The sequence below is a fragment of the Pseudophryne corroboree genome, chromosome 6, assembly GCF_028390025.1.
Source record: "Pseudophryne corroboree isolate aPseCor3 chromosome 6, aPseCor3.hap2, whole genome shotgun sequence".
In the NCBI taxonomy this organism is placed as follows: domain Eukaryota; kingdom Metazoa; phylum Chordata; class Amphibia; order Anura; family Myobatrachidae; genus Pseudophryne; species Pseudophryne corroboree.
The window spans coordinates 319,738,283-319,882,461 of NC_086449.1; the positions used below are offsets into that span (position 1 = coordinate 319,738,283).

General features: G+C 40.4%; 2 protein-coding genes and 1 pseudogene across 8 annotated transcripts; 2 read left to right on the forward strand and 1 right to left on the reverse strand.

The window, feature by feature from the left end:
* Window positions 1–11,192: 11,192 nt before the first annotated feature.
* Window positions 11,193–25,909, reverse strand: DUOXA2 (dual oxidase maturation factor 2). 7 transcript variants are annotated; one of them, XM_063926276.1, is made up of 8 exons: window positions 25,753–25,908; window positions 23,221–23,364; window positions 22,560–22,732; window positions 20,683–20,740; window positions 20,053–20,187; window positions 16,653–16,866; window positions 14,534–14,748; window positions 11,193–11,783 (listed from the first exon to the last, which is right to left on the reverse strand). In XM_063926276.1, exons 3-8 carry the CDS (start codon window positions 22,704–22,706, stop codon window positions 11,608–11,610), a joined length of 945 nt encoding a protein of 314 aa, XP_063782346.1. In that variant the 5' UTR covers window positions 22,707–22,732; window positions 23,221–23,364; window positions 25,753–25,908; the 3' UTR covers window positions 11,193–11,607. The 7 variants fall into 7 exon arrangements, with proteins under 7 accessions (XP_063782346.1, XP_063782345.1, XP_063782344.1 ...); XM_063926275.1 differs by having other exon boundaries at window positions 25,749–25,908; XM_063926274.1 differs by having other exon boundaries at window positions 25,676–25,908.
* A 29-nt stretch (window positions 25,910–25,938) lies between these two features.
* LOC134932145 (dual oxidase 2-like) lies at window positions 25,939–120,236 on the forward strand. Its single transcript, XM_063926272.1, has 34 exons — window positions 25,939–26,064; window positions 58,632–58,692; window positions 61,540–61,623; window positions 63,547–63,708; window positions 64,887–65,074; window positions 69,606–69,804; window positions 70,804–70,970; window positions 71,551–71,611; window positions 72,282–72,378; window positions 74,494–74,584; window positions 75,921–76,023; window positions 77,756–77,919; window positions 78,628–78,791; window positions 79,920–80,038; window positions 86,909–87,046; window positions 88,189–88,305; window positions 89,137–89,339; window positions 90,226–90,411; window positions 91,300–91,516; window positions 95,648–95,741; window positions 98,228–98,400; window positions 100,054–100,117; window positions 102,501–102,554; window positions 102,655–102,839; window positions 106,201–106,431; window positions 107,159–107,258; window positions 108,815–108,864; window positions 110,054–110,181; window positions 112,420–112,573; window positions 114,585–114,811; window positions 115,507–115,665; window positions 116,173–116,328; window positions 117,622–117,750; window positions 119,772–120,236. The coding sequence occupies exons 1-34, from the start codon at window positions 25,987–25,989 to the stop codon at window positions 119,892–119,894; spliced, it is 4,626 nt and encodes a 1,541-aa protein (XP_063782342.1). The 5' UTR covers window positions 25,939–25,986; the 3' UTR covers window positions 119,895–120,236.
* On the forward strand, window positions 41,244–41,362 carry LOC134939075 (5S ribosomal RNA; annotated as a pseudogene).
* Window positions 120,237–144,179: the final 23,943 nt, after the last annotated feature.

The following is a 144,179-nucleotide window of genomic DNA, read 5'->3' on the forward strand; positions in this document are numbered from 1 at the left end:
GTGGCCAGGCCCCTATTGTCATGTAGCAACTCCCCTAGTTTTGTGTTACCACGCCCCCTCATGACACCCATTTCAACTATCAGTACCACTAAGAAAAAATTTCTACTGTACTTGCACCACTGAGACTGTAATAACCCTCTCCCCTCTGACCCTAAAGATTCCCTCCTGCAGCCTAAACCTACCCCTTGGTGCTTAACCCTAAGTCCCCCCTGGTGGTGCCTAAACTTAACTTTCCCTTCCCTGGCTATATACGCATTGCATCTGGCATCCTTACGATCAGGATCCTGTCTGTTGGGATCATGAAGCCGGTCTCCCACCCAATTCGAGACATCAGCACTGCCATTTTCAGGGGTGTGTGGATTCCAGCACCAGGATCCCGACCGCCGTGATCCCAAGTCATGAAAGTCGCAACAGAATTTTTGTTACACAATCCCATTGGGAAGTGAGGCAAAATTGGAGAGTATTATGCTTACCGGATGAGATGGGGCCTGGTGGTGCTTCCTCCTCCTGGCCCTGTGGTGGGTGTGGGCGGGCAGCTGGCAGTGGTACTGTAGGGGAAAAAAAATAACAGTGCTGTAAGTGAAGCTGTCAAGTTGTAACATGTACTGTACAGTATCCAGGACACATGTACAGTAGTGTAACGATGACAGTCGCACCAGAATTCTCGTTACACAATACCATTGGGAAGCAAAGCAGTAATCAGAGAGTAGTGTGCTTACCGGCTGCACTGGTGCCTGGCGGCGCCTCCTCCAGGCCATGCGTCGGGTGCGGGCGGGCAGGTGGTGGTGGTGGTGGTACTGTGGGAAAAAAATAATAGTACTGTAAGTGAAGCTGTCAATTTGTAACATGTACTGTACAGTATCCAGGACACATGTACAGTAGTGTAACGATGACAGTCACACCAGAATTCTCGTTACACAATACCATTGGGAAGCAAAGCACTAATCAGAGAGTAGTGTGCTTATCGGCTGCACTGGTGCCTGGCGGCGCCTCCTCCAGGCCATGCGTCGGGTGCGGGCGGGCAGGGGGTGGTGGTGGTGGTACTGTGGGAAAATTTGTCATACGAGCGTATTAAAACACGGTGGACGCCACTAATACAATTAGAAATCCCTAGCACCCCTAGGGAGAGACAGCAGCACAGAGTATAACAGCGGACAGCATAACTCCTGACAGCCTGGACCTATTTACAACACACTCGGTACACATATAACTTACAGGCTGGGAACAAATACTGTGGGGATAAGACACCCCTAGCACCCCTAGGGGTGGGCCAGCAGCACAGACTATATCAGGACAAGCATGATACAGTATGTCAGTGATAACAGGGCCCACACACTGAGAGTTATATACTGGAAGTACAGTAGCATGGTCCCCCTGCAGCACAGAGTATATCAGGAGATAGATAATGTGCTGCGCCATATAAGAAACTATAAAAAAATAAGATCATTTCACAGGAGCACTGACATGATGTGAGGAGGGGAATGGAGGCAGAAGGAAGTCACAGTGTGAGAGATATATAGTGGGAGGAGCAGGGTCCCCAGCAGCACAGAGTATATGAGTAGATGAGTGATGTGTCAGTGATGACAGGGCTGCATGTGACAGTGGCAGTGACAGAAGCCACAGACTGAGAGTTGTATAGTGGGAAGAGCGAGGGGACCAAAAAGGGGTCCGGCCACTACACAATCTGCATCAGAGAAGCAAGATACAGTATGTCGAAAGTATACAGTATACTAGATCACCAACAAACGTAAATTAACAAACAACTATCACTGTAATTTACCATCCTCATCCCATAGCGAAGCACGGATATTCAGATATCTACAATGTTATTTATACTGTGTGTTTAATATTTACATTTAGTTTTGTAAACAGACATTCTTAACATCACGGGCCACCAGATCTCACAGGAAGTGTCCAACCCTCCCTCCCATCCGGATTGCAGTGAGTTATCTGTGCTGGTCAGGACAGGGGGGTGGGACTGTATAAATCACTACAGTATGTACACTACTGTATTTGACAATACTTACCAGCTTGGCGGCGCCTGTCCCACCTCCTGTGCCATCGTGCTACCAGCCCTGTAAAAATATATATACAGTATAATGGCAGCATACTGTACAGCCAATGAAATTCAACATTGACAGCATCTTTATACATCACAATCAATGGAATTGTTCATTCTAGTACCCTGCACCTAATCACTCAGGAGGGCATAGTGTACTGTACTGTCTTCAAAACTTAAGGGGCACATTTCTAAATGTGACACACAGTACACTTACAGTATCGCTACAGTACAGTAGGTCCAGGGTATTAGACAGAACACTACCTTTATAGACATTGTAACACACATTAGCATTGCCCTTATAAACATTAGGACACACATCAGCATGCAGCCCTCCCACCCTTAACCATCTCAGTACTGTTCATTACAGTATAAATTGATTTCATGACAGATGATGCAGCACTCACCTGAATTCATCTTATTCACGTCATGTCACAGTAGTGCAGTTTATTCACGTCACAGTACTGTCCTTGATTCACGTTGTGTCACACAGTAAAGCACCTTATTCACGTTACTGTACTGTACGTCACAGTAGTGCAGTAGTATATCCACATTACATCACAAAGTAGAGATCTGCCACAGTCATGAACCTTATAACACATTATGCAAGAGTTATGCACGTCAGAACACATTAGGCCACTGTAACATCCCTTAGAATAATTTCTGCCACAGTAACGTCCCTTAGAACACTGTACTATCTGAAACACAAATCTCCCTTATAACAAAAATATATTGACTGGAATTTTGGGAATAAAACCCGGGACTCTCAGCGTGGGAGGCAGGAGACTGCAATTACAGCTGCACGTTACACTGAATGATAATGTACGATACACTGCACAATACGCTGCAGGTACACTGCACAACACACTGCAATTACACCACACGATGCACTGCATGACACTGCATATGCACTGCACTATGTGATACCGTACACTGCACAATACGACAAACTGCACATTACACTGCACAATACGCTGCATGTACACTGCACGACACACTGCAATTACACCACACGATGCACTGCACGACACTGCATACTGTATGCACTGCACTGCGTAATACGACAAACTGCACATTACACTGCACGATACACTGCACATTTCCCTGCAAAATATGATACAATGTACACTGCACAAAACACTGCAATTACCACATGTGTATACAGTACACTGCACGATGTGATTCACTATGCATTACACTCACTGCACAATACCATATACTGAATGTACACTGCATGACACGCTGCAATTACGCAGCATGATACACTGTGATACACTGCATATACTGTACACTGCATGATACACTGCACAATTGTAGACCACGTGGATTGTAAAGAACTATATATACAAGTTAAAAAAAAAAATAGTTTTTGTAAAACTCATGTCAATCTTTTTCCATGTCAACTTAACGGCCATGTCAACCTACAGTAAAACTGTTGTCAACCAATTTCAAAAGCCACACCATCTAGGTCGACACCAATTTGTTGACACCAGATATAGGTCGACATGGTTTGTCGACCTATATGGTGTCACTTTTGACAGAGCCGGCCCTAACCAATATGATGCCCTAGGCAAGATTCTGGCTGGTGCCCCCTAGCACCACCGCTGGTTGTGCCTCTGACCTTGCACCTCTTTCCCAGCACCATCACCCCTCACCCATAGCAGTCCTTGTACCCCCTATATTTTAAATAGGAACAGTTCGCACATTTGACGCACAGCCCAAAAAGGGGCATCTTCTTGCTGGGAAGGGGCATGGCCACACAATAGTAACCCCAATTCCAATTACACCACACAGTACTGCAACTTTATTCACATTTTATCTTGCGATAGTGTCCATAATTCATATTACATCCCACAGTAGTATCACTTTACCTTATAAATGTTACTCCTCACAGTAGAGCCCCTTATTCACATTACATCACACTGAATTGCTCCTTATTCACATTACACCACACCTTATTGCTCTTTATTCACATTAGACGACACAGTAGTGCCCTTTCTATATGCAACGCCACATAGTAGAGCACCTTATACACATAATGCCACACATTAATGCATTTATACACAATTCCACACAGTAATGCCCCTTTCACATATGAGACACATTAATGTCCTTATAAACATAATGCGCCTTACACATTATGACAACCTTTATTAATACCCTTTTACACATAATGTACCTTACACATATGACGCACCTTATTAATGCCCTTATACACATAATGACACACATAGTGCCCCCTACACATTTGCTACGCATTATTAGTGCCCCTATACACATAATGACACACATACAGTAGTACCCTGTTACACATATGCTGCACATTATTAATGCTCTTCTACACATAATGACACACATAGTGCCCCTTACACATATGTTGCACATTATTAATGCATTTTTACATGACACACATAATGCTCCTTACACATATTACGAACACTACTGCACAACCAACCCACTCACGTGCACACAGCACTCTTACTTCCACTAACACTGTGACCTCTGCCTCTGCTTGGATACAGATGTGTCCTCACAAATCTTGCATCAATGCTAATGTTGGGCACCTTTTTTTTAATGAAAATGCATCTTATTTGCATTGCTATATGGCTAGGATGCACAAGCAGCTTCTGCTGATTAAACTGATATGCAGCATGCCTATATACTGTGTGAGACTGTGGCTGTATCTGCATATGCAATGCTACATACAGAATATAGGCATGCCGCATATCATTTTAATCAGCATAAGCTGCTGATGCCCCTAGGCATATCAAATGCCCTAGGCAATTGACTAGTTTGCCTATGCCTATGGCCGGCTCTGACTTTTGACATGGATAGTAAATGTAAAAAAAATTGGAAAAATGTAAAAAAAAACAAATTGACCTTTTGACCCTGGTTAATGTTTGGGCCTTGTTTAACCATTTGTTTACCACAGATACAGTGCTGTATAGACCGGATACCTGCTGCTACAGCAGCCACCTGCTATAATGTACTGTACCTGTAACTACAGTAACTTAAAGTACAGTAATCTACAGTAATGTACTGTACTTACAATCCCTTATTGCCTGCAGGCGCCTTGGAGTCCTGCGGACGAGGTCACTCCACCTCCTCTGCAGTGACCTCACGGTTCTCCTCCGGTTGTATGTCCGGAGGCTCTCCCTGCTGGTCCTCCTATAAGCTCGGACCTTCTCCTCGTTGCTGGCGAGAGTTCTGTCCCGCCAGCGAACGAGGAGACGCAGCTCACTGAGAGCATAAGGACGGTCCCTAACAGCAGCCATGACACCGTCCTTATGCGCAATGAGCGTCTCAGATGTCGTTCGTCTCAGACGTCGTGCATCTCAGACGTCGCGCGTCTCAGACGTTGTGCGTTCCAGGCATTCAACGTTGTTACTGTGTGACAGTTTCCCTTAGTTTTGAATATGCCCTTTCTTTGACCATGGTATTTTCCACTGTCTCGCCCAACGGCCTTCCCTCCTGGGAGCCTACACAGGTCCTGTGCAGTACACAAACACAGAAGATCTACAGTACTGTTTTGCTCAGTTAGTTGCATCAGAATACACTCATTTCTACTCATTACCGCTGTGTAGTTGCATTTAGCATAAAGAATCGCTCCTGCAGATCTACTCTGATTTATGTGAAATTTGTGTGCATCCTTCCATTGGATGTATTAGAGAGAAAAAATAATAATATTAAAGTGAATGTCACGGGAACACATTAAAAAAAAAGGTTGGCACTTCCTTCCCATTGGTGTTGGTTTATGCCGTAGGGGACTCGGACGCTCATGTAATTGCATTTCAAAGGCACGGTATTTGCCAACGTCTCCCCTTACCCCCATCGCCCTTCCCCCCTGGGCGCTTGCACAGATCATGCAGTAGACAGGGAGGGAATTCAGGTCCTGTGCAATACAAAAACACCAAAGATAGTTGCATTTAGCGTAAAGAATCACTCCTGCAGATCTACTCTGATTTATGTGAAACTTGTGTGCACCCTTCCATTGACTGTCTTACAATGAAAATAAAATAATACAGTATATTATTACAATAAAAAAAAAAAGATAGGTACATCAGGACTCGAACCCTGGACCCCCAGCGTGGGAGGTGGGAGCCTTCAACGCTAGCCCACGACACCTCATGAGAGATTCACAATTTCATGTGTAAAAGTACAGCAAACAGCGGCCGGACCCCTCCCCATTGGTGTTGGTTTATGCCTTCGGAGACTCGGACACTCGCATTTCTTAAGCACGGTATTTTCCACCGCCTCCCGCTAGCCCACCATTCCCATAATGCCTTAGGGAACTCAGACGCTCATGTACTGTACATGTATTTTAAAAGCACGGTGTTTATACATTGTAATGTACATTCTTCCTTTTACACAATTAGTTGCGTCTCCATACACATACAGTACTCTACAGTAGGTAACCATCTTTTTCCACCACCTCCCGTTACGCCTACAGTATTAACAATACAGTCGTCACTGACCAATTGCCAGAGCTGTAGATCAATCCGCTGCTATACTGTACTATCGAAAGTACTGGATTAGTGGAGCATTAGCCACCCAGTGGTGGAGATGTGTAATGCATGTTGAGTATCTAGAATCGCCTCAACGCGCATGCCTGTGATTAAACTCAGCTATCGCCTTAGCATGACTAAACGTCCGTCTAGGCGGAGAATCGGTCAAGATAAAGGTGGCTACATCTGTAGGATCGAGCACGGTGGCCAAAATGTAGTGCTCTGATTTCAACAGATTGACCACCCGTGAATCCCAGTTAAGTGAATGAAGGGCTCCATCCACAAGTCCCACATGCCTAGTGGAATCGCTCCATTTTAGCTCCTCCTTCAATCTCTCAGGCTGCTTCTGCAAAAGCCTGATAAGGGGAATGACCTGACTTAGGCTGGCAGTGTCTGAACTGACTTCACGTGTGGCAAGTTCAAAGGGTTGGAGAACCTTGCACAACGTTGAAATCATTCTCCACTGCGCTTGAGACAGGTGCATTCCCCCTCCTTTGCCTATATCGTTGGCAGATGTATAGGCTTGAATGGCCTTTTGCTGCTCCTCCATCCTCTGAAGCATATAGAGGATTGAATTCCACCTCGTTACCACCTCTTGGTTCAGCTGATGGCAGGGCATGTTCAGGAGTGTTTGCTGGTGCTCCAGTCTTCGGCACGCGGTGGCTGAATGCCGAAAGTGGTATGCAATTCTTTGGGCCACCGACAGCATCTCCTGCACACCCCTGTCGTTTTTTTAAAAATTCTGCACCACCAAATTCATTGTATGTGCAAAACATGGGACGTGCTGGAATTTGCCCACATGTAATGCACTCACAATATTTGTGGCATTGTCCGATGTCACAAATCCCCAGGAGAGTCCAATTGGGGTAAGCCAATCTGCGATGATGTTCCTCAGTTTCCGTAAGAGGTTGTCAGCTGTGTGCCTCTTATGGAAAGCGGTGATACAAAGCGTAGCCTGCCAAGGAACGAGTTGGCATTTGCGAGATGCTGCTACTGGTGCCACTGCTGCAGTTGTTGCTGTGGGAGGCAATACATCTACCCAGTGGGCTGTCACAGTCATAAAGTCCTTAGTCTGCCCTGCTCCACTTGTCCACGTGTCCGTGGTTAAGTGGACAGTGGGTACAACTGCATTTTTTAGGACACTGGTGACTCTTTTTCTGATGTCTGTGTACATTCTCGGTATCGCCTGCCTAGAGAAGTGGAACCTAGATGGTAATTGGTACCGAGGACACACTACCTCAAGCAATTTTCTAAGTCCCTGTGAACTAACGGCAGATACTGGACGCACGTCTAACACCAACATAGTTGTCAAGGCCTGAGTTATCCGCTTTGCAACAGGATAACTGCTGTGATATTTCATCTTCCTCGCAAAGGACTGTTGGACAGTCAATTGCTTACTGAAAGTAGTACAAGTGGTCTTCCAACTTCACCTCTGGGATGACGATCGACTCCCAGCAGCAACAGCAGCAGCGCCAGCAGCAGTAGGCGTTACACTCACGGTTCCATTGGAGGAATCCCAGTTAGGACAGGACTCGTCAGACTTGCCAGTGACATGCAGGATTATTGGCATTCCTGTCTAAAGAGGAAATTGACATTGAGGGAGTTGGTGGGCTGGTTTGCAGGAGCTTGGGTACAAGAGGAAGAAGGGATTTAGTTGTCAGTGGACTGCTTCCGCTGTCACCCAAAGTTTTTGAACTTGTCAATGACTTCTGATGAATGCGCTCCTGGTGACGTATAAGGGAGGATGTTACTAGGTGGTTAACATCCTTACCCCTACCTATTACAGCTTGACAAAGGCAACACACGGCTTGACACCTGTTGTCCGCATTTCTGTTGAAAAAATTCCACACCAAAGAGGTGATTTTTTGGAATTTTGACCAGGCATGTCAATGGCCTTAATCATCCCACGGACAACAGGTGTCTCCCTGGGTGTCTGACTTAAACAAACCACCTCACCATCAGAATCCTCCTTGTCAATTTCCTCCTCAGCGCCAGCAACACCCATATCCTCATCCTGGTGTACTTCAACAGTGACATCTTCAATTTGAATATCAGGAACTGGACTGTGGGTGCTCCTTCCAGCACTTGCAGGGGGCGTGCAAATGGTGGAAGGAGCCACCTCTTCCCGTCCAGTGTTGGGAAGGTCAGGCATCGCAACCGACACAATTGGACTCTCCTTGGGGATTTGTGATTTAGAAGAACGCACAGTTCTTTGCTGTGCTTTTGCCAGCTTAAGTCTTTTCATTTTTCTAGCTGGAGGATGAGGGCTTCCATCATCATGTGAAGCTGAACAACTAGCCATGAACATAGGCCAGGGCCTCAGCCGTTCCTTGCCACTCCGTGTCGTAAATGGCATATTGGCAAGTTTACGTTTCTCCTCAGATGATTTAAAATTCTTTTTTTGGTTCTTTTTACTGAATTTTGGCTTTTTGGATTTCACATGCCCTCTACTATCACATTGGGCATCGGCCTTGGCAGACTACGTTGATGGCATTTCGTCTATGTCATGGCTAGTGGCAGCAGCTTCAGCACAAGGAGGAAACGGTTCTTCTTGATCTTTCCCTATTTTATCTTCAAAATTTCTGTGGTCATTCCAAATTGTTCGCTCGCTAGCAGTTTTTAGCAACTGTGCACACGCTAGGATGCCTCCCAATGGGAGTGTATTTTAGCTTAGCAGAAGTGCAAACGAAAGGATCGCAGAGCGGCAGCAAAAAAAAATTGTGCAATTTTAGAGTAGCTCAATACCTATTCAGCGCTTGCGATGACTTCAGACTGTTCAGTTCCTGTTTTGATGTCACAAACAGGCCCTGCGTTCGCCAGCCACGCCTGCGTTTTTCCTGCCACGCCTGCATTTTTTCAAACACTCCCTGAAAATGGACAGTTGACACCCAGAAATGCCCACTTCATGTCAATCACTATGCGGCCAGCAGTGCGACTGAAAAGCTTTGCTAGACCTTGTGTGAAACTACATCTTTCGATGTAATAGTAGTTCGCGCATGTGCATTGCGCCGCATACACATGCGCAGAAGTGCCAGGGTTTTTTGCCTCATCACTGCACCTCAAACGAATGCAGCTAGCGATCAACTCGGAATGACCACCAATATGCGGCACAGGAAGGACTGGAATGACCACTGGTCTGATGCAGCACAACACAACAATACTGTAAGGGACTTGTGGTTGTTGTTATTATTATTATTATTATTATATGGCAGCTGTGGACATATAGCAGCAGCGTATATCGTCACTGGAATGACTGATGAGACAGGACACTACCACTGGTCTGATGTAGCACAACACAACAATACTGTAAGAGACTTGTGGTTGTTGTTATTATTATTATACGGCAGCAGTGGACATATAGCAGCAGCGTAGATCGTCACTGGAATGACTGATGAGACAGGACACTACCACTGGTTTGATGCAGCACAACACAACAATACTGTAAGAGACTTGTGGTTGTTGTTATTATTATTATACGGCAGCAGTGGACATATAGCAGCAGCGTATATCGTCACTTGAATGACTGATGGACAGGACACTAACATTGGTCTGATGCAGCACAACACAACAATACTGTAAGAGACTTGTGACTGTGACTGCCTGGACTGATGCACCACAATACACTGTGACTACACTGGACTGGACTGAGCAGCACAACACAGCACAAGACTTGCCAGCCCACTTTCCCGCCCCCACACAGACAATGGAGGACGGAGACATGTCCTCTCACTACACTCTCCGAGACTGGAGTGAAAATGGCCACGACGCGCGGCTCCTTATATGGAATCCAAATCCCGCGAGAATCCAACAGCGGGATGATGACGTTTTGCCGCGTTCAGGTTTCCGAGTCAGGCGGGAAAACCTGAGCCTGACTCGGATCCGGGCTCGAGACATAAAGTTCGGTAGAGTTTGGTTCTCTGAGAACCGAACCTGCTCATCTCTAATATATATAAATACCAGCCAATGAAAGCATAGGACTATTATCTGCTTTTCTTCCATTAATCAGCTCAAGTGTCGGACATTTGGAGCATATATATATATATATATATATATAGTCATTTGGTACCTAAGGAGCCTGCACACTGCATGTGCCAAGAATCAAGCATCTGTTTTTTACTTTATTGATCCAATCACTGAAGTCACATCTACAGATGGAGCCTCCGTCATTTAACCCTACCTAGTCGCAGGTGTGCACTCCCGGCGTGACTAGGCGATCCGTCCGCCTAGTCACGCCGGTAGTGCACGAGCCGCTTCCCATTGTAAGCGACTCTGTCTGGGCACGTGCGCCCGTCCAGACAGAGACGCTCACTGTGACTAGGTGCGACCAGTCAGGCGCTCCTAGCCACAGATGGAGCCTGAATAATGGAGACTCCATCTGTAGATCATACATACCTCAGTTTCATTCTAGGTTACTAAGCTATACAATAGTGAAAACACAACCCAAATTCATCCAGTAGTTTTTGCGTGATGCCGGATTGATTGAACAAACAGACAGACACAGATTCCGGAAAAAAAATTCATTTTTATAGTTCATAAATAGTCCCTAGAAGTATATTTCTCCCAAAAAATTGCTATGTACAGACACAACCCTTACAGTTTTATTATGTATATATAGAATCTCATTCCAATGGGAATTATAATATTTAATTATGACATACACGAGTCTCATAAATACAGTACATATATGGCTCCATTTTGTTGAGTAGGCCAAGGTATTTCATTATTTCATACATTTCTCTAATATTAATCATCTTTCATAGCCAGATGGGATTCAATGTCTGACTTTATCTTCATGCCTGCTCAGACCCGAAACTCTTTTTTTTACTTTATAAACAAAAACCAAAATACTTTTTGATTACAATTGATTGAAGCTGACTGATTAACACCTGTTGTTCTTCTATATGTTGCAGTTGTTATCGTTCATGCCTCATACCTAATATAGGCATTTTGAAAATATTATATTGTCCACACATCCAACATGACTTTGTGAAGAGTCCATTCTCTAATAAAGCTTATTAACATGTCCACGAATTTGATTTGCACTTATACATTTTGAAATGCACCATTTGTGTAGCAATGTTGATTAATATATTGTTCTGTTGCTGAATCTTCTTCATCTTCTTCATCTTCTTCAATGGTGTTGAAAATGAGCTTCAGTTTTTCAGGAACACACCAGTGTAAAAGAAGTAATGTTATCCCAATGATAAAGCAAATCAGACCTGAAATGACAAACATCATGGCATTGTGAAAATAGTTCTAAATATTCTCCATAGCCACACAGGAAAGAAAAAGAGGAAAGAGGTATTGCAATTTGAACAAGCCAAAATTACGTTAATCCACAGAAGGCAGTAAAGTTATTACAAAGTACATAACATGCTACGCAGGGGCGTTTTAAGAGAGGAGGAGGCCCGTGTTCAGCCTCCTCCGTTCGGGCCCCCTGTTCTCTGCCCGGAGCACTGTAGAGTCTGAGCACTAGAGGGCTCAGGCTTTACTGCGCATGCACAGATCTCTGGGAAAATGGCGCAGTGGCCATTTTCCCTGATATTTCTCTACTGCGCATGTGCAGAACTTCGTGAAAATGGCCGTTGAGCCATTTTCACTGTGTTCTAACAGCGCTGCGGATGCCGGAGCTAGACTTCGGAGGGGTGAGTATTTTAAAAATGGGTGCAGTGTGTGCGGTGGGGGCCCCCTCTGGACTCAGGGGCCCATGTGCACCGCACACACTGCACCCATTATAGACACCAGTGATGCTACAATAACTCAACTGTTGTTAAATGGAAACAATAAAATGCATGTTAGCGTTAAGTAATATGTGATACATACTATTTAGTGGCAGACGTCCGTCAGAATGCCAGCAGCAGGGCGAGGGCTATGAGTCCCCTTGTGGGCTCGCTGTACTCACCATGCTGCGGGTTTGGTGGCTCGCTGCACTTGCCACAGGATCTATTCCCTCTCTATGGGTGTCATGGACATCCATGAGTGGGAATAGCCCTGTTGCACTGGGATTCCGGTTGCCGGTATTGTTAGCTGTCGAGATTTCAGCATCAGTATCCTGAATGCCGGGATCCCGAGAGCCAGAATGTTTACTGCAACCCAGAAATACTGGTGTTCAGCATAAAACTTATAAAGTCTAATGTACAATTAAATTACAAAGAAATGTAAATTATTTAAGTGATATCCATTATAAGGTTTTATGAAAGATGATCAGACACTGATTGCTCGCCAGATAAACAAGAACAATGATTTTATTAAAAACAAGGAGAAAATGGATGCTAATTAACATCTCTCTCTCTCTCTCTCTCTCTCTCTCTCTCTCTCTCTCACTCTCCCTTCTCTTTCTTCCATCCCCCTGCCCCCATTTCCCTGATTACTATATGTTCTTTTTTATAATAATTCCATTGATAGAAAGATCAGACAGCTCTCCAGTAGTACTGTGGGGACAATGCAGGAAAAGTTGCCCGGTGTGTCCCCTCCCCAATTCTCACTGTCCCCCTTTTTCAATATATTTCCATTTCATATCTCTTCACCTTTTCCCCTTTCTCTTTCCCACTACTTTACTCTTTCTCCCTCTTTCTTTTTTACCATCTTTTATTTAGATTATCTTGATAAAAGATAAGAGGGCTTTCCAGTAGGGCTGAGGGACCAATACAGATAGAGTTGCCTGGTGACCCCAATCTCTTTTAATTGTCAGCTGACAGACTACCCTCATCTGCGTAGCAACACAGGGGTGACATGCAGAGTAACTGTGGGGACCTCTATTATGTCTGTGTGCTGACTTCCTCATAGTGGTCACCATTGTGCAGGCAGTAAGTCTGGTAATAAAAGTAAGTGGACATTTAGCAGACAGAGGGCAGCAAATGGACAGGTGTCTTCCAGTTAACAATTTAATAGTAGAGGGGTTTTTAGAAGTTAGCAGGAAGGCTGAGCATGCAAGGGCGGGGGAAGGGGGGCATTCTGATATTGTGTTTCTACTGTGCTGTTGTCCTGGGAGAGATGATGGAGGTCATTCCGAGTTGATCGCTAGCTGCTTTCGTTCGCTGTGCAGCGATGAGGCAAAAAACGGCACTTCTGCGCATGCGTATGTGGTGCAATGTGCACGCGCGAAGTAATTTTACAACAAACTATGTTGTTTATCACAAGGTCTAGCAAAGCTTTTCAGTCGCACTGCTGGCCGCAGAGTGATTGACATGAAGTGGGCATTTCTGGGTGTCAACTGACCGTTTTCAGGGAGTGTTTGAAAAAACGCAGGCGTGCCAGGAAAAACGCAGGCGTGGCTGGGCGAACGCAGGGCGTGTTTGTGACGTCAAAACAGGAACTGAACAGTCATCGCAAGCACTCTGTAGGTATTGAGCTACTCTAAAACTGCACAAAATTTTTTTGCCACCGCTCTGCGATCCTTTTGTTCGCACTTCTGCTAAGCTAAAATACACTCCCAGTGGGAGACGGCATAGCGTTTGCACGGCTGCTAAAAACTGCTAGCGAGCGAACAACTAGGAATGACCCCCGATATACTGTACTATGTCTAGGTGTCAGGCAGCCAGCAGGAACTGTGAACTGTAAGAGGAGAAGAGACATGTGCATATCTTTCATCAGGATAACTATAATTATGCCAAATTTTTCATAACATTTGCTTTAAATATTCTTTTTCACTATTGTTATGAAGCACTAAGCATTATATGGTTTTCCTATGGTTCACCTTGTAGCTGGCATTTCTTGTACTTCATAATGAGGTCCATGGATGCTACTGTATATACAATGTCACAGCTCTAGAACAGGAGTAGGAGTGGCCTAAGGCTAAATTGCCCTCTTACCAGCCCTGATCAGTTTGTCACTGAAGTCTTTCTGGTTTTTGTCATTCCTCTATAGAGGATAAAACTAATCATTTGATCAAAAAGAAATAATAAGCTTGAAACTTTCTTTCTTCTTAGGTAGATGCTAAAAATATAAATTAGTACTGTATTTAACTCACCTGTTGCCAGACTCAGCCAGAAAGATGCTCCATATTGTGTTTTCAGAGACTCTGATCCAAGCTGTATATTACAAAATGTTGCATTTCTCACAGTTGAATATGAAATTAGTGAGAGAATGATGAAAGCTGCAGTTACTAGAATCATATATGCTCCATATATGAAAACAGGCATAGAGAATAGGATATTGCTGATTATCCAAGAGCAAAATGCCACCCTGCAATGCAAAGCACAATGTGTAGAGTTAATTATGTTTATTAAGCATCAGTATACAACACAGATTATTTCTCAAGTCAGTATATCTTCCACTTTCAGCTTCTTGTCCAAAGAATGAAGCAGGGTGGAGCCTCTTCTGAGTGGGGAATGTGGAGGTGGTGCAGGCACCTGATTCAGGGCCATAGAGAGCATGTATAGGCCCTGGTAATGCAGGGGCATGGCCTAATCAAGCCGTGTCCCTGTCAGGCCCCTCCAAGAAGTCCTCTAAGTGCAGGCTTTAGGTATCTGTTTGCACATATATTCGGCTGACTTTGACTTATCAGTAAGATGAATCATGTGAAGAATACTCATCAGCAAGAACAATATATAAACCAGGCAACCTGGTGAGGGAGTCATTCAATGGATTTATTTTTTCATGTTTTTCCTTCGCAGTTTCTTTTTATTCTTTTTTCTTTTTATTATGTCATTATGTTACATTCCCTTGTTGCTACTTTAAATATGTGCTGTTATGCTGATATTTAATAAAGATATTAATCTAGAAGACAGAGCAGGCTATGTTTCATTATTGCATAAGTGACTTATGCTTAATTCTTAGAACTCCTAAAATATAAGACTTACACATAAAGTACAATAAATAAATAAAAATAATCTGGTGGTGCTAACTCATTGTTATTTCATACAGTCAACTACAGTAAATTCTGTTTTACAAAGAAGTAACAAGACAAAATAATGGCACTGGCAAGCACTAATAATTATCCCACCAAGACCAAATGTGAAAGCTGCTACACACCTCCAAAACAACTGTAAATAAAAAAAAATACATTTAGTGATAAAAAAAAAGTATTGAGTATATATGTGTGTGTGTGCGTGCGTGCGTGCGTGCGTGCGTATGTGTGTGTGTGTGTGTGTGTGTGTGTGTGTGTGTGTACTTACAATATATCAATATAGAAACATCACTCCAGGGTGCCTTACTTATTTTTCCTATCTGCTTCTGTGACACTTTCCCTATTTGCATATTAAACTTACTTGTGTTGGTCTCTATAATTTCCTCTGGAAAATTTCCTATTAAGTTTATTATTCCCAATTAGATTGGATGAACTAATATTTAATAATCATAACTAAGCAGACAATATATGTATATCCATTGCTGGGTACTAGCAGCTATGTGCCAATGAGGATATTTATTTATTACAGTTTGTGGTGAGCAATTTGGTCTATAATCCAGTTTTACATGTTTTCGTATATACAGTTTTTATGTGATATGCTTTTAGTATAATTACATTTCCGGGAGAGATGTTCTTATATCTATATAATGTATATTTTGTCTGTACACGTTGCCTGACAAGGGCATTTAAGCCTGAAAGGTTGCAGAGGAAACTTGTCTCCATTCGTTTTATTTTGGAAAGTCCGACGAGTGCTATCAATTGGAATATGGTATTTATTTATTAATGTGCACCACGGCTGATGTCAGTAGGGTGCCGGCCATTTGGATTGTGTGTATATATATATATATATATATATATACTGTATATATATAAATACATATGTATATTTATATATATAAAATTTTATATATATATACAGTTATATATGTTCAATACTTTTTCATTAATACATTTATTTATTTTATTCACAATTATTACATTAGCTGATGTGTGCAGTGAAACCTACTGTATCATTTTTTTCCTGTTACAAAGACGTAACATGACAATAATGATAAATTATAAGCAATCACCTAAAATCTGTACTGTGTTTTATGAAACTTCCTATAGTATAAGGGAGCACTGCAGAAATTTAAATAGAAAACTTAATAAAATAACTTAATTGTGCTGCATATAAACATTCTACATGAAATAATTGATTACATTTTGTACAATCTAACATCAACTTGCTAATGTTACTTACCACATACAGGCTGATGCGTAATGACCAGATATTCTGTATTGGGCAAATAAGCCACATGGGTCATACTGCGTGAACTTTTCTGCCACGTACAGAATAGGGTTAGGGAGTCCTTTTTTTAGACCATCATTGTAATACTCATTGAAATTTGATCCAAAACTCCAGAGAAACTGCTCATTGTAGTCAATTGTTTCATTAATCTGATGAATGGGATTTCCTTTTGGAAACACAAATATAAACATTTTGAAAATCTGTGGGATAATTAAGTTACATTTTTTATATGATTTGCCAGTTGATCTTACTAAACTTACCACATTGTCTAATCGGGATGTAGTTATGTGACCGCCGGTCAGGAGATCTCCGTTCACAATACCGACGCCTGCATCCAGAGGCGTAACTAAGGGGTATTGAGCAGGGCACATGCCCTGGGTGCCTTGGCAGGCCCAGCAGAGGGGGGCACCGCCAGCGGACAGGGCATCATGCCCACTCGCCCCCGCTACTGTTGCCATCCCCCATCCCGCTGCTATGTGAGGGGAGGAGAGCGCAGCGCCTCTCCTGCCCCTCAATGTTCTCAGTGTCTGGTCTCCGGTGGTGGTGGAGCGAGTCTCATTGGTTTAGTTTGTTAGCCAATCAGTGCTCGCAGACCGGCTCCTGATTGGCTGCCGGTTCGCAAGCTCTGATTGGCTAATGAACTGGTGCCAACATACATGCGGCAGACCGCCGCAGACCAGACTTTATGGTGCATTGAGGGGCTGGAGAGGCACTGCGCTCTCCTCCCCCCACATAGTAGATAGCAGATAGCAGTGGGCAACGGTGAGTAGTGAGTGGGGCGGAAAGCGGGGGAACAATGTGTATCTCTGTGGGGAAATGTGTATCTGGCACTGTGGGGCAATGTGTATCTGGCACTGTGGGGTAATATGTATCTGGCACTTTGGGGTAATTTGTATCTGGCACTGTGGAGTAATGTGTATCTGGCACTGTGGGGTAATGTATATCTGGCAGTGTAAGGCAATGTGTATCTGGCACTGTGTGTACTGTGGGGGGCGCCACTCTTAATCTTTCCCTGGGCTCCAAACACCCTAGTTACACCTCTCTCTCTGCATCCCACCCCCTCAAAATCCCAACAGTTGGCATGCCAACTAACAGGGACTATTCCCACTCATGGGTGTCAACAACACCCATAGAACCTGTGGCAAGCCCACAAGTGGCTTCCTTGTGCTCGCCCACCAACCAGCATTCTTAACCCCAGTATCCCAGCATCAGTATGGTGACAGGCTGGATCCCAAACGCCGGTCACCCATACCCAACCCATCTAATCCACTGGTTCTCAACATCAACCCTTAAGTTTTCCCAAGAGGTCTTGTTTTGAGGATTTCTGTCTGTGGAAGCAGATGGGAAGTTACTGAAACAACAAAACAGATTAACTCACCTGTGCACAAATAAAGAAATCCACAAAACACGACCTGTTGGTGGTACTGAGGACGAGTTGAGAACCTTTGGGCTAATCTCTTACAATATGTGTTCTTTTTCTAAATAGATGCAACCCATTTTGTTCTACTTTCAGGGTCGTCACTGCCCCTGGTGACCCCCGGTGTGGGAGGCCGCAAAATGTGGCGTGGTCTAACACGAGGGGGTGTGGCCTCGCGGGTGGACCCCTGGTTTTGGCACTCCAGGGGGTTATGAAGATGTTGGCTGCCCCCCTGGGGAGTGTCTCTATGCCTCATACATGTCCACTCTGTCCCTCCCCCCTCCTAAGCCTGTAGCCTGGGGCTCCTGACACTGTGAGTCTCTCACTTTGAGTGCCTGCATCTGAGTACATGGCACTGCCGGTGTCTGACTCTCACACCGCGGGTGAAGCAGCGGCAGGTCTCTCGCGCGCAGGCCGAATGCGGAATGCAGTGCCAGATCCTACACAGAGACAGGAGCCAGGTGCTGCATGTATTTTTACAGTGCAGCACCGTCTCCTGTCACTGAGCAGGAGCCGGCATTTTGTTGTCACCCCTCGACAGGTGACACCCGGGTGTGGGCTGCACCCCCCGCACCCACATTGTGACGCCACTGTCTACTTTAAGGCCGTTCTTCATGTGTTAGGCAAAATTGATTGCTCAGCGAACATGTAAAACATCCAAGGTAACATGTATAGCCATCATTATTTAAGAAATCAAACGTTTCACACAGATAACCCGAAATATGGTAACCAATACGATTAGTTTCATCCAAATTTACTCAATACTATGATATGTACTGTATGGCAGATTAACAGATGAGAACCTGTTCCTATCATATGTTATTGAGCAAAATAGAAAATCTGGTCATTGTGTCTTAAAATGACCATGGTACTCTTCTCTAGCTTCTATTATCCAAATAAGTTACTAGGAAGAAGTTGATCACACATCTGTCCAATTTTCCCTCTCAGGGCAGTATCCTATTTGTAACGATAACGTGGTTTTGTGATAAATTATCGCAAATGTGATAATTCAGTATCCTAGTAGCGGTGATAAGTAATCGGCGATAAGTCTCCCTAGGGTTTATCGTGGATTTCTCTACACCATCTCTGAGCAAGTAATAAGTACAGTAGTGCATAATCCCTATTTTAAGGTAAAAATGTAGGTATTTGGTTTAGAACCCCTGAGTCACCTCCCTCAATAACTAATTAGGCCCTTACAAGTTTTTAATTATTTTTTATTGGCCAATAATGACATTTTGGGGTACAAAACTGCAAAATAATGGAAATTGGGTTACAAGGTATGGGACAGGTATGTTGGAGTACTTTATGAGTGGGACAAGGGTTTTCATGCTTGCAGGTGGGAGTAATCGGTCCATTTCCACTCTCCTAAAATGACCCAAATTTATACTTATACCCATTTTTTTGTACCCCAAATCTAATGAGAGCACTTTTTACAGTAAAAAATAATGCTTAAAAAAAAGATTCATATAGCAGCTATTCAACCTAATTTAATTACATCAAATAGTTTTAGTTTGGCCACTAATAGACTTCTATAAAGGTCTCCTATATTAGTTTGGGGTTTTGGGGGGTACAAGCAGATTTTCCCATTTTCTCCTATACTTATCTCTGCTTTTGCTGGCTAGAATTATTGTGTAAATCCCGTTTTAACCATTTTGGAATAGGATAGGTGTGAAAAAACAGAAACGTGCAGGCTGTGATAAGCAGATTTTTCAGGAGAAAGGTGCAATAAATGTTGCCGTATTCACGGATCGCGTTATCGCGGCTAATAGGATACCGCCCTTTGTGTGTGTATGTAGCCATCATAAATTAGATTATCACTATGCTTTCTATTTAATCACATGAAAGAACCAATTATTATTTTATATACTTATATTTTACTTTAATATTAATGTATGTTTGTGAAGTAAATACATTCTATGATGTGCCTGGTCTCACCTTTTAAAGTTATATTGACACCATTAAACCCAACTTGTACTCCAATGCTAGCATTCACCGTGACATCACTGAACGATTTGTATGTAGTGGTAGTATCAACTGATCCAACCTCCCAGTCAGTAGTGAAGTTCACAGCTGCAAATATTAGTGAAAAGAGACAAAAATAGTGCTTTTTTTAATATAGAATAGCTTTTACTGTTTATACATAAATTATATACTGTATTAATATTAGGATCTCTTGTATAATTGTCTGTTAAATGTATACAAATAGTTATGATGTCATTAGTTATAATTATTGAATTCTGATGTCATCACTTCAGGGTTCATTAAGATAACTTGTAAACAATTATTCATACTAAAGGTAACCTATGCTTACTACGGACCTTATATAATTGGAGCCTTGTATCTTTAAATGACCATGGAACTCTTCTCTAACTTCTATTATCCAAATAAGTTACTATAGAGGATACATTATCCCATACATTATATACTGTACTATGCAATGGCAATTCATTTTTGCTTGCTTTGGAAAAGATTACCAATCTGTCACAATACAGTCTAGACTCAATATCACGGTGGAGGTCTATATGATATGTATTTTAGTGTCCAGGAAACCAGTAAATTGCTTACCAACGGTTACAGCTCCTATAAACAGGCTTATTATAACTCTGCATGCCCAGGATATTCTCTGTGAACAAAAAAGATTGCTTCTTTTTATTTAGTGCATATTTACATTGATATAAAACAGTAATGAGATCAGGTGTGCATATATATTTTAGTTTCTAAGCAAGCAACGGACTTACAACATGACATTGGTTTAATGCTATAAAACGTGTTTATTTTCTTGGTTAACTCCTAGGCTCCCTGTTGCCAAAATAGGCAGCAAAAATATTGAAGTAACGTTTTTTAGAAAATGTAATAGAAGGGAATGCAAATGTCCTCGTCTTAATGAATGTGGTAACCGTTTGGATGGTCGACCATGTTAAGGTCGACATTCATTAGGTTGACCACTATTGGACACAAAACAGTACATTAATTGGGGTTCCTGGTCATGTTATGGAAAAAATGACACCAAAAACAGTTACAAAATCCATGTCGACCTTTTCATGTGTCAACCTGTCCCGTTTCGACTATTTTCATGTGTCGACTATTAGTCCATGTCGACCATGTCTAAGTTGACCAATAGTGTTCGACCTAATGAATGTCGACCTTAACATGGTCAACCATTCATACCAGAACCAGTGAATGCTTGGAGCACAGCATAACCATCTACAGCACTAAATGTCTCTTCTGCATTATTGTAGACATAGGCGCAGATAATTGTTCACCAAATCGCAAGTGGAAATTGTGTTCATAAAAAAGAAAAAATGCAATTATGGCCAAATACAAGTGTACAATTCTCTGCAAGTAACATATTCATCTAACCACAAAAAGGTGAATATCACCAAGGAGGTGCGTTTCATTAAATCAGTAGCGCTCATATCTGGATATAAGCTGGGTTTCAATTTGAGCTCTATAGATCAGGAGCTGAGAAACATTTCCAATACACTCTCTATATACTGCAAATATCTTCTGGACAGTATATGGGAGCACGGTCCCTAATATGAATTATAGCATGATGTAGGTCCGTGATGGCTAACCTTGACACTCCAGCTGTTGTTGAACTACATATCCCAGCATGCCATGCTACAGTTTTGTTATATGGCCATGCTAAAACTGATGCAAGGCATGCTGGGATGTGTAGTTCAACAACAGCTGGAGTGTCAAGATTAGCCATCACTGATGTAGGTGATCAGTGCAGGTAGTTTTAATTATAGATGTTTTATTCCCATTCTAATTGGGATTTATATATGTTTTATTGTGTTAATCAATTGGCTGTGATAATATTTGATAACTTTGGACATATTCTTTACTTAGCCGCACCTTTTTTGGGTTATTCTTTCTTATTTGGTACCTCAGAAGTACCAATTGGGGAGCAGTGAATAACTATTTAGCATCATACACAATATTAATTAATTTTTGCGCACAGATTTATGTTTTTGTTTAGCATACTAATCTAGTTTACATCAGGCATATGCCATATACACTGATACCCATGCTTTATGCATTTATTTTGCTAGCTAAATAGGCATTCACTATTAGATTTCAATAAGACTTTAAAAAATCCTCTACTATAACATGTAAAAATCCCCAACCAGTAACTGATAGTCATCATCATCATCATCATTATTACCAGTTTAGTTCTCCAGTACTAACAGTGATGCCCCCTGAAAATTGCATCTGAATACAGTATACATCAATGTCTTATTGAAATGTACTTATTTGAACATGACCTTACTCTACGTACCTGTCCAATGCTACATTATTAATAGATTTCATTTTACCTCATTAGTTATAACTAACATCACTTTCCCCTCAGTAGATAGTAGTACATAGTAAACTGTACATAATTGTATGCCTTGGGCCAAGAAGAAAAAGTTGAGATATAAAAGTCACAACTAACTCACCACTCTGCCTCTTATTCCAGGAATAATCAGAATAAAAGCAAGGGCAAAGACCAAAAAGACGATGATCACGATAATGTAATCCACACAAAAGACCCAGGTCTGTCTTTCATGAGGGTAGAAGGGGAATACACCATCATAGAAGGTCATGTTTGTTCACCAGGAAATAATTTTACCTAAAACATAAAAGTAATTATAAAACACATTTATGGGACTGATATACAGTAGATTATGACAAAGATTTCATATCCTTTATTGCTATGCCAAAAGTACACTGCTAAATCTGTATAAATATTCTGGGAGTATTTACATGCTTATAATCTACAATAGTGAACCTTATAATAAAACCTAAGGTAGGTTTACTTAAAAATGGCAGCTTACCCTCATATTTCAAATGATATATTTAGATAATTGTTTTAGTTGGATAGTTGTAAAGGGTGGAAAAAAATGTTCTTCTCAGATGATAAACACTCCATCACCTCAGCCCTCATTCATATAATAATAATAATAATAATAATAGTAATAATAATTTTATTTATATAGCGCACTTTCTCCAACAGGACTAAAGGCACATTATAGACATCAAGAACAATGCACACAATACAGAAGATTTAAGTAATACAACGATAGACAAGCTGCACAGATATAAAAAAAGAAAACATACTATGGAGTGCACAGTAAGCATAATCAGGATCGGTGTAGGTAGTTTGAGTTATAACTTCCGCGGGTTGTGTATTCCACCCTCACAGGTACCAGGTGAGACAGCCATCTAAGGCGCACTGTGTAGGATTACTCTGGGTGGAATAGTCTGAAGAGATAACACAAAATGGGGTGATTGCAGTGTCCTAACGCTTAAAATAGGGTCCCAACAAAACTGTCAGGTCCATGTATTTTTCATCCCATCCACAAGTGTACCAGATGAGCTAGCCATATTGGGTGCACTACGAAGGTTACACTGTGGGAGATAAGCCGTACAAGGGCCAAATGCATATATGGGAAAACTGACATGCATATAGTAGTATGCTATACCCTGCACAGAAAGATTAACATGAAGTACACCCTGCACATGTAGGAACCATCCAAGGCAGCCATCTAGGGTGCACTACGTAGTTTGCTGCTGGCAGGGTGTGCAATCAGTGGAGCTACACATTACAGTGGGGTGGAAGTAAGCTGTAAGATGGTCCTGGTGCTCATCCCCCTCAGTTCTCTGCTTTGCTTGAGGGGTAGGCCCAGGGGCAGTCATGATGTTCTCAGTTGGAGCGGTAGTAGGCATTGGTCCTGGTGTTCTCATGCATGGGCATAACTATAGTGGGTGCAAAGGGAGCACCCATTGCTATGGGGCCTTAAGCCTTAAGTGTCCTCGACCAGGGGTGCATCAAGAGAGGAGGAGGCCTGTATGCAGCCCTCTACTCTCTACTCGGGCAGAATAGACTCTGGGCACTAGGGTTACTAGGAGACCATTGCGCTGTGCCAGAGTCTAGTGCACCTGCACAGGTCTACAGGAAAATGGTGTGATGGGCATTTACCCAGTGATTCTCCTACTGTGCAAGTGCGAAACCCCAGGAAAATGGCCATCAGTGCTGACACAGGACTCTGGATGGTAAGTATTGAAAAAAAATGGGTGCAGGGTGTACGGTGTTGGCCCCTCTGGACCACAGGGGGCCGTGTGCACTGCACACACTGCAACCATTATAGTTACGCCAGTGGTCTGGACCCAGGTTATAAAGTTGCATGCTAATTTCATAGATTTGCCAGCTAAGTAATTGGTCCATTCATCCATTGCCCAACCTGAATTATGTGACATTACATTTTCAGTGAAAGGACTGTGTAGTGGATGTTATAATGCTAAGGGGCATGTAATATGGCATAATTTGAACTGGAGGCTACTGTAATGTGTCATAGATCTGCTCATTGTAGTGTGGAGGGCACTATAAAGTTATGTAATACGAACCGGGGCACTTTAATGTGGCATAATATGAAATGGAGCTACTATAGTGTGAATTGAAAAGGAATCTTTGTTATATATATATCATTTACTATATTTTATATAATTATTAATATATAGATATATTTCAATTAATATACGTATATCATATATCTGCAAATATATTATGTCATACTTACAAACTAGTCAGCTGATAGTATATATGCAGTTCTCATACACGAGTTATGAATTTATGATTACTTAAAGTACTGTAAGTTCAGACATGAAATTCCAGCATTTATTATCTTTTTACATGATAATCCTTTACTCTGCAAGTATCACTGACTACGTTCTTTCAGGTGCACCAAATGTACAGTATCTCCTTGGCTTGTTGTGTTAAACAGGTCCTTTGTAATACACTTACTGTAGGAGACTAACAATTAAGTATCTGTTGTATCAGTATTTTAGAAGTATTTTATCTCTCACAAGCACTGAGAGCTATTGAAACCTATGTTTTACTGTCCACTGTTGCTGGAACTGAGATAGATATTGCTGCTATCTGCTTGACAGACTGGCAGAACCGGTTCCTGTCTGAAGTAATGAAAGTGCAGTGCGCTATACTGTATCTGAGACAAATTATTCTTAGTAACTCTACTGAGAAGACTAGCAGTGTGATGATTCCTGTCTAGCATAAAGTACTTGGCTGCTTAGCTTATGCTCTTATGTACTGTAACTGTCTCTGACTAAAAATGTATGCTGCAATCAGGTAATTTGGAGTATACACCATATCAGAGGGTAGTTTTGTCACTGGGGAATTACAGAACTCTCTGGCTGCTTGTGCATGGTAACTACCCAACATGGTAGTCTTTCAGTCTTTAACTCAGCACCTCAATTCTCCAGATAGCTCCCTCCTTGTCCAGCCACTTTGAATTATTCTATCCTCATGGGTGCTGAAATTGACTTCAGCCTAGATTTATCAATCCTTTCAGAGTGCTAAATTGCGCGGTGGTAAAGTACCAACCAACCAGCTCCTAACTGCCACGTTACAGGCTGTGTTTGAAAAATGACAGTTAGGAGCTGATTGGTTGGTACTTTATTACCATGTAATTTATCACTCTCCAAGGCCAGATAAATCTGGACCTTCCTCCCCTGTCAGTGCAGCATAAGGGTAGCCTCAGCTTATTCTGTCCCTCACAGCCTGTTGAAATGGGCCTCCGGACAGCAACAGACAGCCATGACTTGAAGTGACCCCATCGGCCGCACTTCACCTACTGATCGCCTCCCAAGGACAAAGACAGGGGGATCTGTTCTGATTAAGGTCCCTCAGCAGCGCAGCTCAATGGCCACCACAGCATTGCTCCAACAGTCCCCTCGGAGCCCAACTGTCAGTACTGGGATCCTATGTATGCCTTGCAGTCACATGACCCATTGACTGCATGCGCTGTTGTAACTGTCATCTGCCCCTCTCCACACACAGCACAGGCAGAACACCATGTTCTGTCAGAGATGGGAGAGTCCCTGCTACAAGCTCACAGTCCAGTATTAGAGTCTTTGCTGGCTGAACCACCTCACTTCTACCTTGTGGTAGGGAAGTTACATTTTATCAGCATAGGTTTCATATATATTTACATATGTTTACACACTTTCATCTCTATCTTTAGTGGGGTACCACAAAAGATGCAAGGAAGGCATCTGCTTCTGACTCAGAATCAAACCCTTTGAGGAGGAATCCCTCAATCCTCAACAGACTCCAACACCACAACAGCCCCCACCCACATTAGGGCTGCTTTCATAAATGTCCCAGGCTGGTTTTCCATCCCAATCTGCCCCTGGTTACAGGATCCATATTTTCTGTCCCTCAAGCTTCCAACCTCCTCTCTTCCTTAGCTAACTACTTCACACTGAAGTCATGTATATTACTGTATATTAGTGAGGTATTGTATGGTGAGGTCAATGGCTGGTGAGGCACTGGCTAGTATCAGAGCCAGATTTATACACACACACACACACACACACACACACACACACATGATTGAGTGGTGAATTCTGACTATAAAAATTATTAAAATAACACAAAGATGATATGAATACTACAAAGATAATATTTATAAATGATTAATATCATCTTTGTGTTATTATAAAATAATTTATAGTGACAACTCTGGAGTATGACAGGTGAGACTCTGACTCCCCTGCCTACCCTCACCACACATCTCTGATGTATATACCCCTAATTTAGCCATTCAACTGGTTTATTGTCATAGTGTATTCAATGCAATAGGATTACATTCCAAGCTGCCACAAAACATGTTGGCTGTTATGATTCAAGCATGCATGGTGTCATAAAGTTTAGAGTCTACTTTGCCGGGGGTTCTAGTGTCAATAGATGTGACCTCTGTTCTGACCCACTGTAAACTGTACATTAAACGAACCAGTTTTATAATTGCCAAAGGTATTTTTGGACATGAGATTATAATATAAAGTATATACACTTGATGTTCTGGCACTTCTTTTAATCTGGACATATCAGGTGTCGGGGTGAATTAGGCTGCATTGAGGAGTTAGGCTGCGGAGGGCTCAGTCGGACTGTGGGAGGGCTCAGGTAGGCTGTTGGAGGGCTCAGGTAGGCTGTGGGGTAGAGTTAGGCTGTGGGGGGGAGTCAGGCTGCAGAAGGTTTTTGGTGCTGCAGGGGGGAGTTAGGCTACAGGAGGGCTCAGTTAGGCTTGGGAAGGAGTCAGGCTGCAAGAGGTTTAGGACTAGGATTAGGGGCACTGAAATGTGGAATAATATGAACTGGTGACACTATATAGCATAATGTGAACTGGGGATACTATGTGGCATAATGTGCACTGGCAGCCCTACAATGTGACATCATGTAAACTAGTGAACTATGATGGTTCATAAAATAAACTACGGCACCGCTAAGAGGCATAATATTAACAAGGGCACTACTATGGTTCAGATAATGAACTAGGGCACAACTATGGGGCATAAAATTAATAACTCCTGCTGAGAGGTGTCTCTCAAGAAGCATTGGAACAGGGGCCCCTTCAATATGTTGCTTTGAGGCCCACAAAGTTCAGGTTACACCCCTGCATTTATGAAAGTGGTACTGATACAGTGGTTTTTACCCACTTGCTATCCCCATTATCATCAGGGTGCGTATGTACAGTACCAGCCTACACTTGGTGCAAAGGAGCCATCTGTAAACTGGTGCACATATCTGCATAGCCCACAATCCCATCAACACTTCCTCTCGAGCATTATCGGGTGGAAAAGCCCCATTACAGCACAGTTATGCCTCTTCAGCCACTATTGGAGATGTGACGACTCCCAGTATAACTGTGGTGTCCTGAAATGGTATGCCCTGTTCATGTGTAGATGGAACTGCATATTGTTATGCTTCATAGAAGCAAGTCATAGTCTTTGCATGTGTAGGTCTTTGTGCAATTCAGAAAAGCACTGCAGGAGACAGTGAAGAATAGAGACACCACCACTGGGCCACATAAACAGGGCTTAAAGTAGACCAGGAGAGGTGGTGGAACTCCTTTACCCTGCCACCAATCCCCCCCCCCCCCCCCCCCCCACACACACACACACACACACACACACACACACACACACACACACAACTCCCATTAGACGGAACTAGGGCCAGTGCTAGGATGTTCATTATTCCCCCACAAACTATACATTTTTGCATTACTTCCCATACTTTGTAAAGGGACAGCAGTCTCACAAGAAAGGGGCATGGTCACACAATAGGACCCCCAATTCAAATTACACCACATAGTAGCACAATTTTATTCCCATTACACAGCATGTAGTACCCCTGATTCATATTACACCACATAGTAGTGCCCCTTATTCACATTACATTACTCGGTAGTGCCCTTTATTCACATTATGATACACAGTGGTACCGCTTATACACATGGGATAACTGTGCAAGGCTGTGGAGGAGGTGGAACTAGTTCCACCTATAAATACAGGTGGTGGAACTCAGTTCCACCTTGTTCCCCCCCCTTCACCCCCCCCCCCACTTTAACCCCTGCACATAACTATCACACCCGGCTATAATTCTGCCACTGCCTATTGCATATTTACACCTTCATACAATGGGTCGGAATAAGCCAACTCTCAAGCATAAAAATCAGCTTTGTTTTATTGGGCATACATCAGATCACCAGGTAGCCATTACTAATAAAAAAAGACAAAAGGTTAAAATAAATGATAAAATATAATTTTCACCAGAACTCACAAAGTGGGCGATTTAATTTGTGGGCTATTTAACTTTGACACTACCTCACCCCCATTGGACTCTGGGTTGGGATGAGATCCAGAGCTAATCAGCATGGGGATTTCATGCCCATGCAAAACAGGCTGAGGACTATTTCCTGCCATTAAAGGGGTATCATATGTAACTATGCTATAATGTGACCAACCCAGCCTGGCATAGCCTAATGCTAAGTTGTGGATTTTTGCATGAGGACTACACTCTGTTTGCCCCCTCATAATAGAAGTGTCCAGTCTAGGTAATCAATAGGCACTGATGCTGGTTTCAATTTTTGGAGGTGCACATTTTTTAAATAAAATCATTTATTATTTTTAAAAATATATAGGGGTTTTTTTCTATACACTTTAAACGCCAATCATCGACAGCAAGTTGTACTGCAGCTGTACTCTTATAATGTATTTTAAGCAACACATATCTTAAGATGTATGTTACACAAAAAAACAAAAAATGCAATTTATTTTAAGATTTAGGTTTGTGCTGCAAAATTGAGTTCTAATCTATGGGGCCTATTTATCAAGCTATTCTAACCCAATAATGGTGCAAAAACATTGCGGCATGATTTATATTTTGACCCTACTTATGATATTTTTATGATATGTTGTTCTTGGTAAATTGCTCCATATGCTGAACTCATACAGTGCATGAGAACATTGAAGCTGTGCAAATTATCAAGTTCTGAAAACCAAAGGCAGCAAATGTCATCTTCAGATCCTTCCATTCCGTCAGGCTTTTTGACTGAGTGGTCACATATATACTCAGGACAGAACCTGCAATGTTTCTGCGCTGTGGCCAAAAGTAAAAGTTTTTGCATTTTCCGAGACAGCACAGCAAAATAGTAGTATATCCCATAACCCATTACAATGAGTCCTGAATCATATATGAACCATCATGCTTTTGGTATTGTAGGATAGTCACACTTTTTGGACACTGTCCTGCCATCCTACCCACTAGCCGCACTGTCTGGTGTGTGAGTGTGAGTGTGTGAGTATGTGTGTGGTTGGGGTAGCACTCGATCACCGCTGCTCTGCTCGTCATTTGACCGGTGCAGGGTTGATCCTGGGGGCAGTCCAACTGCTTTGGGAGCACTCGGCATGCCCCCAGAATGACAAAAACAGGGTGCATGACGTAAGGCCATACCCCATTTACTGCAAGGTCATACCCCTTTTTCAGGTGTTCGCCTTCAACAAATGCTCAACGTACCTCTTCTGCACTCCCATATATTTGAGGATGTGCTTACACATTGCTTGTTTGTCTTGATAGATTAGAAAAAGCATATATATAATAAAAACCATGTTATAATGAAAAAAAACCTATGCTAACATAGAAACAAACCTATGCTAACAAAGAAATAATAATATAACTTTCAATTCAACAACTCATTGAAAAACACACTGTAAAAGAAGACCGTTCAATACTCAGTGCTAAATAAGTGCTTCTTCAGGACAAGACAAGGATTATACTTCCTGTAATAAATGAATACTTAATTTATAATACTGCACATAATACAGCTCTTGGTTACTTGCACATTGTAATACACAATTGTTGATTGATATTATTACAGTTGCTGTATACTCTGATCCATTGTATCAGACTATTAATTAAAAAGAGCGTAATTAAAAATTGATTTAGTGAAAATATATATATATAATTATATATATATATATAATTTTATATATATATATATATATATATATACAGACAAGATTCCCAAATCGCGCTAAAGAGTGACACAAGCAGCACCTCTAGAAGGACTTTCTGTTAGCTAAAGTCCAAATGAATGACAAATACAAAACAAGATCTGAGGGCGCTAAATATAGGAAATATTAATGAACACCATTAATCATTATCTAGACAAACAGATAATTTAAAAATGTATTAACAAACTCAGACCAGATTGATTCATTTTGAAAATGCTCAATGACATGGTGAATTCAACACCTTAACAGCTATTATGGATGTAATTCCTTGTTGCTGTGACTTCGACAGTATAACAGAATGGTCCTTCGGATTGACATTCTGTTATACTGTCGAAGTCACAGCAACAAGGAATTACATCCATAATAGCTGTTAAGGTGTTGAATTCACCATGTCATTGAGCATTTTCAAAATGAATCAATCTGTTCTGAGTTTGTTAATAAATTTTTAAATTATCTGTTTGTCTAGATAATGATTAATGGTGTTCATTAATATTTCCTATATTAAGTGCCCTCAGATCTTGTTTTGTATGTATATATATATATATATATATATATATATATACATTTAAAAAAAATCCATGATCTTTTTATCAAATTAAACATTTAATGTTTAATTGTAAGCTAAAAAAAATCACTTAATAAATTATCAGAAGCAAACTGTAAAATAACAAAAACTGAATCAATAAGCAATAGATATGAATAATATATCTAAAATATATATATATATATATATATATATATATATAATATGTCTGGTAAAGGAATGCACAAACTGACCTTGAAAGCACGGATCCTGTACCCTGCGTTAAAGTGTGTCAAGGGCTGATAAGTTTAGAAGAGCTCAGATGGAATCTCAAGTGTTTACTGGCCTAGTAGCTGTTGGTTTTATACCACACTTCCAACTAAAAGGATGACAGACAGTAAGATTACATGAATGAATCATCATACCATACACTATGTCTATCATAAGTGATCAGAATAAAGGATGTTATTCAAATGAGTATGAAGCCCAACCCATGTGCCACTGTATTTACCAAGTCAGAAACTTCCTCTAGAATGTCACATACACAATTCAATCAGCGTGGCTAACTGTACTATATCCATGCTGAGATTTAAAAGAAGAGGTGAGTGCTGAGACTTGCAAGTAGAGGTGAGCTGAATGTGATTGATAAACTATATACTATAAGTTATTAATTGGTTGTATTGCTGATGTGTTGCAGAATTAAGATTCTTTTGATTTAGTCTTTTTATCAACTGAAACATTACTGTTATAAGGATCTTCAATATCACATTATGTACAGTATTGCAAAACTGATTGTGTAGAGATTTTAATTCATTAAAAGAATCGCCTGTATTACAAGCCCATTACAATGATTTTCATGTATACTTTTTTTTAAACACAGGAGGGCACTGTTACATTGTACAAAGAGTTTTTTCTGCAAAATATTGTGCTTAAATTAAATACAGTTGTTTCAGAATCAGAGGAACATCCTTCAATGGATTTCACAAGTAAATTATGAATGAAAGATTTGCTTAATGTATGCAGATTACAAGAATCTCTATAATACTGTACATATTTATATTTGATTACTGTATATCACTGTCTTGTCTCCTCTTGCCTGTACTAATGAACATTTCTTACCTAGTAAAAATGTCACTTAGCCTCTATTTCATAGTCTGCACCCTGATTGTTAGGGATCACTAATTATTTTGGTATTCAAAAATAGAAAGCACCTCATTACATGTTATCATAAAAGGGACGCAAAACAGCAAATTTAAAAATATCTAGCAAAGCAATTATTTCTATATTTATTTGTTTCAATATCATATTATGAAAGATATAAATACAGAATTTTGAGAATAGAAGTTTGGATTTATTTTATGGTTACAGGTAGAGGAGTCTAGAATTCCCTTTCCCCACCCTCAGGTGGAATAATGCTGTGAAAAACATGACAATATATCCACCTTTTAGTGTCAGTGAGGCACCCTGTGGCTTCCTGGCTGTTGAGAAACTGTATGCCCCATTATGGTAAGCAAGCCAATCACTAAGCAATATTTAAATAGGTTTCTATCAAATCTGCATAACAATAGGTTGCCAGGGGGTAAAAGCTATTTTTGGCAAAAGGACAATACACTGAGTACATTTTATAACTTTAATTTCTCACTACTGTATGTAGATCCATTTAGCTGATAACAATGTAATAAAAGTGTTTGTGGAGATAATTCTTTGGATATATTGGGGGTAATTCTGAGTTGATTGCAGCACCAAATTTGTTAGCAGTTGGGCAAAACCATGTGCACTGTAGTGGGGGGGCAGATATAACATGTGCAGAGAGAGAGTTAGATTTGGATGGGGTGTGTTCAATCTGAAATCTAAATTGCAGTGTAGAAATAAAGCAGCAAGTATTTACCCTGCCCAGAAACAATATAACCCACCCAAACCTAACTCTCTCTGCAAATGTTATATCTGCCCCACCTGCAGTGCACATGGTTTTCCCCATCTGCTAACAAATTTGCTGCTACGATCAACTCTGAATTACCTCCTTTGTTGTAAATTAAGACCTTAGACGATGCCAGATTATTCTTTATTAAATTATGTGGAATAAAATGACATCTAAATGGGTTTTATAGAACATATTCCAAGAGGAGGTATGAATCATTTTCCAAATAGAGCACCATAAGAGGTCTAAATTCCTCAAAACACTCCAGGGCTATATTTAAAAGAAAATTAAAATATGTTAATGTTAATTTAGTCTGTTTTAATTTAGCCTGGTAGTCCTAATCCTAACTCTTTGCATTAACTCTGGTTTACATAAAAGCCATAGCTTTAAAATAAAATCTGAACTAATCCAAATTTTAGCACTAAAACTACAATAATAATAGTTTACATTTTGTAAATGAGAGTAGAAGTCTGAGTACTAATCGATAAACTAATCGAAGCTGTACAGTATAAGATCTGAGCCTGTCTCCAGTACTAAACTGAGCTTGACCTGATAGCCAATTCAGAGGGAATACTACGCCACTTCTTTTATATTTATTATCTTTTATTTATATGGCACCACCACATCTCCACTGTGACGTACATGAAGAATTACAATATGATAAACAACACCAAATAATACAAAATATAAAATATAATAAAAATCACCAAAATTACTGCACAGGTGCAAAAAATAAACTGTATAATCATAATACCACAAAATTAGATAGTGACATAGTAAATAGCAGTTGCACTCTGTGACCCCTTGTCTGGAAAGAACAGCCAGAAGGGATCAGAGTTACTGGCTCTGAGGAGGAGTGCACTGCTAACAAAAATAGTACAGGGTAAGAACAAAGAGTGTGAAGCCCTGATTGTGATAAAGTAGCTTACTGTCTGTGTTGCATCAGTTGGCATTGTACATTTGATGAACTGAGGGTGCACTCACATTACATGCAACCATGCAGATTTGTGTGAGATGGCCACTTACACCTGCCTGTACCTGGAGGGGTAAAACTATTTGGGATAGGCATTCTAATGTAGGCCTTATTATTTGCATGTGGAGTTACTGAATGTGCAAATGGTAGACAATTATGATAATAACTGCCAGTACTAGTAAACCAGTTGTGATTGGCTCTTTGTGCAAATGCCAATGTGATAGGCAAAACCAGTGCTGATGACTGCCAATCATAAAATATGTGGACAAGCAAGTTCAACTGTGTCCACCACCACACAGCAGAACTGATGGATGATGGGTAAAACAATTACTTGAATAGTATTTGCTGAGTTTCTCAATAAGAAACTTTTGACCTAGGGGTGCCGTGCAAAAAAAATGCAGATACTGAAGGGCACAGTAGTTCATGAAAGTTTGGGAGCTACCACTCCACCCAATGACCCACAGCAAATATGAGGTTGCACCTGTTCTTACTACTCTTCCCTGTTCCTTTCCCTCCCACTTTTTACTTACACCTCATTTCTGTAGTTATGGGGTTATTTTCTTCCCAAAAATCTCTTTATGTTGGTTGTATAACATCCTTCATACCACATTTACAACATTTCTCTGTATACTGTATATTGCTATCTTTGAACATAGCCGTCCACCTATTTATATAAATGCAAACTCACTCACTGACTCACTGACTCATCACTAATTCTCTTACTTCCCGACATGTTAGGAAGCTGAAATATAACAGGTATTCTTCAGGTGGGAAATAGGAAAACTACATAATTAGAAGTTTAATAAACCTCCCCTAAGGGAATGAAAAGGCGTTGACATAATGATGTAATTACCGATGCATGGCTTGCATTGCATGAACGATAACACCCAAATGAGCAATCGGATCACAATTTGATTTACATCTCCAATGTGTAGAATTTCATAAACTACAAAAATGTTTCTGTCATTTTTTACCGTATCTGCTATGGGTGCTCCTCGGGTAATGCCAAGAACCATGGATTAATATTTACTTACATTAAGACGTCTCAACTTTACAGCTCTATACAGTTACCAAACTTTTTACACTCATTTATGTTTACAATCATGAAAATCAGAAACTCCCATACAAAGAATGGGTAGAACAGCTAGTTTTTAATTAACCTCATGACTGATTTTGCAATGCTTTTATTATCTTGTGTTTTTTCAATGCTCACCTTTCTATCTTACTGTATTTTGCAAGTTTGCTCTTCAAAACAAATTTCATTAAAAAAAAAAGAAAGTATCTGCGATCTTGACCTTGCAACGCTGATGCTGGGTATTAGAACCCTAGGTTCATAAACCCACTCAGGGCTATCTTTTTTTGTATGGGCTCAATGGGCAGTTGCCCAAGAGCCCCAGGAGTATAAAGGCCCTGATAGCTGACATTCCCCTTTTTCCAGAGGTACCAGATTTTTTAAAATCGGCTATCGGGAACCGAAGATATCTTACTTCAAAGCAGTGGTCCCCATCTGAGCCTGTTAATTGCTCTATCTCAGATTCTGTCTAACACAGACTTTTTCTGAGGGTGTACTCCAAAAGCTGTGACTCTCCCCTTTCGGTGGACACTGGAAGCTTGTCTCTACTATACTCTACTATACCCAAAACCAGAGATATCAGCCTTCCAGCAGCTGGTCCCTGCTCCAGCTCCACACGCCTGGCATGCAGTTTTATATTTTCTTTGGTGGATTGCTCTGACTCCTGAACTCTGATCCCCAAGTCCCCAGTGCCTTCTGATAGGAGGGACTTTCTAGTTTTATTATCCCATTAAAAGCTAAAAAAATCTATTTCCAGGAACTGGAGAAATCTGCAGTTAACCAAGCTGCTCTCCCACTGGAAAATGTTGAATATTAAGCCCACTCCACTATCGACCCCAGCCCTGCATATTAAATACCCCCTACCACCCTGGAAGTCATGTACCAGGGATCCTTCATTCAGCCCAATGCCTCCTTTTACAGTTTAGTGCCCTCCCTCCTGCCCCATTTCCCTCCATCTGTGCAGTAAAGGAGTACTTAGCAGAAATTATTGATCTAGGTCCTACATGCTGAGCGTAAGATAGAACACCCCCTACCACCTGTGGGATATCAAAGCTGCCACTGATAGCACTTTTCACCCCTGCTGCTGGAGGATAGGTAGGGGCCTCATTGCACTGCTTTTCCCAGGGGCCTACACTGCTGTTTAAATGGGCCTGGAGCCACAATTCTATTTATGTAGTTTTGTGCTGTGTTTGACACAAATGCTTTTGTGCTGCTTTGCAGGATATGATACCTTATTATATGGCTATAAAAAATATTTGACATTTTATTTTGTTATGTCATTTAAGATTTGGAGGCCGATGTATCATTCTTCGCATTTCACATTATTTTTTTCATCTTATATGACATTTGATTGTTATATTTTAGCATCACATGTGTCAACAAAATATTTATAATGAATGCGATTAATGTCATCTTTCGTGATGTTGATTTTTTAAAATTCTGTCAAAATGTGATCTTTCTCATGTTTTTATTGCATTTTTATTGCACATGTGCCAGCATTGATCGATTTATGTATTTGCGCAAGTGCAGTTAAACGAGTCAGATGCTGCAGGGAACGCTGAGCTGACATTTACAGCCTCCGAGCACTGCTGATGTGGTGAGTGGTAGTCAGAGATCATAGCCAGATTAAAGGGGGGATACAGGGTATACTATACCCCGGACCCCCCTCTGTCAGAGCACACTGACATCACTAGCTCTCCCTCTTGTGCAGCAGCAGAACAATGCAGACAGAATGCAAGCTGAACAGTGCAGGCAGGGACACAGGAGTATAATGTTTCATGAGCTACTGATGGAGCTTCTCGACCAGAGAAGAGATAAGAGGGGGGAGAGAGCTGTAAGTGACCCAGTTATCCCGGATTCTCCTCCTCCCTGCGTGTCTGGGTTCTGTGTAACCTGTTATCTAATGAGAGCATTTGAGTCTAGAGAAAGACACACGGAATCCTCCTGAGTCCTGTCCCAGTGTGTAAGTAGTTTAGAGGCTGCTGCTATTGTATTTTTGCAAAATTGTATTTTTCTATGTGTATTTTAAGGTCAAGTTGCCTTTGTTCCAAGAAAACTTTATAAAATAGTTGTCTCTCAATTAGGTGGAGCTTTAAACAGTACCCAGGCATTATAAAACTTTTATTTTAAATCTAATATCACCATTGGTTTAAATTGAATATACATGACATGACTATCTAATATGCACTCCCACTTCCCCCAGCCCCCCCTGCCTTAAGTACCCTGGGCCCCCTTAAGGCTTAATCTGACCCTGCCGGAGATGCTGCCCTGTCTCCTGTCATGACTAGACTAATAATAGTTAAAAACAATAAATACAAACAAATTTTAAAATATATAACATTTTAAAAAATAATAACACAGATAAAAAATACAAATGCGCCATATATAATAATAATTGATAAAAAAATAAAGAATAATTAAATTTAACTACATCAGAGGCATTTAATGACTTCCACAGCAACCATTAAATATATATAAAATTTTCCAATAAAAATCTGCCTGGATTATTTGATTCATATGATCAGTGCCGGCACTACCCACTCAGCAGATCCTGCAAAGCATAGAGGTGACGAGCCTGAGAGGCATTCTCCCCACTCTGCTACTCTGCTGATTTCCGCAGCTGGTGCCAGCTGCCATTGTGCCTGTCAGACAGGCAGTGGCACCGACAGCGTGAAGCATGGGTTTACGGGAACAGCCCCATCAGTGTCCCAAGTTAGGCCAGCGATCCACACATACAAGCTGTGGAGGGAGAGACAGCAGCTAGATCTGTGCCTGGAGCTGCATCCACAGCAGGGACCAGCCATGCCTTTTTACTGCCCGGTATGTGTAGAAGCTGGGCACCCCTCAATCCCAAAATGTATCAGGGACTGTAGAAAAGGGACAGTGGGTACCTGCTGAGCGTTTTTACCCTAAACCACCAGGGAGAACATAGTTATAAGAAAATGTAAATAAACTGATAATTTTAAAAGCAATTTAATATGTAGGGTAACAGTAGTATTGTACAGGCATCAGCGGCTTGGCAGCTGCAGCTCCCGGCTACCTGTCACATACTGTAGGTAGCTGGGTAACACGGCAGCTTCCTGTCCCTCGTTAGACTCTGCCTCTAGGCTTCCCCTTCTGAGTCTGCAGCATTTGGGTGGGAGGAGGCTGGTGGAAGGCAGCTGCTTCAGGAGCAAATGTAAGTATAAAAAACACACACACTCTCTCTTTCCTTCACTCTCTCCCAACCCTCTCCCTGGCGTAATATATAAAAATACCTGGCATAATGTGTAAAGGGGGATCTACCTGGAATTATGTGTAAAACAAGGTTCTGCCTGGAGTAATGTGTGTTTGGGGATCTGCATGGAGTAATGTGTAAAATGGGGCTCTACCTGGTGTCATGTGTAAAAGGGTGCTCTACCTGGAGTAATGTGTTAAAGGGGGCTCTACCTGGAGTAATGTGTAAAAGTGGGGCTCTGCCTGGAGTAATGTGTTGAAGGGGGCTCTATGTGGACTAATGTGTTAAAGGGGGTGCTGCCTGGAATCATGTGTAAAAGGGGCTCTACCTGGAATAATGTATATGAGGGGCTCTACCAGGTGTAATGTGTCTAAGTGGCACTACTGTGCGGCATAAATTGAATAATGGAGACTACTGTGCAGCATATTATGAATTGGTATTATTTTGTGACCACATCCCTTCTCCATGAAGCTACACCCCTATATATTTTTGTTGCGCACACTGACCCTGTGTTAAATATATTGGGGGCACACCAATTATCTTTCTGGTATATATATAAAATCATAATCAAGGAATTTAATAAAAAACAGTCAGATATTAATTCTAACATTCAGTAAGTGCCTGAGAGCAGATGGCAGTATAAATGAATAACTATATGATCGCACGCTCTGAGCACAGTTCATGTATAATCAGTTCCAATATATCTGGGGCAGCAGTTAAAAATTGGTGACTGGGAACAGGAGTCTTTAAAACATTGTATTAACCTGTCTGCAAGGATAAATTTGCTTGTTGTTCCTTGTCCAGCCATATGGTGCTCTGCAGTGATATGCCACCAAATAGAGGTATACTCAATAAAGCCTTATTTTATTTGTAGCTGCAAAAACTCTGTGATGAAGCTGTATCACATATGTAGCAGAAATTCTCTGTGGTGGTTTCTCTATAGAACAGGCAGTCAATCTATGTGTCATTAGGGAAAGTCCACACAGGGTAGATGATACCCGATGTAATAGCGGTGAAAGTGTTCTGTGCCTGTGACTATATACCTGAGCATCCTCAGCTGCAGCTAATGAACCACAAAGAGGATGCCAGAAGACTTAAGCAGTGCTGCAGGGTACCAAGTGTTTGTCGGTAGACTTAGAGTAAAAGCAGAGTACCAGGTGAGGTATGGTAGGTAAGGGGGTGCAACCCCCTTCTCTAGCCTCCCCTCCAGAGGGCATTAGGTGTATAAGCGGCACTTCTAACATGGGTATTATGTGTATAAGGGGCACTATTGTGGGTATTATGTGTATAAGTGGTACTACAGCTGTGGGTTTTATGTGTATAAGGGTCACTACTCCTGTGAGCATAATGTGTCTAAAGAGCATGAGTACTGTGGGTATTATATGTATAAGTGGCATTACAACCTTGGGCTTTATCTGTATAAGGGGCACAACTATTGTAGGCATTATGTGCAAGGGGCACTACTACTGTAGGCATTATGTGTATAAGGGGCACTACAACTGTGGGCATTATGTGTATGACGCACTACTGTTGGAATTATGTGTATAAGTGGCACTACTACTGTGGGCATTATGTGTAAGGGGCACTACTGTGGGCAATGTGTATAAGGGGTACTATTTTGGACATTGTGAATAAGGGGCACTACTGTATAAGGGGTACTACTGTGTAGCATAATGTGAATAAGGGACACTACTGTATGGTGTAATGTGAATCAGGGCCACTGTGTGCACTGTGATATGAATAATATTGTGCTACTGTTTGGCGTACTTTGTATTGGGGGTACTGTTGTGTGACCACACCCCCTCCTTGTGAGACCACACCATTTTGGTGTGCACTATTCCTTTATAAAATATGGGAGGGTGTGAATTTCTAGTTTGCAGGGGGGCACCAAACACCCTAGCACTGGCCCTGCATTATATTATTTATATTGCTTTTAATAGACTCCAATAGGTCTAGAATGCTTTTTACGATAAGAGAAAAAAAATTGATCTTCAAAAAAATTAGATAAAAATCTGAATGACAGCTTGTTATATAAGACCGAAAACAATATATTGCGATAAGCATGCTTATCTGGAAAAATTACTGCGAAAACACTTTGATACATTAGCCCCTTATTATGTAATTCTTAGAACATACTCTGTATTATTTAACTTTAGAGTATCTTTGTTGATAAGTAGTAATGAATTACAGGGGTTTATTTGATATTTTATTGTTTGTGAACATTTATTACATAATTTTATGAACACCCGGCTATACTGTGTGTCAACAAAGGTTTATTGATAAACGTTAAGAATACTTTGACAGCTTTATATTAACACCCATGTATAGAAAGCTTTCTATACTGTATATATTCAACTTATCTACTTTATTTACAGAGCATGATTCTAAGTAGTGTTGTGGAACATTTGGCTGTTATAATTATTATATTATGTACAAATGTTGCATATTGTTTTTAATTTTATATTTGTCTTTAGAGTCACACAGAACAGATAGTTTTGCTACTGATCTACAAAACAATTCACATTAACAAATATTGGGCCTAATTGAAGGTTGATTGCAAAATAAAATTTTCCCCTAATGGGAAAAACCATGTGCACTGCAGGTGGGACAGATATAACATGTGCAGAAAGAGTTAGATTTGGGGTGGGTTATATTGTTTCTGTGCTTAGTAAATACTGGCTGCTTTATTTTTACACTGTAATTTAGATTTCAGTTTGAACACACCACACCCAAATCTATCTCTCTCTGCACATTTTATATCTGCCAAGGCATTTATTTATCTACCTGACATCAATTCTTATAGCTATTCCCAACACTTAGATCATCCTTTGTAAGGGTGATATACATGCTCTTTAAATTGTACCCTATCTCATATTTGACAACTTTTACAGACCAACCAACACATTTTGTATTTTCTTTCTACATGCACACTAAGGGGGTATTCAATTAAGTTCCATTTTTTTGATTGGTTAAAAAAATGGCACTAATTGAATACCCCCCTAATTTGGAAAGCAGAGGTACACCCACTGTTTCTCTCATCCAGCACATTACTGCTCTCATCCAGCACATTACTGCCATACTTCACTGGATACACCCAATCTCAACTGATCTTGGAAGCAAATCAGTGATGGGCCTGGTCAGTACCTGGGTGGGAGTCCCCTTGGGAATACTAGGTGCAGTAACCCCGTACGTGGTGGAAAGCAGAAGAATTTGAGAGATTTCTAGACTTCTCCTCTCCTACTTTCTTCTTCTTTTACTCAAATCAGCAATAATCACTATAAGTCTATACTAAGCTGTGCCATTTATATTAATTAGTTATCATTAATGGTTTGATACTCTGAATTTGGAGGCAGGTCCTCTCTGTGTACCATTCTGATGCTTGTACAAAACTCAGGTATTATTGCACTGTAATCTTATCTTGAATAATTTAATCACTGCGTTATCTGATGTGACACTTCATACATAGCTATTTAAATTTTGATTGGTTTCTCTGGTTGTGCCACAGTGCGATCATATATGTGGTCTACACATGCTATTCAGTTACCTGTGAACAAGATTGCCACATCACAAATCTGATTCCACTTTTTGTCTGTATTTATGAAACACAAACTCAATTTTGGTGTAATATAGTGATTACCAATGACTAAGGCAACAAAGTTTTTACCTCAGGTATCTGCCCAGAAATTTTGAACATGATACTTACCTAGAGGTTCTATAAACATGCTTTTTTCTCCCCTGCTGTGGTATAGTACATTCATTGCATACCCTAACCAGTACTCAAATGGTGACCAATAGTCTGTGAATTAAGAATTAACACACATCATACCATTTATTATATTTTTTAATACTTTCACCTTGGCTTATTCAAGTCATCATTCTTGAAATTATACACACCCTACCTGAGAGGTGTATGTATGACATATTAATCATATATTTTCTAACACACTATTAATCACTTTTTGCCTTAAGAAAACTAATACATTTTATAATAGAAAATTAAAGTTAAGTTTTACTTAGTTATGAAGAGTGCCCCATCAAAAAGTCTTTCTTTCCCCTTTTTGTATAGAATTCACAATTAACTGACTTAGGGTGCACCACCGACCAAGAAATTCACAGTACATAACGGATAATCTTATTAATCGTCATCAGGGACAGATTGGCCATAGTGCTCATCAGGAAGATTCCTGCTAGGCTAACATGTCTGTGGGGCCTCTTTTGTGTGTTGACATGTGGCCACACCTCACACATGGCAGGCAGCCCACCACACGACAGTGAATAGGTCGACACTAGAAATAGGTCAACATGACCATTAGATCGACATGAACAAGGTCGACATGCAAACAGGTCGACATGAGTTATTCACAATTTTTTTTTAACTTTTTCAAACTTTACGATCCACGTGGACTATGATTTGGAATGGTAACTTGTGCCAAGCACAGCGAGGCACCTTGCCCGAAGCATGATGAGCGAAGTGAGCCATATGAGGGGACACGTTGCACTAATTCGGGTTCCCGGTCACTTTCTGTAGAAAACTACACCAAAAAAAACATGAAAAACCTCATGTTAACCTTTTTCCATGTCGACCTTGTTCATGTTGACCTAATGGCCATGTCAACCCATTTTTAGTGTCGACCTAGCCACTGTCAACCAATATGTTTCGACCTAATGGGTGTCAACCTCGACACTCTCGACCCTGAGTTCCATACCCCTCTGCAGTACAGCAACTCTGCCATCCAGTGATGCTGCCATGGCTACATGGTATGTTATACGTCTTGTGCTGCTCATGTCAGGCCACTTCTACAAATTTTTACAGAGCCACTTTTAGTTCCCAATCTGCCACTGGTCTCAGACACAACTGCAGCAAAAGACTCACGGAATGCCCAGTTGCGTACAATCAGGTCCTATGAGAGGGATCCCACCCCCTCAGACTGCACCCCCATTAGGTCTGCTTCCATAAATTTCCCAGGGTGGTTTTCCATCCCAATCTACCCCTGATCATCAGTCAGTGGACATATACTCTTGTGAGAGTCTTGTCCACATGATAGCCCTTGTGCGAAACTAAACACCCCCGCTGGTCATATATACCACATATATAAATGTTATAAGGTAATATTTGTTTATGTGAATTGTGTTATAGATCAGTAGCAAAACTATCTGTTCTGTGTGACTCTAAAAACAAATATAAAATTAAAAACAATATAGATATTAAAACAAAATTTTTACCTAATAAAATAATTATAAAAGTTAAATGTTCCACAACACCACTCAGAATCATGCTCTGTAAACAAAGTAGCTAAGTAGAATAATGTGTCTCTCTACAATTAGAGTAACAAAGGGCCCTTTTTCATGTTTGTAAGCAAAGCAAATTATCAAGCAACTGGGCAAAACCATGTTGCACTGCATGTGGTGCAGATGTAACATGTGCAGTGAGATTTAGATTTGGGTGGGTTACAGTATATTGGCCCTCATTCCGAGTTGTTCGCTCGCAAGGCGAATGTAGCAGAGTTACACACGCTAAGCCGCCGCCTACTGGGAGTGAATCTTAGCTTCTTAAAATTGCGACCGACGTACGCGCAATATTGCGATTACAAACGAGTTAGCAGTTTCAGAGTAGCTCCAGACTTACTCTGCCTGTGCGATCATTTCAGTGCTTGTCGTTCCTGGTTGACGTCACAAACACACCCAGCGTTCGCCCAGGCACTCCCACCGTTTCCCCGGCCACTCCTGCGTTTTTTCCGGAAACGGTAGCGTTTTCATCCACACGCCCCTGAAACGCCGTGTATCCGCCCAGTAACACCCATTTCCTGTCAATCACATTACGATCGCCGGAGCGAAGAAAAAGCCGTGAGTAAAAATACTTTCTTCATAGTAAAGTTACTTGGCGCAGTCGCAGTGCGAACATTGCGCATGCGTACTAAGCGGATTTTCACTGCGATGCGATGAAAAATACCGAGCGAACAACTCGGAATGAGGGCCATTGTTTCTTTCTGTGCACGGTAAATACTGGCTGCTTTTGCATGTAGCCCACAAATGTCAGACAGCTTTATTTCTACATTGCAATTTAGATTTCAGTTTGAGCACACCCCACCCAAATCTAAATCTCTCTGCACATGTTACATCTGCACCTCAGGCAGTGCAACATGGCTTTGCCCAGTTATTTGATCATTTGCTTTGCTTTCAAACATAAATCAGGCCCAAAGTGTGCAATAAAGACTACCTCAACAGATAATATAAAGACTACATAATATTTGTATATTGATTTCATGTAGATCTAAAGAAAGTTATTACAATAATGCCACGAATGACAATAACAACCTTTAATATCAAAATGAAAAAAATTGTATGTATTAAGATAAAATCAGTGACCATATTCAAAACAGTGTCCACTGCGCAAATACTTTAACACACCCATATAATTGAAAAAAAACATATCGGGCCTGTTTGAGAGCCCCACGCAATTCCGCTGTTCACGTAGGTGAGCGAACTTTTGCTACTGCCTGTGCACGAAAATCCCTAAAAACTCCTGCAATGCATGCATTACACAGACGGTGGTATTCAATTCTTTTCACCCCCTTCCACCCCTGTTCTGCTTCTGCCCACGGAGGCATGGCATCATCATTTCAACTTGTCAAAGTCAGAAAAATGTCTCAATGCACGTTGCCATATTTGCACCGCACACTGGTCCGTGCTGCGCATGCGTACGCTCTCCCGTGGAAGCGCATACCCGCAATAGCGTGCACTCGCACGCGCAGTATGCGCATTTACGGTAGAGTTTATGTGATCGTAGCGTGCGACTCATTAGTTACAAATGTTCACAATTAATGTAGTTTATAGATCATGATCCCTTTGATAGTTTCTGTAAGTTTGGTTAAAGTATAATGTCCCAGAGCTGAGGAATCCCTCTTTGCATCGTACGAAGGGTTTAACAGGAATCATACTGCAGTGTTTGGTACCCATCGGAAGAGTATTTAATTAGCAATATTCCGGTGTTGGTTTGGAGCGTATTAATCGCTCGTGCGAATAGTTATGGACATAAGAAGTTTATGTCCATTTCTATGATTTGCACATACTCAGGTATGCGGCGGGAAACCCAGTTTCCCACCCACCTGAGCTGTTGGAAATCGTCACAGCCCACCTGTATGAATCACCCTATGACCTTTTGTTATGATGCAGGGCTGAATTCCTTCGGCCAATGGACAATGGGATTGTAGGACCAGGAGATTGCATTGTGTGTGGAGCATAAATAGGCAGGCCGACCACATCCAGCACTCACTCTCTCATCAACGGTTATCTGCTGATAATCGGGAGCTGGATATCGAGGCGCTGGCGATCATACCCTTTGTGCGTAAGTTCTCTCCATAATCATTGTCTTTCTGCGAGCCAATCTCTCTCTCTCCTCTTTTTCTCTTAAATACCTTATAGTATTATAGTATTGTATCGTATTGCATTTAGGTCAGTGTAGTATTGTCTTTTTGTATTTATTGTTTAGTTCTGTGGTTAGGAAGTCTCTGTTATATTGTAGTGTATCATATGTACTGTTATCCCCTTTTACAAGTATATTAGACATAATACAGTTAATAGGCCTTGGAAACCTAAACCAGTATCTGTGTATTTCCTATAGTGATAAGTGTTCATTTGAGCGTCGGTGACGCTCATGCAGCTTTGTAGATAGTCAGGTTCCACAAGGTTGCACTTACACCCTGTACTCACATTAAGGTATTCAGTGTATTTCATCGGTATAAGGTTTAACATAAAGGTATAGTGTTGTGAGCGTCTGCATCGCTGGTGACCTCCTCGTGGTCTCTAGCGTACGCTACGTTACAGCGAATCTTTCCCCTAGACATAACCAATAATGTGTCCTGTGATCACTGGGCCGTGAGCGAACGTGACGCTTGAGCGTCTCGCCTACGGCTGAGCGATCGCTACGCAGATAGCGTACCATTACGGTACTTCTTAAGTAAACAGCGTACAGTGTTCTTAGCTTCATAAAGGGTTGTTTATACGACAAAGGAATTTAGCATTGTCAATTGCGGGCTCGTCCGGTCCTTTTCACATCTGCACTAGGTAGATCAGCAGACATTATCCCCCAGCAAAAGGGTGGGAGGTTATCTCGCAGTTGCTGACGGGATAAGCGTCTGCTTCGCTTAGACAAAGAGTGCTGAAGGAACCCGGTAACCGGAAGTAAGAACAAAACGCTTGTGTCTTTTTTTAAAACTGTTTATTTTTCTTTTGTCTTGCGTACGCATACATACCTGCATTTCTTTTCACTTGTGTATTTCATTTTTTTCGTATATCACTATTCCTGTTTGCCAAAATTTTATAGTTGATAGAAAGTGCTAAGAAGAGATTTGCTGTTATTTCATAGTAAAGGTAATAGTTAAAGTATAGAACAAACACACGGTTTGTCTGAGATACAAGGCAGTCAGTGTGGATTGCGGTAGATGATCAGGGATCACCTACATTGATAAATAAATATATTGTGTTACGGTGGATCCTTTGCATTGCGTACACGTGTCGCTAACAAAGACTAGCGTACGCAATCCAAAAGGCAGACGCACGCAGCGTACATTACGCAACGTAGCGTCCGGTTACGCTCACGTAGCTCAAGTCACGAAAAAGTTGAATTAGCGCAAAGCGATAATTAGCGCAAGGCGATAAGTATCGCACAGCGGTAGATAACGCGAAGCGGTAAATAACGCAAATCTGTTTTTAGAAAATCTGAAATTTAGTTTAACAGATCCTGCTCCTAATTGGTAACACTCTTGGCCTGAAGACAATTTCTGCGCAGAAATAGATATAGAAACAAAGTGTACATGTGTTGAGTGAGTGTGTTTTGTATACAAAAGTTTATATAACTTTAAGGTGGAACCAAAAGGAAAGCCGGGTACTCGTCAAGGGACATACGTGTAAGTGACATATACGGTGGCCAGGGAGGCATCCCTGGTTAAATAATATTTGAGCATTAGAGTATAGCGGACCATAAGGTAAGGTAACAAGACCAGGAGGTCATAAGGTAACAAGACCAGGAGGTCATAAGGTAAAAAGGTCCGCTATAAAAGTCCAGTGGCACAACGCCTGGGGTGTTGGTGCAGAACCCATATAGGCCATAAGCTCTTGCTGAAGGAATCGCGGCCGGAAACATCGATTCCATTGATCTTTCAGTACATGACAAGTAGTGCTCGTGTACTGAACGATTGGACCGCACGTAATTGTGTGCAGTAGTTAGTGATCTGACCTAATACCATTAGAGTAAAGTGGTCACAAACGCTATTTGTACATTCTGACGTGATTTGTGTAATTTTTTATTTTTGGAAGGGAAGTTCGCTGGTCACTCAGGAACTATCTAACAACCCCACCTTTACTGGAAAGAGTAAGTGTCCTGCGGGTAACCCTCATATGTTCCAGTAAACTGAAGGTTCCATAGGGGCCCTGTATCGAGTACGCCAGCACCACGTCGGTGTGATCAGGTCGTATTGGTCGAGGTGGGCGAGTGAGTGGGGTACTCGGTAAACCGCCACCGCCGGCCTACTGTGGAGTAATTTGGTTGTCTGAAAAGGCTTGCTGAAAACCTTGATACAGAGATCCAAGGAGGACTAAGCAACACCTGCAGACTATGGGGGCCAGTTGCTCAGGTAGGGGGCGATCAACCCTGGTTCAGGTTGATTCTGTGAACCGACCAGTTGGGTCGGCACGATATGTAATGTGTGAAAAATATGGAATTCACACCGAATCTTTATGTGATGAATGGGAGAGAATGACTGTACAAGACAGGGACAAATTCCCAAGAATAGGTAGCTTCAGTCCAGAAGTGTTACAAAATTTAAGGAGGAGGATATGTCTCGTAAAATCAGCAAAGAGACGAATTCAGCATCATGATTATTTACAGTTATGGCACCAGGAAGGTGAGATACAGAGAGGTTTGGCTCTGGCGGCGGGATCTGGGGCAGTCAGGAAGTTGATTGCCACAGCTCCTCCTCCACCATACATTGCAGGAGAGAAGTTGATTGCGGAGAGAAACGCACTGGGTTGTAAAACACAAACTCTTAGTAACACTGTAAATGTTAATGATGTTAACCAAATAACTCATGCAAGTATTAACCCGTGCAAGATGTACCCTGTTTTGAACCTTCCTCAGGAGTGTGATCAAGAAGACGATTCAACAACAATTTCAGCTCTCTCTCTTGCAGCCACCATAGCAGAGACCACAGTAGGCACAGCGACACCCACGAGATTAGTGAAAGCCCCTAGCGGAGGGATAGGTGAGGTCGTGTCAACGGGTAAGTACGGCACCATGCACTACACTGAAACAATTGTACCACAACAAGCTGTAGAATCTACACAGGAAGAGGCTGTTAGAATTGCTCCTGTAAGGGTAATAGCAGTCCCCAATGGAAAAACAGATATCTCTGGAGCCACTCCCATAAGGAACATTGCCATGTACACTCCATTTTCCAGAATGGAATTAAGAACAATAGTGTCCGAATTTCCTGACCCCAGGAAGGATTTAGTTGCTAGCCAAAAATACATCAGGGATTTAGGTAACACGGTAGAACCCAACAACAAGGATTGGCAGATACTGCTAAGAGCTTGTTTACCTTCCAATGTCGATGCAACTCAGTTTTTAGCTGATTGTGCATTGGATAAAGATGTACCGCTTACAGACGTGTACAACAAGGATAATGTAAAAAGGATAAATTTACAGCTAAAGGAGTATTTCCCTGCCGTTGTTAAATGGAATAAAATATTTTCCATTAAGCAAAAGGAGTCCGAAACGGCAACAGAATATTTTCACCGGGCACTATTAGAAATGGCAAAGTACACTGGTATAGAAGACATTAAGACCAACCCAAACCATCGAGAAGTAGCAGTATCTGTACTGATGGATGGTTTGAAAGAAACATTAAAAGCTAGGGTACAGACCACGCAGCCATGTTGGCGAGGTCTGTCAGTGTCCACCTTGAGAGAGGCTGCTATTGATCACGACAGAAATATCACTAGGCACAGGGAGTCGCAAAGTGATAAGTTGATGTCCGTAAGTATACAGGCGCTGACCACAAGGCAGCCTGCGTATGTACCACCGAATCCTGTGGGTAAGGCAAGTGTAATAACATGTTTTTCTTGTAACAGACCGGGACACTTTGCACGAGAATGTAGAACAAAGAATGTACAAAGGTCTTTTCAACCCCCTAGACAACAACACAACACACGACATTGGGAGCAGGGTCCACAGAGGCGGAGTTTTGAGCCACATACAGGGGAAACAAAAAGATATCCCCCAAACAGAGATTGGCATGCCTCTGGTAGTTCCCAGCTAACTCCCTCACAAGTAGTTGCTGCCAGCGGGATTCAGGGAGGTCAGCATACCCAATAGGGGTGTGGCCATACCTGTAATCTGCAGCCAGTTAAGTTGATTGCTAGTCTTGGAAACGAACCAGAAATTGCAATCAATGTAGCCGGTAAAACTTTAAACTTTCTTGTAGACACAGGGGCGGCCAAGTCAGTGATCAATTCGACAGTGGGCATGAGAACCACTGGTAGGACAATTCCAGCCATGGGAGTAACAGGAGTAGTCCAGCACTACCCTGTTAGCAAACCAGCCGAGATTACAATAGGGCCTTTGCATACCAAGCATTCCTTTTTGCTGGCTGCATCTGCACCAACTAATCTCCTGGGTAGAGACTTACTATGTAAAATGGGTTGCGTCATTTATTGTACTCCTGAAGGTGTATTCTTGGACATCCCTGAGAATCACGCTCAGGAAGTACGAGACATGTTAGACTCCCCATCAAAATTAATGTCACATTCCATTATGACAAATAGGAATCCATCCCAAATAGAAGAGATGACATCTCAGATACCAGAGTCACTTTGGACAAAAGATGGACAGGACACTGGATTAATGGCAAACGTAGCTCCAGTAGTAGTACAAGTAAAAGAAGGTAGGATAGCTCCAAAAATCCCACAGTATCCTCTGAAGCCAGAGGTGGAGTTAGGAGTTTTTCCCGTAATAGAGCGCTTGCTACAACAGGGCATTCTAGTAAGAACGTCCAGCACAGCAAATAGTCCCATCTTCCCTGTTAAAAAGAGTGGGGGGAGGGGTTACAGGCTAGTGCAGGATCTAAGGGGAATTAACAAAATAGTTGAGAGTCAGTTCCCCGTAGTGCCTAATCCAGCTGTCATCCTAATGCAAATTCCTCCCACTGCCAAATTTTTCACTGTTATTGACCTCTGCTCCGCTTTCTTTTCGGTACCTCTGCACCCTGACAGCCAATATTTGTTTGCATTCACATACAGAGGAGTCCAATACACGTGGACTCGGTTACCCCAAGGTTTCATAGATAGTCCAAGTATATTTTCTCAGGCTTTGCATGATTGTTTACAGTCTTTCCAACCAGACAGTGGATCAGTATTGATACAGTATGTGGACGATTTATTACTGTGTTCAGATTCACTGGAGGCATCCCTGAAGGATACGAAACAGCTCCTGTTTCATCTTTCAGACACAGGTCACAAGGTTTCCAAAGACAAGTTGCAATTATGCCAGACTAAGGTAAAATATTTGGGACACTGTCTAACACAAGGACTGAGACACCTGACCGCTGATAGAATCCAAGCCATTAGAGACATGACACTGCCACAAACCCAGCAACAGATCAGGACGTTTTTAGGAATGTGTGGGTATTGCCGTAATTGGATCCCAGGGTTTTCCATATTGGCACTACCTTTGCAGGAAATGGTCTCCTCAAACAAACCTGATCGGATTTCGCATACAGACGAATCTGAAACAGCATTTGAGAGACTCAAACAGTGCCTAACGCAGGCACCAGCACTAGGTATGCCAGACTATGGGAAACCCTTTGAACTATACGGAACAGAAAGTGCTGGGTGCGCAGCAGGTGTACTAACACAAAAACACGGTGATGCCAGCAGGCCAATTGCATACTACAGCGCTCAGCTAGACACGGTAGCGCGATCCCTCCCCACATGCTTGCGTAGCGTTGCGGCGATAGCATTGCTAGTGACAAAAAGCGAAGATGTCGTGCTAGGCCACAACCTCACAATCCATACACCGCATGCGGTATCTGCCTTATTGAATTCTGCCCAAACCAGACACGTCTCATCAGCAAGGTTTACGAGATGGGAATTGGCATTAATGGCCCCCGTAAACATCACCATAAGGAGATGCAGTGCATTAAACCCTGCAACATTTCTCCCAGGTGTGCCTGGACAGGCACAAAGGGTGGGAGGTGAGAGTGATGGGGAAGGAGGATTTAATGCAAAGGAAGATGCACATGATTGTATGGAATATTTGACCCAAAATTTTACCGCAAGGCCTGACATCAGTGACAATCCACTAGAAGATGCAGAACTCACGTTCTACACGGACGGTAGTTGTCACAGACAGTCAGACTCGGGAGACTTGTGTACTGGATACGCAGTCGTAGATGACCAAGACACCATAGAAGCGGAACCACTAGGCCCACCTCACTCAGCCCAGGTTGCTGAACTGGTCGCCCTAACCAGAGCATGTGAATTGGCTAAGGGAAAGTCAGCCAATATCTACACCGATTCCAGATACGCGTTCGGGGTAGTCCATGATTTCGGAGCCCTATGGCGGCTCAGAAATTTCATGACGGCAGCTGGCACACCGATAGCGCATGCAGCTCATATAAAAAGGCTTCTAACAGCGATACAGGAACCCGACAGAGTGGCTGTTATCAAATGTAAAGCACATACATATAGTCAAGACCCAGTATCCCTTGGTAACAGCCGAGCAGACGAAGCCGCAAAGCTTGCAGCTGCTACCCCCATACGGACAGACACCACACAACTGATGGTATTTAATACCATCAACACACGAAAGTTGTGTGAAATGCAGAATTTGTGTTCCACTCAGGAGAGAGCAGTCTGGAAGGCAAAGGGATATGGCCAGGAGTCCTCAGGGCTCTGGACGGATGGACATGGTAAACCAGTGGCCCCCAGGGCATACCTTCCGCGTCTGGCTGAAGCAGCACACGGGCTGACTCATCTAGGCAAGGAGGGGATGTGCAAATTGGTAAGAGCATACTGGTGCGCCCCAGGATTCTCCTCTCATGCTAGTAAAAGAGCAATGTCATGCCTTACCTGTCTGAGAAAGAATATTGGAAAGGCAATACCTACAGAACCATCCCATATCCCACCTGCCGGCGGCCCTTTCCAAGTAATACAAATTGACTTCATTCAATTGCCCCCATGTAGAAATTTAAAGTATGTACTTGTCTGTATAGATGTTTTCTCAAATTGGGTCGAAGCTTTTCCAGCAGCTACAAATACCGCTATGTTTACAGCTAAGAAAATTGTGCAGGAATTTGTATGTAGATATGGTATCCCTAGAATCATTGAAAGCGATAGGGGTACCCATTTTACAGGTGATGTCTTCCAAGGAATGTGTAAGTTGATGGGAATTGATAGCAAGCTGCACACTCCGTACCGTCCACAGGCGAGTGCGAAGGTCGAAAGAGTGAACAGCACTATTAAAAATAAATTGAGTAAAGTAATGGCAGAGACAGGATTGACGTGGCCAGAAGCTTTACCCATTGTTTTGTATAGCATCAGAACCACTCCCAGGTCCCCTCTTAATCTGTCTCCTTTTGAAATCTTGTTTGGTCGACAACCACATGTCATGATTAACCCTCAGGATGATTTGAAATGTAACAATGAAGTAACTGTAAAGTACTTGATTAACATGAGTAAACAGTTGAGGAATCAAAATGATAATCTGAAGTTGGTGATTCCTGATTTACCAGATAGTAATTGTCATGACATTGAACCTGGGGATTATGTAATGATACGAAATTTTCTACGCTCAGGTTGTCTTATTGATAGATGGGAAGGACCATACCAGGTCTTATTGACTAGCACCACAGCATTGAAGGTTGCTGAGAGAGAGACTTGGGTCCATTCATCCCACTGCAAGAAGGTTGCTGATCCAGAGAAGTCCCGTGATAAGGAACAGACGGTAGAGGTTGTATCACTGGAGTGTCTGTTCCAGGAGGACTGAGGCGGCACCTGAGCCTTGAAGACCGGAAGCAGTTGTCGACTCCCCTCTCCTTTTTATTGTTTTTCTCCACTTCCCATCCCCTCTCCCTTAAAATTTCTTTTTCCCCCTTCTCATTCTTCTCTATTTCCTCCTCAAAGATGGACTTGCCCCAAGAGACTGTGATCCGGATTTTGATGTTAACCATGATGTTGACCAGAGCAGTCTGTTCCGGCGAGAGTACCATAGAGGTCGAAAGAGGTTCTGGAATGGGTTCCGATTATGATGATGGAGGCGTAGTTTTCCAAGATCAACCAAACCAACAAGCAAAGGCGAGTATCAGAAAACGATCCGATAGAAGAAATTGTGATGGATTGTTAGCTGAGGAAAATTGTATCTGTAGGCTATGTGATAATCTGGTTGAAGATGGATGCATAAAGAAATGCCAATCTAGTTTTAATATCCATATGGACCGGCATCCATTGAGTGACTATCACTCTCTAGTGGGTAGCGTGTTAAACCAAACAGATTGTTGGGTATGCTCTCAAGTACCTCAGGGTCACAGTAAATCAGGGCTAGTACCATTTCCTTTAACGTTAGGGGAGGTACTTGAGCTAAGTGGTGGGAGACCGGTGGACCAGAGGTTTAACATCTCCAGCCCTCCTAGTTTGAAGCTCCACCAATACCATGTGGATAGGTCCCTCATATGTTTTAACATCTCCAATCCCAGAAAACCGGGAAATTGGGAAGTGTCATGGAGCAACCTTACCATGACCTTTTCACACAGAGCAGATAGAATGCATACAGATACAGAGCTCGTACGCCACATAGCCAGTAGAGGAAAATCTTTCCGGTATCGATATACCTTAGGAAATAGGATTACTAAAGTTGGAGAGGTATCACCAGGATACTGTGCACATATCGTACAAACCGATACGTGCATTAGGCAGATGGAAGAATTAGGGTCAGGAGATTTCACCTGGAAGGTTTGTAACATGGTCATGTCCTTCTCCGTCCCATATGTTCTCCCCGATGATGCATATTTCATATGCGGGAGAAAGGCGTACAAGTGGCTTGCCCCAAACTCTGAAGGATTGTGTTATATTGGAAAAGTATTGCCTGAAGTGATGACTGTTACACATGACAAAATGAAGGACATACACCGTGGTGCCCAAGCTCCTTATACTCACACTCATTACGAACACCGAGTTAAAAGACAACTGTCAGAAAGGTTAGAGCATCCGGCCTCTGATCTTATCCATGAATCCACCGGGATTCAGGTTCTGGTAGCGTTAGATTTCACTCGTACCGCTCGAGGAGTGATGAATTATAGATACATTTCCGCACTCGCCAATTTGTTAGATAATATCACTGAAATGTATGATGACACGTTTAGATACACTGGAAGAGAACTTCAAGCTTACAAAACAGAACTAGTTCAGCATAGGATGGTTCTTAATTATCTTACAGCAGTAACAGGCGGATATTGTGTTACATTGGCAACACAGTACGGCATAAAGTGTTGCACGTATATCACAAATAGCACCGAGGATCCGGTAGAGGTCATAGACCAAAAGATGGATGATATTCTGCAATTAAAGTGGGAATTTCGTCGAAAACACAATCTCACCCTTGCTGCTGTAGGTAATGAGCTGACTGGTTGGGTGTCATGGTTGAACCCGCGAAATTGGTTCTCCGGTTTAGGAGACTGGGCTCAAGGAGTCATAATGGATGTTGGAAAGTTTCTCCTATGTATTTTGGGTGTCGTTATATCTATTGGATTGATATTTAGATGCGGGCAGGCTTTGATGAGGTGCAAGCAAAGTACGAAAGTGATGAGCTTAAGGAGTGAGGAAACTGTAATTAACCTGGATTTGATTTATGACCCAATGCTAGAAACCACGACGTAATGATGTAATGAGTATACGGTCCGTCTTTCACCCATTTCTATGTTTTCCTCCGAGGTACAAAGACCCACGTAGACGAAGGATTTGATGAGCCAAGGGGCCGACAACGGAAAGATGGAAAGAAGAAGAGCAGACGACCTGATATACAAGATTTTGATGGACAATGCCATGGGTACCCCAGTTTCCCTAGGAACTTTAAAATCACGCAAGCCCAACATTTTTTGTAAATCCATGGACGTTGTTTGCTTTACTCACGATTTATGAGCAAAAGCACAAAGAAGAAGACTCCAATCAACCGACACCAATCAAGACCTCAATCGACGAATGTACATTTCCCTGACATAGAATACCATTGCATTTTTCATAAGTGTTCTCTATCTTCATCTCTACAACCCTCAGGTAATGACACACATAGACGATAGGGAATTCAGGCACAGATATCAGCAACCACATACCTCCCCCATTCATGTATCATCAACTAAAATGTGCATCCCCATTTTGTTACAACTACAGCCGAAATGAGCTCGGTAAAGTTTGACAGCCCATCCACAGACCTGTACCACAGGATAAGAAGGAATTCAAATGTATACTTCGCAATACCTCGAAGCTTGATCTACCACACGTACGGCACGATGATACATGACCCTCCAAACATGGACTCATACACACATGCTCCTGCTTTCTCACTAGGTCATACCCTCTTCACACCTTCTCCTCTCTCCTCCCCTACCCAACCATGGAAATCAATTAACCCCTGACTTACATTTTTCTCCTTAAATGTTTTGTGGCAGTTATTATTGACTGCCAAAGGGTGGACTGTCAAAGTCAGAAAAATGTCTCAATGCACGTTGCCATATTTGCACCGCACACTGGTCCGTGCTGCGCATGCGTACGCTCTCCCGTGGAAGCGCATACCCGCAATAGCGTGCACTCGCACGCGCAGTATGCGCATTTACGGTAGAGTTTATGTGATCGTAGCGTGCGACTCATTAGTTACAAATGTTCACAATTAATGTAGTTTATAGATCATGATCCCTTTGATAGTTTCTGTAAGTTTGGTTAAAGTATAATGTCCCAGAGCTGAGGAATCCCTCTTTGCATCGTACGAAGGGTTTAACAGGAATCATACTGCAGTGTTTGGTACCCATCGGAAGAGTATTTAATTAGCAATATTCCGGTGTTGGTTTGGAGCGTATTAATCGCTCGTGCGAATAGTTATGGACATAAGAAGTTTATGTCCATTTCTATGATTTGCACATACTCAGGTATGCGGCGGGAAACCCAGTTTCCCACCCACCTGAGCTGTTGGAAATCGTCACAGCCCACCTGTATGAATCACCCTATGACCTTTTGTTATGATGCAGGGCCGAATTCCTTCGGCCAATGGACAATGGGATTGTAGGACCAGGAGATTGCATTGTGTGTGGAGCATAAATAGGCAGGCCGACCACATCCAGCACTCACTCTCTCATCAACGGTTATCTGCTGATAATCGGGAGCTGGATATCGAGGCGCTGGCGATCATACCCTTTGTGCGTAAGTTCTCTCCATAATCATTGTCTTTCTGCGAGCCAATCTCTCTCTCTCCTCTTTTTCTCTTAAATACCTTATAGTATTATAGTATTGTATCGTATTGCATTTAGGTCAGTGTAGTATTGTCTTTTTGTATTTATTGTTTAGTTCTGTGGTTAGGAAGTCTCTGTTATATTGTAGTGTATCATATGTACTGTTATCCCCTTTTACAAGTATATTAGACATAATACAGTTAATAGGCCTTGGAAACCTAAACCAGTATCTGTGTATTTCCTATAGTGATAAGTGTTCATTTGAGCGTCGGTGACGCTCATGCAGCTTTGTAGATAGTCAGGTTCCACAAGGTTGCACTTACACCCTGTACTCACATTAAGGTATTCAGTGTATTTCATCGGTATAAGGTTTAACATAAAGGTATAGTGTTGTGAGCGTCTGCATCGCTGGTGACCTCCTCGTGGTCTCTAGCGTACGCTACGTTACAGCGAATCTTTCCCCTAGACATAACCAATAACGTGTCCTGTGATCACTGGGCCGTGAGCGAACGTGACGCTTGAGCGTCTCGCCTACGGCTGAGCGATCGCTACGCAGATAGCGTACCATTACGGTACTTCTTAAGTAAACAGCGTACAGTGTTCTTAGCTTCATAAAGGGTTGTTTATACGACAAAGGAATTTAGCATTGTCAAACTTGATACCCCTGGGGTAGCAAGGCACCCAATCCATTACACAGCTAAACCTGATTACTATGGGCGCGATATGCGCAATAACGGGGATCATTTTAGAAAGGAGATTGGATGTGATATATTATTTGAATACCGCCTAAAGTGTGTGCACAAAGGCACTGTTGTGATCAAGATATTTGGTATCAGGAATGTCTTGAAAGAGTATTGGGTGCTCCAGGGGTGTTACTGGGAGGTGGCTTAGTTTATGCTAGGAGATGGTGCATCTTGTTGGCTTGTTATAGGAGTGTCGCGAGCATGTTGGTGAAATTGGTTGCATACACAGATACTCCACGGCTCACACAGAAGCCATACATGGACAAGAAACTGCAACTGCTGTAGGGTTCAAGTAAGTTTCGATGGTGCAACCGATAGTGCTTCTAAATTGGTAATCCAGCACCTATGGATACTAATAGTCGCAATGGCAGTCCATGTTCATACAGATGCATGGATGGACACCAGGGAAGGGCTATGTAGCAGCATTTACATAAAGTCACATTGGCAACCACCAGTAAACACAGCTGCAGTTGCATCTCTGTCCATCTCTAAATCAGCCCCATAGTATTATAAGTGGAGCAAAAGAAATAAATACAAATTCAATAACACAGATTAAAAAAACATACATACAATATTATGATTCAATCAATTAAAAAAATGATACAACAAACCATTGTAGCTACATTGTGTACAGTTTTCAAATGTTGGCAATAATGTGCAAATAATGTTGATTTGATTTATAATAGCTACTGTAAATGTGTGTCACTGTACTGTAGTTTGACCTGCTCAAGAATACCTTTGAAAATAAACAGAAACAAGTTTGCCAGTTTAGTTTATTACCACATAACTAAGAAAGACAAACATATATAATAAACATGATGTCAGTTGTAACTTAATGGAGGGGAAAACCTCCACTACTGTAACAATAGCATTCCATCATCTCATGTAGGTTCATTTTAAACCTACAGAAATTTTATAGAACTTCCTGTTCAGGCTTTCTGGACAGAATAGTTGAGAACTTGTCACACCTCAAAACAGCTATTTGTTCCTTCAGGCAATATTCACTGTAACAATCAGTTTTCTTGTACTACCACATATTACAAGTTATTTAGTTGTAGCGTGTAGGCTTTTATGCTTTATGGGAAGGACATAAAAAAGAAAATAAATTAATGACAAACCACCCATGCTCTACTATATAAATTTTATCACTGTACAGTTCTTTGTTGTACTATATTACGTGTTACAGTATGTTGTTATATTTTATTATCTGCTTTCTTCCCAAGGCACAATCAACAATTATGACTTGGAAATTCTTCTTGCTCTTCTTGACAAATTTGTGTATAGGTAGGTACATTTAAGAAGAAATTGATAGTTTATCATCTACTAAACATCTACTAATTTGTATTGTGTTCCGGTATGTAACAAGTGTGTACAGGATCTATCTATCTATCTATCTATCTATCTATCTATCTATCTATCTATCTATCTATCATATTCTTCCTCCTGGTTTTCCCTATCCTGTTGATACCTTTTCTTCGGGTCTCCTGCATGTCTATCTGTACTAAGGGGGTCATTCAGACCTGATCGCACGCTAGGTTTTTTGCTGCACTGCGATCAGGTCAGAACTGCGCATGCGTATGCACCGCAATGCGCAGGTGCATCGTACAAGTACAAAGCGGATCATTGCCCAGTGATGGATTGTATGAAGAATCTGTCCGCACAGCCAATCGCAAGGAGACTGACAGGAAGAGGGCGTTTGTGGGTGTCAACTGACTGTATTTTGGGAGTGTTTGGAAAAACGCAGGCGTGTCCAAGCGTTTGCAGGGCGGGTGTCTGACGTCAATTCCGGCCCCCGGACTGGCTGAAGTGATCGCAGCAGCTGAGTAAGTTCTGAGCTACCCAGAAACTGCACAAAACTTTTTTGTACCGCCCGGCTGCACATGCGTTCGCACACTTGCAAAGCGAAAATACACTCCCCTATGGCCGGCGACTATCTGCTCGCAGCAGTGCAAAAAACCCCTATTGAGTGATCAGGTCTGAATAACCCCCTAAGTGGCTAAGTTTGAACATTTTAGTTTTGTATTTGAATTATGTAATATTGAATTTAAATAATTTATTTTAGATTTTTTTTATTATGCAGATTATTTAATATGTATGAAAATATCTGTTCATTAATATCCAAGTTAAATCTATATATTCATAAACTATATACATGTGAAACATATTTTAATAAATTATAATAAATGATATACTGTATATAGCCCATCTCTCATCCTATCTTTCCGCTACATGGCTCACTTCTACTCCATCTGTGTCACCCCTGTGTGTCTGCCCTTCCCCTTTAGAATGTAAGCTCTCATGAGCAGGGCTCTCTCCTCTCTTGTGATTTCCTTCTCTTAGACTATTTTCTACTCTATACTCCCTACAGTGGCACCTAACCATTGGTTTCTGCCACCTTGATATATAAACAAGAAGGAGCACTCACCAATGCAACGTTGCTGGATCCTTGTGGACTGCATTCTGCTGTAATTATGCTGTTCTGTTGTGCTTCTTGAGGATAGTCCTGATTGGACCAAAACGTCAAGATTGTTTGATATCATTCTGATATATAAGAAAGTATTCTTATGTGCAGCTAAATCCTCTTGAGTGCCCCTTCTTGTTTCTCTATATGGATATACTGATAGAGCATTGTGGGAGACATCCCAGTAGCTGTTATTTAGTGAATGATGTGAATTGTCTAATAATTCTTTTTTTTCTAATACCTTTACACACTAACAAATCATGTATGTTTTGTTTTCGAACAAAACCTTAATACATAACTGGGGGTCAGTGCCATCTACATCATTTCTCTCCATTTCTTCTGGAGTCTTTTAATTGAGAACTCTATGTTTAGATTTTTTTGTGGTCCTGTCTTCTTTAACTTTAGCAACTCCCCATTCTTTCATTTATTTTCCATTTCTCTCCTAAATCATGCATGTTTTAAGTTAATTATGTTATCTTCCTCCTGTCCTTGCTCTGATGTTTCCTGTTACAGTATTTCTCACTCCTGCAGTGCTGATTCAGAGATGTACATAATCCCAACAGTTTATGAACATCTTCAAAGGTGGGCCAGCTGTGCTTGGGCAGAGTAGGTCATGAGTCCTCACATACAGTGTCCCAAAGCTGCAGCCTGACTGACAGGCTTCCAGTGTTTGAGTGTGAGGTTTGGGCGCAGCAGGCCAGCATTTCCAAAAATGGAAAATGTTTTCTGGAAGTGTTGAGGCCATGGACTGTGTTTTCAGATGCAGCTTCCTTGGCCTCAGCAGCAGAAACAGCCCAGCCGTCCTGCGTAACCTGAGGTTTTCCTCATCAGGCCGATGTTCATGCAACTGATCCGATGCTGTGTCTTCAGATGCAGCAGTGGCTCATATAAGCATGTAGGAGGCATCTGTTTACTCAAGATGCCTCCTGTTGCTTTTGCAGATTTCTTACAACAGCTGCATCCAAAGATATAGCTGCTGTATCTACTCTGAATCAGTCCCTTTGACCCTTCCTTATCCAGTAATTCTCTCCAGCAGTTTTCTCTTCATCTCACACACCTTGTAATTCTTCATTCTTCATTCCTCTCTAAAAGCAGCATTGTTGCATTACTAATCACACAGCTGCAAAGCTTACATATTATGCAACTCTAGACAAGTAATACAGTAGCAAGAAAACAACACTATTTCCTTATATTTGAATAATTGTTATTAATGTAATTCCTGTAAATTCACAATTTCTTGGTTGAGGAAATTACTTCATGCCTTCCGATGACAAGCCCATAGGTGTGTACACAGTTATTGTATTCATATTTCACTTCCTTGCCTCCACAGTCATTGCTAGAATGCACATACAGTATATCAGTCTTGCAGACAACAATGCTTTCAGACATATATTGACTTTGGACAATAATTGAACAGTTATGTTGATTCTTTGTCTTACGGGGGTTTCCAGACTTAGTTTTCTTTCATATATTTTATTGTATATGCTTTCCTATACATTTTATTAAATGTGTTGCTTGTTGAATGAAATACAAATAATGTGTATGATGCAAATATGCTAATTATTTATATAGGATTAACTATAATTTCATGAATATTAAACAAAAATGGTGCAAATTATTTCATATCATCTCATTATTACATTATTGGTTTGTCTTCTTATCATTAACAGATGCACAATTAACAGTTAACTGGGAGGTACAACGTTATGATGGCTGGTACAATAATCTGGCAAATCACAACATAGGCTCCAAAGGTAAGACATAGTAATAAAGTCAAGTCTGCTAAGAAGGGAGCGGGGCCAATACTATTTATCCAGATCCAGGCATGGTCAAGTGCCTGGCAGGAGCTCAGACCAGCTGTTGAGGAGGCAACCACCCCACTACACAGTGCACATGTGATTCACATATATATTCATAAACTATATATATGTGAAACATATTTGAATAAATTAGAATACTGTATATACCTCATCTCTCATCCAAACTTTCTGCCACATGGCTCACTTCTACCCCATCTGTGTCACCCCTGTCTTCTCCTCCCCTAGTTTTATTTTTATTTTATTTGTAAAGGGCATGACCATGCCTAATGGAACTAGCCATGCCCCCTCCTTATATCCCAGGCCCTTCATATGTCTTGATGGTCTTGATTAAGTCAATTATCATAACTGATATATAGAAAGATAGACTTTGATGGCAGATAACAATCATTTGTCACATCTAGTCTGCCCATATACATACAAACAGTGGTGGCTCCAGAGGTGGGGCTGCAGCTCAGTACAGTATTCAAATAGGGGAAGCCACACCAACTGCCATTGAGTCCCAGATAACAATGTTTGGCAGTGTTTGAGGTGGCAGTGATGTGGCTCTCCTATTTGAATTTTGGACTGCAGTGCAGCCCCACCTCTGGAACCACCACGGCTTGAGGCCCAAGTTTATATAATAAAATGTGGGCCTTCATACTATATGTATTATATTGTTTTATATATACATATATATAAATATATGTGTTCCCCACGGACCGGCACTCCCTTCTCCACTTGTTAGAATGGCTCCGGTGCCCTCCAAGAAGATCCACATAAGCAGTAAAAAAGAGGCGGCACTCGGAGACTTTAAGGTGCAAACAATATATTCAGCAAATAAACCAACGTTTCGGGGTCAGATGCACCCCTTTGTCAAGGTGAATATTTATTCACCTTGACAAAGGGGTGCATCTGACCCCGAAACGTTGGTTTATTTGCTGAATATATTGTTTGCACCTTAAAGTCTCCGAGTGCCGCCTCTTTTTTACTGCGTATATATATATATATATATATATATATATAATTGATTTAAAGTGTGGTTACCTCAATATAGTATATAAACTATTGGTAACTGGCACAGTATGCGCATCTAGACACCAGGTGTACAGTATATAAAGTGAACATCGTCAATGACTCCATTCCATTTAAATACTGTACCATATTGATTTTGTATTGCAGTTATACCTATTGTACAACTTTGCCCAGTTGTGACCTTGTATTGGCTTACAGCTAAAGTACTGTTTGCATATACTGTTTTTCCTGTGTTCACATGGGTTCTCTTAGCTTGGCCCGGGTAATCCAAAATCATAAGGGCAGGTTAATTTGTTACTTATTAAATTGGCACTGGACCATTAAGGTAATTGCTATATAAACTGGTTGCAAAATAAACTATTTCGGGACTGGTGTGTCTGAACACTTTCTTTGTATAATGCATAATATAATGTAGTATCAATAATAATAATAATAATAATAATAAATCACCTGTGGGTTTGACAATTGCCTTACACTGAACAAAGAAGTTTCCTGAACCATAATAAGCTTCAAATATCAACACTAACAAAAAAACATTAACCTGCTCTAAACATTTCACACAAATGATCTTTAGTCCTATGCAATAATAGATATAACTGGACATTTTTCATTAACAAATTGTCAAATTCAATTTTCTCAATCATGAATATCTTTTGTGGAACAGATTTTTTTTAAAGACCAACTTCTGAACGTTGCCAATGCAGTAGGTAAAATAGCACAAAAAGAATGCATTTTGGCCATGTTTATAAAACAAAGACATTGCTAAGCTTTGAATATTGTTTGTATAATATTTAGATGCGTTGTATATGTAGGAACATTAGGTTCTCATTTATGTATCATCACTAGGTTCTAAATTGTTGCGCCTCATTGAAGCAAGTTATTCTGATGGAGTTTATCAAGTGGCAAAATCAGAGCTTCCTAATCCACGGGAAATCAGTAATGTGGTCATGAATGGAGAGTCAGGATCTCCATCTCCTCGCAACATAACAGTGATGGCAGTATATTTTGGTGAGATAAAAAAAGACAATTGACAAGTTTAAACTCAATCATTGATTACGTTTCATTAGTGTTTTTTTTAATTTATACAGTTATGAAAATATTTAAAAGTACATTATAATAAAACATACATTGATGTTGAATAGAGATTTGGGGAACTGTGTTTACTTGGCAGGTTTGCATCTACCTAAGCTCAAAACTGCCATAAAACATAGAGAAGCCACACTTTAGAACAAAAATTGTTATCCTGATTCATTAGAAAAAAACAACCCATAAAATTTGCCAAGGGCGGATTTTTACCCAGAATATCTGCTGCAAATGCACTGCAATAATCAACAAAGAGTTGCCTCTGAGAGGTGTTTTGTATAAAGCACTACACAGATCAATCTATACAGTCTAAATAATTTTGTGGGGGGAAAATAAAATGGTGTGGGGTCCTCCAGCAAATTCAGAACCAGTACTAGGCCTTTAAGCCTAGGCTGGCTGTGCAAATATAATGAGGACAAAAAGCACTGTGTGCTCTTGCCATAGTGTCAACCAGCCCCAGGCCAGTTAAAACAATCTCTAAAGGTCGGGAGGAAGGGGGGATACATTTTTTTTTCTGTTCCACCCCATAAAAATAATCAGCCATGTGCTCATATCACCATTGGGTGTGAGGTTAATAGATATTGTTTAAAAATATAATACTGAGCTTTATTGGCACACTGCAGGTCCCATCTAGTTCTGTTATGCCTATTTAAATGTCTGCCAGGGCATGCTGGCCCTTGGAGCACCACAAGTGCTAGCATGAACTGACATACAGTGTACGTTGGGATGTGCAATGTACTTATAAAGAAAATATTGACCAGCAAAATATGATGCACAAACTATGTAGAAGTAATTTACCCCCAGACACTCTTGTTCATTTTATTACTTACTCAGATCTGTATAGATAGGGTTCTCTTTATTCCTTGTATATATACTTACACCTTTGCCACAAAAGGACAAAAGAGATGATGCACTACTACCCATACTGGTTATAAGAGTTCACTTTTGTCCTCTGACATACAGTAGGAATGTATTTTTTTCAGAGCACATGGTTCCCATGCTCTGATCAACCAGATTTATGAAATTAATAGGGTCCATGATTATTAAGCAGATGGGATAAAAATGTACAATAAATGCCAGAAAACTAATCTGTATTTCTTCAGGTTACCAAGTACTCTCAGAAATTGTAGCCACAAAAATGCCTGCTTGCCCGGCTGAATTTTTGAATATTGATATTCCCACCGGAGATCCTGTGTTTGATCCTGAAAACAAAAGCAATGTGGTTCTGCCATGGCAAAGAACTCAGTGGGCTCCTGATACAGGCAAAAGCCCAAACAGTCCAAGAGAACAGGTACAAAAGTTTGAATAGTGCTAAGTGGAAAATGAAAGCAAAAATGATATACAAACCTGTAAAAGTATCATTACCAGTATGTAACACTGCTTCTGTAACTTTCCCAGGAAAGTTTTCACGGTCCTATTTATCTTTTAGCCAAAATAAATATTATGTGTCAAAAGAAATAACACATAATATCAGGATAATATGAATATAGTAAAAGAATGATGATAATTTATTAAAACTAAAATTTAAGGGTTCCAGTCCTAGCTATCTTTGATTATTTTAACTCTGCTTAGTTTTGTATTCATTTAAAGTGGACATATTCCCTAAGCATAGTTAATGCAGAACTAATCATTAGAATGTCACCTACAGTACAGTATCATTTCCCTAAAGTCCAGCATCTCATCCTTATAAGCCAAGCCTCATGAATATCAGTCAGCCTGTGCTTCAGTGATGTCACTAGTTCCTAACAAACTGATAGGCTGCTTGAACCAAATCCAATACTTCATTGTTTGGAGAACAGAAATAGGTTCTTGTTTCTGCATTTATGTATGTATGGTGTCAGAATAGTGACACTGCTCCAAATCTGAGCTGCATCTTGTGTTTAGCACAACGATTGTATAACATTTTTGCATTATGAGGGGTGTACAATATGTTTCCAGATGCACAAAAAATATTTTACTTAAAACAAAGTGAACATTACATTTTTTTTAAGTATTTGTCAGAGGAGTCTATGAAAAATTGCATGTGCTCAAGCAACTTGGTGAAGGAGCTTGACCAGTCCAGAGCAGGTATGTCCTCCACATGCTGAAGGTCCCCACTGCAGCCTCCTGTGACTCAAGATTAATCCCACACTTCATGCGCTTGATTTGTTGGAACACATAGAAGTTGTACGGGGACAGGTCTGGACTGTGCGGTGGATGACCAAGCTCCTTGATGCATTTATGGGCCAGAAAATCTACCACTTTCCTGGACTTGTGTACAGGTGCATTGTCTTGATAGAGATGAGCACCATGAGCATGAGTTCTTGGATGGTACCTGGAAATGGCTTCCAGCAGTTGTGGCAAGCATTGCTTGGCATACCAGTTTCCAGTGATGGTGCACTGGTGCACGAGTGGTAAAGTAGCTACATGACCAGTCTTGTCCACAAATATAACCACCATCTGCTTGGCCATGCTGTGCTCACATTTGAACTTCTGTGCGGGACCACCACCAGCTGGGGTCCACTGGGCTGACTGTTGTTTGGTCTCATGGTTGAAACTGTAGGTCCAGGATTCATCTCCATTGATGATCTCCCAAGACTGAGTTTGAGTGACCGCCATCAAACCTAGTCATCAAAGCCTCCTTTTGCTCCAGAGCAAGCTGATGGGACACCGAGCATGCAAAAACCTTGCTCAGGCCAAGCTTTTCATGGAATATCAAGTGAAGGATGCCTATCTCCTCTAACTGGGCAACCACTCACAGTGGTTCAGGACAGTTCTTCAACCACAAAAGCTGTTTGCAGTCAGTCAAAACTCTCCTTGTAGACTTAGAAGACCATGGCTTTCAAGTGGCCTCTGTTGAGCTCCATAATGAATTTGCGAAGGAAGTAAACATTCTGACTTCTTTGGTGTTCAGTGTTGCTTACATACGGTTCTGTACCTTGACATTTCACAAGAACTTTAATCAAAGATTGCATTTCGAAACCAGACAGATTGTGTCTAATCTACACTGCACTGCACATCCGGAAATGTATTGCACACCCCCCGTATGGTTAATTCAATAAAATATATACTTCTACTGTGTATAGTTATTTATTATTTAGTAACAGTTATTTATATAGCACACACATATTCCGCAGCGCTTTACAGAGAATATTTGGCCATTCACATCAGTCCCTGCCCCAGTGAAGCTTTCAATCTATATTCCCTACCTCATGTACACACACACACATTCATGCTAGGGTTAATTTTGTTGGGAGACAATCACCCTACCATTATATTTTTGGATTGCGGGAGGAAACCCACGCAAGCACAGGGAGAATATACAAACTCACACAGTTAGGGCAATAGTGGGAATCAACGTCATGACCTCAATGCTGTGAGGCAGTAATGCTAACCATTACACCATACATACTGCCATAGCCGTAGTGACAGATACACTTTAATTATATTAAATCCAGTTATCTGAGCCATGGTTAATTGATCATTGCAGTAAGCCACTTTACCTTGCTCATTTCTAAATTACTTACATATGCAACCAAAAAATTAAATCCAATAATAATGTACAGTAGATCTATTGACCTCTAGCTCTATTTTCCCTAACCTACTGTAGGTCATATATTTCCCCACTATGTGTGTGCAAAAAAAATCCTACATTGCATGCATTACATGGTGTGTATGCACAAATGCACTGTTGTCATTAAGATGCACTGTATCAGGAATGTCTTGTAAAAGTGCAAGGCTTCCCTGGGTGGTGATTAGGAGGTGGCTAAAGAGACACATGGAGATGGTCATTATTATGGGCATCTTATGGGATAGTCATGGGTGTGTCGCTGAAGTGGTTGCATACACAGACACTTATTCATTCACATAGGAGGCCATACTCAGATGGGAAATCAGCACCTGCCATAGGGCTACTGCAAGTTTTATTGGTTAGACCAATGGTGATGTTTACATATGCACCAGGTGGTATTATTGCATCTATGGATGCTCACAGAGGGCGTCTCAGTCGTTACACATTTATATGCATACACTTATGAAGACCTTGTAGTGGCATTTGCATAAAATTGCAGACAGGCAACCTGCAAAAGACACATCTGCGTCCACCTCTGAATCAGGTCCACAATGGGGCTTATCTAGAGTGCTACAAGCATTAGCTGGAAAAGATGCAAACATGGACAACTGTATTTACATGCATGTATTCGGCTGGGCATGTTTCACAATGTGATCAGCTCTACAACACTAACATGTGCCAGAATTTTCATACAAACCACGATAGCATAAAAAAGTCTAGATATGTGGCTTATAGTAAATGCAAAAGTCCCATTATATTTATTTATGCACACTATAATAATGTAAAGATGTGTTATACATGGCACTGATACACTTGTGTTGACAGTGTTATTAAAAAATATGAAATTTCTATTTACTACAAAAAATATGATGATCTAAGAACACAAATACAATTACACATTAACATAAGCAAAATGAAATGAAATGCTGCCAACTGTTATTTCCTCTTTAAAATCCATTGGGAATATACTTTCCTGTCATAGTCAAAATAACAATATAAGTAATGTTAATAGCCATCCATGGCTTGATATAATACAGCAGTCACATTTATGAATTAAAGATCATATGAACAAAAGGAAAAGGGTTACATTTTATACTGGATATTATCACTCTTGTCCTTGAAGTACCTAGAAAACAAGATCAAGGACATTTATGACCGTTGGTGGAGTTGGAGTGGTAGGGCTTAGAAGAGATTTCAATGTATTATAAAGGTGTTTGGGGTTAGGAGCAGTGTACTGTATGTAAGGTAGTCATTTGTAATAAAAGATTTCGGCAAATGTAATTCTACATTACAAGAAAGTTATTGAAGACATTGAGTTACTTTAGTATGCCACTTCTAACTTTGAGATCAATGCTGAGCGTGAAAAGTAGCTGGAGCTACTTTATCAAGAACTTTTGCTAGGATTAGTTTACGGTCATCTCCAGGGAGGAGACTATAGAAATTTGGGACAGTAGTTTCATGTGTAGCGCTGATGAAACTTGATAAGCTCAAAACAGCTGCATATCATTTTTATATACAACTCACCTTATATATCTGTGCAGTCGTTCATCATATTGTGGTCTCATAAATCTTTATGTGAGTGATGAATCTAGATTTATTTTGCTTTATGATGTCATAATAATTTATAGCAAAGACACAAGAAAAATTTATTTACAAAGACCATTATTGTAATAATGGTTAAAATTAAATGTTGTCCTAAAAGGAAGCATTTCATGGTGCAAAAAGTCATGTTTGTTCTGAAATTACATTTTAATATAGCTGAGCTAATCGGTAATCCAAGCATTTTCAGAGTAGGCTTCCTCTCGTTTACAGCTTTTAAGAGGCTGGGGGTTGGGAATTGAGTTCTGAGATTAGGACTGTCCCCAAAAGGCACAGTTTGCCTTAATTTAAGAAGATATCCACTTAAAATAAAATGCCCTGCTTTAGGAAGCATGGGGGACACTTCTGGACACTTCCTAAAGCAGGACATTCCATTTTAGGTAGAGATCAGGTAGGAGCTGGTTGGTCGCTGCACTTGTGTAGCATAAAGTGAACTGGAAGCACTTTGTGGCATAATGTATATTGGCAGCACTATAGTGTGGCATAATGGGAACTGGGGGGAATACAATGTGGCATAACATGTACTTGTGGCCCTGTGTCGTATAATGTAAACTAGAGCACTTCTGTGGGGCTAAAATGAACTAAGATATTATTACTCTATACTGCATAAAATTAAATAGGACAATATTATGGGATATAATTGAAAGGTAACAGTTGGTTTCTGATTTTTAAGATTAATTCTGTAACAGCATGGATTGATGGCAGTTCCATTTATGGCTCATCCCATTCCTGGAGTGATGCTCTGAGAAGTTTTTCTGGAGGAAAGTTGGCTTATAACAATGATTTCTTACCACCATATTCAACAAACGGTCTTCCCATGTTGAAAGTGCCAGATCCTTCAACCGGGCAAACTGGAGATCAAGGGATATATAGTAAGTGTTTATACTACCTTCCATTATAGACATTTCTAATCTACAGTATTAATTATAAGTTAATTTAGTGTGAGTCTTTATGAGCCTGGTTATATTGAGCCTAATTCAGATCCCAAAGGATCTGAGGCACGTGATCCAAAGTAACAATGTTCGGTACTTTGCATCGGACCCATACTGCGCTCCTGCATCATTGGACACACTATGACTACAGATGCCAAGAGATTGATAGTCTGCAGCCATTTGGAGATGAGGAGGGGGCAGTGATGGCTTCTGTTTTGGGGACATGTCAAGGCCTGGATCCTTGGCACTTTGTAGGAGCCCCATGGGTTACGCAGTGGGCAGATGGTGTTGTAGGTGATCTGGTGCTGCAGTCTAGGACACAGCACTGGATCACAAATGCATGCAGGAGGTGTCTACTTATATCAGACACCTCCTGCTGCATCATCATATTAGTGAATTACTGCAGCTACCATGTAAGCAGCAGCAATGCACCATCTGTCCACATCTGAATTAGGCTAATTTTGTGATAATGGCATAATATTACATATTACACATTTTTTACACGCAGTTCATTTCTGAATTGTTGCTAAATGTTAATGATAATCATCTTTGACACTCTATGAGGGACACATGCATATATAGAAGCTGTTTATAACCTAAACTAAGTATAAACCATCGCTAAATATATTTATTGTATGATTAATTGTGCAATGTGGCATTATTTGCATGATTTAGGCCAGTGGTTCCCAAACAGTCCACATTTTCCAGGTCTCACAGAATCACAAGTGAAATAATTAGCTCCACCTGTAAATCTTTTAAAATGTGTCAGTGAGTAATGAATACACCTGTGCTCCTGCTAGGTGAACTGGAAAACAGGAACTGTTGGGTGTCCATGAGGGTCGAGTTTGGGAACCACTGATTTAGACAATCAAGAAATATGTTTTTTATTTCATAAATAATTATTTTCAGAAATGTTAAATTCTTATGATCATACCATAGGTTTCGGTAATGCTATGGCTAATGAAAGCCCATTTCTCCAAGCGGAGAGTCTGGTTTGGTTCTGGTACCACAACTACATGGCACAAAAGTTTGCAGAAAGCAATCCTGAATGGTCAGATGAAGACCTGTTTCAAAGTGCTAGGAAATGGGTAATTGCTGTTTTCCAGGTACAGTATTATTCATTACTCTTTTCTATAGTATACATGGAAGTATAAGAATCTGAAATCTAAAAAGAAAGTTAATATTTAAATAATAACCATAATCTTAAACCATGATATGTGTGCATTGCTTAAATTTGTGTATTTTCAAAAGTAATTTGACACACATGATAATAAGTGGCATAGCCTAAATAACAAAAGTCAAAAAGTTAAATATTTAAATACAGTTCAGAACTGTATTTTTAAGACTATAAAAACGAAAAGATTTCTGTTTTGTTTTGTTTTCAAATCATACTTTTCTGAAGAAAAGAGGTGACACAAGAACCACATTACATTATGGGTGATGCAAACCCACTTATCTCATAATTTGTTATAAAATGATGATTGTTTCTGGACATCTGATTCCATCACGTAAAATATTTTAAGTGCAATATTTCAATTGTTTGTTTCTTTATATAGATAACAATATAATTGCATTTATAATGCTTTGGGTTTAAAGATTGCCAAATAAACACAAATGTAAATTAATTAATATTGTTTTTTATGCAATAAATTCATATTTACAATTTTAACTGTCTTTTTTTTGTAGAATATTGTATTTTATGAATGGCTGCCTACATTTTTGTCAAGAGAAGTGTCAAACTACACAGGTAATTCATGCATTGCTTGTGGATATCTTATCATATATAGTCAACTAAAGGAAAACTATAACATTTGGTAAACAGTGATTGTAATCACTCTATAATTTATTTTGTTAAAAAAAATCTTAGAATAGATTTGGCATGATTTAATATCATGGTGTATTATATTCAACTTTAATATGCTGTGGATAACTATTAGTTTCTTATAAAAACAGTTATAACATATACCAATAAACACAACAAACATAACTAGGGAGTTAACATACAGTAAAAATTTATAAATACGGAGGTCTGACAACATTGCTCACTTAAGTGTAATAGTTATTTTTGCACAGTGTAAATACTATTATTATTATTATTATTATTATTATTATCTAATGTAGTAAATTAAATATATGTACATTTCAAATGACACAAATTACATTGAGAGCTTTGCTATATAAAAAATACAGGTGAGAAAGATGATCAATCATAAACTTTAGTCTTTTGATGGTGGTTTGTGACAGGTCCACACACTTATTTTCCTATGGTTTCCATTGGTCTGTTTATTAGTGGGAATCATGCATTATCAGCTTGTTGTAGACATGCTCAACATGGAAGTAAATATTAAAATGATGTTATACTGCCAACAAATATCTCAATAGTTTCTGAATCATATTATTTATGTTTTCTATTTAAGGGTACAAACAACATGTGGACCCAAGCATATCCCCTGAGTTTGTGGCACTGACAGCACAGGTGATATACACTATGATGCCTTCAGGAGTCTATATGAGGTATTTACTTACATTTGAACTAAATCCTTTAAGATTCTCTAACTTTTGCCTACATTTTTTCAATAAGATCATATTTGTTCATTATGTGACCAATATGTTAATGTGAAGCATAAGGAAGCTTTGTAATAAGTAGATTGAGAATCTAAAATGTCATGCTAACAGCTTAGAAATTGACATGCAAACATTTTGGCTAAAATCTTACGTTATAGTAAATTTAATTAGATTAAAAAAATTATAAAAAAAAAAAAAAAAAAGAAAATGTCCAGAATTCACTGGGCCAGCATTGTTGAAAATGACATACCCCCTTGCAGTGGCTACCAATAAGGTCCAACTCTTGAGGCTGTTTACAATAATGTAATCTCTGAAGAGTCAACCTTTCCACTCTTCTGGTTGTAGCTTAATGGAAGGGGTCCATATTCTTGACAATTTTATCAAAAGAAAAACTAAAAACAAACATTGATTGAAAATAAGATTCACCAAAAGCATTTTTTTTAGATTCATTGTTGTTTAAAAGAAAAAAAGGCAATTCGCATCTTTTATTTTTGTATAAAGTGCTTCAGAATCCTTATTATTTACACATTATCACTGCGGTGAGGGGATGATTATTTATTTATATATAGTGCACTTTCAATTGTAACCTGTTTAAAAATTCTTTACTGTACTTTGAACAATGCCAGTCCTGCAAAGCCAAGACTGGTACTGAGGTCTATCGGGGGTGAGGGCTGTTATGATCATCGCTGTAAGACCAGACCCATGTGAAATAATGGTAAAGCAGTAGTGTTCCATAAAAAGACTACTGCTGGCTGCTATTACTTAGTACATTCTTCAGTGGGGCTTATATATTCACAACATTTTTGTGAATCTGAATCATTTATAAATTATATGCTGGTAGCAAATCTCAGAAATTCAGTGAAATCAATTAATGCATCTCTAGATGTTATACTGCAGTACTAAACAAATTATAAAAAAGAAGGTATTTAGGCTTCTCATCTGACTCTAAAAGGAACAAAGTTATATATCTACATAGTGATTTCAGAAATCAGCTACTGTACATTTACTGTGTGTATGTGTGATCTGATTAAGATGTAAGTTCTTGAAAATATGTTTACCATACAGCATTAATATAATTAGACAAACAGCATCTCCCTGTGGCCGGAATTTTCCTGGTTAGCTGTAAATACCACATCAAATTGCTAATACATTTTTCATTACACATATAACTAATACAGTAGTTCCTCATGATTCAGAGTAGCATGCAAGTCAGTCGCAGATTTATTATTTTATTATTTATTACCAGTTATTTATATAGCGCACACATATTCTGCAGCACTTTACAGAGAATATTTGTCCATTCACCTCAGTCCCTGCCCCAGTGGAGCTTACAATCTATATTCCCTACCATATGTACACGCACACACATTCACACTAGGGTTAATTTTGTTGGGAGCCAATTAACCTACCAGTATATTTTTGGATTGTGGGAGGAAACCGGAGTACCTGGAGGAAACCCACGCAGGTACGGGGAGAATATACAAACTCCACACAGTTAGTGCCATGGTGGGAATCGAACCCATGACCTCAGTGCTGTGAGGCAGTAATGCTAACCATTACACCATCCATGGCCACATTGAATGCTTGGTAAAATGTGGCTCTCCGATTGTATTTCCAGTTGGCCATGCCGTGCCTGCAGCACCTCCACTATTTACAGTATCTATTGATTTATTTATTACTAGTTATTTATATAGCATACACATATGATGCAGCACTTTACAGAGAAACTGTATTTGCCCATTCACATCAGTCCCTGCACCAGTGGCGCTTACAATACACAGTATATTTCCTAGCACATGTACAAACGAACTAGGGTTGAATTTTGTTGGGGGCCAATTAACCAGTACAGTATATGTTTGGATTGTTGGAGGAAACTAGAAGAACCAGAGGAAACCCATGCAAGCACGGGGTATATTCCACTATCCATCCACTTGAGAAGATAAATGTCATTACCATAAGCATCTATTTACACCATTTCTATCCTTAGCCTTTAATTGATATAATTATACTAAATGTTGGCTTGAACAAATTTTTTACTGGATTTTTTTCTTTTTTTCATTCTAGAGATAAAGATTGCAAATATATAAATGTGACAGGCTCAGATGGTGGCGCTTACACAGCTCTTCGTTTGTGTAACAACTACTGGAACAGAAAGGTTAAAATATTCAAAACCTGGAAAAAAAAGATATTTTCTTAATGTCTGAGAACAAAAGCTTTAGTTAAATTATACAGGGGATGGTGGACAAGTTGTTAGTGTTCATGTAATTTCACAACTGAAAGTAACAGTGGTGCAAGCAGCGCTGGATTATCAAATAGGCAGAGAAGGCACTGGTCCATGGGCCCCACCCCTTTAAGGGGCCATGCGACAACACAATATCAAAATATCAAAATAATAATGATTTCATGGTTACAATCAAGCTTTCTTAAATTGTTTCCAAAAGATAGAAAATAACCAATCAACTCAAAAAAATAAAGTGTGACATTAAAGACTCTATAGAGAAAATACTGTATTAATGTAATGTACCTATCAACAAGTTAAAGCACATAAACTATACACATCAGATTCACATTACAGTTTCCAGTTCATAGACTGTTGCTTGGTAGGGGGCCCCAAGATTAGGAGATCATTTGTAAGTGGGGCCCTGAGATTTTGACTGCCTAGGGGCCTCCACAGTGTTTCATCTGGCACTGGATAGAGGTGAAGAAGAAGTAGTGATTTCATGTTATGTTTATACTATGGTCTTCCTAAAGATGGGCATAACTATAAAATTATCTGTCAGATCACCTGTCCAATCTGGCTGGTTGGAATGAAAATATGTTAATGGATGGCAACAAATGACAATAGACCATTTGCTCCCAAACACTGAAAAATGGGCAAAATCTGTCATTCAGACAAACTGGTTAAACTAATTTTCTATACAACCATTTTTGTCTTTTTTCCAGTGTTTGGGAGCAAATGGTTGATTGGCATTTGCTCCCAATATATTATTAGATTTTCATTCCAACCAGCAAGATTGGACAGATGGTTTGCCAGATAATTCTATAGTGTATGCCCAGATTAGTTTTATGACTTTCTATTATGGTTGTACTAAATGCAGGATTCTGCCAAATCCCCATGTCTTTTGTTTCGTAGATTTAGGTACTGACAAATCCTGATTTTTCTGCCATTTTTGAGCATAGACCATATTATCATTAGTTTTGGTAGTTAAAATTGTAGATTACATTTCATCAATAAACTCCCTTCTACTTAATTCTGACATGCAAATTAGATTTGGATTCAGTATGGCATTCTGCAGTATCTAACATTTGGATTATCAACACATCCATACAAGTTTTTAGCTACATTTTCCCAATAAAATTGTGTTTATACAATTTGCATCCCATTTATATCTATCAATGGAATTATATATTTACACATATCTATTTTTTATTTTTCATCAATACTTAGATTTTTTCATATTTATTTTATTTTAATTATGTTATACTTTTAGAATAAAAACCTGAAGAATGCTACGGATTTCCATAATTTGCTGCTTGGTATGTGTTCACAAATAGCTGAGAAAGAAGATCACATAGCAGTATCAGACTTGCGAGGTAAAGTATATGATGTATAAATAATTTTAATTACATTTATTTTTGTTATTAATAATGTGTGCCTTTTTCAAACTATAACTTGTATTGTATACATACTGTATATTCTTTAGCATTATTATACATATACAGCATTATTGGCTTGAGGCATAGACATTTCAGTTAGAAGCACTCTATTTTGCTAATTTTGTTTGGCAAAAAAAAAGAATGATATTCTTCCACATATTCTTCTTAATATAGGAATCATTGCAAGTTCTTTGTTTTCTATGTTTTTTGGGGGCCCTTTTACCTCTTTATTTTAATGTCACATGATAATAAAAAAAAAAAGAATATGGGTATTATCTATTGGTCATTGTATTTTAGCCATTGATGGTTCGATTTTTGAAAATGGTAATACATTTTAGAAATAAAAAACATATGGGTGACAATTGCGCAACATAGTGGAAGAATAACTTAACAAGAAAACTAAACATACGCTGCATCAAAACAGGTTCAAACTTGTTACAGTATAATGGCATGCATTCGAGACAAGAACCTGTAGAGATGAAATAAGACAGAGGCAAGAGAGACTATGGATTGGGTGGGAAAAGGGGTGGACTGTAAAGTTGGGAACACTGTGGCACAACGCATATCTAAATTCATACAATCCATAGAAATGTTAAAGTATATTTCACGTGGGTAAAACTGGACTGGATTAGTTTGATTTAAACTTACAGATGGAGGTCTGAGATTCCTTGGTATTGACAACTTTGGGAGATAGATCTGTTTTATATGTACCACAAGCACAATTAGTCTTATCTAATGTTTAAATACTTGCCCTTCTTCATCTCTGCTAGATGCTATAATTTAAGATTTACAGTTATTGAGATCAGGCACCAGACATTTATCACCACTCTGACAGTTTTGTCTAGATAAAAGAGAATAACTAAGAATAACTACTTTGTTTATTATATTTTGCTATAGTGGATGCAAGGACCTGTTGATAATTTAATGTAGAGTATCATAGCTGTATATAATATAAACTGCTTGGTGTTTTGTCTTAATAGGCTTCCAAGCAAAGTTGTACTAATTGGGCCAGAGTAGAATGAATTATGCCAAGGATGAAGTGTGACACATGAGTGTGGAGAGCTTTGTTAGGAAATAGGTCATTTTGTCATCCTCCACTGAGCCATAGATTGACAAAATGTAATACTGTATACATTTGGTAGTGAGGTGTAGGGGGAGGTCAGTATGAGCAGTAAATCATTATCAAACATAGAAATATTCTAATTTATATCAACTGACTGGAAAGTTCATATAAATTATGCTCATAACCAGTTCAGGGTTAAAAGTGGACACTCTTGTCTAGTACTCTTTCTTGTGTTATGAATACCAGATGAATTGACTATTTTGACACCTGGAAATAAGGAATGAAACCCTGGCTCTGGATTCCCTTAAAGAACCCCAAAAATCAAAATTCAAAGAGCATTTCAAGTATGATGTAAAAGCTAATTATGTGCAGTGGTTTATTAGCATGAAGGAAAAGCAGAAGTACAGAGATATTAGGCATTGAAAGAGTAAATGAGACTGATTCTTTTTGATTTTTAATACACACTAGTTTCAATAATCAATAGAATTTATATTTTAGAAAACCCAAAAAGGAATGATCTGGGACTTATTTTAGACTGTTTCTAGAGCTATGGGATTGAAGTGTGTTTAAAAATATTAAAACATAACATTTATGTCTTTCTTTCAGACTACTGGTATGGGCAAAGTAAATATACCCGAACAGATTTGCTAGCTACAAGTATTCAACATGGTAGAGACATGGGGCTACCAAGCTATAACAAAGTTAGAAAATACTATGATCTACCATCAATGACACAGGACAAAATTAACAAAACCAAGATAGGAGAAAATGTAAGTTTAGTTTTTGCTTAAATAGTGAAATGAAAATAGTCCATTAAATTAAACTGTCTACAGCACAAAGCATTAACTTATCATTTTCAAAATTACAAATATTTTCATTTTTTTATATAGATTATAAGACAATTTTGCAAAAAATAAATCAAATCAAATACTATCCCACTAAATATACACACACATATCCAACACCATTATCGAGTTCTTGGTGGAAATGAGGCATTCAAATTTAACACAGAAGCATACTTAATTTTTAGGCACAATTCCCCTTATATGCCAGGTCTGAAATAGCCCTATGCCACATATCTCTTTAGACTTACCACTGTTTCAGACAAGTGTTCAATCTCTTTGTCCATAAACTACTTAACTGGGGACATGACAGCAATACCCTCTCAGAATGTTTGAAATAGAATAAACAACAGGTACAAGAGGAACATCAAGACACAGTGCGGGTGCTTCTAGGTTTCCCCTCTAGGATGCATGACCAACTTAGGCAAGCTATTGGTTATTAGTTCATGCCAGTCATCTAAATGGGGCTAAAGATGGGGCCAGAGCCCTGGACCCTGGGTGGTCACCCTATTTCTTTGCAATAATCTTCCATTGATTCAACTTTAAACAATCTGTACACCATTGGTGGTGTTTCTCACCTTTAATAGTTAACAATATTTATCATGACACTTTTATACTTTTTATTGCCTTAAATAGATTTTAACAATCTATGATAATAACATTGAAAAGCTGGAGCTTATTCCTGGTGCCATGCTGGAGCTTGACGGGGAACCTGGTGACCTTATATCTGAAATTATGCTGAACCAATTTAATCGTATAAGAGATGGGGACAGATTTTGGTTTGAAAACAAGAAGAATGGGTATGGCTATTTTATATCTGGTTAATGTATTTTTGTTTTATGTGACATAGAAACTACAGTAGGTTGCAGTAATGACTGCATCTCAGAGATATAACCATTCTGCAATGCAATGCACTTCAGGCTAAGGTGGTCATTCCGAGTTGATCGCTAGCTGCATTCGTTCGCTGTGCAGCGATGATGCAAAAAAATGGCACTTCTGAGCATGCGTATGCAGTGCAATGCGCACGTGCAACGTACTATTACAAAGAACAATGTAGTTTCACACAGGGTCTAGCGAAGCTTTTCTGTCGCACTGCTGGCCGCAGAGTGATTGACATGAAGTGGGCGTTTCTGGGTGTCAACTGACCGTTTTCAGGGAGTGTTCAGAAAAACGCAGGTGTGCCAGTAAAAACATAGGCATGCCAGGAAAAACACAGGTGTGGCTGGGCGAACGCATGGCGTGTTTGTGACGTCAAAACAGGAACTAAACAGTCTGAAGTGTTTGCAAGCGCTGAGTAGGTTTTGAGCTACTCAGAAACTGCACAAAAAAAACTTTGTAGCCGCTCTGTGATCTTTTCGTTCACACTTCTGCTAAGCTAAAATACACTTCCAGTGGGAGGCGGCATAGCGTTTGCATGGTTGCTAAAAACTGCTAGCTAGCGAACAACTCGGAATGACAACCTAAGCTCAGTATTTAGCAAGTAGTGTCAGTACTGTTATATAATGTAAATACAATGTATCCTAGTTAAATAACATAAAAAGGGATTCATCACATCAAGAATGTTTGTAAATTTACTTATTTATTAGAATATAGATGTAAATAATCATCCCTTTATATATCTCCTGTTTGTTTATTTCACAAACACAGTATTGGTATACTAATCTAAATATCACCTACTACTCAACCGGGACTCAATCAGAGGTCAATAGTGTTCTGTTATGGGCAATTTGAGAGGGTATTTTTGATACATTAGGGGGGCCTGTTTATTAACGTGTTTTAGCCATTTAAAACTTGTTGAGTTTCATGATTGGTGTACGTACATACACAAAAATCAGCCTCAAAATGTATATTTTCCTAATAAAATGATAGCACTTAAATTTAAATCTACCAAGGCCTGTGGAATCATGTACAATGTGTTTTGTGTGTAGTTTATTTACAGGGGAAGAAATCTCTACTATAATGAGCACTACGTTTCATGACGTGCTTGTTGCTGTGACCAAAACAATGAAAGGTGCAGTGCAAAACAATGTCTTCATCTGGAAGAATGGTAAGATGTTTGAATTCTGTAAACTATTTCAAGCAGGGCATGAATTTAATGTATTAAATGCTGTAATTATAATAAGTACTGTAGTAATTAATTTATTGATAGTGCAAATGAGATGGTTATTTACAATACATGTGTTTTAAGCATTAGTTTACTTGTCAGTGACAAATGATAAAAAGCAGATTTATGTTGCTGAATGCAAAATATGTGGATCTTTTGCTTACGACATAGTGATCTGTATTGTTCCAATGAGAGATTGTCTGGTAGTCCTGTAGGAGTATACAAAATGTTGCAAATTGTTCCTGTATTTATAGGGACATACACTGAGCTGAATTAAGACCACATTGGAGCCCAGGAGAGTAGTGGATCCCCTCACTGTTTTCTACTACACTGGAGTATTCACAATCTCGAGCTAAGTTTAGAACGGTGGAGGAGCTGCAGGGGGGAACACTGGTAGACGAGGATGACCAGGTAGACAGCTGGGTCACGGTTAGAAGGAAAAAGAAGAGGGGGAGGGGGAGAAAGGACATCTGCAATCTGCCAAACCCTAACAAATTCACCCGACTGGATGAAGATTCTGAGGATGGCAGTGAGGAAATGATGGAGCCGGAGGAGACTGTTCCCTCTAGCAACCAGAGGAGCGGTCCCTCTGGTGCAGATGGGAAAAAAGATAGTGAGGATCCTAGTCAGATTGTGGTGGTAGGGGATTCTATTATCGGGAAGACAGACAGGGAAATCTGCTACTGGGACCGGGATCGCCGTACAGTATGTGGTCTCCCGGATGCTCGGGTACGGCACATCGTAGACCAGATAGACAGATTGTTGGGAGGAGCTAGTAATGACCTGGCGGTCTTGGTGCATGTTGGCACCAATGACAAAGTTAGTGGTAGGTGGGATGCCCTTAGAAAGACTATAGGGAATCAGGCAAGAAACTTAAGGCAAGGACATCTAGGGTAATATTCTCTGAAATATTACCAGTGCCACGCGCTAGCCAAGAGAGGCAGAGGGAGATTAGGGAGGTAAATGTGTGGCTTAGAGGCTGGTGTAGGAAGGAGGGGTTTGTGTTCTTGGAACACTGGGTGGACTTCTCAGTCAGGCACCATCTTTTTCCCCGTGATGGATTGCACTTGAATGAGGAGGGGACTGCAGTGCTGGGGGGCAGGATGGTTTGAAGGTTGGAGGAGCTTTTAAACTAGGTGTCTGGAAGGAGGAGTTGGGTAGAAGCTACAGGTCAAACAGTGAGAACAGTAAGGATGGTGGTAGTGAACAAAATGGGGGTGGCGAAGTGGGGAGGGAAAGATCAGCAGGCAAGGGTAATTGCAGGGGTATTGACACAGGAATTACTGACATTGGTTTTCCCAAAATTGGACCTTACAATAGTTATGGTTCAACAGTACGATATGTTGAAAATTATGTCCATAGCATAAGGGAAAATACCTACATGGGGGGGGGGTTTAGAAAAACCTAATAGTTCAAATAGGGATAGTAGTGAAACAGGCTGTATTAAGTATAAGGGCGGGAGGAGAATAACAGTTGGTATGAGTAATTTTTGAAAGGCACTTGTAAATAATAAGATATCATTAAAACAAACGGGCAAGGGAAATAGTAAGCTAAAATGTATGCATGCAAATGCAAGATGTCTATCAGGTAAAATGAAGGAATTAGAATGGCTTGTATCAAAATATCAATATGATATTATAGGTATTACAGAAACATGGTGGGACGACTCCCACGACTGGGTTGCTAATTTGGAGGGATATTCACTTTTCAGGAGGGATAGGGCTACCAAAAGGGGAGGAGGGATATGTCTCTATGTAAAACCATCTCTAAAACCTAACTTAATAGATGTTATTTACAAGGGTACTGGAGAAAACGTTTAATCACTATGGGTTGAGATCACAATTGGGGGCATTGAAGCAAAAAAACAAGTCATTGGCATGTGCTACAAACAACCGGAGGAGGAAGAACTCTTGCAGCAAATTGAAAAAGCTGCGGGAATGGGAGACATCCTAGTGTTAGGGGACTTTAACTATCCTGATATTAATTGGAGTAACGATTCATGTATAAAAGCTAGCAGCAGCAAGTTTCTAAACACATTAAAGGATTAATACTTGTCTCAATTAGTCGAGGACCCAACCACAGGTAATAATATTCTGGACCTAGTTATTACCAATAATGTTGACATTATTACAGACCACTGATCATGTGCGGAATCTTGGCGTTGTCCTGGATGGTGGCTTGACACTTAAACATCAGATATCAGCCACAATCAAATCCTCATTCCTTCACCTGAGGTACATAGCCAGTATCAAGCACTTAATTCCCTCAGATGATCTGCCAAAAATCATACATGCATTTGTATCATCTCAATTGGACTACTGTAATGCCCTCTACCTTGGTCTCCCAGCAAAAGAATTACAATGCTTACAGCTGGTGCAAAACACAGCTACTAGGCTGTTAACCAACCAGCCCCATTCTAGCCACATAACACCCATCCTCTACTCCCTTCACTGGCTGCCTGTAAGATGGCGAATCATCTTCAAGATTGGCTTACTGAGTTTCAAAGCATTACATGACCAGGGCCCAAGGTACCTGAGGCAGCTTCTGACCCCATACTGCCCCACTCGATTACTGCGATCTGTAGATGAAGGACTTTTAGCAGTACCTAGAATCTCCTGTAATTCATCTGGGGGTCGAGCTTTTAGTCATGCGGCTCCGACTCTATGGAACTCACTTCCCCGCACAGTGCGAGAGGCCCCAACTATAGAATCCTTCAAAAGTAGACTCAAGACTTTCCTGTTTACTCAAGCATTTCCATAATGTCCCTTTTAGTATCTTCATGCTTCTGTATTTTATGAAAATGTACTTCATTATTTTCTGTACTATATTATGCTATGTATCTGTTAAGCGCCTTGAGTCCTATTGGAGAAAGAGCACTATATAATTAAAATTATTATTATTATTATTATTATTATATCAGTTGGGGAGACCTTTGGGAAACAGTGATCACTATATGATCACATTCGACATCAGTTTCAAGAAACATAGCTATAAGGCAGGCATGTCCAAACTGTGGCCCTCCAGCTGTTGTGAAACTACATATCCCAGCATGCCCTGACACAGTTTTGCTGTCAGAGAATGCTAAACCTGTGTCAGAGCATGCTGGGATATGTAGTTTCTCAACAGCTGGAGGGCCTCAGTTTGGACATGCCTGCTATAAGGGATCAACAAAACATTAAACTTTAGAAAAGCTAACTTCAATATGCTGAGACAGGCAATAAATTACATTGACTGGGAAGTTTTGTTTTATGGTAAGGACACATCGGAAATGTGGGATGCTTTAAAAGGGTTGCTGGATAGCAGTATTCACAAATTCATTCCCATAGGCAGTAAACGCAGGAATACTAAACACAAACCAATGTGGCTTAATAAGAAGGTCAAAAAAGAAATGGCTAAAAAGAGGCGTGCTTTCAAAGCATTTAAATCAATTGGAGGGGAGGAGTTATTCCAGTATTACAAGGAATGCAATGAAAGATGAAAAAAGTAATAAGAGCAGCAAAAATTGTGAACAAAACGCAAATGGCTAGAGAGTAAAGCTAATCCTAAAAAGTGTTATAAATACATAAACAGTAAAAGGTTAAAAAAGGAGAATGTAGGCCCTTAAAAAGATGAACTGAGAGCCTTGATAAACGATGACAAAATAAAAACGGATATGCTGAACATTTTTTTTCTCATCAGTATTCACCAGGGAGGATCAGAAGGTGATAGTAGTGCATAATGACAGTGAAGGTAATGATTGTTGGCTAGATGCTTGTTTAAGAGAGGAAGTAGTCCTGAAGAGACTAAGCAATTTAAAGATTAATAAATCTCCATGCCCAGATGGTTTTCACCCGGGGGTTATTATGGAACTTAGGGCACAGCTAGCAAGACCCTTATACTTGATTTTCTATAGTTCATTTAGAACAGGTATGGTACAGAGGGATTGGTGTATAGCTGAGGTAGTGCCATTATTTAAAAAGGGTTCTAAAAATCATCCTGGGAACTATAGACCAGTTAGTATAACCTCTATAGTAGGTAAAATATTGGAAGGAATTTTGAGGGATAGCATGGAGGATTATCTGTGGAATACTAATATTATTAGCAAAAGTCTGCATGGGTTTGTGAGGGACAGATCATGTCAAACTAACTTAATTAGCTTCTACAAGGAAGTGAGCGATAATCTTGACCAGGGCAAAGCAGTCGATGTGGTCTATTTAGATTTTGCAAAAGCCTTTGATACAGTGTCTCAGAGGAGACTGATCATCAAATTAAGGAAACTAGGCCTAGGAAATACTATTTGTACATGGATAGGTAAATGGCTGGATAACAGGTAACAACGAGTAGTGGTTAATGGGATGTTCTCCAACTGGGCACCAGTAGTCAGTGGAATACCGCAAGGGTCTGTACTTGGCCCGCTACTGTTCAATATATTTATTAATGATATAGGAATAGGTCTGTGAAGCACAGTGTCAATCTTTGCAGATGATACTAAACTGTGTAAGGTAATTAATTCAGAAAAAGATGTGGAGTCTCTACAGAATGACTTACTTAAACTTGAAACGTGGGCATCTAAATGGGGAATGTGGTTCAATATTGAAAAATGCAAAGTTATGCACTTTGGGATTAAAAATAAACTTGCATTCTACACACTTAAATATAGGGGTAACAGTACTGGAAAAAGATTTGGGGCTGCCCATATATAATAGGTTTAATAACAGTACACAATGTCAAAATGCAGCAAAGAAGGCAAGTAAAGTCCTTGATTGCATAAAACGGGGTATTGAGACAAGGGACAAGGATGTTATCCTGCTTCTGTACAAATCATTGGTACAACCGCACCTGGAATATTGTGATCAAGTTTGGGCACCATATTATAAAAAAGATATCAGGGAGCTCGAAAGAGTTCAAAGGTGAGTTACTAAACTGATTAAAGGGTTAGAGACACTGGAGTATGAGGAAAGGCTTAGTAGGTTAAATATGTATTCCCTTGAAAAGAGGAGACTAAGTGGAGACATTATTAATATATTCAAATATGTAAAGGGTCAATATAAAGAGTTAGCAGGGGATTTGTTTATTAATAGAACTCTGTATAGGACACGTGGGCACTCACTGAGGCTAGAAGAGAGAAAATTCTGTACAAAACGTAGGAAAGGGTTCTTCACTATAAGAGCAATAAGGACTTGAAACTCCCTGCCGAAGAAAGGTAATAATAGTGGACTCTGTAAATGCATTTAAAAATGGTTTGGACAGTTTTCTAGCTGATAAAAGTATCCAATGCTATAGTATTTAATACATTGACATTAAGTAACTGGGAGTGGTACAAAATATAATTGTCAATTGATATGAAACCATTACTTCAGATGGTGCATTGTAGTGTGCACAGCTTGATACGGAGCGCAGGTTGAACCCGATCGGCATTTTGCCTCTTTTCAACCTCATTAACTATGTTACTATGTTAGTATTTATATCAGTGCAATACCCATATGATTATTCCATTTTGGACATCCATTCTAGCTACTCACCAATGCAACACATGTGTTAGCCACATTACACACACTATGGCTTGTGCACATTGCATTTGCCATTACCCGACTACATTAAACAGAGAAATCAAGACCTATATCTCTATACTGGCTTAGGAAGACTGGCCCAGTAAAAGTGTCCTGGAACTAAAGGTGATAAGGAACAGTCTCATGACTGCTCCACGTACACCTGGACACAAATCAAAAAGGGGACTACTGTAGATGTTATGGCTTTCAACCAATTCTGAGTGGTGATTCCTCTTTGTACATCACAAAATTCCATACACAGCACACAGAAGAAGTTGCATTCCAATATATGATGGAAAGAAATATGGTCTGTATAATTTTTTTCTCTGTATCCTTTTATCTAACTTACAGGAGGATAACAGTGGTTGTTTTGTGACTGTATAGATGTTAACAAAAGCACCAATTGCTGTTGGTGCATTGTTATTAACATTTTTTTTGCGGTTTGATGACAATGTGGGACCCAGAATGGTAGCTGGATCTGTTGGTCTGTTGTCTGCTCACTAATAATAGTAATAAATGCCTTAAATGCATCCAGTGTACCAAAAACCCTATCCTTTCAATTTGAAAAAAAAAAAACAACAGCAATTATTTCATTACTAGTTGGTTCAATTAAATACATGACTAAGGGGGTAATTCAGATCTGATCGTAGATGTGCTAAATTTAGCACATCTACAATCAGTTTCTCAGAAATGCAGGGGGACCCCCAGCACAGGGCTAGCCACTCTGCATGTCTGGCTCTGCTCCCCTCCCCCGCACCAGTGCAAAAGCAACACACGGTAGCGATGCTTTTGCATCTGGCGAGTAGCTCCCTGCCAGGGCAGCCGCTGTGCGCTGGCAGGTGGCTACCTGCCCCATACCACCGCTCCACAATGGTCTGGACGCGCCTACATTGTCCGGACAGCGCCCTTTCAAGGGCATTCTAATGCCATTGGCACGCTCCCTCCCACCCCACGACCGCCTCTGCCTGTCAATCAGCCCTGAGATGCTTTTAGCTGGCAAGCCATCGATGGTTGGTGGACATCCCAACTGTACACCTATTCCCTCACAGTATAAATGATTCCCTATGGAACTTATTCATCCATAAAGAGGGGCCTGAACTAAATTGGTATAGGAGCCATTAGATACTGTATACTCCAACAGAGGTGCAACTTCTAAAATATTCTCTTTCTAATCATTGCAATGTGTGCTTACATATTTAATTGAGTTTCATTATATATATTTTTCTGTTCTGACATTCTGTACTGTACTCTACATATTAACAAGTATAAAAAATCTCATTGATAGATGATCCATGTCCTCAGCCAAACCAGCTAACCTCAGAAGATCTGGAGAAGTGTGTTCCTCTTAAAGTCACTGACTACTTTGAAGGATGTGCTGCTGGATTTGGAATCAGTATTGCTGTACTTTGCTGTTTCCCTATTGGTAAAAAAAAATATATATATTTTTTTTTTTAAATAATATCACATTAAATATATTGAATACATTGGTTACTTTGAGTGTGATTTTAAGTTTTGAAACGTTAATTCACAGTAAAACTTTGCCTAAGTAGCTCAATTGATAATTGTTAGCAATTTTTTACCACTCTTACAAAGCGTTTGTGATTCTTTACGAAGAGACACAGCCTATAGCCATATATATATATTTATAGAGAAAGGGGAGAGTTGCCACTCCTCCATGAGATACTGTATTAAATATTTCCTAGGATGATGAGATTTTCAGTGAAACAAGATCAAGAGACAAGTCTTAATGTGCAATTTTAAGGTATTAATCAGGTCTGGACAAAATAGCACAACTATGTATCTTGAGAATTAGTATTACATAAACATTGTGGAATATTTGCCTACATGTAGGTAAAGTCTTTTAATGTTTGCCCTTAAATGCTTCATGCAAGATCTCCATATAATTTTGTTCCTGGTAGGATATCCTTATATTACCCCAACTGCATTACAAGGCAGCGTAATTTGATCAAATTTGCATAAAAAAACATGAAATGCAGAATACATACAGTAAGCAGTGTGGAATGGCAAATATGCACAATGGTGAAGCAAGAGCAGTACTTGAAGACTGTATCACCAGGATATTGCACTGATTCAAAACAGCCAGTTTGTGAATTTCACATAGAACTTTTCATTCATACAGTAGTTCAGAAATTCTGAGAAATATACTTCCCTCCTGGGACTTTGCCAACTGTGATCTAAGACAGAGATGCACATATTTAGCTTTACACTCCAAATAGTTCACATTTGGCTTATTCACATTATAGACAAATACATCACAGCAATGTTTCGCAACTCCTTTCCTCATGGTCCCTTAATGGTGCCTATTTTCTAGATCTCTTAGTTGGAGCATATGTGCTGACATTACTGTCTGATACAATTTTAACGATCTAAAGGTGGAGCTAATTATTTCACTTGTAATACTGAGCAGGTCAGAACAATGTACAGTTAGAGGTCCCTGAGGACTGGAGCTGGGAAACACAGTAAAGAATATCAGGATTTTGTTGAATCAAAGTAATGGTCATATTTTTTTAAACACAATTTCTGTTATTTGTTGTTTCCTTCTAGTAAGTTTAATTATTGCACTGCTGGTCGCCAAATCAAGAAAAAGTTATTTGACCAAACTTCAGAGTCTGAATAATAAAAGTGGTGTTAAACGTGTGGATAATGCAGAAGAATTTCCAGGTAAAACATTTTTGCTGAGTTTTTTTTTCCAAGAGTGTCACTGGTAAATGCTTTTATTTTGTGCTTACTGTACTAAATACTGCGCATAGTTGTGAATCACCTACTATAGGATGCAGGTCAAAAATTGGTCTAAAACTAAGAATGTTTTTGCCGGGGATATATGTACAGATAAAATACCTGTCAGACCAACAGGCATTTTATAGGGCAGCCCCGAACACTGTAGATGTTGTTGTCATACAGTGTTAGATTTCTCACAGTGTATTGGCCACAATATTGGTGCTCTGCCCTGGAGAAAGGGGACATTTCCCCATTCCATCCCATCTGAAGAAACAGGGGAAATGTCTATCTGCCGGGCATACACTGCCCAATGTGGCCGACTTTCAGCTTAGAAAATATTGGGTTGGATGGATTTGCATGCCTAACCGATATTTTCCGATTGGTTACCCGCGTACTCGCTACAATTATCTTGCCAATCTGCCGATTCTGGGAAGAACGGTGAGGTAATTGTAGCGTGTATGCCCAGCATTAGCAAAATCCAGGTTTGGCTAAATCTTTTAATCAATCCTTCAGTACCTATAGCTGTGTCCTTTATTCCAAACCTATACAAAACAATAAAAAAAATTCCATAATTGAAAATTCTGGCAAGAAATTAGAATATGCCCCTATAAGTAACTGATTTTCCACCATAATATACCACATGTAGTCAAAACTGATAACAATATTTAGGAAAACATATTTTTCTTATTATACAGTAGTTATTCCTATATGTTGCTTTAGAGATGCTGCAATTCATACTTGGTTTCTTTTCTCTTTAATGTATGTTTCTCCTAGCCTCTGAATGGTGTGGAGGTGATGAGCAATTTCAACCCATTTTTATTCAGTTTCATCAAAACCAAATCATTAAAGTTGTAGATGGTAAAAATATAAAGAACAGGACAATCAACTTTAATAGTCTGCAAAATGTGGAGGTCACCCTTTCTAACAGTGATGGCAACAGAGCTGCCCGTATCAAGATCCCAAAAGAGTATGATTTGGTAAGAATATTTACTTATCTTAAAATGTGTAAATTTGTGGAACTGTGTTCAATTAGTATTGACTTGAAATTTATTTTCACAAATAGTAAATCTGTATTACTAATTGATTGCGTACGCCCAAGACATTGTAATACAGATGAAAATCACTTTTTAACATTTGCGGTTTCATGTTATCATGCGAGTTTTATAAGCTACTGTATAACTGAAAACATCTTTTATTTTTTTGGGGTTGTGGTAGTTAATACATATAATGCATCTATAATTGTACAGCATTTTCCAATGTAGCATATTACCATGGGGCATTTACATTTCTGTCTAGCTGACACACCTTTGAAATATAGGTTTTAAAGTGCATTATTATTTTCTTCCTTAACTAGTTAGCATGTTGCCCTGTGTACAGTATATAGCCTGCCTATAAGTTACTTTAGTGTGTACTTCAACCATCCTCCATTAATAAAATTATAGTTTTAGCAAGTACTGCTGGAATTAACAAAGCAGATTTATAGGGAACAGGAAAAACATTATGGTGGCAATTCAGAGTTGATTGCAGCTACAAATTTGTTAGCAGTTGGGCAAAACCATGTATACTGCAGGTGTGGCAGATATAACATTTGCAGAGAGAGTTAGATTTGGGTGGTTATTTTGTTTCTATGCAGGGTAAATACTGGCTGCTTTATTTTTACACTGCAATTTAGATTTTAGTTTGAATACACCCCACCCAAATCTAACTCTCACTGCACATGTTATATCTGCCCCTCCTGCAGTGCACATGGTTTTGCCCAACTGCTAAGAAATTTGCTGCTGTGATCAACTCTGAATTAGGCCATAAGAGAGTTGAATTTCATAGTATTTTAATTATTTAATCATTGGTCAATTTTGATCCTAGGTGCTCTTTTTTAAAGACAGCGTAGATCGAGCTGCCTTCCTCCAGAAGTTTAGAGAATTTTTAGGTGAAGGTGGAGTCTCTTCTTCTTTGAAGTATTTGAGGGAGCTGGACCTTTTGAAAGAATCAGTTTCCAAGATACAGAGGCAAGAGATGTTGGAGACATTTTTCAGGCATTCGCTTTCCCATGTAAGTCCGTTATAAAACTTTAATCATTATTATTTGTAATAAACCTTAAAACGATTAACAGAAGGAATATCCATAACCTGGAGTGAGGTATCAATGTACAAGTCTCAGCTAGGTAGCACATCCCATTATAAGTATCTAGGGCCCTCTCCCCCCAATATATTCCTCACTTAAAGGGCAGAATGCATCAGATAAAACCACTGAAAACTTCTATTTTATGAGGTATACTGATGTGTTCTCACCTATCTTTGCCTGGCTATTCCCGGAACAGCGTATCGTTGCACGCTCTCGCTACTTAGTACAGGGAAACATGCTGTGCGGCCGCAGGCAGCAGGGAGTAATGCGCCCGCTCCCTGCATAAGAAGGGGATGTAGCAGAGTTAGTTAGAAAGGGTAGTGGGGAGCAAGCAGTCATTTTTATCTGCAGCATATATAGTAGAACACAGGTTCTCAAACTCGGTCCTCGGGACCCCACACAGTGCATGTTTTGCAGGTCTCCTCACAGAATCGCAAGTGAAATAATTAGCTCCACCTGTAGACCTTTTAAAATGTGTCAGTTAGTAATTAATACACCTGTGCACCTGCTGGGTTACCTGCAAAACATGCACTGTGTGGGGTCCTGAGGACCGAGTTTGACAACCTATGCGGTAGAACAATAGTAGCAGAACAATAGAAAGGCAAAGGTATGCTGTGCTGGAATGCATACCCATTGCGGCAACACTAACATCATGTAATTTTCTGAGTTTGGCCACATTTTCAGGTTTAGTACATCCTGCCCTATCACTTTAAATATTAAGTATTTTTGGGTGCATTTTGAGATAATTAAACCTTTAGTAAACTTGATGAATTAATACATATATTCATTGATATGTAATGTAATGTGATCATGCAGGTCCTAGACATAAAGAAGTCAGAAGCAGGAGCCATAGACAATCAGAAGATCACAGAGGCACTAAAGTGTGAGCTATCACGAGAAGAGTTTTCAGAATTACTTGGACTCAATCCAAATGCCCACTTTGTGGAAGCTATGTTTTCTGAGGCTGACAAAGATAGCAATGGGTATCTGTCATTTAAGGAATTTTGCTACATATTGATTATATTATTAAAAGGTAAGACTGATTTAGAATAATTATCTACCATCAGCCTGTTCTGTAAAGCTTTCCGAGAATGCTATTAAAAATGTCTGCTTAATAATAAAAAATCACTGCTTAAATGAAAAATGCAATTAAAGACAGAAACAATCAATTGAAGACTGTAATTAATGAAGTAAACAGAATTTATATTAGTTTATAATATTAAATATTATGAGGCTCATTCAGAGTTAGGATTACATTTGTGTAAAACCTTGGGAGGAAGAAATGGTGGCTTGCAGTGGGAAAGGGGTGGGGCAGAAGCAAAATTAAAATAATTGTGTTATCCCAGAATGCCCAAAAATATTCCAAGTATGTTTAAGCCTGGAATTTTAAAGTAATTGATTATAACAGCAAAACACCTTTTGTTTTGCTAATAAAAACATTGCTCTTTAAAATTTCAGTTTTAAACACAATGGGAAGTGGCAGCTTGCTTAGTAAATTAACCCCAACAGTTAGGAGAATTTCCAGCTAAAGTGTGCAAAAAGGTTGTGAAGCCCAACATTTAAATATAAATACACCCCCTTGTATATAAATATGTTATTCTTGATCAAAATAAGCAGCAATTGTATGCGTACATTGGAATTTAAAGTACAAAGTGGTCCATAAGCGTGGAAACACCCTTATAAAAAGGAAATGAGTAAGGGAATATTAATCCAATTTCTACACGTATGATATTCATTTGAACATACAGTATCTTTATTAATTTTTGAGTTTCATTTGTGTAGACACTGGATTAGTATTTCCTTACAAGTGGCAGCTAGAGGTTTGAGGCTAGAGGGATGTGCACATTAATATAATTAACACACCTCAAATTACTTTGAGATTATAGCATGACGTGGCAAAGCTAAAGAAAGAAAAATCACAAGTCACAGACTATAGGGTAACAGCCAATCAGCTCCTAAATGTCATGTTACAGGCTATGTTTGAAAAATGACAATTGGGAGCTGATTGGTTGGTACTTCACCTCTCTCCACTTTATCTCTCTCCAAGGCTTAGTACATAGACCCCTTCATTTGCTAATATAACTTCAGGTTGTCTAATGTTTTTAAACTCATAGGTTCCCAAAAATGCAAAGTTTGTGGAGTCTATTTATCAAATAATACTTGTGGTATATGCCTCGAAAACACTCATTTTATAGTGGGGTACCTGCATCTTCAATATCTGCTATGGCCCTTCCATTTCTGTCAGCAGAAGCTTCCCGATTGGTTTACATGGCATTAGTCCATTGTAACCTGTGGATTACATTCTAAAAATTTATCAGGAGAGGGGTCCATAGGATTTCTCCCCACTGCTGCCTGCTCACACTTGTGCAACCATACAGCAGCACATGAGCAGTAGCTCAGCAGTTGGACAAAGTAGAAAAGAAAGTGCTCACGGATGTAATCAGTACACTACTACTGTTCGCCGGGATGGATTCCTATTGGGGCCCCTGCCAAGGCAACTGGAAAATTATACATTAAGGTAAATAAAGATTATTTATTGCTGCATTGCGGTATTAGAGAATCCTTTTTTCTGGGGCAGATCATACTGTAGGTGCGGGATCTCTTATTTGGGATCAGCAAATACCAGACAGGAAAAACAATCTGCTTGTTCAATAATACCATCATAGGTACAGGTATGACTACCAAGCATCTCATCATATAGTGGAAAATCATTGTTATGTGAAATATTCATAATACCAGGCATTTCATATAATAGAACCAGTACTAGTATTTATTTATATATTTGGGACTTCAAAATGCTTACCTATAGTAAGTGTGAGTGAAACAAAACTAAGGACAAAATCATTGCTAGAACTATCTGAAGTATTAGAAGTGTAATACTTTTTCTGAATTATAATATGCTGTGTATAACAAGAACCCAGTTGTTAAAATGATCCAAAATATGAACATATAGATATACTGTATAATACATTGTTTTATTCAAATAAAGAAAAATATATGTAACAAGAAGTACAGGTTTAGGGGTATATTCAATTAAAGTCGGATCCATTCCGACTTGTATTTGTCAGAATGGATCCGACAACCCCTATTCAATCCCATCTAAAATTCGACTTTTTCAAGTTGAATTTAGATGGGACCCAGAGGAGGAGAGGGGGGGCGAGCCGCGGGTGGACAGCCGGCGGGCATTCAGGGAGATCAGCGCTACAGTAAAGCTGCAGCTGCATGTCACTCAGCCGCCCGACCTCACGGCAGCTTCCACCCGGCGAAGCTGCCGTGAGGTCGGGCGGCTGAGTGACATGCAGCTGCAGCTCTACTGTAGCGCTGTTCTCCCTGTATGCCCGCCGGCTGTCCCCCCATCTCCCTGCGGCTCCCTCCCTCGCCTCCTCTGGGTCCGCATCTCAGTCCAACATCATTTTGATGTCGGACTGAGATGGTCGAAAAGGGGGCCAAAACCTGTCGGATTTGGCCCCGTTTTCGACATCAACATGTGGATCAGCAGCTATTCCGCCAATCCACGAGCTTTTCGTCAAGTCGAATTTATCGACTTGTCGAAAAATTTAGCAAAATATTGAATAGGTCGAATCAGGATTCGACCTTAAAAAGTCGAAAACTGACGTCTTTTCGACAGACGGCAGTTTTCGACTTCAATTGAATATACCCCTTAGTCACCCTTATCCAAAATTCCAAAATACTGAATTTTTGAGCTCAACTGAGACACCTTTGCTTTCTGAGGTTTCAAAAAGCACCGACTTTGTTTAATGCACAAAATGAATCAGAATATTGTATGAAAGTACAGATGGAGCCTCAGTTATCTTTGGCTGCCTAGCCGCAGGCGTGCACTCCCGGCGTGACTAGGCGATCCGTCCAAAACGCTCCCATTCAGAGCGTCTCCATTCAAGTGATTGGGGCATGTCTCCGTCCAGGCGCGTGCGCCCGTCCAGATGGAGAAGCTCACAGTGACTAGGTGTACCCACACGGAGCAAAGATAACCAAGGCTCCATCTGTATCCTCAGGCTGTGTGTATCAGGTGTATATGAAACAAAAATGTATTTTGTGTATGTACATAAACTTTGTTTCATGCAAAAAATTATAAAAAAATACTGTATAAAATGACCTTCAGGCTGTGTGTATAAGAAACATAAATGCATTCTGTGTTTGGACTTGAGTCCCATTCCCACAATATCTCATTATAGTTTGAAAAATATTCCAAAATACAGAGAAATACAATATTCAAAATACTTCTGGTCCCAAGCATTTTAGATATGGGAGAGTCAGCCTAAATAATGAGTTAGTTCAAACTTTTTCTCAAGCTCAACCTTGCTTTGCATCCAATTTAACCTTTATGTTGAGCACATTGACTGATTCTTGATACTGTTGCCCATTGGTGTCGGTATATCTAACTCTCGGAGCTCCCAGTAGCCTTTGTTTTGTGGACATCTGTTCTCATTTACCATGAATTGTTCCCACGTGCAAAAAAAATAAATTGGTTTTATTTTATGAATATTTGCCTATACTGCACTTTCAGTGTTCAGTCTTATTACCATCTAGGAGTATTTGATGTGGAAATAAAAATGAAAAATACCAAATGAATGTAAATATGGAAACACAAAAGTTACACGTGCAATAGACAGTTATGATGCACTCTTATGATTGATTTAAAAGATTAAATAAAAACTCTTCTACTGAAGTAGTACTAGGATGGATGTAAAGTGATTCTACTCACTCCACTGCAACCATGCCCATTTAGCCGAACTCCAGCTAGTACAAAAGTAAGCTCAGATTTTAAAGGAGCTGCATTCTCCGCTTGAATCTATGGAAAACTGACAGTGCATAGGTTAAATAGAAAACTATTGCAGAGTGCATTTTTGCACATTCATAATTTACTCTAATTAATTTATTAAGAACACATGAAAGAAATGAACTTTAAAATCTGTAAAGGCATTGTAGCTTTTTCCACCCTCTGAATATTGTATTCACTCTTTGAGGCACATTTGACTGGGCAGAACCGCCTCCACTACAGTATGTCAATGCTAAATCACAGATAGTGTCCCATTGTAAAAGCAGTAATCTGTACAGTGTCCCTAAATATTATCAGGCTACATACTTAAATGGCCAATTCTACATATATTTATCACCTTTCATTTCTCTATCTCTCTTGTTATAGGTTCTGTGAAAGACAAATTGAGATTTATCTTTTCAATGCATGATATTAATGGAAATGGGCTTCTTCCAAAGAAAGAGTTCTGTGAGATGCTTAGGTATGTACTTACATTTTAGAGAATCTGAGATACTTTGATAGAAATATATAACTGCTGATATAGAGGCTGATGCAGTGGTGAACACAAGTTGGCCATACTTGTTCCCACATTGCATGCATGAAGAACAATGTGTATTTTCTACTGTACTTATCTTTACAGTGAACCTGCCCCCTACTTTGCTATTCATATGCTTGGTTTGCTACTAGAAATCATAAGCAGTGTGCATTTGCACCAGCTCTGTATTTGTCAAAAATTATACTCCTGGAGATAGGCGTAATTATGCTTCCATCCAACTCTGCATAGCTTGATATTACATTGAAAGTTTTGAAACACCTTCTCTAGACTTTCCCTAAATGATAACAGCACGTTAAAGTCTAGTTAAATATTAATCGAATATAAATGACACTGCACCACTCATACTTGTACAGTAGGCTTGGTTCTGCAGCATACACAATGCAAAATAGGCAGGTTATAGTATGCTCCACTAACAGAAAGACAGACAGACTAGGCAAAATATAGTATAAACACTTTTGGTGGTATTCATTAGCAATCACTAAAGTGGTTCAGTGTAAAGACTAATCAAATTCACCTACCAATAAACTCGTATGTGTGTGCATTTAAACACAGCTAACAACATTTTTCCTTACTATGTATCCCATTATTTAGTATAGTGTTTATCAGTAACTGTCTAACAGTTGATGACTCATTGTGACATCTGGTCATACCATTATTTTCCTAATTAAATATGGTCCTGATTCAGAGATGTATTTAAACCTAATGGTGGGGTGGCTGCGCATGGACAGTACCTGTTCTGCTGCCTGCACATGTGCAGAACAGGTCCTGTGTCCTTGCACGCAGTGCCTTTAAGTTTCAGCTGGTCAATTCACAGGCTGCCTGTGTTTGAGGATGGAAGTTTTAGCAGAGTTGGCCTGCATTCCCAAACGTGGTGAAGGGTTGTTTCCATTTTCTGGGACTGGCTAAGCCAGTGACTGTGCCCTTGAAACATATCCATCTCTGAATTAGGACTAAAATAGAGCTGCAAAGAAATATCGGCCAGTTATCAGCATCAACAATAAGACTATGTAAACATGAAATAACTTCAACATGCTTGGGAGCAGCACCCAACAAAGGTGTCTTTATCCTTCATGGTATCCAACCCTCCTACAAATCACACCTAATGTTGATTTACCCATAAGGGTGAGATTGCTAATCTCAGGGGATGTCCACTGATCTGCCATTCATTTACGCCTACACGGAACCAAGAATTCAATAGCAACAATCAACTAAAACAAGGGCAACCCAAGCAATGAAGAGATGATGAATGGGAATTTACTAAAACAAAGAGGCCTCAGATCAGGCAAACCCACATTACAGTACATGGACTCTCACCACCACAAAAATCCTTCCCACAAAAAACCATTGGCTCTACAGACTTCATTTTACTCAAGTCAGCTAGATAAAAAAATAAAAAAACACATCTAACCTCTCTGTTTAACAGCCTTCAAGCTTATACAGCCTTGTTATTCAAACCTTCATGCTTGTAAAGCTCACAACACACCTTCTTATCTATATGCAGTTGTTCCCCTTAAAAATGCAAGTGATGTCAAGTCAGGGCATATTTCCTTTCTATATTCCATGCTAATAATATATAATATTGGCTGGCTGCTGTACAGCAAACCTAAAAAGGCTGGTTTAAGTATGCTGTCACATTTTAGCCACTTAAGAAGTGAAGTCAGTGCTCCTGATTTTAACTGTATTTTACAGATTTTTTAAGAATAGAACTTAGTGTAAAAACACACTTTGGAGGATTAAAATCTGCACGTATGCAACATGACCTAGCCACTGGACACAATTATAATACACATTATCTGCTAAATAATACAAATAGACAACTAGACCTACTCATGGAGAATTTTGTAGAGAATTTCAAAGACATATTCTTTTGTAGAGCATGGTTATTGAAATTAGATAAAATTATATTGAGTGGAAGAAACATAGCCATCTCTGCTCAAGAAAAGGACTCTGCACCAACTATTGGAGATTGTGTCTCATTGTACTCCTTTAATGGGTAGCAATATGCACTTAAATTTGAAAGTATGAATAATGCTAAAATGAACACTCTTTTTAAAAGAAAAATGGAAATGTTTAATTTAATGAAAGAGGTTATTTTGACAGTGTGGTGTGTGTCAACAATGTCCTATACAAACATAAGACACAGACATATCCATTATGACTTGACCTGATCACTGAACATTCTATTATACTCTATACAGGTACAGATGTCTGAAACGTATCCATATACAGCTTCTGAGCAACCATTCATGAAACAGAAATCAGAAGCATACTTTAAATATGTAAAATAAATTGTATTTTATTTTATCTTATTACGTTTACGATAACAGAACAAACATCTTAGGCTTTTATAAAAGCTAGTGTATAAATACAGTATATTTAACTATCAGTTGCATAATTCCTTGGTCTTTCAGGTCTTTCAGACAAGTTTCTGACTTTCTTTCAAAAGACCAAATAGAACAAGTAATTGAGAGCATGTTCAGTGAGGCTGGACTTCCCTCCAAAGAAGAGATCACATTTGAGGAATTTCATTCTATGTTTAAGCAATACTCCAATGTCTTAAACTCATTAACACTCCATACACAAGGTAAGGATCTGTAAAGCTATATGTGCAATAACATTTACTGTAGTTTGAGGCTTTTAAGTTGTGTAATTTATTAATTAACTTACTTATTTTCAGAAGAGATCTACAAAGATGAAGGGGTAAATTGCTCCCTGTGCCACTATAGCTTTCACAGATGAAGGCCAGCGTATAGATGAGGACCTTAAGTGTTGCAAACTGTGTACTGTACAGTCAGGCTTCTATCATAGCTTTAATTCACATGCAGAAAGAAACAGGCCACCAAGCCATTATGACTGACTGCCACTAGATTCATTGCTGTCATAGCCTATCAATGAACATTTGCCATGTACTTATGCTTTCTCCCCCATCTGACCAACCATTGCTGTCTGCCACTTATAAACTCTTAAACTTTCAATGAAAAATACTGAATAACTATACTGACTCTATATAAACTATAGGTATCTATGTATAGAGCTACCTATTTTGTCACTGATTTCCATAGCTTTGTTGGTTATCCAGTGAAAACACAAATAGCAGGGTAAAGTTAGGCTTTTTTAGGTATATATTATAAAATATAAATATCAATACATACTATTGTTTGAATCTTGAGTGCAAGATAGGGGAATTGAAGATAGGTAAAAATATGATATACTACTGTATATACTGTGGATAGATAAGGTAAGCATCAGATAAGAAAGATTGCAAAAGAACTATCGAAAAGCGGCAGTGTTGAACTTACCCAAAAGTTCCCAGTTTGCTGTTGCTATGTGAGACAACTGGACTGTAACTGTACTGAGCTTCAGGTGACCATGCAAGGGACCTCTGTTGCACCAGTATTGCATAGGTAAGAAAGAAGTATCTGCAGACCTCTTGGTAATAATAGACTTTATCAAAACCTAGTGCCACCAAGTTCGCAAGGGGCAGCTAGTAAGGACCGGCTGCTTGTGACCCATTAGTACAGTACAGCTACACAGCAAATAAAGGTTTTAGGTCCGGCTCATCCCAACATGGCAATTATCCACCTGGAGTTGTCAGAGGGCCAGACCATCCCTGGCTGTCATGCACTTGTACAGGAGATATTGCTTTCCATCAGAGCTATGACACAAGTTTTCTAATTGCTGGTTATGTAAAATGGTACAAGAACTCATTTTTGGACCAGCTGAGATCTCCATATAATAACCAATTCATTCTGGCTTGGGCCAACTAGTGTATGACAGAAGGCAACTGAGCCATTTTTATATTTACTATAGTAAAATTACAGTATGAGGAAAGTGGTGATTACAGTACATTCATCCTTCCGTAATGCAGTATGTTAGCTCACATAAAGAAAAGTTTTTCTTTTTTGTACAATTTTCCATATAAATACTTAAACCACTAGTTGTATACATTGTATTAGTATTCTTTTTATATGCATTCCATTGTAAGCTGCCTTTGGTTGTTTTTCCATTTCTGTTCTTGCTTTATATTTTTGATGGGACTGCTTTTAGTCTTAATACCAAAATAAGTGTAAAGTGAATAATGAGGCTAAGAACAAGAATTATTAGGTTTGTATCTTAGTTTAGAAGATGTTTTCTATGCTCTACTGTTTTGTTGTTTTTTTCTCCAGTTTACCTCTCTTTTTCATTTTATTGCCATGTGCAGTTTTGTATTATAATATGTACTGTTTTATATTTAAAGGATCAGCAGCTCCTGTTAACAGAGTCTCAATCATAAGAAGACAAAATGAAGAACACACCAATAGGTAACTCATATCCATGATTTACATCATATTTTCTTACATGCATGGTAATGGGGTATTATTTTCAATAAAAAAAATGTAAGCTAAGAAACATTATTTGCAAGTGTGCTTCTTTATGAATAAAACAGGTATTTACAACTTTGTAGTATGCGTGGCAAAATAAATATATAGTCCTTTACATTAAACTTCTGGGGATGATAAGTCAGACCCAATTCCACTTTTTACATAAATTCACTTATCATTTTGGGGTTTTTTGCCACTGTGCATGTGTTTCAGTCCCTAAATAGTCACAAGATGCATGCGTTCCAGAGTTGCAGGACCAATAAAGTCACAGAGACTCTGAAATGTACTGTATTCTGCGTTTCTGGGTAGTGACTGGGAGATAGCTATGCAGACGCACAAACATATTCCTTATGGGCACATTATGGGAGTGTTATGGGTGTGTCATAGGAGTGGTTTTGTACTCAGACAAGGAGGGCACATTCTGGCAAAAAGTCTGCACCTAGAATGGTAATGTGCTTCCAATGGGCGTAACTGCAGTTACTCAAAGTGGGCTCCCCAGCCCTTCTACATTCAGATGCTTGGCTGTACATGGGTGAAGGGCTGATATACTAGCATAAAGTCACAGATGGCAACAGATGCAAACGTGGTCTCAACAGCGTCCGACTCAGAATCAGCCACTCTCTGTCAACTATGATGTACAGTACTGGTAAATATAAAAATATTTAAATAATTATAGTTTTGCTTGGAACGTATACTGTAATTCTCATGCAGTAAAATATTACACTTTATAGATGTTATATAGTAGCTGTAAAACATTGGTAAGGTTTCCTTTAATTTTGGGTAACCTCTATTTGCCTCAATAGTATTTTAAAGGTCAAAGGGGAAGTAAAATGTGGGAGTGTCAAATAGCTAAATAGGAATGCACACACTATACACGTGGTTTAATTAGAAAGATCCAACTATAACTAAATGAGAAATCTTTCATATGTGAATATTTTGATTAAAAGATCTAATACTGTTCCCTTATCCCTAATCAAACTACAGTATCTTAGGGAAGTATTGATAGATCAGCAATCCTTTCTTAGAGTCGGATGTGGAGATGAACGCAAGTCGGCTATAATTGCTACCACATTGCATGCACAGAATTAAGGGCAGAATTCAGACCTGATGGTAGCAGCAAATTTGTTAGCAGTTGGGCAAAACCATGTGCACTGCAGGGGTGGCAGATATAACATTTGCAGAGAAAGTTAGATTTGGGTGGGTTATTTTGTTTCTGTGCAGGGTAAATACTGGCTACTTTATTTTTACACGACAATTTAGATTTCAGTTTGAACACAACCCACCCAAATCTAACTCTCTCTGCACATGTTATATCTGCCCCCCTGCAGTGAACATGGTTTTGCCCATCTGCTAACAAATTTACTGCTACAATCAGGTCTGAATTAGGCCCTAAATACATAAATTTTCCTATACAGAGTGCTAAACATATTTAAAGTGCATCCAAACTTATCCATACACTGAGTTGCTACCTATCATCATCATTAGGGTGCACTCAGAACAGCCCATGCTTGGTGCAATTGATATACCTGGAAACAGGAATATTTATGCTTCCATCGAACTCTCTATAGCCCACATTTTTGTTGACAGGCACTCAATAAACATTGCCTATGTGAGAATGATCCATTACATCCTAGTTTTGCACTTTCAGTCACAGGTGGAGATGTGTACAACTCTGGATTGCCCGTACTTGCATTCACTTGGTTATGGAAAATGCACAGTTTAAGTATGTGTATATACATCTCTGCATCTGGCTGTTAAACCTAAAGACACTTGCAAAAATAGGGAACCAAAGGTTATCTCTATTCTAGTTGGTGAAATATATTAGCTGAGAGGTTTTTTGTAACATTACTCAAATTTGAAGCACTGCACCAAGACCATAGCAATCAGTCTGACACTTGCTTTTCTTGTGTAACTGGCACAGACTAAGGGCCTAGTTCAGAGTTGATCGCAGCAGCAAATTTGTTAGCAGTTGGGCAAAACCATGTGCACTGCAGGGGGAGCAGATATAACATGTGCAGAGAGAGTTAGATTTGGGTGGGGTGTGTTTAAACTGAAATCTAAATTGCAGTGTAAAAATAAAGCAGCCAGTATTTACCCTGCACAGAAACAAAATAACCCACCCACATCTAACTCTCTCTGCATATGTTATATCTGCCACACCTGCAGTGCACATGGTTTTGCCCAACTGCTAACAAATTTGCTGCTGCGATCAACTCTGAATTACCCCCTAAGTGCTGACTGGCACGGGTTTAGTGCACATTTGTAGAAATGTGGTAAATAACGATCTGTGACCTGTAATGATGTCTATTAATCTTGTTTATAGCACTACTGAAAACCCTACTGATGGACACGAACTTCGGAATAGACATGGTAAAAGGTACTGTATTTATATCTGACATGCTGTATACTTTTCTTTTTTCCTATAATAACTTTACCTATTTCACTCACTAATTTGTTGATTCATCATTTTCATTTAGGAATAACTATAGGATAGATCAGCCAAAGGTATATACCACAGCAAGAAGAGAAAAATACGAGTCAAGCAAAATCCGTCAAAAAATACAACAGTTTAAACGATTAATTGAAAACTACCGGCGTCATATTGTATGCATAGTGATATTCTTTGGAATCTCTGCTGGTTTGTTTGCTGAAAGAGGCTATTGTGAGTATAACACCATGTCGTCCATGAGATTTTATATTTGTTTGGTCAAGTTATATTCTGGAATGAATCATGTCATGTCCAGTGGTCAACATTTCATTAAAATGTTACCCTATGCTGTATACTGTATAAGGCACATTACATGCTACAGTGTATATCCCGGCCACATAGCCATTTATGGAGAGCAAGTCAGGCTTGTGTTTTGTGGATATGCTTTTTATATAGAGCAAAATTATGATCGTGTTTTTATGTTGTCTCTGCTTCTGACCCCACTGTGTTACATTTGTATACTCCATTCTTATCTCATGTACCCATTTTCTTCCAATGCTTCTTTCCATCGGGGTCCCTGGTTTGGCTATAATCTTCCCAGGAATTTGGAAGATTTATTGAAAGGAAATATTTCAACAGTATCATAAAATTCTGACCATGTACAGTGTCCATGACCTGTTTGTGGGATATTAGGCCTTTTTGTGGGATACTGAGCCATATGCACAGTATATGCTGTACATGCATATACATGCCTACATGAATCCAACTTACTGAAACATTTTCCTGAACCCATTCCAAGGCCAATGGCAGGTGACACATTTGACTGGGGTGGTCTACCTGTCAAACTGTATTGCAGGTGTCCTAAGGTGAGCTTAGAGAGAACTTACCTCAGTTGGTACTAAAACAAAACACTCCTGAAATACCATGCCTTTATAAAGCATTTACCATTTTTTCCATTTGTAATATTTAGTTATAATTTTATATGAAGAAACAAAACCACAGCCACTGCCATATTCTGTAATGTACAACATAATGCAGGAAGCAAGGCAAAACAATAAATGTTACTCAGTACATAGTAACACTAACACCCAATCTGGCAAAACACAGAAACTTTTCCCAAAACAAAGGTAATGGATAAAAGAAAGAACATAGAGGAACTAAAGAGGGAAAAGTGAAGGGTTAAAGACCATGAGGAAGTAAAGTGGTACAGGTGGAAAGTCAGTTACCCAGAGAAACCTCAATGCACCAGAATATGGTTGCAACAACAGTCTGAAGAAACATCAATAGTCATGAGTCATGGACTTAACATCCCAAATGGGAAGCATGGGAGGGAGATTCTATGAACTCCAACCATGGAAACCATGTAGTGGAGAATTCAGTAAATCTATCAGCCTCTGGTGAGTCGGAAACAAGATTTTGGCTGCTTTTTTCAGGTTTTTAAGCAGAAATAACACGGTCAGTCGGTGTAACCATTTCTATAATTTATTTGGACAAGATATCACTTTGATCCACAAGGAAGACAGTTTTGAGCATTCCCACTGCCATATAGTGCCTGAGGCAACATTACACTTGGGTTTACTAACTGTATTGTCCACAAAGCCTTTGGTTCTTTTTAAGGGCTCCATTCAGAAAGTACATTGTAATTATATTGTATTTGCATAAAAAAATGCATACTGTACAAATATGTTTTGGGGCATACATTTATACATGAAAGGCTATAACATTATCTTAGCTACTGATCTCTCTAACATATTATCAGTGATTTTATACTGACTGAGTATCTAAAATTATGAGTATCAATAATTCCTGAAGTTGCACAATTAAAAAGAGACATGCAGAGAGATATATTAAAAGATATGGTTCACAATGCACATTCTGAATTGCATTGTATTCACCACCTTCCAAGTGGCAACATGAAAGTCAATGCACTGATCCGCTTCTCTGGCTTCCCCATCTTAAGTAAGCAAAACACATACCAACTGACCAGAATGCCTCCACCCATCTTCAACCACCAAATTCTAATCCATTTGCAGCCAATGCAATCCCAGATTTACTTTTAAAGCGTTTTGTCAGAGATGAGTTAAAGGCTTTGAAGGGCAGACAGTATGAATTACCACCAAAATCTTACTCAATAGACACTAATGTAAAACCTAAGTTTTGCGCAAAGAGTAACCCTAGGGAAAAAGGCACCACATCTGTGCTACAGTACTTCTTTTGGAGAACTAGGGCCATGAAACGTGGTCACATGACAAAAACACATTTTTAAGTATGTGTAGTTGGCACTTAAAAGATCTGTCCAAAAGCTAGATGCCAATTTTATAGGTTAGAAGTATCTTCAATGCTGTCAACCAAGCATTTCCTTATTGCTAACACTGAAGTGAATTGTATGCAATTTCTTTCTATGCATTTTTTTTATTATCAGTTATTTATATAGCATACACATATTCTGCAGCACTTTGTAGAGAATATTTAGCCATTCACATCAGTTCCTGCCTCAGTGGAGCTTACAGTCTTTGTTCCCTACCACATGTGCACATTAGGGTTCATTTTCATTGGGAGCCAAATAACCTACCAGTATACTGTATTTTTAAAGTGTGGGAGGAAAGCGCAGTACCCAAGCAAGAAAAAGGAGAGCATAGAATTTCCACCCAGTTAGGGCCATGGTGAGAATTGAACCCAAGATCTCAATGCTGTGAGGCAGTATTGCCTTCCATCATAGCATCCATCCTACCCGCAGTTGTACTTACAGCTGGAAAAAAGTATGCTGCATGCTACCATATGATTGAGTGTACTAAATTTGAGTGTAAGTGTTCATTCATAATAGTAATTCTAAAACTGCAGGCTTGCAGCACAATTATTATCTAGTGACATATCTAGTGACATTGCACACTACTTCTGTAAGAATGTTCATAGGATTTGCAAAGACGACAACATTTCCTTGCAGGGGGAGCTGAGTTGATTGTGACAGTTATTGTGATTGATGACTGATCCAAAGGTAAAATAGATACACTGTCTCAATTTGCAGAACAAGTGAAATTTAAGTAGTGATAAATGAGCATTCATGCTATTTTGCACAGCTGTTTGTATAGTTGGCGTAGGATTGCGCACACTTGAGCACACAATCCACTGGTGAAACGTGATATTTGGAGAAAGGAATGAGATCAAAAATGTTTTTAGACAATTTAGCTCATCTCTAATTTTAAACAATATAATAACAACATCCAATACATTCTTAATATCCCATAGTGATTTTGATTAATAATTGAGATTATACCATGTTGAAAGTTAGGAAAACAATAAAAAACCTGATCCTAAATTGGTAGTAGGATGAAATTTGAAAGCTTCTTCTTTACTGTATTCAATGTAGGTATATCCAGCCAGACCAAGTTCCACATTTAAAATGCTTCTTTGGACTTTTATTTGTAGCTCTATAATAGAAATCAATTTGCATTTTACGTTTAGTGGCCTTTAGGAGACATGTTGTACCTTGAAATGGCTTCAGCAATAAATGTGATGTCATGTCCTCTACTACATGTTTATTGTTTGCTACCTATCATCATCATTAGGGTGCACTCATTGTGTCTGTGTTCCACAGATTATGGTTTTGCATCTCCAGCATCTGGAATAGCTGACACCACTTACATAGGACTCATTATTTCTCGGGCTTCAGCTGCCAGCATTTCATTCATGTTCTCCTACATTCTTCTGACAATGTGCCGGAACTTAATAACATTTCTTCGAGAGACTTTTCTGAACCAATATATTCCATTTGATGCAGCAGTAGATTTTCACCGTTGGATCGCCATGAGTGCCCTTTTCCTTAGCAGTAAGAATCATATTTACTTCACTAAAATAACATGTTTAATGTTTAAGATATGTAAGAAACCAAATGTTATATATTTGTTTCACATTTGGTTTAACCTTTAATGCATCATATGAAAATAAACCACATAGGGGGTCATTCCGAGTTGTTCGCTCGGTAATTTACTTCGCATCGCAGCGTTTTTCCGCTAACTGCACATGCGCAATGTTCGCACTGCGACTGCGCCAAGTAAATTTGCTATGCAGTTAGGTATTTTACTCACGGCATTACGAGGTTTTTTCTTCGTTCTGGTGATCGTAATGTGATTGACAAGAAGTGGGTGTTTCTGGGCGGAAACTGGACGTTTTATGGGAGTGTGTGAAAAAACGCTACCGTTTCTGGGAAAAACGCAGGAGTGGCTGTAGAAACGGAGGAGTGTCTGGCCGAACGCTGGGTGTGTTTGTGACGTCAAACCAGGAACGACAAGCACTGAACTGATCGCACTGGAAGAGTAAGTCTCGAGCTACTCAGAAACTGCACAGAGAAGTCTTTTCGCAATATTGCGAATCTTTCGTTCGCAATTTTGAGAAGCTAAGATTCACACCCAGTAGGCGGCGGCTTAGCGTGTGCAAAGCTGCTAAAAGCAGCTTGCGAGCGAACAACTCGGAATGACCCCCATAGTACATTGCAACCAACATTGTAAATATACCGTATATGTAATTGTATCTGTATTTTTCTTTTTCTCTTTTAGTTTTACACACATTGGGTCATTTAGTTAATGTCTACATCTTCACTATCACTCCTCTTAGTGTCCTCTCCTGCCTCTTCCCAACGGTGTTTGTAGATAACGGGTATGTTGAACCATAATGTTTAATCAGAAATTAAAAATATTGGTTAATGTAAAGCTAAATGATACTGCTTATTAGTTAAGAATACAGAAGTCTAAATGTTTTCTTGGATTATAAAATATTTCCCTGGTAAATTTGTTGCCCTCTAAAAATGCCTGTAATACCATTAATGGAGATATTAGAAAGTGTACTATTTCTTAAATTTAGAAAACAATTGAAATTCAACTACAGTAGTATTGAATAAACAGTTTTTAGGACTGCTCAACTCAACAGTATTGACTCTATTCAATCAACATCACTAACAACGCAGGATTCTGATCTCACTATTTAGCAACAAAGAGGAGTGGACCTTGGCCCTCATTTTGAGTTGTTCGCTCTGTAAAAATCTTCGCATCGCAGCGATTTTCCGCTTAATGCGCATGCGCAATGTTCGCACTGCGACTGCGCCAAGTAAATTTGCTATGCACTTAGTAATTTTACTCACGGCTTTTTCATCGTTCTGGCGATCGGAATGTGATTGACAGGAAATGGGTGTTACTGGGCGGAAACAGGCCGTTTTATGGGCGTGTGGGCAAAAACGCTACCGTTTCCGGAAAAAACGCAGGAGTGGCCGGAGAAACGGAGGAGTGTCTGGGCGAACGCTGGGTGTGTTTGTGACGTCAAACCAGGAACGACAAGCACTGAACTGATCGCAGATGCCGAGTAAGTCTGGAGCTACTCAGAAACTGCTACGAGGTGTGTAATCGCAATATTGCGAATACATCGTTCGCAATTTTAAGATGCTAAGATTCACTCCCAGTAGGCGGCGGCTTAGCATGAGCAAATCTGCTAAAATCCGCTTGCGAGCGAACAACTCGGAATGACCTCCCTTATTATATGCACAATGAAAAGATTTCTAGTGGGCAACTTGTTTATTCTTGTTCAGTGATGAAATGTTATTTATTTACTTATGTTTAATGTAGCTGATCATAAAGACCAGCACATTTCAATTGCAGATTATATAGTTATATAACAAACATTGTTTGTTCAACGTGTTTCCTTGTTCACATGTCATTGAATTGTATATAATCAAGAGTGGAACATTGCATTGGTGTGCCCCATAGCTACATATTGGTATGATGTAATTCTGGACTCCTGTGCCACACTCTCTGCCATAAATAGATTAGACTGGTAGCCTCTTCAGAGAATGTACAGTCCAACACCTGAACCCAAGGTGCACATTCCCAATAATACATGTTCAGAAGATTCCCCATTCTGCTCTATTCAGATTGGAGGTGGGAGAGACCTTACAATGTGGGTCCCCTAACCTCCTGGTCTTGAAGCAGTCCTAATTCTAAGATTCTAATGTCTTATTACAGTCTAGGTAAATATGTTTGTAACTACTGTACACATTAAAAAGTATACACCTGTTTGCAAAATCAAATAAATGTTATGGATTTATTGCTTGTTCTCTGCTTTCTGCAGGTTAGTGTTAAAATACAAAGATTATAGATTATTTAAAAGTAAAAAATAATTGTATTTGTTGTATTGCTGCTGACATGTTTATTTAATACCAATAGATCTGAATACCCGCAGAAGTACTATTGGTGGTTTTTTGAGACTGTACCAGGTAAGCATTCCTCTTCAGATAGTTGCAATCTACATCTAGATATAAGTCAAGAAAATATCATTGATATTCAGCTGCTCATGCGATATTGGCCCAGCAATGCAAGGGTTAACTAACTTCTTCACTTGGTAGGTTTCTATAGATTTTGGCAAGTGATGACTAGCTAGTCAGATTGAACATGCTCAGTGGAACGATTTTGAGCTTTCAGTTCCACTATTAAACATAAATTGAATTAAAAAAAATAACAAATAGTAAGAAAAAATGTAAATCATTAGAAAATATAATGTTTATTCAACAAACTAAGAATTAAAAGATGACGATAACAGAAAATGCACTGTTATGGTAAATATACCACCATTATATTTGTTAAATATGCTGATCCAACCAAAAGAATGAGGTAATACAGCCATCATATATCCACCAATGGGCATTTTTGTAAATTGATGCATGTACAATACCCCTTGGTAACAGCTGACTACAGTGAAGAGAACCCCTTACTGTTATAAGGAAGAGTGCATCCCCATTGATCATTGCAAGATATAAAGAAAATCAGTTCACCTTAACTAGATTGAAATTAACTAGTAACAGAACATGTAGTATTACATACAACAACAGCACGTGATATAAACTATATACATTACATGTACAACTAAATTCCAACTAACAAACTGATATTATTTATTCTGTACATATAATATCCTGAATACGGTTATAGGGCCTAATTGTTAAACTGTGTAAATCTATCACTATACTATTATTTCTTCACCAGGGCAGCCTATTTTATTATGCCATGCCCTGGCTGGGCCTATTGGTAAATTACCATAAAGTTTCATCTGTTATCATTGTGATGAACGGTGATGGGGAAACTTTTTTATATTTATTAAATATGCCCCTATACCTAACTCAGACAGCCTTATATAGAGAAACCATCATAACTGTTACTAATGGTAGTACAAAACTCACCATCTAAAAACCAAGACAGCAGCTAAACATTATTCTGTAAATATGATTGGTACAATAAGAAAAAAATGTAATATCAATTTAAGTTGAATCTAGTATTCTTTACAGTAGAGCAAATATATCAGAAACATGTTTCAGAATTGGTATAACCTAGAAAACATAGTAAAAGAAAAGTCACATAGACTAGTTTCTTGTTACTACAGTTTAATAAACAATCTGCTTCTTCATACAGGTCTGACTGGAGTCCTTCTACTTCTAGTCATGGCTTTTATGTATGTCTTTTCCACCTATCATTTTCGACGTGTCAGTTTCCGCGGGTTCTGGGTGATACATCATCTATATGTCGTGTTCTATGTTTTGGTAAGTAATGAAACCTAAGAGAGAAGATATTTGGGGGGAAAAAGCTATGGTTCCAGTAAGATACATTGGGGTCAGTTCAGCAGATGACATGTTATGGTGTGAGGTATGGATAATGTGCCGTGCACACATCCTCTGTACATACAATAACTTAGTATTGTGCATTTTTCTGCGTATCCTTATGAGTGTCTGAGGTAAAATGTAGAGTGTAGAAGTGAGTTACAGTGCCGTTGCCGATGTACAAATACTCTTCGAAACATCACTTGTATCGCCCCTACATTACATACAATTCAATTGCTCCCATTGTTTTTAGTAAACAGGTCCAGGGAAAATTGAGAACAATATACGGAGGGAAAAAGATGCGGGTGCACTATCTCACACTAGCTCAACCTGTAATAAAGTTTGCTTTATATATGAGTAACACTTTCACACCATTCTTTTTCACTCTTCACATTACTCACACATGCAGCAGTAGCTGCTCCTACCTATCTAATTCTTTACTTGTATCACTCTTGCAGTGACCTGGGGTTGTCTGGCTGGGTAGCTTTGGGTGTCCTGCCCCCTGGGACCTGAACCCCTGCAGTTAGTGTTAGGTACTTACCCAATGAGAGGCTACCTTGGTGCGGTGGGTATGCTCATAGCCCTGGACAGGATTATGCTAAATGCCTCTGGTTATTACAGGTTGCGCTAGTGTGAGATAGTGTACCTGCATCTTTTTCCCTCTGTATATTGTATTAAGTCTCAAGCAGAGTAGCACCTCATTACCTAATTATGGTGTGCAAACTAGCCCCCCCCTCCTTTGCAACTGATTCTATGTATTCATACATATATCTGAAGGCATGAGACACTTCAGCTAGTTTAGCACCCTGCCCCACCCACCCCTCACTGATTTTAAATAGAGGGCCCAGCACTCTGGCTTACATATGTGGAATGAGCATACTGAGGTAAGACTCCTACATTTGTTTATTATGGCAGTCAATATTGGGGAATTCTTTGGGGCGCGGGGCTTCCTGGACCTGCCGTGGCTGGACACCCTTGGGGCATCGCAATCTAACATTTATTTTAATACACTATGGCACTTATAGTTTGCTTTATATATGTGTAACACTTTCACACCATTCTCTTTCACTCTTCACATTACTCACACATGCAGCAGTAGCTGCTCCTACCTATCTAATTCTTTACTTGTATCACTCTTGCAGTGCCCTGGGGTTGTCTGGCTGAGTGGCTTTGGGGTATCCTGCCCCCTGGACCTGAACCCCTGTAGTTAGTGATAGGGACTTACCCAATGAGAGGCTACCTTGGTGTGGTGGGTAAGCTCATGGCCAGGATTATGCTAAATGCCTCTGGTTATTACAGGTTGAGCTAGTGTGAGATAGTGCACCTGCATCTCTTCCCCTCTGTATATTGTATTAAGTCTCATGCAGAGTAGCACCTAATTACCTAATTATGGTGTGCTAACTAGGCTCCACCTTCCTTTAAAATTGAGAACAAACCTAATAATGGAATGTACAAATGTTTTCCTAAATACCCTGCATCAGTGTTGCCTTGGGAAACAAATGATAAAAAGGTTCGTAGTCCACAAAGTCACTTTCCCATTACACATCTGCTAATGTCGTCAGGTTTTTGGGATAATTCAAACAATAGGAACCCCAAACACACAAATTCCAGCCTTTGGATAATTCACTGTTTTGCTTAGTATGTTAGCATGGAAAATGAAAGTAAAAATCAGTAGTTTTCATCTGTTACACCAGTGGTTCTCAAACTGTGTGCCTTGGAACCCTGGGGTGCCTCAGGAAATGTGCAGTGGTGCCCTGGGTTGGTGATACAGGACCAATTCAAATTATTTATTGGCAATGTAATAGGCAAAATTAGTGCTGGTGGCTGTCGATCATAAAATATGTGGGCAAACAGAAGCAAATCTTGTCCCTCACCACACAACTGAACCTAAGGATAACATCTTGTCCCTCACCACACACCTGAACCTAAGGATGATATGAACACAAATAACTCAATTTAATATTTCTTTCTAAATTTCTCAATAATAAAGTTTTGGCCTAGTGGTGCCGTGAAAAAAAAATTCTGATATACTGATACTAGGGGTGCTGTGATAACAAAAAGTTTGAGAACCTCTGTGTTACACCATAACTGAGACTTGGCTTAATTGCACTTGAGAAAACGTTTGACTTCATATTGCTCAATAGTTATAATAGTTACTTTTTTTATTTGTCTGCTTTGTAGACTATCATTCATGGCAGTTTTGCACTCATCCAGCAACCCCGATTTTATATATTTTTTATTGCCCCAGCTATCATCTTTGTAGTTGATAAACTGATTAGTTTAAGCAGAAAGAAGACAGAGATTGATGTTGTAGATGTGAAGCAACTTCCTTCAGGTATGACTTAATACTTTATAGTACATGCATTTTACAATGTAAAACTTATGGTTATGAAAAGAAGCTATGCATTTCTGGAAATTACATTATATAAGTGTGAAACAATTAGAAACACCTACAGATTAACAAAATTTTAAAAACATTCCATCAGAATATTTGCCTCGCTACAGACTGCACATTTCATCAGCAGAATTTAGCTTTACGTTTTCAAAGTTATACCGGATCCTCACCATACAGCAGAATGCTTTGACCATTGTCATCTCAGCTACATCAAAGGGTCTAATATAGGGGGTAATTCTGAGTTGATTGCAGCAGGAACTTTGTTAGCATTTGGGCAAAACCATGTGCACTGCAGGGGAGGCAGATATAACATGTGCAGAGAGAGTTAGATTTGGGTGGGTTATTTTGTTTCTGTGCAGGGTAAATACTGGCTGCTTTATTTTTACACTGCAATTTAGATTGCAGATTGAACACACCCCACCCAAATCTAACTCTCTCTGCACATGTTATATCTGCCTCCCCTGCAGTGCACATAGTTTTGCCCAACTGCTAACAAAGTTCCTGCTGCGATCAACTCAGAATGACCCCCATAGATCTGATTGCAGCAGCAAATTTGTTAGTAAATGGGCAAAACCATGTGCAGCGCAGGGGGGGGGGGGGGGGGGCAGATATAACATGTGCAGAGAGAGTTTGATTTGGGTGGGGTGTGTTCAAACTGAAATCTAAATTGCAGTGTAAGAATAAAGCTGCCAGTATTTACCCTGCACAGAAACAATATAACCCACCCACATCTAACTCTCTCTGCACATGTTATATCTGCCCCCCCTTCAGTGCAACATGGTGTTGCCCATTTGCTAACAAATTTGCTGCTGCGATCAGATCTGAATTAGGCCCTAAATTTCATTATAAATACAATGGAGAATGGCACCTGCAGAATAGGGAAACAGGACCGGATTTTGATATAAGCAAAATAACCCGCTCTGCCACAAAATTTTATTCACAAGAAATGTGACAGCAATTCTGCTTATCTATACTAACACAAATATTAAATCAGATCAGCTATTATAAATAAAAATCCTTTAGTTGACAATCACATATTATATGATATTATAAATCAGTTTAGTAGGTAACCAAAAAACATCTGAGAAAACTCTCATATCTGTGTATGAGAAATATATTAATGGTATGAAGAAAATATAATGTACAGATGTGTTCTCATATATCGTTGCTGCAGTTGTGGCAAACGCAGAGCATGCCACGTCCCGTGAGACTCTACTTGAGCTGGGCATCTTTTTATTTTTTTTGTGCAGGGTAAATCATGGCTGCTTTTGCATATAGCCCACAAATGTTAGCTTTATTTTTACACTGCAATTAAGATTTCACTTTGGACACACCTCATCCAAATCTACTGTAAATCTCTCTGCACATTTTACATCTGCCCCACCTACAGTGCAACATGATTTTGCCTAAGTGCAGAGTTTCTTGCTTTTTTGCTTTACTTTCATATCATAAACAGGCCCTTAGTATATGAGTATTGCCCTGTAACATCTTGCTATATAGCTTAAACCCTAATCTCCATTAACAACTGAACTTATTTATGTCCATAGATCTCAATATTAGACCTTTACCAGAAGCAATATGGAAAGGTGTTCATATTGATAAGTTGACAGTCTTAGGGGTCTATTTACCAAGCCTTAGAGTGAGATAAAGTGGACGGACATAAAATCACAACCAACCAGCTCCTAACTGTCATTTTTCAAACAGCCTGTAACATGACAGTTAGGAGCTGATTGGCTGGTGCGTTATCTCCATGCACTTTATCTCCTAACAAGGATTAGTAAATAGACCCCTTAGTATTATACAGAAAACTAAAAAGTTGTGCACACAGGTAGAAGTGCTGCAATCAATAGTAACAAATCATATTCATTGTCGAAACTGCATGAGTATAATGACCGCTATAATCTGATTGTCTCCATAAATGTCCTTCACAGTGTCTTTAACTATTTCCCAGGTGTAATATATCTAAAGTTCCAGCGCCCATCTGAATTTGACTACAAGTCTGGCCAGTGGGTTAGGATTGCCTCCTTATCTCTTGGTACAGATGAATACCATCCTTTCACACTGACCTCTGCACCTCATGAGGACACATTAAGTTTACATATAAGAGCCGTGGGGCCATGGACAACACGACTAAGAGAGCTTTACTCTCCTCATAACGTTGAGATGAAATACCCCAAGGTACTGCATACCTAGCAATTTCATATAGTTTATTTTTTTTAATAGTGTTGGGCATAGATGTGCATTCATATACTGAAATATACTATGTTATTTTAGATTTTATATATATATATATATATATATATATTTATATATGGAAAATAATTACTTAAGCACAGAGAGATAAAAAGTAAACCTCCATCTCCCTAAAACCCCATTATTCTGTTGTTCTACGGTAAGTTTGTGTTAAAATTGCTGCATATGGAACAATGGGGCAGATGTATTAACCTGGAGAAGGCATAAGGAAGTGATAAACCAGTGATAAGTGCATGGTGATAAACGCACCAGCTAATCAGCTCCAATATGTAAATTAACAGGAGCTGATTGGCTGGTGCGTTTATCACCTTGCACTTATCACTGGTTTATCACTTCCTTATGCCATCTCCAGGCTTAATACATCTGCCCCCATCTTCCCTATTTTAGATGATAGATTAAACAGCACCGAGGTGTGCCATGAGCATTTAATAATAATAATAATAATAATAATAATAATAAATGTATTTATATAGCGCTCTTTTTTCCAAACAGGACTCAATGCACTTATAATTATTATTGATTAATGGTTTAATACAGGTCACGAATCTCCAATATCTATAATAATGTACAATAATGGGTATGTTACTCATGATTTCCTGTCTTCTAAAATTATTCTACAGCTTTTTCTGGATGGACCATTTGGAGAAGGGCATCAGGAATGGAATAAGTTTGAAGTGTCCGTCTTAGTTGGTGGTGGAATTGGTGTTACACCTTTTGCGTCAATCCTCAAGGATTTGGTGTTCAAATCATCAGTCAATGCAAGGATCCACTGCAAGAAAGTATGAGCAGACCACTGTTCTTAGTTAGATGTTTAAAACTACACCTTAACATAAAATATAACAGAATACATTTCTACTGTGAAGACAGTGAATATAAGCTCCTGATGAGGTAGTAAGACATTCTGAAGTTTGTAAACATTACAAAGTAAACATTAGTTGGTAAATGCACATAGTGGGAAATGCAATGGGTTCCAATTTTAAAAAAATGCTAATTTTCAGTAATTTTGCCAGCTTTATAAAAATGGCAACACCCAGGCTAGTTCTACTTTTATAGCACTGACATTTAAAAAAAAAATAAAAGTTGCCAAAATTGCTGTGCATGTGATTGTGATTTTGTAAAACAAAAAACATTTCCTCTCATGTCTCTTATCAATAAAAATGACAGTCTTTTTCCAAAGCAATTTATAACTCTAACACAGTAATACTAGTGCAATGTGTTGTATGTTGTCTATGGATGAAACGACAAAAAAAAAAATACATGGCCAAAAATGTCCTCTTCTCATTCAGGTTTATTTCATATGGGTGACACGTACTCAGAGACAGTTTGAATGGTTGACAGATATCATTCGAGAAGTAGAGGAAAATGATAAGCATGAGCTCCTGTCAGTCCATATATACATCACGCAACTGACTGAAAAGTTTGACTTCCGCACAGCCATGCTGGTAAACAGACAACTCCCTATCTCTTTTCTCTTCCTCACTAGCTAATAAAATCTATGACATAATGTTGCTAGATCTTTTAAAATGAGATAACAGAATACCAGTTACTCTAATTATATATTTTACATAACTATTTAGTTTATTAAAATGGGAAATGCCCTAATTTCTTCATTTATCTGCACCCCCCCCACCTTGCTGTTAATAGTGATACATTCATTTGATTGCAAAAAAAAATCTCAGCATATCATTATCAAAACATATCCTTACAATATTAATCCAAATGATAAAGCTTCATCGTGGGCTGGTATACTTTCTCAAGGGTTATTATGCTGCTTTATTGGAAACCGCCATATGTAAATATTTATATTGACCTCATAATCATGCTCCAGCTCAAAATGTCAAATATATTATTTTTTAGTGATTTCACCATCTGATTTCTAATATTGTTGGCAAAGTTTATTATTTCATTTTCACCCCTATCTTATTTCCTGAGAGGTGCTGTCTAGCTGACTTACAGTAGGTCCTAATTCAAGGTTGATTGCAAAAGCAAAATCTTCCTCTAATGGGAAAAACAATGTGCAGTGCAGGTGGGGCAGATATAACGTGTGCAGAGAGAGTTATATTTGGGTGTGGTGTGTTCAAACTGAAATCTAAATTGCAGTGTAAAAATAAAGCAGCCAGTATATACACTGCACAGAAACAAAATAACCCACCCACATCTAACTCCATCTCTCTATGCACATGTTATATCTGCCCCTCCCCCCTGCAGTGCACATGGTTTTGCCCATTAGAGGAAAATTTTGCTTGTGCAAATAAACCTTGAATTAGGCCCTTAATGTTCAGAAATGTGCACAAAAGAGAAGATGTCATCTTCTATAACAAACTGGTGGGAAAAATCCAAGTGTAAAACAAAACTTTTAAATTCACGAGTTCAGTTACTGAGTTTAAATGCAGCAAAACTAAATGGTAACGAAGAAACGAATGCTAGAAAGTAAAGAAGGTGTATTCAAAGGATGTTTTTTTTTAATCTTCCTGCCTTCTTTTCTTTCTAAAAAATTACAGATATTACTGCCTTTAATTGATTCCACTTTGCATGGTTTGTCTGCATTTATGACACCACCTATAACCATTTTATGTTGCTGTTTCAAACTTAGTAAGAGAAATCATAAATTTTAAAAGAGCAATAAAACTTACATTTTACTCATATTTTTCCAACCAGTGCGTCATAGAAGTTAGATTCATTTTTTTTGCACACAGGCCTCATAAACATAACAGATCTAACCTTGGTTGTTTTAGTATATTTGTGAACGACACTTCCAGAAAGTCCAGAACCAAAGTATATTGACTGGCCTGAGATCCACCACACATTTTGGGAGACCACCATTTCTGGCATTTTTTAATTCCTTACAAGAAGTTCATCCTAAGGTATGCATAGAAGATTGTGAATACATTAATATAACAAATTTAGAAGGAGCCAATAAATGTCATATGTTTTATAATACGTTATCAATGAAATATTAAAGTATTAACATTTTATTCAAAACAAACTCGTGCAATGCACTAATATTTCAAATGTTAATTCATGTTTCATTTTAGGAGAGACGTACTAAGCAGTATAATGTCTTTGATACAGCCTATAGAAGCCAGCTAGGGCTGACGAGGCAGGGAGTTGGCTTCCTACAGGAAGCTAGCTTTCTGCCTATTGCAGCCCGATCTGGCAGTCCCAGATGGAGAAAACACCTCCCAATGGCACTGCCTGTAGTGTCTGTGACCGCCAGGTAGGACTTCCAATAGGAAGCAACCAATTTATTACAATCTGGCTTCACGGACAGTGAGCAGAGTGGCAGGTATGACCTGGGGAGCTGCAGTCTTGCAGCCCATAAGTAAAAATTGCCACTGGTTCCTTCAATGCTGATTGGTTGCCATGGGAAATTTCTCCACTGGCTCACTTCTTCACTCTTTGTATTGCAAAGTACATCTCCCCCTTAGTCCTTAGTTTGACCTATGCATCACTACTAAAAATGAGTCTAAACTTGCAGAATTTGTAATTGCATGAAATTAGCAAACACCACATTCAGGTAAACTAATTTGAGTCATTTAACTGAAATAAATATCTCTCAATAGATGCTCATCTCTTCATTTTGCAGTGTTTTCCAAATCTCCTCACGCTCCCCTAACAACTCATAAATTGAGACTTTGAGTTAAATGTCATAGGGTGCGAGAAGCCGGAGGTCCGGGAATTTGTGCGAGAATGGCCATATTTTTAAAGGGTTAATTATGCACAAGGTAAAACCAACCAGGTTTTGCCTTGTAAATGATTGCCACTTTAAAAATACATTAATTCTCACACAAACTACCGCACCTCCAGCTTCTTGCGTTATATTAGACTTATGGCACAAGAAGCTGGAGGTGCGGAAGTTTGTGTGAGAATTAATGTATTTTTATTCCCTTATGTCTGTATTACTGACACTGGGCCTAATTCAGCATGGAACGCTGCTGCGGCATCGTTCACATGCTGGAGCCCTGTGAGTATGCGCACGTTCAGCAGCCACCCTGCGCATGAGCACACTGTGAGATGCGACGGCATCTCACATCTGCGAACGCCTCTGCCTGATTGACAGGCAGAGGCATTCACGGGGCGGGAGGGGGCATCGACTCAGATTTTAGGGGCGTAGGCTTTGGGGGGCATCGCGGTGGCTTTAAGGGCGCAGTCTGAACAACACAGGCATGTCCAGATTGCGGGGTGGGCCACAATGGCTGTGTGAAATCACACGCAGCCGCTGCAACCCAAAACATGGCAGGTAGCCGCCTGCCTTCGCAGCTAGGCTGCGCAGGCAAAGGGCTACCCTAAACATGCAAAAGCATTGCCGCCGTAAGATGCTTTCACATGTTGGGGGGGGGGGGGCTGGATCCGGCATTCGTGGTGGACTTGCCCTGTGCTGGGATTTCCCCCTACATATCATAGTAATGGACCATAGATGTGCGATTGTTCGCACATATATGACCCATGCTGAATTAAAGACCCAAGTCAGTTGCCTGTGCATAATTAATGTAATCCAGAAAACATGAGTTATTAGGGGTGCATGATTACTGTGTTTGGGAAATACTGATCTGGAAGAATCACAGAGTTCCTAGTAGATCCACATGCTGCAATTTGTACTTCTTGTTTAGAGGTAATCTGCAAGCATTGCAATAAATTGGTTGCTGTGGCCAATATATTCCATAGACACATAAATGGTTGCTTTCATACTTCTCTCAGATATTAGCCAGGGAGAAGTGTCAGTTGCCCTAAAGATAATATCTCCTGAATTGTGGGATCTTAGTAACGGAAAACTTGTGGGTCTATTAGTTAGGGGAGGGCTGTTATTTTATTCTACTTACAGTATATTACAAAGACCTCTGAAGCTTATGATTGTAACTCATTTTTGTTCTATATATTTAAAAAGGTAAAGAAAATTGGCGTATTTAGCTGTGGCCCACCTGGAATGACTAAAAATGTGGAGCATGCTTGCAGGAAGCTTAACAAACGAGATGAGTCATATTTTGTGCACCACTACGAGAATTTTTAGTGTACCATTTCCTGAAAAGCTAAATTATCCATTACCAGAAAACAAAACACACAGAAAAAAATATACAGTATATATACAGTACCAACAGTATGGATGAAATCACTGGACAGTGTGACTGATTTCTTGCTGACAAATTTTAATTGAATCCACTTCAGCTTCAACTGAATTCTAAGTACTTGGCAATATAAGCATTATCGATTTATATTTATATATTATGTTTATATAATATATTCTATATTCTTCTAGATCTGTATTTATATATATATATATATATATATATATATATATATACAGTGCAGAAATGCCCGGCACTCCCACTGAAACGTTGCAAATCCGGGTGCCCTCCGCAACAGATGATGCAGTAAATAGTAGAAAAAAGGCAGCGGCACTCCGTCAGGATGAATGGTCAAACGTGTATTAAATCAAAAAGTAACAGTGGTCACATAACAACCAACGTTTCGGGGTCCTAAGATCCCTTTGTCAAGGCGTTCACGCCTTGACAAAGGGATCTTAGGACCCCGAAATGTTGGTTGTTATGTGACCACTGTTACTTTTTTATTTAATACACGTTTGACCATTCATCCTGACGGAGTGCCGCTGCCTTTTTTCTACTATATATATATATATATATATATATATATATATATATATTCTATATATGTATTCTACCATGTTAAATATAAAATACTTTTACTTACATACAAGGCTATTAACCAAACTGCACCATCATACATCTCCTCATTCATCTCAAAATATCTGCCTACCAGACCTCTCCGCTCTGCACAAGATCTGCGTCTTATATCCACATGTATTACTTATTCCTACTCAAAATTACAGGACTTTATCCAGGCTTCACCCACTCTGTGGAATGCCCTACCACGCACAAAATATATATTATAAAATATATATATTTATAGATAATATATATAATACATATGTCATTATCTCAGTATGGGACCCAAAAATGTGGGCTTTTGAATTTTGGATAAAGGATACTGAACCTGTGTGTATGTATGTGTATATATATATATATATATATATATATGAGAGAGAGAGAGATAATGACAGACTTCTATAGAACATAATAGTAATCTATAAAGAACATCATTAGGTGTATATAATTTTATGATATTGCCTGTCAGACAACTATTTTGAACCAAGAAATCATGTCTGGAACTTAAATGTATGCCTATATTATGTGATAATTAAATACTGTATGTACTATATCCACAATATCAGATTGTTTGCATCCACAAAAAAACTATAATTAGTATGTCATTTTTACCCAACATGTTTATGTTTATAGTAAAATATACAAATAAAGATATCACTTTTAAATACACATATCATTCATTTCCTGTCATTCTTTTCATATGAAAATTGTATACTAGCCAGTGGTGCAAGTAGAATTTTTTTTATTAATGGTACTGATAGTAAAAATAGGCATGGCCATGAGGGGGCATGGTCACACGAAACTAGGGGAGTGGCTACCTGGCAATAGGGACATGGCCACATTATGCCACACACCATAATGCTTATTACACATTATGCCAAACACTGTAATGCCCATTACACATTATGCCACACAGTGTAATGCTTATTACACATTATGCCACACACCATAATGCTTATTACACATTATGACACACAACGTAATGCCCATTACACATTATGCCACACACTGTAATGCCTTACATATTATACCACACACCGTAATGCCTATTACATATTATGCCACACACAGTTATGCCACTGACATCATTTCATGTCCCACACACAAAAATGCCCCTTATAAATTATGCCCCAGTGGTGGGCTGGTGGTACTGAGTACCACCACCATATTTGTTAATAGTACTCCATACCACCCCATACCACCCTACTTTCAGCACTGATACTAGCTATGCTTGACTGGAACATGATGAGTTGGGAAACCTATTTATTGGGATATACTTCTGGGGTATAATGAAAATGTTCATTTGGAAAATGTCACGTCTGCTATATTTATTTTATTATTAAAGTAACTGCTTTTCATTTTGTTTCTACTGTTAAGCACAAGATGACTTTGAAAAGCTTTAATGATAGTGTTCAATTCATTCTGCAGTGGTAAATTGCTCATACAAATGAGATATGCACAATTCACTGTAAAAGTCATGCAGAAAGATTTTGCAGACACAAGAGTAACAGAAACGACTTATGCATATCATATGCATCTAGTAACATGGATGTTTAAATAATATTTATACACTCAGGAAAATATTTGAATATAGAATGCTAAGTTTGTTTAACAAAAACATTCACCAATAGCGCTATGAAACATTCTAAATTGTATTAACAAATACACTGTAACATTTGTTAAAAATAACACACACAAGAGAACAATACAATAAAAATACCAGACTCTATGGACAATTCTTGAGATACCCACATCAGACGCAGTCCAGTAGTAGTAAGGATTTTTCACTATGACTGCTTTCTGAGTGCATATGCTTCTCCTGGACTTCCTGCCAGTGGTGTTTCTACAATGGATAAAAATACATTAGAGGCTGTACAAAGAAGGGCAACTAAAATGTTGTGTTTCCCAAACTATGTGCCTAAGCACCCTGGGGTGCTGCAAGAGTCTTGCAGGGGTGCCGTGGGTTAGTGACCCAGGAACAAATCAAAGTATTTTTGGCCAAAGTGATAGGCAAAAACAGTGCTAGTGGCTGCCAATCATAAAACATGGGGACTATCAGAAGCAAAGTACACCACCACATACCTTAACGTAAGGATAGTGGCTGCCAATCATAAAACATGGGGACTATCAGAAGCAAAGTACACCACCACATACCTTAACGTAAGGATAGTGGCTGCCAATCATAAAACATGGGGACTATCAGAAGCAAAGTACACCACCACATACCTTAACGTAAGGATAGTGGCTGCCAATCATAAAACATGGGGACTATCAGAAGCAAAGTACACCACCACATACCTTAACGTAAGGATAGTGGCTGCCAATCATAAAACATGGGGACTATCAGAAGCAAAGTACACCACCACATACTTTAACGTAAGGATGACAAATAGGCACAATTTACTTAATTTTATATTTTTTGTCTCCAAATGTATCAATAATAAACTTGTATCCTAGGAGTGCCATGAAAAAAATGGTGATACTCTAGGGGGCCACAATTCAAGAAAGTGTAGGAAATAATGGCCTACACCACAAAAGGTAACAGAAAAGCCTAAAAGATCTTAACATGTATAGTTTGGAGCAGAGAAAAGAAAGTGGGGACATGATAGAAACTTTTAAATATACCAAGGGTTTTAGCAAGGTATAGGAAGGAGACATTCTTCAAAGGAAGAGAAGCACAAGAACACAATGATACATGCTGAAACTGGAAGGATACAGGTTCAAAGGAAATTAGGAAAAATTACTTTACAGAAAGGGTAGTGGATAGGTGGAATAGCCTCCCATCAGAGGTGGTAGAGGCTAAGACAGTAGATCAATTTAACCATATTTGGGATAGACAGAAGAATAGTTATACATAGAACATAGGGAGCAGATGTACTAAGCCTTGAAAAGTGATAAACAAACCAGCTCCTGTCACTTTTCAAACACAGCCTGTAACATGGCAGTGAGAAGTCGATTGGCTGGTACTTTAGTACTCTCCACTTTATCACTCTTCAATGCTTAGTCCCCAAGTATCAAACAGGATTGACGTTGCCAAAAAGTAAAAAAGGGTCAGACTAGATGGTCAAAGTGGCTTTTAGCTGCCATCAAATTCTCTGTTTCTATGTTTCTATATGTCTCTGTGATAATGGTTTCCACAATGGATCTTGACAAAGGAGCCTAATCACTAGAGATTTAATTAACAGTGTCATCCTTTATGGATTAACCAACTGCTTATTTTACCCCTGGAGCAGGTTACACTCTAAAAATTGTGAGGTCTGACACTCCTAGGTTGACTACAACTGTTTAAGTGACAGTATTATATGGTACCTATAAAAAAAAAATCATAGTTTACATGATAAGTTATACACATACAAAGGGAGAAATCATAAGGTTGCTAACTGACGGGGACATTTACTAAGCAATGATAAGAGCGGAGAAGTGAGCCAGTGGAGAAGTGCCCATGGCAACCAATCAGCACTGAAGTAACATCTATAATTTGCATACTATACAATTATACAGAGCTGCTGATTGGTTGATGGGGCAATTTCTCCACTGGCTCACTTCTCCGCTCTTATCACTGCTTAGTAAATGTCCCCCTGAATGAGAGACTTTGGTCAGGGACATCCTAACAGCAGTGTAGGCCCCTGGGCAAAGCAATGCACATGGGGACTAATTCAGAGTTGATCGCAGCAGCAATTTTGTTAGCAGTTGGGCAAAACCATGTGCACTGCAGGGGGGGCAGATATAACTTGTGCAGAGAGAGTTAGATTTGGGTGGGGTGTGTTCAAACTGAAATCTAAATTGCAGTGTAAAAATAAAGCAGCCAGTATTTACCCTGCACAGAAACAAAATAACCCACTCAAATCTAACTCTCTCTACAAATGTTATATCTGCCACACCTGCAGTGCACATGGTTTTGCCCAACTGCTAACAAATTTGCTGCTGCGATCAACTCTGAATTACCCCCCATAGGCCCTTACCCACACACCAGAGGTAAGCCTCAGGGGTGCTATCAGTGGCAGCTTTGATGACCCGCAGGCAGAAGGGTGTGTTCTATATCCCGTTCAGCATGTAGGAGCTGGAGCAGTAATTTCTGCTAACTACTCCTTTACTGCACAGATGGTGGGAGATGGGGTGGCAGGGAGAACACTAAACTTTAGAAAGGGGTATTGGACTGAATGGAGGGGCACCAGTATATGACTTCCAGGGTGGTAGGGGGTGTTTAATATGCAGGAGTGGGATGGATAGTGGAGAGGGCTTAATATTCATAATGTTCTGGTAGGAGGGCAGCTTGCTTGACTGCAGATATCTCCAGCTCTTGGAAATAGATTTATTAGCTTTCAAAGGGATAAAACTAGAGAGTCCCACCTTTCAGAAGGTATTGGGGGCTTGGGGATAAGAATTTAGGAGACAGAGCAATCCACCGATGAAAATATAAAACTGCATACCAGGCATGTGGAGCTGGTGCAGGGACTAGCTGCTAGAAGCTGGTCTTACTCCCGCTGCCTGCCTCCAAAGATGTATAAAGATGCCTGCGTCCAAAGATGTATAAAGATACATCTGTAGGAGCACATTGGCTAGTACTTTATCTCCATCCACTTTATCTCTCTCCAAGATGTGGAAGCATGTTCATCTCCCTGTCATTAATTTCCATAGGCCATCTCTTTACTATATTCCCATGTCTGTTTATTGTGTTCCCTCTTTTTCTGACATATCACTGATATTTCAGCATACACAAAAATGAATCCGTAACATATTAAATGCAACAAAATGTTGGAAAAACTTTAATCATCCCCAGTTTCTTTAATCATTAAGAGACTTTGGTGTGTTCATGGCATGGGTTCTCATTGTTCAGCCATTATAGCCTTGCCACCTTCATTTAGCATGAGCTTGTAGTTGATTCTGGTGCTGACCCCTGTATGAAGGTGGGGGGGCTTTATCTCTTGCTCCACCCATCTGAACCCATTTGGTCACTGGACAGAAAGAAAAAGGAATGACTAGGCGCCAGGAAAACAGTAGTAATGATATGTAGTTAACCAATATGGGACAGTTTACGTACGGTTAATGTCCATTTGGGGGTGCGCCCGAGTCAGAAAGGGGTATACACACAATGTACAGAGAAAAAGAAGACTCTTTGTGTGGGCGCACTCTTAACGGTTGGTAAATACCGTGTGTTATATACCAAAAATAAAACGTAACTTTTAATCAATTATCAAAAAAATTATTTGTTAGGATATCTCACAGTAACCAGTTAGAGATATTATCTGAGGTATCGTAATATACAAGGTGAGTGAATAAACCAAAATTAAATAAAGATACAATACAGTTTCACACCATTGGATTCCTAATTGATATTCAGATGTACATATGCTTATATCAAATTCAAAGTGCTAAGAAAATGTGTTAAGAAAATTTGGTGTGTGTTCTGGTCGCTCTCAATATCATATGCGTTGCAGGTTTGCAGTCATATATTGGGCTGCAACCTTCCGCCCTGACCAGTACAGGTAAACTGTATTAGTGAGGCCAAAATGGGCCAGGCATACCAGGGAGCCCCACCTGGGTATATGTGGTACCTTTTGTTTACACAAAAAAGAGGTTATAATAACAAGAGTTTATAATAACAAGGAGAAGGGTTTGATGCCTGTCCCCCTGAAAGTTATGTTGTAAACTAATGGAAGGAAGATAGAGGTGCTTCTGGTGTTAGTGTTGGATAAGCATGGCGTCCCAGAGGTTCTATGTACCCCTACAACACTTTGTATTCCCTGGAGGTCACCCTTACAGGTACTGACAGAGCCCAAACCGCTTGGCTTCCAAGATCAGGCTAGATCGGGCATACTGGGTATAGTATGATAGTAGGGTCTCTGAACCGATCCTTATCCACTAATGAGAGAGCACCGGAAAGAAGAATTCAGAAAAAAACTGGGTATGCAATCTATGTGTACTGGATGAGAAGGGAAGAAAATTAGAGTGTGGTGAATCTGCTATCTGTGTTAGGCAGGGAGGAAGGACCTGGATCACAGATGAGAGTTCACCGAATAAGTGTAGTAAAAAGTGGGTTTACTGATAGCAGAATCAGAATCATAAAATCCAATACTTAATTGCATTCAATTCAATATCACAGGATTGGTGGCTATCAGTTGGATGATTGTCACTGCTTTGTGACTATACATATACAGGGATGAAGCCACCTGCTGATCAGGTGACCCGATCGCTGGCTGTTACCAAATGATAGTTTAAGATATATATAAGTCATATGCTGAGCACCTGCGGCTAAATAATATCACCTGGTACAAATGTACAAGGAGACTGATGCACATGAATTCATGAAGCCCAAATACTTAGAATGATGCAGTATTGTCATCTGAGAAATACATTGAAATAGTATTTAACCATGCACCTTATTGCTCCAAACAATATGAGACATTTACAGTAACCAATGGCCTGTTAGCTGGACTGGCTTGTTTATAATTTCAATAATCTCACCAATGTTGGAAAGAGGAAAAAGAAAAATATGCTGTGTCCTGTAGTAGGAAGATAGTTGGGCCATGGAGATTGGGCAGCACCGAAAATGCCACCTATCTCCATGGTTACCTGTGGTACCAAGTAGAGAATGGGGTCCGAATCCAGCGGTAGTGTGGTCCCAGGTGGGGTCCAAGGGGAAAACGTGTTTCACCCGGTGAACAGGCTTGTTCACTTCCGGGTAATGCCGTGGTCACTACAAGAAAAGGTGTTACTCACATGCTTTCAACCTAGTCTCCTGCTGCTCAAGATTGCCTAAATAGTCTGTTGCTGTGAGGTGGTAGAAAGTGGAGCACAGAGTATTGTATTTATGTTAGACACTTTCAAATATACAGTATCAAGGGTTTTATCAAAGTCCAAGAACACGGCGACATACACTGAAACTGGAGGGAGGTAGAATCAGGGGAAACTTGAGGAAAAATTACTTCACAGAAAGGGTAGTGGACAAGTGGAATAGCCTCCCGTCAGAGGTAGTAGGGGCAAAGACAGTAGAGCAATTTAAACATGCATGAGATAGACATAAGGATATCCTTTCAAAGAAATAAGGATCAAATAAGGTTTCAGGTAAAAATATGGTAAAAAGGGGCAGACTAGATGGGCCAAGTGGTTCTTATCTTCCGTCAAATTCTATGTTTCTGTATTTACCTTGTAAACCCTTCAATAATTCCTACCTTCTTTTTCCCTCCTTTCCATGCACCATTCTTTAAATTTTTCAAGAAAACCAATTTGAAAGAGAATTTGCAAGAACTGAATAAATGCATTCATTTTGTGAACCTATAATTATAACTACAGTATAAGGTTCTACCAGGTAAATCAGACAGTTTTCAAAATGCAAGAAATACTTTTATGAAATATAGAAGCAGGTGTTACTAAATACTGACTGACAGGGTTTTTAAACATTTTCACAAGCGACATTAACTGTCAAATGCATCAATTAGATCAGGGGGGGGCAATTATTTCAGCTGGGGGGCCGCTTAACACTTCCAGTGAATATTCGAGGGCCACACACAAAGTATCTTGTATATACAATACAAGACAATTTTACACATTACAGTAGCAGAGTCCCCTTTTTACACATTACAGTAGCAGAATCCCCTTTTTACACATTACAGTAGCAGAGTCCACCTTTTTACACATTACGGCAGCAAAGTCCCCCTTTTTTACACATTACGGCAGCAGAGTCCCCCTTTTTTACACATTATGGCAACAGAGCTCCCCATTTTTACACATTACGGCAGCAAAGTCCCCCTTTTTTACACATTACGGCAGCAAAGTCCCCCTTTTTTACACATTACGGCAGCAGAGTCCCCCTTTTTTACACATTACGGCAGCAGAGCCCCCCTTTTTACACATTAGGCAAGCAGAGTCCGAGAGAGCGAGCAAGCAGTTCAAGGCTGGTGACATCCACGGCCACACTAATATAATGTACAAAATACCAATAATTTTTAACCAAAGCAACAATACATCACTTGTCCCCCACACACTCATGCCCATGACATGAGTGTGTGATTTTTCACCTTGCAGGATCCTGTTTCCCCGTAGTAGGAGGAGGTGGTGGCGCCAAGCTGCCTGAGGAGGAGGCAGCACTGATCAGTGAGCCGGGAAAGGGAGGCGGAGCATGTGCCCATGCAGCTGCATCGCCTCCCCGCTAATGTCACCTGTGGAGTGCGGACATCTGATGACCCAGCGAAGAGGGGGCAGACAATGAGTGCTGGCCACACCGATGTAATGCGGGGTAATGTATGTAGAGGTGTGCTCAGCAGACACAGAGCTGAGCGCACAGCTACATACACTACCAGCGCATTCAAACAAAGACAAGACAGTGCGGCCCCGCTGCTGCTGCCGCTGATGCAGAGGGCACATATCCACAATCCTGCCATGGCTCCACCCCCAGCGCCGCCCAGCGCCTGACGTCACAGAGGAAATACCGGTCAGCAGTCCCTGTGACGTGACCGGGTCTTTCCTCAGCGGCGCCGCGTCTCAGAGCTCTGTAGCGCAATGACAAGCGGCTCAGCCAGTCGAACCGCTTGTCATTGCACACTGGTGGGGGACAGCGGGCCAGGCAGCATCGGTTCGCGGGCCGCATGTTGCCCACCCCTGAATTAGATAGTAATTGTGCATTAAAATGTGCAAACACTTTTTAATGTTTTAATTTTGAAGTTGCATTTCCCAGTGAAACACTTTGATCAGGACATTTGATGATTATTGTAATATTAACCCGTATGTGGATGATAGGTCGATCTTAATTAGGTCGACAGTCAATAGATTGACCACTAATGGTCAACATGCATTAGGTCAACACGGACAAAAGGTCAATATGGAAAAAAGGCCGATATGGTCATTAGGTCAACATGCAAAAGGTTGACAGTGCCTACGGTTGACAGGTATAAAAGGTTGACATATGCAAATGGTCAACACATATATGGTTAACACAGTTCTTTTTGGGGGTTTTGTTGGTTTTTTTTTTTGTTTTTTTCAACTTTTTCATACTTTACCATCCATGTGGATGGGAATAGTAACCTTGCCCAATGCATGGTGAGCGAAGGCGGTACACTAATTGGGGTTCCATGAACTGTGACGGTGAAAACAACATCACATTTTATTTTAAATGTTGGGTCGACCATTTTTCATGTCAACATTTTTCATTGTTGACCTTTTGTCCCTGTTGACCTTTTCCATTATCGACCTTTTGACCATGTTGACCTTTGCAATGTCAACCAACAGTGGTCGACCTAATGGGGGTCATTCCGAGTTGATCGTAGCTGTGCTAAATTTAGCACAGCTACGATCAGGCACTCATACATGCACAGGGCTAGTTCACCACGCATGTCAGTGCCGACCCCCCCCCCCCCCCACAGAAGTGCAAAAGCATCAGCTGCGATGCATTTGCATTTGAGGAGTAACTCCCGGCCAGCGCAGCTCCTGCGGATGGCCGGGAGAACCTCTTTGCTGCCCGGGTTGCAGCGGCTGTGTGTGACGTCACGCAGCCACTGCAGGCCGCCCCCCACGCCTGCATTGACCGTACCGCGCCCCCTAAACGGCGGCTTAACGCCACCGTCAAGCCCCCTCCCACCCAGCGACCGCCTCTGCCTGTCAAGCAGGCAGAGGCAATCGCTAGGCAATGACGGCCTTTGGCCGTCTGGCATGCTCCTGCGCACTGCGGTGCCGGTGCATGCACAGTACTGATCCGATCGCACTGCTGCGATAAACTGCAGCTTGCGATCGGGTCAGAATGACCCCAATGACTGCTGGCCTAATTAGGGTTGACCCAGTTATCCATATCCATATTAACCAACCTATATTTTTAAATTTAGTTGCAAAAACATGCATCACACCAGAGGCAGAACTCTGGGAGGCAACGGAGTCATCTGCCGCCGGGCTCCTGCTCTGAAGGGGGGCACCTCTCCTCTCATTCTGTGACACCACTGAATTAAGTTAATTGATAGCTGTCGCTGTCTTTTCAGTGGCTGACTTCCTCACTGGTCCCTGCACCTTACAAATCACACCCTCTTTATTATACTGAATATACACATTTTACAAGTATCACACCCAGGATTAGAAACCACAGCCTATTACACTGGAAGCAGACACCTTACTGATGAAGCTATTTGCTCCTGTATAGCAAATATGAGAATTTTAACTATATGAAGATACTTCTCTGACAATTACACGTAACTTCATATAGTAAGAATTCTCATGCTTCCTCTACAGGAGCAAATAGCTCCATCAGTAAAGTGTCTGCTGTTAGTGTAACAGGTCATGGGTTCTAATCCTGGGTATGACTGCTAAAAAATTTGTGATTTAAAATAAAAGACAATTCAATGTATAAATACAGTATATAATTTTTTTTCAGAACACTGCATATATGCACACACACACATACACACGCACACAAACATACATATATTTATCTTAATATAGGAAATATGGGGGTACCAATATTTATCTTGCCTCCGGGCGACTGTGACGAACTTACGCCACTGCATCACACAATTTCAGTGCAAATATTTTGATAAGAAAAATTGTCACTTGTTAAATTTCACTTGTATGGGGAATGCTAAAGGCTCCGCCTAACTTAGAGACCCATAATTTATCACCTGATAGATTCAATGAACAGACAGACCCAGTGTACCATACTGTATAATGGTGATTTATATAATTGTATGACAGATGCACGGTTATGGTGCTCATGCTGATTTGGACACAAAACTGCATGAAAAACAACGTACTCTATGGTGGTCATTCCGAGTTGTTCGCTCGCAAGCTGCTTTTAGCAGCTTTGCACACGCTAAGCCGCCGCCTACTGGGAGTGAATCTTAGCATAGTAAAATTGCGAACGAAAGATTTGCAATATTGCGAAAAGACTTCTCTGTGCAGTTTCTGAGTAGCTCGAGACTTACTCAGCCAGTGCGATCAGTTCAGTGCTTGTCGTTCCTGGTTTGACGTCACAAACACACCCAGCGTTCGCCCAGACACTCCTCCGTTTCTTCAGCCACTCCCGCGTTTTTCCCAGAAACGGTAGCGTTTTTTCGCACACACCCATAAAACGGCCAGTTTCCGCCCAGAAACACCCACTTCCTGTCAATCACATTACGATCACCAGAACGAAGAAAAAACCTCGTAATGCCGTGAGTAAAAAACCTAACTGCATAGCAAATTTACTTGGCGCAGTCGCACTGCGGACATTGCGCATGCGCATTAGCGACTAATCGCTCCGTTGCGAGAAAAAAATAACGAGCGAACAACTCGGAATGACCCCCTATGTCGGAAACATCTCAGGACAAAGTACTCTATGTCAGAAACATCTCACTCACATGCTTAAAACATTTTCTTCCTCTCATATCATTTATATGAACTAAAACTGAATATATGGGTGTGTGGCTGTCTGTGGATCTTAGAACACAATGCGAGTTAGTCCTACAAGGAATAGATACAGTATAAGTGAAATAAACAGTATATGATTACTTATTACTATGTGTTTAACTGGAATGCAATTAAGATGCCAGCTGTCGGGATCCCGTCAGTGGGCATTCCAACTCCGAAATCCCAACACCTGTAAAAATGGCGATAATGGAATCCTAACAGGGTCAGGAGACCAACACCAGAATCCCGACAGCCGACATCCCTACTGTAAGTATAGCGGGTGCGTTAGGTGTCGGTGGGGGGATAGGATTAGGCACCACCCAGGGGATTAGGTTTAGGCTGTGGTGGGGGGGGGGAATTAGGGTTAGGCTGCGGGGAGGGAAGTTAAGGTTAGGCACTACCAGGGGGAGGTTAGGTTTAGGCACTCAGGGTAAGGGTTAGGGTTAGGCTGCGGGTTAGGGGGGTTTAGGTTTAGGCACCACCGGGAGGAGGTTAGGGTTAGGCACTAAGGGGGGAGGTTAGGGTTAGGCTGCATGAAGGGATGGTTAAGGGTAGGGGAGATGGGTGGAACATACTCACCTCACCCCAGTTGGGATTTCACAGATCGGGATTCTGGCGTCGGTATCGTGACTGCCAGCATCCTGTCCCGTGGTCAGTCATACTGAACCTATTTAATTAGTACCTTTTACATCAGGATCTTTATTTAGATTCAACTGATACTGCGCTTGACAACCATGCATTAAGGTTAAAACAACATCTTGTTATATCTAACCTAGGATTTTCTATGTTGTGTTGTACTCATAAGTCATTGAATCAAAATCAAGTGCATCCCTATGAGAAACTAGGCAATTACTGTAGATCAATCTGTAATAGGACCCAATAACATTATCACACAGAGAAAACAACTTGCTACTTTTCCTGATTGACAGACCACTTTACTCGGTGCATATAGCCACATATTTGCCCAGTGTGAATAGCTGTATATTATGCACTATGAATAGCTGTATATTACCCAGTGTGAATAGATGCATATTACACAGTACTTATAGCCAGTGGTGGCATCGGGGTTGAGGACACCCGGTGTGGCCAATACCCCCCTTCCCAAAAAGGGGTTGTGGCTGCATGAAAAGGGGGCATGACCTTACCAGATCCCCCATTCTACATCACTTTAGGGGCGTGGACTTGTGGAAGCCCCTGTTCATCACTCTACGGTAGCGGTGGCCAACCCGCGGCTCTCAAGCCGCATGCAGCACTTTCATCCTCTGCATGCGGCTCGGTCCGCTCCTGGCCACCGCTGCCCGACACACAGCCCGGTGCACACAGACTTCTAAGGTCTCCGGCGTGTGAGGGGAGGAGAGTGCAGCGCGCGCCTCTCCTGCCCCTCTGACTGCAGCGGCGGTGGCTATCTTCAATTCGACGCCGCCCCATGAGCCAATCAGAGCTCGCGGTCCGGCAGCTAAGGCTCCTGATTGGCTGCCGGACCGCGAGCTCTGATTGATTCACGGCCCGGCGCCGAATTGAAGATAGACACTGCCGCCGGAGTCAGAGGAACAGGAGAGGTGTGCACTGCGCTCTCCTCCCTTTTCTTCACAGCAGCAGCATGGTGAGCAGCACTTTTTTTTGGGGGTGGGGTACTTTGGGGACATGTGTATCTGAGCAGCACTTTGGGGGGGAACCACTGTGCGGACATGTGTATCTGCACTGGGGGCATAGCTGGCACTGTGGGGTGCATATCTGGCACTGTAAGGACATGTATATCTGGCACTTGGGGCATATCTGGCACTGTAAGGACATGTGTATCTGGCACTGGGGGCATATCTGGCACTTTAAGGACGTGTATCTGGACTGGGGGCATAGCTGGCACTGTGGGGGCATGTGTATCTGCACTGGAGGCATAGCTGGCACTGTGGGGACTTGTGTATCTGGCACTGGGGGCACAGCTGGCACTGTGGGGACATGTGTATCTGGCACTGAGGGCATAGCTGGCACTGTAAGGACATGCATAGCTGGCACTGTGGAGACATGTGTATCTGCACTGGGGGCATATCTGGCACTGTGGGGGCATATATGGCACTGGGGGCATGTGTATCTGGCAGTGGGGGCATAGCTGACACTGTGGGGACATGTGTATCTGGCACTAGGGGCATAGATGGCACAGTGGGGACATGTGTATCTGGCACTGGAGGCATAGCTGGCACTGTGGGGACATGTGTATCTGGCACTGGGGGCATAGCTGGCACTGTGGGGACTTGTGTATATGGCACTGGGGGCATAGCGGGCACTGTGGGGACATGTGTATCTGGCACTGGGGGCATAGCTGGCACTATGGGGACATGTGTATCTGGCACTGGGGGCATAGCTGGCATTGTGGGGACATGTGTATCTGCACTGGGGGCATATCTGGCTCTGTAAGGACATGTGTATCTGGCACTGGGGGGCATAGCTGGCACTGTGGGGACATGTGTATCTGGCACTGGGGGCATAGCTGGCACTTTAAGGACATGCATAGCTGGCACTGTGGTGACATGTATATCTGCACTGGGGGCATATCTGGCACTGTGGGGGCATATCTGGCACTGTGGGGGCATGTGTATCTGGCACTGGGGGCATAGCTGGCATTGTGGGGACATGTGTATCTGGCACTGGGGGCATAGCTGGCACAGTGGGCATGTGTATCTGGCACTGGGGGCATATATTTATCTGGCACTGTGTGGACATATGTGTATCTGGCACTGTGTGGACATATGTGTATCTGGCACTGTGGGGGCGTATATGTATCTGGCACTGTGGAGGCACCCATTTTTTGGCATTTTTATATGTATGTGGCACTGTACTTGGGCATTATATGTATGTGGCACTGTACAACATGACTAAAAACGGGGTTATGACACAAGGTCATACTCCTACAAATGTCATACTGAAAGGTGTGCGCACAAAAATGGGGTGTGTCTTTGTGACAACTAGGCCACACCCCCATTTAGTGGCTCTTGACCTTTACTACGGATCTTTTCTGGCTCTTTGCCTCTGACTGGTTGGCCAGCCCTGCTCTAAGGCATGCTGGACTACCCCCAGATACTCCTACTGCCAGCTCCTTCTCAGAGGCACTAGCCAGGCGCTTGGCACTGCAGACTGTCCGACATTTTATAGCCCCTGAGGGTGACATTGGGTATGGCCCGCACCCCCCTTGTGCTTCACATTGCATATAGCAGCCTATTGACCAGTGTAAATAGCTACATATTATGCAGTCCGAATAGCCGCTTGCAAGAGTTGGGAACAGACCACAATTCTAGGGCCGAGTACACCCACACAGGGACCTGTATTACCATAGTACAGGCATTCCCAACCACGGTCCTCAAGGCACACCAGTGCAAGTTTTAGTGATATCCAGGCTGCAGCACAGATATTTAAATCAAAATATCTGAGCTACTAATTAAGTCACCTGTGCTGAAGCCTGGATATCACTAAAACCTGCACTGTTGGTGTGCTTTGAGGACCGTGGTTGGGAATGCCTGCCATAGTAGATGGCTTGATACCTACATGATTAGAATTAGGGTGTACTGCACTAAGTAATCCCAACTATCCCATTATTCTGTAATAAATATTGAGCCTAATGATTGATGAGCATCTTGAATATATTTCAAATCTAATCCCTGTATTATAGCATGATTACACAATCTGACTTGTGTTCCAGAATTAAATATATAACATTAGTAAGAAAAAATATCACCTGAAAATGTTACACTTGCAGAGTTGGCATTAGTGTTATCAGACAAACAGAGGAGTTTGCAACATAAGATAGATACTGTATGACAGCAAATTAACTATGCAACATGTCAGGTTCTAAGCCTTAGACATAACACACACATTATCAAAAAAAAAGAACCAAAGGACAAATGAGGACAATGTCCAGCAAATATAATCGCGTTTACATTTTTCTGCTGTGTCCTTTTTTAAATACTGTATTTCTATAACTTTAATTAAAAAAGACCCTATTATTGGTGTTATAAAGTAATGAAATACATGTGTGCCAAAATGAATTACTTCTAAGTAACAGGTTTTTTTATTAGGATGGTTGATCTTTTTAATGAATACCAACTAAAGAATTATTATAGCTATATAACTTATTTATTTTAAATTCAGGCAGTTTTAGGAAAGTTTACTTTTCTGAACAAAACTGTCTGATTATTTATGCAATGCACTACAGCGGGAACTGAAATCCCATTCACATTAATTATAGAAATGCTTAAATGCTGGCAGCTTCTATTAACTTAGCAGGTACTAACCTCTAGTCCTAACTTTATGGGCAATTTCATAAAATAAGAATTTACTTACCGATAATTCTATTTCTCATAGTCCGTAGTGGATGCTGGGAACTCCGAAAGGACCATGGGGAATAGCGGCTCCGCAGGAGACTGGGCACAAAAGTAAAAGCTTTAGGACTAGCTGGTGTGCACTGGCTCCTCCCCCTATGACCCTCCTCCAAGCCTCAGTTAGGATACTGTGCCCGGACGAGCGTACACAATAAGGAAGGATTTTGAATCCCGGGTAAGACTCATACCAGCCACACCAATCACACCGTACAACCTGTGATCTGAACCCAGTTAACAGCATGATAACAGAGGAGCCTCTGAAAAGATGGCTCACAACAATAATAACCCGATTTTTGTAACTATGTACAAGTATTGCAGACAATCCGCACTTGGGATGGGCGCCCAGCATCCACTACGGACTATGAGAAATAGAATTATCGGTAAGTAAATTCTTATTTTCTCTGACGTCCTAGTGGATGCTGGGAACTCCGAAAGGACCATGAGGATTATACCAAAGCTCCCAAATGGGCGGGAGAGTGCGGATGACTCTGCAGCACCAATTGAGAGAACTCCAGGTCCTCCTCAGCCAGGGTATCAATTTTGTAGAATTTTACAAACGTATTTGCTCTTGACCAAGTAGCTGCTCGGCAAAGTTGTAAAGCCGAGACCCCTCGGGCAGCCACCCAAGATGAGCCCATCTTCCTTGTGGAGTGGGCATTTACAGATTTTTGGCTGTGGCAGGCCTGCCACAGAATGTGCAAGCTGAATTGTACTACAAATCCAACGAGCAATAGTCTGCTTAGAAGCAGGAGCACCCAGCTTGTTGGGTGCATACAGGATAAACAGCGAGTCAGATTTTCTGACTCAAGCGTCCTGGAAACATATATTTTCAGGGCCCTGACAACGTCTAGCAACTTGGAGTCCTCCAAGTCCCTAGTAGCCGCAGGCACCACAATAGGTTGGTTCAGGTGAAACGCTGAAACCACCTTAGGGAGAAACTGAGGACGAGTCCTCAATTCCGCCCTGTCCGAATGGAAAATCAGATAAGGGCTTTTACAGGATAAAGCCGCCAATTCTGACACGCGCCTGGCCCAGGCCAGGGCCAACAGCATGACCACTTTCCATGTGAGATATTTTAACTCCACAGATTTAAGTGGTTCAAACCAATGTGACTTTTTGGAACCCAAAAACTACATTGAGATCCTAAGGTGCCACTGGAGGCACAAAGGAGGCTGTATATGCAGTACCCCTTTAACAACGTCTGAACTTCAGGGACTGAAGCTAGTTCTTTTTGGAAGAAAATTGACAGGGCCGAAATTTGAACCTTAATGGACCCCAATTTCAGGCCCATAGACACTCCTGTTTGCAGGAAATGTAGGAATCGACCCAGTTGAATTTCCTCCGTCGGGCCTTACTGGCCTCGCACCACGCAACATATTTTCGCCAAATGCGGTGATAATGTTTTGCGGTTACATCCTTCCTAGCTTTGATCAGGATAGGGATGACCTCATCCGGAATGCCTTTTTTCCTTCAGGATCCGGCGTTCAACCGCCATGCCATCAAACGCAGTCGCGGTAAGTCTTGGAACAGACAGGGTCCTTGCTGAAGCAGGTCCCTTCTTAGAGGTAGAGGCCACGGATCCTCCGTGAGCATCTTTTGAAGTTCCGGTTACCAAGTCCTTCTTGGCCAATCCGGAGCCACGAATATAGTGCTTACTCCTCTCCATCTTATCAATCTCAGTACCTTGGGTATGAGAGGCAGATGAGGGAACACATACACTGACTGGTACACCCACGGTGTTACCAGAGCGTCTACAGCTATTGCCTGAGGGTCCCATGACCTGGCGCAATACCTGTCGAGTTTTTCCCAACGGTTTATAATCATGTGGAAGACTTCTGGGTGAAGTCCCCACTCTCCCGGGTGGAGGTCGTGTCTGCTGAGGAAGTCTGCTTCCCAGTTGTCCACTCCCGGAATTGCTGACAGTGCTATCACATGATTTTCCGCCCAGCGAAGAATCCTTGCAGCTTCTGCCATTGCCCTCCTGCTTCTTGTGCCACCCTGTCTGTTTACGTGGGTGACTGCCGTGATGTTGTCCGACTGGATCAACACCGGCTGACCTTGAAGCAGAGGTCTTGCTAAGCTTAGAGCATTGTAAATGGCCCTTAGCTTCAGGATATTTATGTGAAGTGATGTCTCCAGGCTTGACCATAAGCCCTGGAAATTCCTTCCCTGTGTGACTGCTCCCCAGCCTCGCAGGCTGGCATCCGTGGTCACCAGGACCCAGTCCTGAATGCCCAATCTGCGGCCCTCTAGAAGATGAGTACTCTGCAACCACCACAGGAGGGACACCCTTGTTCTTGGTGACAGGGTTATCCGCTGATGCATCTGAAGATGCGACCCGGACCATTTGTCCAGCAGGTCCCACTGGAAAGTTCTTGCGTGGAATCTGCCGAATGGGATTGCTTCGTAGGAAGCCACCATTTTACCCAGAACCCTTGTGCATTGATGCACTGAGACTTGGCTCGGTTTTAGGAGGTTCCTGACTAGCTCGGATAACTCCCTGGCTTTCTCCTCCGGGAGAAACACCTTTTTCTGGACTGTGTCCAGGATCATCCCTAGGAACAGAAGACGAGTCGTCGGAACCAGCTGCGATTTTGGAATATTGAGAATCCAATCGTGCTGCCGCAACACTACCTGAGATAGTGCTACACCGACCTCCAACTGTTCCCTGGATCTTACCCTTATCAGGGAATCGTCCAAGTAAGGGATAACTAAAATTCCCTTCCTTCGAAGGAATATCATCATTTCGGCCATTACCATGGTAAAGACCCGGGGTGCCGTGGACCATCCATACGGCAGCGTCTGAACTAATAGTGACAGTTCTGTACCATAAACCTGAGGTACCCTTGGTGAGAAGGGTAAATTTGGACATGAAGGTAAGCATCCTTGATGTCCCGAGACATCATGTAGTCCCCTTCTTCCAGGTTCGCAATCACTGCTCTGAGTGACTCAATCTTGAATTTGAACCTCTGTATGTAAGTGTTCAAAGATTTTAGATTTAGAATCGGTCTCACCGAGCCGTCCGGCTTCGGTACCACAACAGTGTGGAATAATACCCCGTTCCCTGTTGCAGGAGGGGTACCTTGATTATCACCTGCTGGGAATACAGCTTGTGAATGGCTTCCAAAACTGTCTCCCTGTCAGAAGGAGACATCGGTAAAGCCGACTTTAGGAAACGGCGAGGGGGAGGCGTCTCGAATTCCAATTTGTACCCCTGAGATATCACCTGAAGGATCCAGGGGTCTACTTGCGAGTGAGCCCACTGCGCGCTGAAATTCATTGAGACGGGCCCCCCACCGTGCTTGATTCTGCTTGTAAAGCCCCAGCGTCATACTGAGGGCTTGGCAGAGGCGGGAGAGGGTTTCTGTTCCTGGGAACTGGCTGATTTCTGCAGCCTTTTTTCTCTCCCTCTGTCACGGGGCAGAAATGAGGAACCTTTTGCCCGCTTGTCCACGAAAAGACTGCGCCTGATAATACGGCGTCTTCTCATGTTGAGAGGCGACCGGGGGTACAAACGTGGATTTCCCAGCTGTTGCCGTGGCCACCAGGTCTGAAAGACCGACCCCAAATAACTCCTCCCCTTAATAAGGCAATACTTCCAAATGCCGTTTGAAATCCGCATCACCTGACCACTGTCGTGTCCATAACCCTCTACTGGTAGAAATGGACAACGCACTTAGACTTGATGCCAGTCGGCAAATATTCCGCTGTGCATCACGCATATATAGAAATGCATCTTTTAAATGCTCTATAGGCAAAAATATACTGTCCCTATCTAGGGTATCAATATTTTCAGTCAGGGAATCCGACCACGCCAACCCAGCACTGTACATCCAGGCTGAGGCGATTGCTGGTCGCAGTATAACACCAGTATGTGTGTAAATACATTTTAGGATACCCTCCTGCTTTCTATCAGCAGGATCCTTAAGGGCGGCCATCTCAGGAGAGGGTAGAGCCCTTACAAGCGTGTGAGCGCTTTATCCACCCTAGTGGGTGTTTCCCAACGCACCCTAACCTCTGGCGGGAAAGGATATAATGCCAATAACATTTTAGAAATTATCAGTTGTTATCGGGGTAAACCCACGCATCATCACACACCTCATTTAATTTCTCAGATTCAGGAAAACTACAGGTAGTTTTTCCTCACCGAACATAATACCCCTTTTTGGTGGTACTCGTATTATCAGAAATGTGTAAAACATTTTTCATTGCCTCAATCATGTAACGTGTGGCCCTACTGGAAGTCACATTTGTCTCTTCCCCGTCGACACTGGAGTCAGTATCCGTGTCGGCGTCTATATCTGCCATCTGAGGTAACGGGCGCTTTAGAGCCCCTGACGGCCTATGAGACGTCTGGACAGGCACAAGCTGAGTAGCCGGCTGTCTCATGTCAACCACTGTCTTTTATACAGAGCTGACACTGTCACGTAATTCCTTCCAACAGTTCATCCACTCAGGTGTCGACCCCCTAGGGGGTGACATCACTATTACAGGCAATCTGCTCCGTCTCCACATCATTTTTCTCCTCATACATGTCGACACAAACGTACCGACATACAGCTCACACACAGGGAATGCTCTGATAGAGGACAGGACCCCACTAGCCCTTTGGGGAGACAGAGGGAGAGTTTGCCAGCACACACCAGAGCGCTATATATATACAGGGATAACCTTATATAAGTGTTTTTCCCCTTATAGCTGCTGTATCTTTAATACTGCGCGTAATTAGTGCCCCCCCTCTCTTTTTTAACCCTTTCTGTAGTGTAGTGACTGCAGGGGAGAGCCAGGGAGCTTCCCTCCAACGGAGCTGTGAGGGAAAATGGCGCCAGTGTGCTGAGGAGATAGGCTCCGCCCCCTTATCGGCGGCCTTATCTCCCGTTTTTCTATGTATTCTGGCAGGGGTTAAATGCATCCATATAGCCCAGGAGCTATATGTGATGTATTTTTTGCCATCTAAGGTATTTTTATTGCGACTCAGGGCGCCCCCCCCCAGCGCCCTGCACCCTCAGTGACCGGAGTGTGAAGTGTGCTGAGAGCAATGGCGCACAGCTGCGGTGCTGTGCGCTACCTTATTGAAGACAGGACGTCTTCTGCCGCCGATTTTCCGGACCTCTTCGGCTCTTCTGGCTCTGTAAGGGGGACGGCGGCGCGGCTCTGGGACCCATCCATGGCTGGGCCTGTGATCGTCCCTCTGGAGCTAATGTCCAGTAGCCTAAGAAGCCCAATCCACTCTGCACGCAGGTGAGTTCGCTTCTTCTCCCCTTAGTCCCTCGATGCAGTGAGCCTGTTGCCAGCAGGACTCACTGAAAATAAAAAACCTAATTTAAACTTTTACTCTAAGCAGCTCAGGAGAGCCACCTAGATTGCACCCTTCTCGTTCGGGCACAAAAATCTAACTGAGGCTTGGAGGAGGGTCATAGGGGGAGGAGCCAGTGCACACCAGCTAGTCCTAAAGCTTTTACTTTTGTGCCCAGTCTCCTGCGGAGCCGCTATTCCCCATGGTCCTTTCGGAGTTCCCAGCATCCACTAGGACATCAGAGAAAAAATATGTACATAGAGCTTAAAGCCTAATAGTCAACATACAGTAGGTACAAGATGTTGGTATTATTAATCTAAAAGCTCTATTTTGCTAAAACAGGAAAATTATTTTGATTTGAGATCTAGTTCTTCATATCAGGGCTCTTTCAACTATTGGTGCTCACTGAATATTATGGACAGGCTTTCAATCATCTGCATATAAAGCAATGAAAATATAGGTGTTTGATTAAATTATCACATAATATCTCAATATCAGGGTTAATATAATGTAAATACAGCAATTTAACCTCTGTAAATAATTATCTTTCCATGATATGGTTGGATTAAAATGTACAACAATAAAGTTTGATTTAGTCAGATTTTTAGCTATTATCTCAAAAGCTCATTTTTAAAAGGAGATGACCCTAATATATTTCTTCAGGCTGTAATTTGAGGTGATGGAATCAGCATATATTTTATAGTGCAATCAGATGCTTCCTCATACAACTAGCCACAATACACCATATGACACGCGACACCTGGTGTGAGTCAGCCGCCAACTCCCATGCGACTGTTAGCGCCGGGAATGTCTTTTGTGTATTATTACAAAAAAATGCATTTTAATCATAATGCAATGTTACTAGGATGTATCAAGAGACTGTGCTGATTAATTTGGTATGCAACACTTGTATATCTGTGTGCGACTGAGTCTGTCCACATAACACGGAACGTGGCATGGATAAAAGCCATGGGCGCTGCATAATAGCAATTTGTATACAGATTTAGACTGAGCTGTACACAGACATACAGTACAAGTGTTGCATACTAGTTTTCAGGTAAAAAGACACAAAAACATTCATGCCACTAGAAGGGTCACACAGGTTCTGGTGCACCGAGAGAGACTGTTTCGTGCAACTGCATCAGTAATGTATGAGAACAAATTTGTAGGTTGCTCCTTTGATCAGGAAGTAGATCTAAAGAGGAAGTGCTATCATTTATCCAGCTGATCTCAGTCAATGATTACACAGCTTGCAATGAACCATGTGCTAAGTAAATATTGAAAACATCCTGAACAAGAATTTTATATTGCTGCCAACATATGTTGACAGTAGCCTCATTAAAGAGTACATTTTATGAATGTACTGCTTGATTAGCCTTGATTTTGTTTTGAATGTCCACTACAATGAAAACTATTTACGTATGTGTCCCTTAAGCAATGTTGAAATAAATGTTTTAAACCCCTGTGCTACAATGTATTCATTTAATCATTTGCATATTTATCATTGTTCTACTGCATGCTGTACCATACATGAAAGGGTACATTGTATTTACAGTTATTAGTCATTTGTCTACTTGCTTTATACATTTTGCACTAATTTAATACCAAACTCCCAATACTATTAATAATTGTCAGCCACATATTTATTTAAATTAAACAATGAAATAGAGATTACATAATATATACTGTATTAACCACTTAATAGTTACTATATATGTATAGTTAATGCCCTTTACATTAAGGTCAATATTCAAATTATGGGTCCAGAAATCCAATAGGAAACAACTATTTCTTATACAGAAATGTTTTCCAACACCAGTCCCCTAACAGTGCATACAAGTGTATTCATTACTGGATGAGACCAGGGGCGGGACTGCTGGAGACAATGGAGTCAGTTGCCACCGGGCTCCAGCCCTGAAGGGGGCACTTCCTCCATTGTCCCAAATTACCAGGACTCGGTGCTTGTAACATTCAACTTCAACCCTCCCTGAGCTTGGCAGAGGAGCCGGGAGACAGTACAGGCATGCAGAGAAGAGGGAGGCAAAGCCATCCCTCCACTGCCTGGCCCGCTAATCGGTGTCCGGGGGTCAGGTGCATGAAAGCCAGCGCATGCTTAGTGTTTAAAACTGGCTGCGCTGGCAGGCCCATGGCCCACTGCAGACACCACAGACTAGGACTCGGACAAGGAGGGATACTGGGCCTAACTACAGCAGCATGTCATTTGCAACATGCTGCTGGGGATGTTGTCGCTGCCGTACACCCCGCACTGGAGCAATGAGGAAGGATGTCTTCCAGTCAATACTAGCGCAGATGAGCACTGAGAGCCAGGAATGACAGAGGCCAGAGTCTCCACAGGCACTGAGCTCGGACAGTGGGGCTGGCGAGGCAAAGAGCGTGAGCAGCATGGCTCCAGCCTCTGCTATAGTCTTAAAGTCTTTTCCCTGTGCAGCCACAAAAAGGTCAGCCCAGACAACTTGCAGTTTCAGGGCAGTGTAAAACCCTCAGTTCTCCAGCATACCTGCACAGAGTTGTGGAATTTACCAGCATCTCAGAGTGACATCACTATCACCAGTAATTATATT

Bases quoted from the DNA above. Each gene is read 5' to 3' on its own strand.
- DUOXA2 (XM_063926280.1), bottom strand. From the start codon at position 22,706: ATGACCTTCTATGATGGTGTATTCCCCTTCTACCCTCATGAAAGACAG. The intron at 20,188-20,682 runs GTAAGCAATTTA...TAATATTTGCAG, and splicing joins TATAGGAGCTGTAACCGTTG to CTGTGAACTTCACTACTGAC. The intron at 14,749-16,652 runs GTAAGTAACATT...TTTGCATTGCAG, and splicing joins TACGCATCAGCCTGTATGTG to GGTGGCATTTTGCTCTTGGA.
- LOC134932145 (XM_063926272.1), top strand. From the start codon at position 25,987: ATGGGAGAGTCCCTGCTACAAGCTCACAGTCCAGTATTAGAGTCTTTG. The intron at 70,971-71,550 runs GTACAGTATTAT...TTTTTTTTGTAG, and splicing joins GGGTAATTGCTGTTTTCCAG to AATATTGTATTTTATGAATG. The intron at 98,401-100,053 runs GTAAGGATCTGT...TTATATTTAAAG, and splicing joins ATTAACACTCCATACACAAG to GATCAGCAGCTCCTGTTAAC.